Here is a 144,179-nt window from a genome sequence, read left to right on the forward strand (position 1 = left end):
TACACTGATGATATCCTTTTCTAGTTCTTTACAAATTAAACTACCTTGTCCTACACTGATGATATCCTTTTCTAGTTCTTTACAAATTAAACTACCTTGTCCTACACTGATGATATCCTTTTCTAGTTCTTTACAAATTAAACTACCTTGTCCTACACTGATGATATCCTTTTCTAGTTCTTTACAAATTAAACTACCTTGTCCTACACTGATGATATCCTTTTCTAGTTCCTTTTCTAGTTCTTACAAATTAAACTACCTTGTCCTACACTGATGATATCCTTTTCTAGTTCTTTACAAATTAAACTACCTTGTCCTACACTGATGATATCCTTTTCTAGTTCTTTACAAATTAAACTACCTTGTCCTACACTGATGATATCCTTTTCTAGTTCTTTACAAATTAAACTACCTTGTCCTACACTGATGATATCCTTTTCTAGTTCTTTACAAATTAAACTACCTTGTCCTACACTGATGATATCCTTTTCTAGTTCTTTACAAATTAAACTACCTTGTCCTACACTGATGATATCCTTTTCTAGTTCTTTACAAATTAAACTACCTTGTCCTACACTGATGATATCCTTTTCTAGTTCTTTACAAATTAAACTACCTTGTCCTACACTGATGATATCCTTTTCTAGTTCTTTACAAATTAAACTACCTTGTCCTACACTGATGATATCCTTTTCTAGTTCCTTACAAATTAAACTACCTTGTCCTACACTGATGATATCCTTTCCTCTAGTTCCTTTTCTACAAATTAAACTACCTTGTCCTACACTGATGATATCCTTTTCTAGTTCTTTACAAATTAAACTACCTTGTCCTACACTGATGATATCCTTTTCTAGTTCTTACAAATTACAAATTAAACTACCTTGTCCTACACTGATGATATCCTTTTCTAGTTCTTTACAAATTAAACTACCTTGTCCTACACTGATGATATCCTTTTCTAGTTCCTTTTCTACAAATTAAACTACCTTGTCCTACACTGATGATATCCTTTTCTAGTTCTTTACAAATTAAACTACCTTGTCCTACACTGATGATATCCTTTTCTAGTTCTTTACAAATTAAACTACCTTGTCCTACACTGATGATATCCTTTTCTAGTTCTTTACAAATTAAACTACCTTGTCCTACACTGATGATATCCTTTTCTAGTTCTTACAAATTAAACTACCTTGTCCTACACTGATGATATCCTTTTCTAGTTCTTTACAAATTAAACTACCTTGTCCTACACTGATGATATCCTTTTCTAGTTCTTTACAAATTAAACTACCTTGTCCTACACTGATGATATCCTTTTCTAGTTCTTTACAAATTAAACTACCTTGTCCTTTTCTACACTACCTTGTCCTACACTGATATCCTTTTCTAGTTCTTTACAAATTAAACTACCTTGTCCTACACTGATGATATCCTTTTCTAGTTCTTTACAAATTAAACTACCTTGTCCTACACTGATGATATCCTTTTCTAGTTCTTTACAAATTAAACTACCTTGTCCTACACTGATGATATCCTTTTCTAGTTCTTACAAATTAAACTACCTTGTCCTACACTGATGATATCCTTTTCTAGTTCTTTACAAATTAAACTACCTTGTCCTACACTGATGATATCCTTTTCTAGTTCTTTACAAATTAAACTACCTTGTCCTACACTGATGATATCCTTTTCTAGTTCTTTACAAATTAAACTACCTTGTCCTACACTGATATCCTTTTCTAGTTCTTTACAAATTAAACTTGTCCTACACTGATGATATCCTTTTCTAGTTCTTTACCTTGTCCTACACTGATGATATCCTTTTCTAGTTCTTTACAAATTAAACTACCTTGTCCTACACTGATGATATCCTTTTCTAGTTCTTTACAAATTAAACTACCTTGTCCTACACTGATGATATCCTTTTCTAGTTCTTTACAAATTAAACTACCTTGTCCTACACTGATGATATCCTTTTCTAGTTCTTTTACAAATTAAACTACCTTGTCCTACACTGATGATATCCTTTTCTAGTTCTTACAAATTAAACTACCTTGTCCTACACTGATGATATCCTTTTCTAGTTCTTTACAAATTAAACTACCTTGTCCTACACTGATGATATCCTTTTCTAGTTCTTTACAAATTAAACTACCTTGTCCTACACTGATGATATCCTTTTCTAGTTCTTTACAAATTAAACTACCTTGTCCTACACTGATGATATCCTTTTCTAGTTCTTTACAAATTAAACTACCTTGTCCTACACTGATGATATCCTTTTCTAGTTCTTTACAAATTAAACTACCTTGTCCTACACTGATGATATCCTTTTCTAGTTCTTTACAAATTAAACTACCTTGTCCTACACTGATGATATCCTTTTCTAGTTCTTTACAAATTAAACTACCTTGTCCTACACTGATGATATCCTTTTCTAGTTCCTTACAAATTAAACTACCTTGTCCTACACTGATGATATCCTTTTCTAGTTCTTTACAAATTAAACTACCTTGTCCTACAAATTAAACTACCTTGTCCTACACTGATGATATCCTTTTCTAGTTCTTACAAATTAAACTACCTTGTCCTACACTGATGATATCCTTTTCTAGTTCTTTACAAATTAAACTACCTTGTCCTACACTGATGATATCCTTTTCTAGTTCTTTACAAATTAAACTACCTTGTCCTACACTGATGATATCCTTTTCTAGTTCTTTACAAATTAAACTACCTTGTCCTACACTGATGATATCCTTTTCTAGTTCTTTACAAATTAAACTACCTTGTCCTACACTGATGATATCCTTTTCTAGTTCTTTACAAATTAAACTACCTTGTCCTACACTGATGATATCCTTTTCTAGTTCTTTACAAATTAAACTACCTTGTCCTACACTGATGATATCCTTTTCTAGTTCTTTACAAATTAAACTACCTTGTCCTACACTGATGATATCCTTTTCTAGTTCTTTACAAATTAAACTACCTTGTCCTACACTGATGATATCCTTTTCTAGTTCTTTACAAATTAAACTACCTTGTCCTACACTGATGATATCCTTTTCTAGTTCTTTACAAATTAAACTACCTTGTCCTACACTGATGATATCCTTTTCTAGTTCTTTACAAATTAAACTACCTTGTCCTACACTGATGATATCCTTTTCTAGTTCTTTACAAATTAAACTACCTTGTCCTACACTGATGATATCCTTTTCTAGTTCTTTACAAATTAAACTACCTTGTCCTACACTGATGATATCCTTTTCCTTTTCTAGTTCTTACAAATTAAACTACCTTGTCCTACACTGATGATATCCTTTTCTAGTTCTTACAAATTAAACTACCTTGTCCTACACTGATGATATCCTTTTCTAGTTCTTACAAATTAAACTACCTTGTCCTACACTGATGATATCCTTTTCTAGTTCTTTACAAATTAAACTACCTTGTCCTACACTGATGATATCCTTTTCTAGTTCTTTACAAATTAAACTACCTTGTCCTACACTGATGATATCCTTTTCTAGTTCCTTTTCTACAAATTAAACTACCTTGTCCTACACTGATGATATCCTTTTCTAGTTCTTTACAAATTAAACTACCTTGTCCTACACTGATGATATCCTTTTCTAGTTCTTTACAAATTAAACTACCTTGTCCTACACTGATGATATCCTTTTCTAGTTCTTTACAAATTAAACTACCTTGTCCTACACTGATGATATCCTTTTCTAGTTCCTTACAAATTAAACTACCTTGTCCTACACTGATGATATCCTTTTCTAGTTCTTTACAAATTAAACTACCTTGTCCTACACTGATGATATCCTTTTCTAGTTCTTTACAAATTAAACTACCTTGTCCTACACTGATGATATCCTTTTCTAGTTCTTACAAATTAAACTACCTTGTCCTACACTGATGATATCCTTTTCTAGTTCTTTACAAATTAAACTACCTTGTCCTACACTGATGATATCCTTTTCTAGTTCACAAATTAAACTACCTTGTCCTACACTGATGATATCCTTTTCTAGTTCTTTACAAATTAAACTACCTTGTCCTACACTGATGATATCCTTTTCTAGTTCTTTACAAATTAAACTACCTTGTCCTACACTGATGATATCCTTTTCTAGTTCTTTACAAATTAAACTACCTTGTCCTACACTGATGATATCCTTTTCTAGTTCTTTACAAATTAAACTACCTTGTCCTACACTGATGATATCCTTTTCTAGTTCTTACAAATTAAACTACCTTGTCCTACACTGATGATATCCTTTTCTAGTTCTTACAAATTAAACTACCTTGTCCTACACTGATGATATCCTTTTCTAGTTCTTTACAAATTAAACTACCTTGTCCTACACTGATGATATCCTTTTCTAGTTCCTTTTCTACAAATTAAACTACCTTGTCCTACACTGATGATATCCTTTTCTAGTTCTTTACAAATTAAACTACCTTGTCCTACACTGATGATATCCTTTTCTAGTTCACTGATTACAAATTAAACTACCTTGTCCTACACTGATGATATCCTTTTCTAGTTCTTTACAAATTAAACTACCTTGTCCTACACTGATGATATCCTTTTCTAGTTCTTTACAAATTAAACTACCTTGTCCTACACTGATGATATCCTTTTCTAGTTCTTTACAAATTAAACTACCTTGTCCTACACTGATGATATCCTTTTCTAGTTCTTTACAAATTAAACTACCTTGTCCTACACTGATGATATCCTTTTCTAGTTCTTTACAAATTAAACTACCTTGTCCTACACTGATGATATCCTTTTCTAGTTCTTTACAAATTAAACTACCTTGTCCTACACTGATGATATCCTTTTCTAGTTCTTTACAAATTAAACTACCTTGTCCTACACTGATGATATCCTTTTCTAGTTCCTTTTCTACAAATTAAACTACCTTGTCCTACACTGATGATATCCTTTTCTAGTTCTTTACAAATTAAACTACCTTGTCCTACACTGATGATATCCTTTTCTAGTTCTTTACAAATTAAACTACCTTGTCCTACACTGATGATATCCTTTTCTAGTTCTTTACAAATTAAACTACCTTGTCCTACACTGATGATATCCTTTTCTAGTTCTTTACAAATTAAACTACCTTGTCCTACACTGATGATATCCTTTTCTAGTTCTTTACAAATTAAACTACCTTGTCCTACACTGATGATATCCTTTTCTAGTTCTTTACAAATTAAACTACCTTGTCCTACACTGATGATATCCTTTTCTAGTTCTTTACAAATTAAACTACCTTGTCCTACACTGATGATATCCTTTTCTAGTTCTTTACAAATTAAACTACCTTGTCCTACACTGATGATATCCTTTTCTAGTTCTTTACAAATTAAACTACCTTGTCCTACACTGATGATATCCTTTTCTAGTTCTTTACAAATTAAACTACCTTGTCCTACACTGATGATATCCTTTTCTAGTTCTTTACAAATTAAACTACCTTGTCCTACACTGATGATATCCTTTTCTAGTTCTTTACAAATTAAACTACCTTGTCCTACACTGATGATATCCTTTTCTAGTTCTACCTTGTCCTTACAAATTAAACTACCTTGTCCTACACTGATGATATCCTTTTCTAGTTCTTTACAAATTAAACTACCTTGTCCTACACTGATGATATCCTTTTCTAGTTCTTTACAAATTAAACTACCTTGTCCTACACTGATGATATCCTTTTCTAGTTCTTTACAAATTAAACTACCTTGTCCTACACTGATGATATCCTTTTCTAGTTCTTTACAAATTAAACTACCTTGTCCTACACTGATGATATCCTTTTCTAGTTCTTTACAAATTAAACTACCTTGTCCTACACTGATGATATCCTTTTCTAGTTCTTTACAAATTAAACTACCTTGTCCTACACTGATGATATCCTTTTCTAGTTCTTTACAAATTAAACTACCTTGTCCTACACTGATGATATCCTTTTCTAGTTCTTTACAAATTAAACTACCTTGTCCTACACTGATGATATCCTTTTCTAGTTCCTTACAAATTAAACTACCTTGTCCTACACTGATGATATCCTTTTCTAGTTCTTTACAAATTAAACTACCTTGTCCTACACTGATGATATCCTTTTCTAGTTCTTACAAATTAAACTACCTTGTCCTACACTGATGATATCCTTTTCTAGTTCTTGACAAATTAAACTACCTTGTCCTACACTGATGATATCCTTTTCTAGTTCTTTACAAATTAAACTACCTTGTCCTACACTGATGATATCCTTTTCTAGTTCTTTACAAATTAAACTACCTTGTCCTACACTGATGATATCCTTTTCTAGTTCTTTACAAATTAAACTACCTTGTCCTACACTGATGATATCCTTTTCTAGTTCTTTACAAATTAAACTACCTTGTCCTACACTGTTCTTTACAAATGATATCCTTTTCTTTTCTAGTTCTTTACAAATTAAACTACCTTGTCCTACACTGATGATATCCTTTTCTAGTTCTTTACAAATTAAACTACCTTGTCCTACACTGATGATATCCTTTTCTAGTTCTTTACAAATTAAACTACCTTGTCCTACACTGATGATATCCTTTTCTAGTTCTTTACAAATTAAACTACCTTGTCCTACACTGATGATATCCTTTTCTAGTTCTTTACAAATTAAACTACCTTGTCCTACACTGATGATATCCTTTTCTAGTTCTTTACAAATTAAACTACCTTGTCCTACACTGATGATATCCTTTTCTAGTTCTTTACAAATTAAACTACCTTGTCCTACACTGATGATATCCTTTTCTAGTTCTTTACAAATTAAACTACCTTGTCCTACACTGATGATATCCTTTTCTAGTTCTTTACAAATTAAACTACCTTGTCCTACACTGATGATATCCTTTTCTAGTTCTTTACAAATTAAACTACCTTGTCCTACACTGATGATATCCTTTTCTAGTTCTTTACAAATTAAACTACCTTGTCCTACACTGATGATATCCTTTTCTAGTTCTTTACAAATTAAACTACCTTGTCCTACACTGATGATATCCTTTTCTAGTTCTTTACAAATTAAACTACCTTGTCCTACACTGATGATATCCTTTTCTAGTTCTTTACAAATTAAACTACCTTGTCCTACACTGATGATATCCTTTTCTAGTTCTTACAAATTAAACTACCTTGTCCTACACTGATGATATCCTTTTCTAGTTCTTTACAAATTAAACTACCTTGTCCTACACTGATGATATCCTTTTCTAGTTCTTTACAAATTAAACTACCTTGTCCTACACTGATGATATCCTTTTCTAGTTCTTACAAATTAAACTACCTTGTCCTACACTGATGATATCCTTTTCTAGTTCTTTACAAATTAAACTACCTTGTCCTACACTGATGATATCCTTTTCTAGTTCTTTACAAATTAAACTACCTTGTCCTACACTGATGATATCCTTTTCTAGTTCTTTACAAATTAAACTACCTTGTCCTACACTGATGATATCCTTTTCTAGTTCTTTACAAATTAAACTACCTTGTCCTACACTGATGATATCCTTTTCTAGTTCTTTACAAATTAAACTACCTTGTCCTACACTGATGATATCCTTTTCTAGTTCTTTACAAATTAAACTACCTTGTCCTACACTGATGATATCCTTTTCTAGTTCTTTACAAATTAAACTACCTTGTCCTACACTGATGATATCCTTTTCTAGTTCTTTACAAATTAAACTACCTTGTCCTACACTGATGATATCCTTTTCTAGTTCCTTTACAAATTAAACTACCTTGTCCTACACTGATGATATCCTTTTCTACAAATTAAACTACCTTGTCCTACACTGATGATATCCTTTTCTAGTTCTTTACAAATTAAACTACCTTGTCCTACACTGATGATATCCTTTTCTAGTTCTTTACAAATTAAACTACCTTGTCCTACACTGATGATATCCTTTTCTAGTTCTTTACAAATTAAACTACCTTGTCCTACACTGATGATATCCTTTTCTAGTTCTTTACAAATTAAACTACCTTGTCCTACACTGATGATATCCTTTTCTAGTTCTTTACAAATTAAACTACCTTGTCCTACACTGATGATATCCTTTTCTAGTTCTTTACAAATTAAACTACCTTGTCCTACACTGATGATATCCTTTTCTAGTTCTTTACAAATTAAACTACCTTGTCCTACACTGATGATATCCTTTTCTAGTTCTTTACAAATTAAACTACCTTGTCCTACACTGATGATATCCTTTTCTAGTTCTTTACAAATTAAACTACCTTGTCCTACACTGATGATATCCTTTTCTAGTTCTTTACAAATTAAACTACCTTGTCCTACACTGATGATATCCTTTTCTAGTTCTTTACAAATTAAACTACCTTGTCCTACACTGATGATATCCTTTTCTAGTTCTTTACAAATTAAACTACCTTGTCCTACACTGATGATATCCTTTTCTAGTTCTTTACAAATTAAACTACCTTGTCCTACACTGATGATATCCTTTTCTAGTTCTTTACAAATTAAACTACCTTGTCCTACACTGATGATATCCTTTTCTAGTTCTTTACAAATTAAACTACCTTGTCCTACACTGATGATATCCTTTTCTAGTTCTTACAAATTAAACTACCTTGTCCTACACTGATGATATCCTTTTCTAGTTCTTTACAAATTAAACTACCTTGTCCTACACTGATGATATCCTTTTCTAGTTCTTTACAAATTAAACTACCTTGTCCTACACTGATGATATCCTTTTCTAGTTCTTTACAAATTAAACTACCTTGTCCTACACTGATGATATCCTTTTCTAGTTCTTTACAAATTAAACTACCTTGTCCTACACTGATGATATCCTTTTCTAGTTCTTTACAAATTAAACTACCTTGTCCTACACTGATGATATCCTTTTCTAGTTCTTTACAAATTAAACTACCTTGTCCTACACTGATGATATCCTTTTCTAGTTCTTTACAAATTAAACTACCTTGTCCTACACTGATGATATCCTTTTCTAGTTCTTTACAAATTAAACTACCTTGTCCTACACTGATGATATCCTTTTCTAGTTCTTTACAAATTAAACTACCTTGTCCTACACTGATGATATCCTTTTCTAGTTCTTTACAAATTAAACTACCTTGTCCTACACTGATGATATCCTTTTCTAGTTCTTTACAAATTAAACTACCTTGTCCTACACTGATGATATCCTTTTCTAGTTCTTTACAAATTAAACTACCTTGTCCTACACTGATGATATCCTTTTCTAGTTCTTTACAAATTAAACTACCTTGTCCTACACTGATGATATCCTTTTCTAGTTCTTTACAAATTAAACTACCTTGTCCTACACTGATGATATCCTTTTCTAGTTCTTTACAAATTAAACTACCTTGTCCTACACTGATGATATCCTTTTCTAGTTCTTTACAAATTAAACTACCTTGTCCTACACTGATGATATCCTTTTCTAGTTCTTTACAAATTAAACTACCTTGTCCTACACTTATATCCTTTTCTAGTTCCTTACAAATTAAACTACCTTGTCATACACTGATGATATCCTTTTCTAGTTCTTTACAAATTAAACTACCTTGTCCTACACTGATGATATCCTTTTCTAGTTCTTTACAAATTAAACTACCTTGTCCTACACTGATGATATCCTTTTCTAGTTCTTTACAAATTAAACTACCTTGTCCTACACTGATGATATCCTTTTCTAGTTCTTTACAAATTAAACTACCTTGTCCTACACTGATGATATCCTTTTCTAGTTCTTTACAAATTAAACTACCTTGTCCTACACTGATGATATCCTTTTCTAGTTCTTTACAAATTAAACTACCTTGTCCTACACTGATGATATCCTTTTCTAGTTCTTTACAAATTAAACTACCTTGTCCTACACTGATGATATCCTTTTCTAGTTCTTTACAAATTAAACTACCTTGTCCTACACTGATGATATCCTTTTCTAGTTCTTTACAAATTAAACTACCTTGTCCTACACTGATGATATCCTTTTCTAGTTCTTTACAAATTAAACTACCTTGTCCTACACTGATGATATCCTTTTCTAGTTCTTTACAAATTAAACTACCTTGTCCTACACTGATGATATCCTTTTCTAGTTCTTTACAAATTAAACTACCTTGTCCTACACTGATGATATCCTTTTCTAGTTCTTTACAAATTAAACTACCTTGTCCTACACTGATGATATCCTTTTCTAGTTCTTTACAAATTAAACTACCTTGTCCTACACTGATGATATCCTTTTCTAGTTCTTTACAAATTAAACTACCTTGTCCTACACTGATGATATCCTTTTCTAGTTCTTTACAAATTAAACTACCTTGTCCTACACTGATGATATCCTTTTCTAGTTCTTTACAAATTAAACTACCTTGTCCTACACTGATGATATCCTTTTCTAGTTCTTTACAAATTAAACTACCTTGTCCTACACTGATGATATCCTTTTCTAGTTCTTTACAAATTAAACTACCTTGTCCTACACTGATGATATCCTTTTCTAGTTCTTTACAAATTAAACTACCTTGTCCTACACTGATGATATCCTTTTCTAGTTCTTTACAAATTAAACTACCTTGTCCTACACTGATGATATCCTTTTCTAGTTCTTTACAAATTAAACTACCTTGTCCTACACTGATGATATCCTTTTCTAGTTCTTTACAAATTAAACTACCTTGTCCTACACTGATGATATCCTTTTCTAGTTCTTTACAAATTAAACTACCTTGTCCTACACTGATGATATCCTTTTCTAGTTCTTTACAAATTAAACTACCTTGTCCTACACTGATGATATCCTTTTCTAGTTCTTTACAAATTAAACTACCTTGTCCTACTGACCTTTTCTACAAAAATTAAACTACCTTGTCCTACACTGATGATATCCTTTTCTAGTTCTTTACAAATTAAACTACCTTGTCCTACACTGATGATATCCTTTTCTAGTTCTTTACAAATTAAACTACCTTGTCCTACACTGATGATATCCTTTTCTAGTTCTTTACAAATTAAACTACCTTGTCCTACACTGATGATATCCTTTTCTAGTTCTTTACAAATTAAACTACCTTGTCCTACACTGATGATATCCTTTTCTAGTTCTTTACAAATTAAACTACCTTGTCCTACACTGATGATATCCTTTTCTAGTTCTTTACAAATTAAACTACCTTGTCCTACACTGATGATATCCTTTTCTAGTTCTTTACAAATTAAACTACCTTGTCCTACACTGATGATATCCTTTTCTAGTTCTTTACAAATTAAACTACCTTGTCCTACACTGATGATATCCTTTTCTAGTTCTTTACAAATTAAACTACCTTGTCCTACACTGATGATATCCTTTTCTAGTTCTTTACAAATTAAACTACCTTGTCCTACACTGATGATATCCTTTTCTAGTTCTTTACAAATTAAACTACCTTGTCCTACACTGATGATATCCTTTTCTAGTTCTTTACAAATTAAACTACCTTGTCCTACACTGATGATATCCTTTTCTAGTTCTTTACAAATTAAACTACCTTGTCCTACACTGATGATATCCTTTTCTAGTTCTTTACAAATTAAACTACCTTGTCCTACACTGATGATATCCTTTTCTAGTTCTTTACAAATTAAACTACCTTGTCCTACACTGATGATATCCTTTTCTAGTTCTTTACAAATTAAACTACCTTGTCCTACACTGATGATATCCTTTTCTAGTTCTTACAAATTAAACTACCTTGTCCTACACTGATGATATCCTTTTCTAGTTCTTTACAAATTAAACTACCTTGTCCTACACTGATGATATCCTTTTCTAGTTCTTTACAAATTAAACTACCTTGTCCTACACTGATGATATCCTTTTCTAGTTCTTTCTTTACAAATTAAACTACCTTGTCCTACACTGATGATATCCTTTTCTAGTTCTTTACAAATTAAACTACCTTGTCCTACACTGATGATATCCTTTTCTAGTTCCTTTTCTAGTTCTTTACAAATTAAACTACCTTGTCCTACACTGATGATATCCTTTTCTAGTTCTTTACAAATTAAACTACCTTGTCCTACACTGATGATATCCTTTTCTAGTTCTTTACAAATTAAACTACCTTGTCCTACACTGATGATATCCTTTTCTAGTTCTTTACAAATTAAACTACCTTGTCCTACACTGATGATATCCTTTTCTAGTTCTTTACAAATTAAACTACCTTGTCCTACACTGATGATATCCTTTTCTAGTTCTTTACAAATTAAACTACCTTGTCCTACACTGATGATATCCTTTTCTAGTTCTTACAAATTAAACTACCTTGTCCTACACTGATGATATCCTTTTCTAGTTCTTTACAAATTAAACTACCTTGTCCTACACTGATGATATCCTTTTCTAGTTCTTTACAAATTAAACTACCTTGTCCTACACTGATGATATCCTTTTCTAGTTCTTTACAAATTAAACTACCTTGTCCTACACTGATGATATCCTTTTCTAGTTCTTTACAAATTAAACTACCTTGTCCTACACTGATGATATCCTTTTCTAGTTCTTTACAAATTAAACTACCTTGTCCTACACTGATGATATCCTTTTCTAGTTCTTTACAAATTAAACTACCTTGTCCTACACTGATGATATCCTTTTCTAGTTCTTTACAAATTAAACTACCTTGTCCTACACTGATGATATCCTTTTCTAGTTCTTTACAAATTAAACTACCTTGTCCTACACTGATGATATCCTTTTCTAGTTCTTTACAAATTAAACTACCTTGTCCTACACTGATGATATCCTTTTCTAGTTCTTTACAAATTAAACTACCTTGTCCTACACTGATGATATCCTTTTCTAGTTCTTTACAAATTAAACTACCTTGTCCTACACTGATGATATCCTTTTCTAGTTCTTTACAAATTAAACTACCTTGTCCTACACTGATGATATCCTTTTCTAGTTCTTTACAAATTAAACTACCTTGTCCTACACTGATGATATCCTTTTCTAGTTCTTTACAAATTAAACTACCTTGTCCTACACTGATGATATCCTTTTCTAGTTCTTTACAAATTAAACTACCTTGTCCTACACTGATGATATCCTTTTCTAGTTCTTTACAAATTAAACTACCTTGTCCTACACTGATGATATCCTTTTCTAGTTCTTTACAAATTAAACTACCTTGTCCTACACTGATGATATCCTTTTCTAGTTCTTTACAAATTAAACTACCTTGTCCTACACTGATGATATCCTTTTCTAGTTCTTTACAAATTAAACTACCTTGTCCTACACTGATGATATCCTTTTCTAGTTCTTTACAAATTAAACTACCTTGTCCTACACTGATGATATCCTTTTCTAGTTCTTTACAAATTAAACTACCTTGTCCTACACTGATGATATCCTTTTCTAGTTCTTTACAAATTAAACTACCTTGTCCTACACTGATGATATCCTTTTCTAGTTCTTTACAAATTAAACTACCTTGTCCTACACTGATGATATCCTTTTCTAGTTCTTTACAAATTAAACTACCTTGTCCTACACTGATGATATCCTTTTCTAGTTCTTTACAAATTAAACTACCTTGTCCTACACTGATGATATCCTTTTCTAGTTCTTTACAAATTAAACTACCTTGTCCTACACTGATGATATCCTTTTCTAGTTCTTTACAAATTAAACTACCTTGTCCTACACTGATGATATCCTTTTCTAGTTCTTTACAAATTAAACTACCTTGTCCTACACTGATGATATCCTTTTCTAGTTCTTTACAAATTAAACTACCTTGTCCTACACTGATGATATCCTTTTCTAGTTCCTTTTCTACAAATTAAACTACCTTGTCCTACACTGATGATATCCTTTTCTAGTTCTTTACAAATTAAACTACCTTGTCCTACACTGATGATATCCTTTTCTAGTTCTTTACAAATTAAACTACCTTGTCCTACACTGATGATATCCTTTTCTAGTTCTTTACAAATTAAACTACCTTGTCCTACACTGATGATATCCTTTTCTAGTTCTTTACAAATTAAACTACCTTGTCCTACACTGATGATATCCTTTTCTAGTTCTTTACAAATTAAACTACCTTGTCCTACACTGATGATATCCTTTTCTAGTTCTTTACAAATTAAACTACCTTGTCCTACACTGATGATATCCTTTTCTAGTTCTTTACAAATTAAACTACCTTGTCCTACACTGATGATATCCTTTTCTAGTTCTTTACAAATTAAACTACCTTGTCCTACACTGATGATATCCTTTTCTAGTTCTTTACAAATTAAACTACCTTGTCCTACACTGATGATATCCTTTTCTAGTTCTTTACAAATTAAACTACCTTGTCCTACACTGATGATATCCTTTTCTAGTTCTTTACAAATTAAACTACCTTGTCCTACACTGATGATATCCTTTTCTAGTTCTTTACAAATTAAACTACCTTGTCCTACACTGATGATATCCTTTTCTAGTTCTTTACAAATTAAACTACCTTGTCCTACACTGATGATATCCTTTTCTAGTTCTTTACAAATTAAACTACCTTGTCCTACACTGATGATATCCTTTTCTAGTTCTTTACAAATTAAACTACCTTGTCCTACACTGATGATATCCTTTTCTAGTTCTTTACAAATTAAACTACCTTGTCCTACACTGATGATATCCTTTTCTAGTTCTTTACAAATTAAACTACCTTGTCCTACACTGATGATATCCTTTTCTAGTTCTTTACAAATTAAACTACCTTGTCCTACACTGATGATATCCTTTTCTAGTTCTTTACAAATTAAACTACCTTGTCCTACACTGATGATATCCTTTTCTAGTTCTTTACAAATTAAACTACCTTGTCCTACACTGATGATATCCTTTTCTAGTTCTTTACAAATTAAACTACCTTGTCCTACACTGATGATATCCTTTTCTAGTTCTTTACAAATTAAACTACCTTGTCCTACACTGATGATATCCTTTTCTAGTTCTTTACAAATTAAACTACCTTGTCCTACACTGATGATATCCTTTTCTAGTTCTTACAAATTAAACTACCTTGTCCTACACTTGTCCTTAAACACTGATGATATCCTTTTCTAGTTCTTTACAAATTAAACTACCTTGTCCTACACTGATGATATCCTTTTCTAGTTCTTTACAAATTAAACTACCTTGTCCTACACTGATGATATCCTTTTCTAGTTCTTTACAAATTAAACTACCTTGTCCTACACTGATGATATCCTTTTCTAGTTCTTTACAAATTAAACTACCTTGTCCTACACTGATGATATCCTTTTCTAGTTCTTTACAAATTAAACTACCTTGTCCTACACTGATGATATCCTTTTCTAGTTCTTACAAATTAAACTACCTTGTCCTACACTGATGATATCCTTTTCTAGTTCTTTACAAATTAAACTACCTTGTCCTACACTGATGATATCCTTTTCTAGTTCTTTACAAATTAAACTACCTTGTCCTACACTGATGATATCCTTTTCTAGTTCTTACAAATTAAACTACCTTGTCCTACACTGATGATATCCTTTTCTAGTTCTTACAAATTAAACTACCTTGTCCTACACTGATGATATCCTTTTCTAGTTCTTTACAAATTAAACTACCTTGTCCTACACTGATGATATCCTTTTCTAGTTCTTTACAAATTAAACTACCTTGTCCTACACTGATGATATCCTTTTCTAGTTCTTTACAAATTAAACTACCTTGTCCTACACTGATGATATCCTTTTCTAGTTCTTTACAAATTAAACTACCTTGTCCTACACTGATGATATCCTTTTCTAGTTCTTTACAAATTAAACTACCTTGTCCTACACTGATGATATCCTTTTCTAGTTCTTTACAAATTAAACTACCTTGTCCTACACTGATGATATCCTTTTCTAGTTCCTTACAAATTAAACTACCTTGTCCTACACTGATGATATCCTTTTCTAGTTCTTTACAAATTAAACTACCTTGTCCTACACTGATGATATCCTTTTCTAGTTCTTTACAAATTAAACTACCTTGTCCTACACTGATGATATCCTTTTCTAGTTCTTTACAAATTAAACTACCTTGTCCTACACTGATGATATCCTTTTCTAGTTCTTTACAAATTAAACTACCTTGTCCTACACTGATGATATCCTTTTCTAGTTCTTTACAAATTAAACTACCTTGTCCTACACTGATGATATCCTTTTCTAGTTCTTTACAAATTAAACTACCTTGTCCTACACTGATGATATCCTTTTCTAGTTCTTTACAAATTAAACTACCTTGTCCTACACTGATGATATCCTTTTCTAGTTCTTTACAAATTAAACTACCTTGTCCTACACTGATGATATCCTTTTCTAGTTCTTTACAAATTAAACTACCTTGTCCTACACTGATGATATCCTTTTCTAGTTCTTTACAAATTAAACTACCTTGTCCTACACTGATGATATCCTTTTCTAGTTCTTTACAAATTAAACTACCTTGTCCTACACTGATGATATCCTTTTCTAGTTCTTTACAAATTAAACTACCTTGTCCTACACTGATGATATCCTTTTCTAGTTCTTTACAAATTAAACTACCTTGTCCTACACTGATGATATCCTTTTCTAGTTCTTTACAAATTAAACTACCTTGTCCTACACTGATGATATCCTTTTCTAGTTCTTTACAAATTAAACTACCTTGTCCTACACTGATGATATCCTTTTCTAGTTCCTTACAAATTAAACTACCTTGTCCTACACTGATGATATCCTTTTCTAGTTCTTTACAAATTAAACTACCTTGTCCTACACTGATGATATCCTTTTCTAGTTCTTTACAAATTAAACTACCTTGTCCTACACTGATGATATCCTTTTCTAGTTCTTTACAAATTAAACTACCTTGTCCTACACTGATGATATCCTTTTCTAGTTCTTTACAAATTAAACTACCTTGTCCTACACTGATGATATCCTTTTCTAGTTCTTTACAAATTAAACTACCTTGTCCTACACTGATGATATCCTTTTCTAGTTCCTTACAAATTAACTAACCTTGTCCTACACTGATGATATCCTTTTCTAGTTCTTTACAAATTAAACTAACTTGTCCTACACTGATATCCTTTTCTAGTTCTTTACAAATTAAACTAACTTGTCCTACACTGATGTTATTTTCTAGTTCTTTACAAATTAAACTAACTTGTCCTACACTGATGATATCCTTTTCTAGTTCTTTACAAATTAAACTACCTTGTCCTACACTGATGATATCCTTTTCTAGTTCTTTACAAATTAAACTACCTTGTCCTACACTGATGATATCCTTTTCTAGTTCTTTACAAATTAAACTACCTTGTCCTACACTGATGATATCCTTTTCTAGTTCTTTACAAATTAAACTACCTTGTCCTACACTGATGATATCCTTTTCTAGTTCCTTACAAATTAAACTAACTTGTCCTACACTGATGATATCCTTTTCTAGTTCCTTACAAATTAAACTACCTTGTCCTACACTGATGATATCCTTTTCTAGTTCCTTACAAATTAAACTACCTTGTCCTACACTGATGATATCCTTTTCTAGTTCTTTACAAATTAAACTACCTTGTCCTTCACTGATGATATCCTTTTCTAGTTCTTTACAAATTAAACTACCTTGTCCTACACTGATGATATCCTTTTCTAGTTCTTTACAAATTAAACTAACTTGTCCTACACTGATGATATCCTTTTCTAGTTCCTTACAAATTAAACTACCTTGTCCTTCACTGATGATATCCTTTTCTAGTTCTTTACAAATTAAACTACCTTGTCCTACACTAATGATATCCTTTTCTAGTTCTTTACAAATTAAACTAACTTGTCCTACACTGATGATATCCTTTTCTAGTTCTTTACAAATTAAACTAATTTGTCCTACATTGATATCCTTTTCTAGTTCTTTACAAATTAAACTAACTTGTCCTACACTGATATCCTTTTCTAGTTCTTTACAAATTAAACTAACTACACTGATGTCTAGTTCTACAAATTAAACTAACTTGTCCTACACTGATATCCTTTTCTAGTTCTTTACAAATTAAACTACCTTGTCCTACACTGATGATATCCTTTTCTAGTTCTTTACAAATTAAACTACCTTGTCCTACACTGATGATATCCTTTTCTAGTTCCTTACAAATTAAACTACCTTGTCCTACACTGATGATATCCTTTTCTAGTTCCTTACAAATTAAACTACCTTGTCCTACACTGATGATATCCTTTTCTAGTTCCTTACAAATTAAACTACCTTGTCCTACACTGATGATATCCTTTTCTAGTTCTTTACAAATTAAACTACCTTGTCCTACACTGATGATATCCTTTTCTAGTTCTTTACAAATTAAACTACCTTGTCCTACACTGATGATATCCTTTTCTAGTTCTTTACAAATTAAACTACCTTGTCCTACACTGATGATATCCTTTTCTAGTTCTTTACAAATTAAACTACCTTGTCCTACACTGATGATATCCTTTTCTAGTTCTTTACAAATTAAACTACCTTGTCCTACACTGATGATATCCTTTTCTAGTTCTTTACAAATTAAACTAACTTGTCCTACACTGATATCCTTTTCTAGTTCTTTACAAATTAAACTAACTTGTCCTACACTGATATCCTTTTCTAGTTCTTTACAAATTAAACTAACTTGTCCTACACTGATGATATCCTTTTCTAGTTCTTTACAAATTAAACTAACTTGTCCTACACTGATGATATCCTTTTCTAGTTCTTTACAAATTAAACTACCTTGTCCTACACTGATGATATCCTTTTCTAGTTCCTTACAAATTAAACTACCTTGTCCTACACTGATATCCTTTTCTAGTTCCTTACAAATTAAACTACCTTGTCCTACACTGATGATATCCTTTTCTAGTTCCTTACAAATTAAACTACCTTGTCCTACACTGATGATATCCTTTTCTAGTTCCTTACAAATTAAACTACCTTGTCCTACACTGATGATATCCTTTTCTAGTTCCTTACAAATTAAACTACCTTGTCCTACACTGATGATATCCTTTTCTAGTTCCTTACAAATTAAACTACCTTGTCCTACACTGATGATATCCTTTTCTAGTTCTTTACAAATTAAACTAACTTGTCCTACACTGATGATATCCTTTTCTAGTTCTTTACAAATTAAACTACCTTGTCCTACACTGATGATATCCTTTTCTAGTTCCTTACAAATTAAACTACCTTGTCCTACACTGATGATATCCTTTTCTAGTTCTTTACAAATTAAACTACCTTGTCCTTCACTGATGATATCCTTTTCTAGTTCTTTACAAATTAAACTACCTTGTCCTACACTAATGATATCCTTTTCTAGTTCTTTACAAATTAAACTACCTTGTCCTACACTGATGATATCCTTTTCTAGTTCTTTACAAATTAAACTACCTTGTCCTACACTGATGATATCCTTTTCTAGTTCTTTACAAATTAAACTACCTTGTCCTACACTAATGATATCCTTTTCTAGTTCTTTACAAATTAAACTAACTTGTCCTACACTGATGATATCCTTTTCTAGTTCTTTACAAATTAAACTAATTTGTCCTACACTGATATCCTTTTCTAGTTCTTTACAAATTAAACTAACTTGTCCTACACTGATATCCTTTTCTAGTTCTTTACAAATTAAACTACCTTGTCCTACACTGATGATATCCTTTTCTAGTTCTTTACAAATTAAACTAACTTGTCCTACACTGATATCCTTTTCTAGTTCTTTACAAATTAAACTACCTTGTCCTACACTGATGATATCCTTTTCTAGTTCCTTACAAATTAAACTAACTTGTCCTACACTAATGATATCCTTTTCTAGTTCCTTACAAATTAAACTACCTTGTCCTACACTGATGATATCCTTTTCTAGTTCCTTACAAATTAAACTACCTTGTCCTACACTGATGATATCCTTTTCTAGTTCCTTACAAATTAAACTACCTTGTCCTACACTGATGATATCCTTTTCTAGTTCCTTACAAATTAAACTACCTTGTCCTACACTGATGATATCCTTTTCTAGTTCCTTACAAATTAAACTACCTTGTCCTACACTGATGATATCCTTTTCTAGTTCTTTACAAATTAAACTAACTTGTCCTACACTGATGATATCCTTTTCTAGCTCTTTACAAATTAAACTACCTTGTCCTACACTGATGATATCCTTTTCTAGTTCCTTACAAATTAAACTACCTTGTCCTACACTGATGATATCCTTTTCTAGTTCTTTACAAATTAAACTAATTTGTCCTTAACTGATGATATCCTTTTCTAGTTTTTACAAATTAAACTACCTTGTCCTACACTAATGATATCCTTTTCTAGTTCTTTACAAATTAAACTACCTTGTCCTACACTGATGATATCCTTTTCTAGTTCTTTACAAATTAAACTAACTTGTCCTACACTGATGATATCCTTTTCTAGTTCCTTACAAATTAAACTACCTTGTCCTACACTAATGATATCCTTTTCTAGTTCTTTAGAATAAAAACTACCTTGTGTAGTGCCTTACAGATGATATCCTTCTGTACTTCCTTACAAAGTAAACTACCTTGTGTAGTGCCTTGCAGATATGTTTCTGTAACTCCTTACAAAGTAAATTACCTAATCCAGTAGCCCAGAAGCATATCTTATAATAGAAATAACTGTGAAATATCACATGACTGGATTCAAGGGTTGTATTAGGATAACAAGTACTTACTGCTCTTGTTTTATCAGTAAATTTCTTGTGAAGCTGTCTTGTGTCCAGCCTCATCATTCAGTATTTACCGTTTCAGTTAGGCTATTCAGAGTCTACTTGTAGCTTTTATTTCACCCCAACTAAACTGTAAGTACATTCTATGCTACTACTTCTTGGTTTTAGCAACTGTTCTTGTTACTAAATGATATAGACAATCATTATATGTATAGAGAAAAGCTGTACTTTAATATAAGTAAAGGGCACTGTCTAATAAGTATAAATATTATGGTAGTCACAATCATTACTATACTAAGTTATATCTTTAAAAAACAAACTGATTTGTAGCCAATTTATCAGACTGTTGTGTGTAATTAAGATATTATGATAAAGTGCTAGGTGTAAGACAGTGTCTGTGTTTACAGGATCACAATGAAATAGCTTTAGTTTAAAGTTTATAAGAGAACAAATCATCCTTCATTTAAAGGACTAATATGCCTCACAATAGGTTAGAATATAAACAACCTTCTTAGCTTATTCAAAAGTTTAGACTTTAGGGAACTTACAGCTGTTAAGAATAAAACTACTGAATTATGGGCTAAATTATACCTACTACAAATAATATCTTTCAGTTACTTTTAAAAAATGTGGTAGTACTGTAAGTTCCAAAATGGAAAGTTTATATGTACAGTTAATGTAATAAAAACAAGCTTCACTGCATAAATATACATCAGTCATGTGATGGTCCAGGAAGGTTGATTGATACGACATACACTGTAGCACCTCAGTGCCAATCTTTTATATGACTTTCACAATAAAATTCATTCAATACTTAAAACAAAATATTTTATCAATTTATTATGCTAACAATGTAAATTAAAAGTTATACACTGATTAGTTGGATTCTATGCTTCCATTGGAAATAAATCAAAACCAATTATTAGGAAAGTTTTTAAAAGGTACATGTGACAATGAAATATTCATTATGAGACCAAAGTTTTTAAGTTTCTATAAAAAAGATCCTGAGACTACAAAAGTTTTGTGTTAAATCTAAAGGTTGTTTAATAATGTATATGTTTTTAAAAAGGTAAATTTATTATACAAGTTCTAGTGACTAGTAAAGAACTGACAAATACTAATAATGGAACATTTTTCTACATGACATCTTAAATATTGGATGAACAATAAGGTCTTTGTCATTACATCCTGAAATCAGTAACAGTTTTATATTTATTGTTACATTATCAGACGTCTGGTAACACGTACAGTCAGGTTTTAATCTTCAGAAGATTAATATCAGTAACAGTTTTATTCTGGTGGTTACATAATGTGGATAGTTAAGCCTTCTTGTTTAGATTTTGGTATGTCTCGATCATAAAGAAAGCTGTTCAGAAAATCACTGAAAATTGTCAGTGTTTGAAGTGTGGAATTCTATTCTGTAAAAATACTAGAGTCAACTCCTTAAATCCACTCATGCTTCTTAATATCAATACTTGAAAACATCTGGTAAGACCAACAGGTCTTTATTATCATGTCCTGAAAATTAATGGTAACACCTACAGTTAGTTCTTGACCATCATGTCTTCAAAAGTGTAGTAATGGCAAAAGTTAGTTCTGGATGGTTATATGTTAACAAGTTTAACATCACAAACAGTTAGGTCTTGAGAGTTATATGTTAACAAGTTTAATACCAGAAACATTTAGGGCCTTGATGGTTATCTTGACAAATTTAACACCACAAACATTTAGGGCCTTGATAGTTATGTTAACAAGTTTGACATCACAAATGTTTAGGTCTTGATGGTTATATGTTAACAAGTTTAATACCAGAAACATTTAGGGCCTTGATGGTTATCTTGACAAATTTAACACCACAAACATTTAGGGCCTTGATGGTTATCTTGACAAATTTAACACCACAAACATTTAGGGCCTTGATGGTTATCTTGACAAATTTAACACCACAAACAGTTCGTTATCAATGGTTATATGTTAACGAGTTTAACAACACAAAGAGTTAGTTATTGATGGTTATATGTTAAGAAGTTTTAACACCACAAACGTTTAGGTCTTGATGGTTATATGTTGACAAGTTTAACACCACAAACATTTAGGGTCTTGATGGTTATTTTAACAAATTTAACACCACAAACAGTTACTAATAGTTGTATGTCAACAAGTTTAACACCACAAACAGTTAGGTCTTGGTGGTTACATCTTGATAAGTTTAACACCACAAACAGTTATGTGCTGATGGTTATATCTTAACAAGTTTAACACCACAAACAGTTCAGTCTTGGTGGTTATATTTTGAAGACTGATAAATACACTGGTGGTCATACAGTACCAAATGGTTGGAAGCAAGAGGTACAACTACATAGTTCTTAAAACTTTAAAAAATAATTTTATACATTATTTTGTAAAGTTAGTTTTGTGAAACAATCAAGGCTGTAATTAAGTGTAAAATTATATATATTGACATCAGATCCAGGATATGAAAGTTCTAATAACTTACACCAGCTTGTTAACAACAACTTTAAATTAGCTAAATGAGACACCAAAAATAGTGTACAGCACAGATAACAACTCACAGTCAGGATCTGTAAAAGAATTAAACTGACATGGTACCAAAAATAAATATTTCTGACCTTGTAAACTGTCAGAACACTCTTCTTATTAATAATTGTTAACCTGTATAACGTCCAGTGTGTGTCACATTACTTGATTTCTTGAATCAAAAAATCCAAAATCCATTTATCCAGATAGAGAAATTTAATTACTGTCTGCCTATTAAAATTTTTGTGATAGGGTTACAAGGGAGTTATCAGGGTGTGTGTACCATGAAACCTTACAAATGTAGTGAGTGGTAATATAATAAGCCTAGATATGTAGTGTGGAATCACCTAGTCTGTAGTCAAGTGCATAAAATTTATCACAAGAGAAAAAATAATGATTAATTTTAAACTTAAATCATTTATGAATTAAGTTATTTTCTGTTTTATCACTAAAGTTTTTAATTAATAAAGTCCTCTTTAATCAACGGACTCTAAATTAAGAAATTAACAAAATTTGTTCTCATTTTGTTGTCCAAGACATTATCTTTCAGTATACAGACTATAACAGCATCATTAGGTTATACTTTTGTTGTTAAAGCAACATGACATAAAAGTCATTGTTGGAATGTAGTGTTATCTAAATAGTGGTTTTCTATGTATTAGAAGTTGTTAATCTAACTGATTTACAAATTCCTTTCACAAATGACTAATTCTGATTGGTTCACAATTTACTGATGTTTCACTCCACTTTTCTGCCTCTTTGTTGGTAAAGCTTGATTTTGTGCAATTTACTTCAGGTAGCTATACTATGGGGTGGTAGTAGTTACCCTGTCATTGGGGTGGTAGTAGTTACCCTGTCATTTTTGATAAGCTATTCTCTAGTAAGACAATAGTTAGAGTAGCATCACCAGAAGTCAGGTGTGTGTGTGTGTAAGTAGAGGAAAGTAAACATGATTCAATATCCTGGATATGTGTGTGTGTGTGTGTGTGTAAAGTAAACATGATTCAATATCTTGGATGTGTGTGTGTAAAGTAAACATGATTCAATATCTTGGATGTGTGTGTGTGTGTGTAAAGTAAACATGATTCAATATCCAGGATATGTGTGTGTGTGTAAAGTAAACATGATTCAATATCCTGGATGTGTGTGTGTGTGTGAAAAGTAAACATGATTTAATATCCTGGATGTGTGTGTGTGTGTAAAGTAAACATGATTCAATATCCTGGATGTGTGTGTGTGTGTAAAGTAATCATGATTCAATATCCTGGATATGTGTGTGTGTGTAAAGTAAACATGATTCAATATCCTGGATATGTGTGTGTGTAAAGTAAACATGATTCAATATCTTGGATATGTGTGTGTGTGTAAAGTAAACATGATTCAATATCTTGGATGTGTGTGTGTGTGTGTAAAGTAAACATGATTCAATATCTTGGATATGTGTGTGTGTGTGTAAAGTAAACATGATTCAATATCCTGGATATGTGTGCGTGTGTGTAAAGTAAACATGATTCAATATCTTGGATATGTGTGTGTGTAAAGTAAACATGATTCAATATCTTGGATATGTGTGTGTGTAAAGTAAACATGATTCATGATCCTGGATATGTGTGTGTGTGTAAAGTAAACATGATTCAATATCTTGGATGTGTGTGTGTGTGTGTGTAAAGTAAACATGATTCATGATCCTGGATATGTGTGTGTGTGTAAAGTAAACATGATTCAATATCTTGGATATGTGTGTGTGTAAAGTAAACATGATTCAATATCTTGGATATGTGTGTGTGTGTGTAAAGTAAACATGATTCAATATCTTGGATGTGTGTGTGTGTGTGTGTAAAGTAAACATGATTCAATATCTTGGATATGTGTGTGTGTAAAGTAAACATGATTCAATATTCTGGATATGTGTGTGTGTGTGTAAAGTAAACATGATTCAATATCTTGGATATGTGTGTGTGTAAAGTAAACATGATTCAATATCTTGGATATGTGTGTGTGTAAAGTAAACATGATTCAATATCTTGGACGTGTGTGTGTGTGTAAAGTAAACATGATTCAATATCTTGGATATGTGTGTGTGTAAAGTAAACATGATTCAATATCTTGGATGTGTGTGTGTGTAAAGTAAACATGATTCAATATCTTGGATGTGTGTGTGTGTAAAGTAAACATGATTCAATATCTTGGATATGTGTGTGTGTGTGTAAAGTAAACATGATTCAATATCTTGGATGTGTGTGTGTGTGTGTGTAAAGTGAACATGATTCAATATCTTGGATATGTGTGTGTGTAAAGTAAACATGATTCAATATTCTGGATATGTGTGTGTGTGTGTAAAGTAAACATGATTCAATATCTTGGATATGTGTGTGTGTAAAGTAAACATGATTCAATATCTTGGATATGTGTGTGTGTAAAGTAAACATGATTCAATATCTTGGATATGTGTGTGTGTAAAGTAAACATGATTCAATATCTTGGATATGTGTGTGTGTGTAAAGTAAACATGATTCAATATCTTGGATATGTGTGTGTATGTGTAAAGTAAACATGATTCAATATCCTGGATGTGTGTGTAAAGTAAACATGATTCAATATCTTGGATATGTGTGTGTGTAAAGTAAACATGATTCAATATCTTGGATATGTGTGTGTGTAAAGTAAACATGATTCAATATCCTGGATGTGTGTGTGTGTGTGTGTAAAGTAATCATGATTCAATATCTTGGATATGTGTGTGTAAAGTAAATATGATTCAATATCTTGGATATGTGTGCAAACACACCTCAGGTTCTTTAGTAATTTAATGTGAAAGATTTTTTCTATCTATAAACATGCCCATTATCAAATGAATGGAAGAAACAGTTTAAAAGTTTTCTCACTGAATTAATTGCTAATTGTGTATAGTGGACTGCATTTACTAATTTTATTACAATATATATACACACATATGCAATACTACATATGTATTAAACCTGGAGCATCATTTCTATTAGATATCTTGCAGTACCACCAAGACCTGAAGTGTACAATCGTTTCAGTGCTTTAGTAAATTTGATAATTATAATGATCAAAATAATTCATCTCTTGAACACAATACACAGTTATAATGTATATATCTAATGAATCCCTTGAAGACTTCTATTCAAACTAGTGATTTATATTTTACTAAACAACACAAATCATACTTTGATACAGTCATCTGTACAGCTGTATTTACTTAATTTATTACTTTTCTACAGTTCTTTCCTCGGTCAAATAAACCCCAACAGATTGCTTGCATAGGCCATAGGCTTCACATTTGGGTGAGGCTGTAAGAAACACAGAAAATTCAATATGAAAATATCATTTTTACTGTTAATTTTAATGTTACATAACCTTATTATTGTGCCTTTAATTAGGGTCTTTATGTTTTACAGAGGATCAATTTATAAAACTGTCTAATAATTTCCACTTATGGAAGCTGCCCTTTAAAAACCAAAAACCCAGATGATTTTGTGAAGTAAAAATAACTACAGCTTTCTAATTTTGCACTAAGCTAATACAAATTTCCACATTGCTTGGAAAATTAGAAAAGTAGCCAACTCTTGGGCTACTTTTTAACCAACAAAAAGGGGGATATACCATTACATTATAATGCTCCCATGGCTGAACACTCTTAACAAGTTTCAGTGATGGGATTCAAACTTGTGACACTCAAATTGTGAGTTGTGAACCCTGAAAAGAATTAATGTAGAACTGCACCTTTACATTTTGTTCACTTTCAAAATGTAATTCACTACTCTAGAAAACCAAATGTTAACACCTTTCTAATCTGGATATGTATTACACCAATAGATACTCATACAAAGAGGCTATCTTCTTTGTTTATCTAACCAAGAGATTTACATATCATTACCCTTGTAGCAACTACCACCTAATGTGAACTGTGCTGGTGCATGATTACATCATTATGCAATGAAAGCCTGCCACCAGTAAGAGGGTGACACAATCTCCATGTGCAGTCACTCCCTTATGCCTTTTTACTCACGTTAACTTTATTTTTTGATAAGAAAAGACAAAAACATGCACCAGAGGTGAGGAGGACAAATGTAAAGAGATGTCTATCAGAAAAACATTATCAGATTAGGAAAATGTTAACATCTGAGAAAATAAACACCTCCTCACACAGAGATGCTGGAATTTCACACTGAAATGGTGGAGGGTCCAGTGCAATCATATGAGCTCTCTTCAGAAAAATACAAAAGTGATTCAATAGGGGCATAACTGTGGGAGACCCTACCTCAACCATGCTACACTCTTTGCATGAAATGTAAGGGGGAAGAAAGAAATAAGGCACAGGGTCAAGCAGAATAAGAACATGATCATATGAACACTTTCACACAAGTAATTGGTGCATCAATATGTGTAAACAGCTGGAATGAGTCAGACTGTAGTTGGTGAATCAATACATGTAAACAGCTGGAGCTAGTCAGACTGTAGTTGGTGAATCAATACATGTAAACAGCTGGAGCTAGTCAGACTGTAGTTGGTGAATCAATACATGTAAACAGCTGGAGCAAGTCAGACCATAGTTGGTGAATCAATATGTGTAAACAGCTGGAGCTAGTCAGACTGTAGTTGGTGATTCAATACATGTAAACAGCTGGAGCTAGTCACACTGTAGTTGGTGAATCAATACATGTAAACAGCTGGAGCAAGTCAGACCATAGTTGGTGAATCAATACATGTAAACAGCTGGAGCTAGTCAGACTGTAGTTGGTGAATCAATACATGTAAACAGCTGGAACAAGTCAGACCATCGTTGGTGAATTAATATGTGTAAACAGCTGGAGCTAGTCAGACCGTAGTTGGTGAATCAATACATGTAAACAGCTGGAGCTAGTCAGACCGTAGTTGGTGAATTAATATGTGTAAACAGCTGGAGCTAGTCAGACCATAGTTGGTGAATTAATATGTGTAAACAGCTGGAGCTAGTCAGACCATAGTTGGTGAATTAATATGTGTAAACAGCTGGAGCTAGTCAGACTGTAGTTGGTGAATCAATACATGTAAACAGCTGGAGCTAGTCAGACTGTAGTTGGTGAATCAATGTTTGGAAATAGCTGGAGCTTGTCAGACCGTAGTTGGTGAATCAATACATGTAAATAGCTGGAGCTAGTCAGACCGTAGTTGGTGAATCAATACATGTAAACAGCTGGAGCTAGTCAGACTGTAGTTGGTGAATCAAAGTTTAGAAATAGCTGGAGCTAGTCAGACCGTAGTTGGTGAATCAATGTTTGGAAATAGCTGGAGCTTGTCAGACCGTAGTTGGTGAATCAATACATGTAAACAGCTGGAGCTAGTCAGACCATAGTTGGTGAATCAATACATGTAAACAGCTGGAGCAAGTCAGACCATCGTTGGTGAATCAATGTGTGTAAACAGCTTGAGTGAGTTAGACCGTACCATGTATGCTCACCTCGACTCTACTGAACAGGCTCTGGCTATTGGATGAGCACACAAGTGATATATGGTTTAGAGGAGTGAATCTCCACAACTCTGACAACCACAGCTCCTTTCTCTTGTAATATACCCAACCAGTGAGCTAAGAAATTTTTCTTCTCAGAAAAAATGATGGAAATTGAAATACACCAGAAGACTAAACAGGCAGATCATATAGGTAATAAAAATGTCTGTCTGGAAGATCTTGTCTCACAGCTGGATGAAATGCAGGATAGTGAAAAAGACGTAAATCAAATGCAAAGAAATGAGAATTAGACTGTGAGCATCCAAGATGAACCAAGCAGAGGAGTCAACAGACTGAACCAGTAATAGTAGGACAAGAGAGATGTCTAGGCAGAGGAGTCAACAGACTGAACCAGTAATAGTAGAACAAGAGAGATGTCTAGGCAGAGGAGTCAACAGACTGAACCAGTAATAGTAGAACAAGAGAGTCATGAACCAGTAATAGTAGAACAGAGATGTCTAGTCAACAGACTGAACCAGTAATAGTAGAACAAGAGAGATGTCTAGGCAGAGGAGTCAACAGACTGAACCAGTAATAGTAGAACAAGAGAGATATCTAGAAGAAATGGAGTCTCAGAGTAAGAACAGATGATGGCCTGAAAGAGGTCCAAAATAAGGAACATCAAATGGAGTCTGAATGACCAAATATATGAAAAACAGAATGAAAGGAGATACAAGAGAAAGGGGGTCACTTTTCCACGTGGCCAAAGGTCAAAAGTATATAAAAGTCTATTGAAGAGAGTGTGACACACAAAACTCTACTAAGTCAGGCATGGGAGTCAGGTCAGTGGAAAGGAGGATGAAGGAGTGGAACAGGATGGAGAAAACAGATAAAAAAAACACCTTGTGGTAACAGGAAATTAAAAGTGCCACGAGAAAGACTGCTTAACAACTAGTAAAGACAGAGACCAACAAATCATAAATGAAGAGTTAAGTAGAAAAACAGAATGATGGTCAGGAGGAATGTAGCAGTAGAAACATAAACGACAACAGTTTTTCCACTATCGTTAACAGACAAACACAGTGGAAGAAGACAGGAATAACACCACAAAACCAGGTAATCATGTGAAAAATCAAATCCCACAACAAGAAGATAGAAGAAAGATACGGGAATACAGCAGAGCAGTGAAAAGAACATGAAAATGGGGAACCAAAAAGCAAAATAGAAGGATCCCAATTCCCAAGCTGGCAAAAGAGACACCAAGGATAAGGAACCAAGAAAAGAAAACAAGTCTACGATTGAAGACAATAAAAAACATCATGAATCTAAGAAAGACATGGGTGTGACAGAAGCTATTACAACAAACAGGAGGAAAGAGAAGTTCCCAAGAATTGTGGATGATGGATTAAAACCAAGAAACACTAAATAATACAAGCAAAAAATAAAACACATGCCTGGGAATGAAATCCAGAAGGTAATAGGAAGATTAGAATCATTTCTAGAATGGTGAGATACTACCATAAAGAAATCTGTAGAAATTTATAGTGTAGTAGATCATTCCAACTGAGGAGAAATAATTAAAACTGAGGAGAAAGTAGGAGATCCATTAAATATATGGAAATCCACAACACATTTAACAATAACTGTAACATGCCCAATAGAGTGTCTCCAGAAGCCATGGACTACGTATAAATCACTATCAGTTGATAGACTCACACAGGACTAAGTATAAATAACTATCAGTTGATAGACTCACACAGAACTAAGTATAAATAACTATCAGTTGATAGACTCACACAGAACTAAGTATAAATCACTATCAGTTGATAGACTCACACAGGACTAAGTATAAATAACTATCAGTTGACAGACTCACACAGAACTAAGTATAAATCACTATCAGTTGATAGACTCACACAGGACTAAGTATAAATCACTATCAGTTGATAGACTCACACAGGACTAAGTATAAATAACTATCAGTTGACAGACTCACACAGAACTAAGTATAAATCACTATCAGTTGATAGACTCACACAGAACTAAGTATAAATCACTATCAGTTGATAGACTCACACAGAACTAAGTATAAATCACCATCAGTTGATAGACTCACACAGAACTAAGTATAAATCACCATCAGTTGATAGACTCACACAGAACTAAGTATAAATCACCATCAGTTGATAGACTCACATAGAAATAATTATAAATCACTATCAGTTGAGAACTTGCACAGGACTAAGTATAAATCACTATCAGTTGATAGACTCACACAGAACTAAGTATAAATCACCATCAGTTGATAGACTCACACAGAAATAAGTATAAATCACTATCAGTTGATAGACTCACACAGAACTAAGTATAAATCACTATCAGTTGATAGACTCACACAGAACTAAGTATAAATCACTATCAGTTGATAGACTCACACAGGACTAAGTATAAATCACTATCAGTTGATAAACTCACACAGAACTAAGTATAAATCACCATCAGTTGATAGACTCACACAGAACTAAGTATAAATCACTATCAGTTGAGAACTCACAATAAAATGTTAAGATTCTGAAACAATTCCAATCTCAATAAATTGAAACATGTCTGTTCAGCACAATGCCTCATCAAAAAGTGAAGTTATTGGGAATATAACTGCACAGGGACAGTTACTGCATGGGGACATTGTGTCATCTTCCTATTGGTGAACATCTTGTATTGCACAATCACATAAGTATTCACCAGTATATTTTGTGTTAAAACATGAAATTAAGTAAAAGTTGTCTCAAGGCCAATAGCATCCACTTCTCTAAGTATTTCTCTGTGAGAAATGAGTTATCACGTCAGAGCTGAGGAGTCACTACTTAAGCCTGATTTTAAAGAGAGTCAGTAGAATATAACATGTACATCAAATTTGAATGTTTCAAAGTTTCTCTTAAAAAGAAAGCTAACAATTATCAGACGCAGCACATTTCTTGTTGGTATTGTTAGAATTCATGATACTACAAAATCAGAGAGGATCAAAAATCAGAAGAAGTACAGAATTTGAAAACTGATGAATGAACATCTTCATAGGATAAAACCATCAGTTTAAAAGAATGCTCAATTCACCACTTTCTAAGAGCACTCTTTTTAATATTAACACACACAAAGTTCACTTTTCTATGCTTTCAATTTCTGAAATTATCTATGGAATAAATTTATCCAAATATTTTATTAATTCTTTATGTAATCTGAAATTCTCTTGATCAAATTTGAAAAATTATTAATTCATTTTCACATTCCAGGTTTTAGTATTTCCAGTGAAAAATAAAGTTTTAATGTTTTCTTCACAACATTGGTGACAGTATTTATCTACAATATTAACTTGCAGTAAGATTTATCAATATTATTTTCATGAAAGAAAGCTTGTAACCAAAAACTTTAGAAAGTTTCAGTATAACTCACCACTGCCTCGTACGTGACAAATTTTGGTTTGAGGGTCTTGCCTTCAGTTGTAATGAATGCTCCTTTGTTCCCCATTGTGTCACTTGAACAAAAATAGAAGATGGCATGTTAGTGGAATATAAAAATAGTAGATGACATGTTAGTGAAATATAAAAACAGGAGATGACATGTTAGTGAGATATAAAAATAGAAGATAACATGTTAGTGAAATATAAAAATAGAAGATGACATGTTAGTAAAATATAAAAATAGGAGATGACATGTTAGTAAAATATAAAAACAGGAGACGACATGTTAGTAAAATATAAAAACAGGAGACGACATGTTAGTGAGATATAAAAACAGAAGATGACATGTTAGTGAAATATAAAAAAATAGAAGATGACATGTTAGTAAAATATAAAAACATGTTAGTAAAATATAAAAACAGGAGACGACATGTTAGTGAGATAGGAGATGACATGTTAGTAAAATATAAAAATAGAAGATGACATGTTAGTAAAATATAAAAACAGAGACATGTTAGTAAAATATAAGAAGACATGTTAGTAAAATATAAAAACAGGAGACGACATGTAAGTGAAATATAAAACAGGAGATGACATGTTAGTGAAATATAAGAACAGGAGACGACATGTTAGTGAAATATAAAAACAGGAGACGACACATTAGTGAAATCTGTAAAAATAGGAGATGACATATTGGTAAATTTTGTTGTTGTTTTCTTATCTTTCTAAACATGTTTTTTAATATATCTACCATCCTGCTGCTACACTCTAAAGGTTAAACAGTAACATGTGCTGAGGTAAGTTTTCACATATGTCGTAATACTCTAGAATTAAACTGTTGGAGTTGTCTATGTGTTTTCACAGAACACAAGTCATTGTTAAGAAAGACTGTTTCAAGTTCTGTATTTACAAATGTTCAGAAATATTAAATCAATGACAATACATGAAGAAAATACTCATGTTTCTCTGTTCTGTAAATACATTATACTATATGTTACTTTTATTGACAGTATTAGTTAGAATGTACATCAATTTTTAGTATAATACATTTCAAACTGAGCTCCACAATGGAGAAGTTAAGAAAAATGTGGAAAAATAAAATAACATGTAATTAATGCAATTTTTACTAATATCTTAAAAGTATTGGAATTCTAGTGCTTTGCCAGCTTTTACTATTTAAACCATACTTATTTTATTACATTTCTTATAAAATATTACTTTTCATTGTTAGCTTAGTATATGTACTTAGGACTAACTTAAACCTCCTATAGTAATTATACCTAGAGAGAGAGAGAGAGAGACTCTTACAGCCAAAAATATTGTTAACAGCAAGGTTAACAAACTGATGAAATAATACATTCTAAGTACGAACATAAGAGTGAGCCATACTCCGTACCAAGTTATTTTATAGCTGTATACAGGTGCTTTGATCAAAAGTCAGTATTAATTTGTTGTTAGATTTAGCTGTTAACAATATCATGTTTTAGTGATACACAAGTACTTCTATGAGACACATCAGCAAGCCACACAGGAGCAGGTATAACCTCTTAACAGTCAAGGTTATCCTGTTAACAGGCCAATATGATAAATAACATAGTATTTTTGATGTGTTACTATTAGGTTTAGTTTCAATAAGTTTAGTGTAAAAGAAACAGCTTCCCTAAATTAACACAATGAACATTCTGTGGTACAATTTCTAAAGCTTTTTGACAGAAAAAGTTTCAATATACCAGTAATTGGGTGCTGAGAAAACTGTTAAACAAAGTCCATCATGAGCAACTTCATAACCTTCTGGCTTGACCTCATGGCTTCGAATAATGTATTCTAGTTTATTGAGTTCAAGGAACTTCTTAGTCACATCTGGTCCAAACTGGGTCCCTACCCCTCTCTTGCTTGGTGAACGACCTTTTTGTGGCTGGGGGTCTGACCACAAAAGTTCACACATAATACCTACAAAAAAACAGAATGCAAAGAAAAACTATCTTTTCAAGCTATATGTACATATATTTATACACATTTTCATATAGTCTAAACTTATGATATAAAACAATAACATACAATAAAAATGTCTATATAGACTGGACTCTAAAGTAATTATATAAGACAATAACTTTAACACTCAATAAAGATTTTCCACTGTTTGATTTCTACATATGATGGATATTTTGTCAGTTTCAACAATTTAAAAACAAATATTTCACACTTATAACACTTTAAAATGTTCAGTGATGTACCATGTAAGATAATTCTGTCAAATATTGCACATACACGTAATAAACATAACCAAGCAAAAACATTATTTTAATGAAATGCATTCTCAGCTACAGAAGCAAATAAATCATATAACAGTTAACAAGAAAATACCTTCCTCTGGTGGTTGTCTATTTCTTTCAACTTTCCGTATTTCATCTAATGTAACACCATCCTGTGAGAACAATCCTCCATGCATTACCTAAGATAAAAATTACTGAAATTCATTCAAAGTTTGTCTATAAAAAGAAAATATCCACAAATAATATTAAAAACTAAAATTATCTACACATCAAATGTGTGTATATTTAAAATATCCACAAATAATATTAAAAACTAAAATTTATCTACACATCAAATGTGTGTATATTTAAAATATCCACAAATAATATTAAAAACTAAAAATTATCTACACATCAAATGTGTGTATATTTAAAATATCCACAAATAATATTAAAAACTAAAAATTATCTACACATCAGTAATTTAAAATATTTTCAATCAGTGAAATCATCAAACTTTTGTAACTTTTTCCATATATTAAGACACTACCAGCCACAATGGTTTATTTGTCTAAAAACATTAATGCTCTCTATAAATTTTGAGTGAAAATGAATTTTGATATAAACCAGTTGACAAAAATAAAACAAACCAAATGTTTACTATAAAATAAAAATAAAGGCTCAATATTCTCTGTGTTATATCACCTCTAACAGGTTAGATCACCCCTAATAGGTTAGATCAAGGGTTATATAACCTCTAACAGGTTAAATCAAGAGTTATATCACTCCTAATAGGTCAGATCAAGAGTCAATCTCTAATAGGCTAGATCAAGGATTATATCATCCCTAATAGGTCAGTCAAGGATTATATCGCCCCTAATAGGTCAGATCAAGAGTTATATCACCTCTAATAGGTTAGATCAAGAGTTATATAACCTCTAATAGGTTAGATCAAGGGTTATATCACTCCTAATAGATCAGATCAAGGGTTATATCACCCCTAATAGATCAGATCAAGGGTTATATCACTCCTAATAGATCAGATCAAGGGTTATATCACCCCTAATAGGTCAGATCAAGGGTTATATCACCCCTAATAGGTCAGATCAAGGGTTATATCACCTCTAGTAGGCTAGATGAAGGATTATATCACCCCTAATAGATTAAATCAAGGGTCATATTATCCCTAATAACTTACTGTAGGTTAAAACAAAGTAGAAACAAACAAATAATTGAAACTATGAAAAACCTTTTTAAGGTTACACAGAAATAATTTCAGATAGACTGGTGTGCATTTTCACATACGTACAGACATACCTTTTGATGATCCTTAACACATTATCTTCAAGAAAGTAGAATATTACAACTTCTCTTTGTTACATTAATTTACAGAATATGATTTACATATAACGTACAGATTCAATCTGGAAGATGTAAATGGTAAATCACTTCTTGATCCAGAAATATGATGCAAAGAGCTGATCAAACTGTAAAATTCTATAACATTTTACCAGAGTTTCTCACATCTGTTTTTTTTACTGCATGTCATTAGAAAGATACTATCTTACATACAGCCCAGCAATAGTAGCCTACATTGAAATTCATAAGATAATGTTTGATGAATGACTGAGACATCAATTGTAACTGAGGCAGTTTAAAAAAGGAGAGATATCACTGACCAGTCTACACTGCTGCCACAGCCAAACGTACGAGTGATGAGTCCATGGACCCTAGAGTTGCTGGTGACCAGACATCCCTGTTTGTCTCAATGTCCAAAACAGATCTTGTTTTGCTAGATAACTCAAGAGTTGCCTAAAGGTTCAAGTTTTTAAAGAAAACTAGTAATCTGCCATCTGGCTATTACTGTAGTAACTAGAGACAAAACTAGAAAATGTAATCAACATTAAACTGTTGTGAATGATATAAAAATGCCCTGTTGGCCAGTTGCAATGGCATCATCAGTAAGGGATGTGATGTTCTTAGACTCTGGCACCATTTACCTGAACTTAATCAAGATGTTGAGACATATGAATGCCTTAGACATCATTCCAAGATCGCATCATGTTGTGAAGCACCAAAGACCTCAACCTGCAGCACTGTAAGAGAATCTAGTCGAGAAAACACATATGCAAAATTACACAGATGGCACAACAGGTGGTTTCAAAAACCAAACCAAGAATCCATTAAACCACAACCTAAAACTTCAGTTTGCACTCTAAAGAAATGAGTGGAACACCAGCTTGTAAATGTATCCAAAAACAAGAAAAGATCAACAATCTAACCTTCATTGTATCCACAACAATTCATACACTGGGGTAGACTGGATGGCAAATTTCACAGAAGTAGCCAAAAGTTTATACAAGTAATAGACATTATTGCTGATTATGTTTATATTTAAATACTGTATAATTAAGCTATACTCTTTAATGCTATTCAATTAATAAAAACGTTATCATATACCCTGCTTGGATCATTTGTCACCCCTAGAAAATTAATTACAGGATTCACCCATATATGTATATGTTCACTAGCACATGCACTTCTCAGAAAACTCAAAACTTCTTGATTGTATGTTATTAAGAACAGATCACAACTTACTAAAACCCTATTGTTGACACAATGTGCTAGAGGTAGCCAGTTGAAAACTTCTGTAAAAAGATCTGCCATTTGAGAGGAATATTTATTCCTGTTAAGGTGTTTAATTCATAATCTTAGAAAAACATATATGTTCAAGTTTTCATAGAAAATTATAAACCCCATATAATCCAAACCCTTTTGAAAGATCCACCTTTCAAAAGCACCTGGACTATAGGGATTTTGTCGTTTCTTAATGTTTTCACCAATAAATTTAAAACAATTCTGTTGTTCAGTGATGACAGACAGAAAATAGAAAACTTAAATCTGAAATATATTAAAAAAAGGCTTAGTTAATTTCAGTTTTCTTTAAATCTCTAATACTATCACATTTATCTTTTCCTAGGTAATCACAAAAATTATAAATGACACAAAACTTAAAAAACATTTCCTATTTCTCAAAATAAAAACTTTGATTAAATCTTAAACCGCAGCCATCATCATTTAATGTTATTACCTACAACTCTTAAACAACAAGAAGGCTAACAATATTTATTGTATGTATGCACATTTAAAGCCAATTTTTAATTAAGTATTTACACAAAAGTAAATTTCATTTTGTGTGAACAAGTGTTAAGCTAGATTTTATTGGGGTTAAACAAAGCTGGATTTGATTGAGTTACACATATATAAACCTTGATTTGCAGATGTTAAACGTATGTTGATAAATCAAATATTAACTGTAAAATAAGGCAAAACATAGAAATGTTAAAATGTTTTTGTTTAGATAAAGTTCACTTGTACGTGATTAATTAAATACTTAAAAGATAAGCAAATAAAGACATATAAACTTTATAAAAGTTTATTTTTAAATTATTATTAAAGGATATTTTGCCTTCACTTCTCCTTCAAATCCATACATTTGATTCATAGTCTGACTTTCATGGTTTCCTAACAGAAAAAAATACAAATAAAATGTTAAGTTCTGGTACTAATCAACAACCCACACACTAACACCCAGTAATGTCTAGTGGCCATTTGCGACCAGTGGTATCAGCTTTATTTCTTTTGTGTTTCTAGAACAAAGACTGTTAATGAACCAATGTCATCTTTAGTTCTTGCCTTTCAAGAAAAGAACAAAGAAATTTCAAATTAAATAATAAGAAAATAAGTCTATGGATTTCCCCTACCTCTAGACATAAAGAAATGATTTGGATAAAGAAGTTTGAAACCAAGTAACACAAAGATACATTCTACAGAGAAGGAGCCTCGGTCTACAAAATCTCCATTGAAAAGCTGATGAGTCAAAGTTAAGGGCGAAAACTAAATTACTCACTAATAAGTTCAAAATTAAATCCAATAAACATAAATGTTAACTTACAATCAAAACTAGCAAATAATAATTTTTCAGAAAACTATTTTTGAAACATATCTTCAATTCTCATATTGACTGATAATCTAATAACCATAAAACACATAAAAATGTTATCTATTACAAGCAAATATTATACAATGTTTCACGAGTGAACTTTGTTAAACAGTTCCATGAATGACATATCTGATAATAGTATGAGGTTCATAACAAACAAAAGACAAAAAAACCCTGAGTACAAGATCTGATGTAGTTTCAAATAAGAAATTTAACTGCAACCACACAAATCATGATAGTTTTATTAATAAACGTTTTTCTCACAAGAACACATGGCCTTCTTCATCTTACAAACAAATATATAAAGTTATTAGTAGATTTAAAGGCAACTTGTAGTTATTGTTCTACACATTAGAAAATTAAATACTTTACACTTGAAAATTATTCAATAAAAGTTTTATTTAATCAATTACATACATAAAAATACCAAAGAGATTTTCATTTTCTGAGAATAATACAGTATGTGTACTACTGTTGCAAAACCCTTGCTTCCCTGCAGAAGGAAGGGTAATAAGTGTTCCATTATGACAGGAAATTTAACATGGAACAAGATGATATAAAGAGTTAAAGTGAAATCTTGTTACATTCAACTGCAGCTGATATCAACTTCCCAATAAGACTCCTCATGTACCAAAGTGACTGTTAGAAGAACTGTTGAAAAGAATGTAGATACATAAAATAATATAAAACAGGTTTAAAACTTCTTATGTATAGTATGTAGATACATAAAATAATATAAAATGGGTTTAAAACTTCTTATGTATAGTAAAAGAAAAATTTTACTAAACATTTGTACAAATATCACATCAGGTTAGCCTTCTACTAAACATTTGTACAAATATCACATCAGGTTAGCCTTCTACTAAACATTTGTACAAATATCAAATCAGGTTAACCTTCTACTAAACATTTGTACAAATATCACATCAGGTTAACCTTCTACTAAACATTTGTACAAATATCACATCAGGTTAGCCTTCTACTAAACATTTGTACAAATATCAAATCAGATTAGCCTTCTACTAAACATTTGTACAAATATCACATCAGGTTAACCTTCTACTAAACATTTGTACAAATATCACATCAGGGTAACCTTCTACTAAACATTTGTACAAATATCACATCGGGTTAGCCTTCTACTAAACATTTGTAGAAATATCACATCAGGTTAACCTTCTACTAAACATTTGTACAAATATCACATCAGGTTAGCCTTCTACTAAACATTTGTACAAATATCACATCAGGTTAACCTTCTACTAAACATTTGTACAAATATCACATCAGGTTAACCTTCTACTAAACATTTGTACAAATATCACATCAGGTTAGCCTTCTACTAAACATTTGTACAAATATCACATCAGGTTAACCTTCTACTAAACATTTGTACAAATATCACATCAGGGTAACCTTCTACTAAACATTTGTACAAATATCACATCGGGTTAGCCTTCTACTAAACATTTGTAGAAATATCACATCAGGTTAACCTTCTACTAAACATTTGTACAAATATCACATCAGGTTAGCCTTCTACTAAACATTTGTACAAATATCACATCAGGTTAACCTTCTACTAAACATTTGTACAAATATCACATCAGGTTAACCTTCTACTAAACATTTGTACAAATATCACATCAGGTTAACCTTCTACTAAACATTTGTACAAATATCACATCAGGTTAACCTTCCACTAAACATTTGTACAAATATCACATCAGATTAGCCTTCTACTAAACATTTGTACAAATATCAAATCAGGTTAACCTTCCACTAAACATTTGTACAAATATCACATCAGGTTAACCTTCTACTAAACATTTGTACAAATATCACATCAGGTTAGCCTTCTACTAAACATTTGTACAAATATGACATCAGATTAGCCTTCTACTAAACATTTGTACAAATATCACATCAGGTTAACCTTCCACTAAACATTTGTACCAATATCACATCAGGTTAACCTTCTACTAAACATTTGTACAAATATCACATAAGGTTAGCCTTCTACTAAACATTTGTACAAATATGACATGAAGTTAACCTTCTACTAAACATTTGTACAAATATCACATCAGGTTAGCCTTCTACTAAACATTTGTACAAATATCAAATCAGGTTAACCTTCCACTAAACATTTGTACAAATATCACATCAGGTTAACCTTCTACTAAACATTTGTACAAATATCACATCAGGTTAGCCTTCTACTAAACATTTGTACAAATATGACATGAAGTTAACTTTCTACTAAACATTTGTACAAATATCACATCAGGTTAGCCTTCTACTAAACATTTGTACAAATATCAAATCAGGTTAACCTTCTACTAAACATTTGTACAAATATCACATCAGGTTAACCTTCTACTAAACATTTGTAGAAATATCACATCAGGTTAGCCTTCTACTAAACATTTGTACAAATATCACATCGGATTAGCCTTCTACTAAACATTTGTAGAAATATCACATCAGGTTAACCTTCTACTAAACATTTGTACAAATATCACATCAGGTTAGCCTTCTACTAAACATTTGTACAAATATCACATCAGGTTAGCCTTCTACTAAACATTTGTAGAAATATCACATCAGGTTAACCTTCTACTAAACATTTGTACAAATATCACATGACGTTAACCTTCTACTAAACATTTGTACAAATATCACATCAGGTTAGCCTTCTACTAAACATTTGTACAAATATCACATCAGGTTAGCCTTCTACTAAACTTTGTACTATCACATCAAACATTTGTACAAATATCACATCAGGTTAACCTTCTACTAAACATTTGTACAAATATCACATGAAGTTTAGCCTTCTACTAAACATTTGTACAAATATCACATCAGGTTAGCCTTCTACTAAACATTTGTACAAATATCAAATCAGGTTAACCTTCTACTAAACATTTGTACAAATATCACATCAGGGTAACCTTCTACTAAACATTTGTACAAATATCACATCGGATTAGCCTTCTACTAAACATTTGTAGAAATATCACATCAGGTTAGCCTTCTACTAAACATTTGTACAAATATCACATCAGGTTAGCCTTCTACTAAACATTTGTAGAAATATCACATCAGGTTAACCTTCTACTAAACATTTGTACAAATATCACATGAAGTTAACCTTCTACTAAACATTTGTACAAATATCACATCAGGTTAGCCTTCTACTAAACATTTGTACAAATATCACATCAGGTTAGCCTTCTACTAAACATTTGTACAAATATCACATCAGGTTAACCTTCTACTAAACATTTGTACAAATATCACATCAGGTTAGCCTTCTACTAAACATTTGTACAAATATCACATCAGGTTAACCTTCTACTAAACATTTGTACAAATATCACATCAGGTTAACCTTCTACTAAACATTTGTACAAATATCACATCAGGTTAGCCTTCTACTAAACATTTGTACAAATATCACATCAGGTTAGCCTTCTACTAAACATTTGTACAAATATCACATCAGGTTAACCTTCTGGTTTAAGTCGTACAGTTTCTAATTTTTAGCTGCATGCAAGTATAAAATACTTTATTGAAAAAAAACCTACATAATCCATAAAATAATCTGTAAAAACCTACATAATCTATGATCTGTAAAAACCTACATAATACATAATCTGTAAAACCTATCAAAACAGAAGATATGTTACGAAACTAAAGATGACAAAACTACAGCATATTATAAAAGACAACAACAGTTTCTACACTAAAGAACAAATAAATACAATAAATGTTAAAATATATCACAGAAAAAAATTTATTTCCAATAGGTATTTCCCTTCCTTCACCCAACATTGGTTTGCCCTCTGAGCATTGCTATAATTTTAGCACCATTCTTTTATATCCCCTTAACTTTGCACCATTCAAAACATGTGCTGAGCATGTGACTTCCTTCCAACAATCATCTATACTAGCACAAGTAGCTCCCTCTACTACAATCATCTACACTAGCACAAGTAGCTCCCTCTATTACAATAATCTACATTAGCACAAGTAACTCCCTCTACTACAATTATTTATACTAGCAAAGTAGCTCCCTCTACCACAATCATCTATACTAGCACAAGCAGTCTCCTCTACTACAATCATTTATACCAGCACAAGTAGCTCCCTCTACTATTCTAGCTCAATCCTCACTTTCAAGACCAGGCAGATACAAACCATAAACACCAGCATATCAGAAGAGAAGAAGGATGAGAAGAGGTAAGTACCTGCCAGAAATATATTTTCAGTGTAAGAAAATGTTAACCTCTGAAACTGTACTACCTCTTCTCACACAAAGCTAGAATCTCACATCACAAAGATGGAGGGGCCACTGACAGCATGACAACATTCAATCAAACATGAAGCAACTATCTTCAAAGAACAGGTATGCTATAATAAGAAAAGAAGGCACACCCGTGGTATATAGCACTAGTACAAGAACAGGTATGTTATGGTAAGAAAAGAAGGCACACCTGTGGTATATAGCACTAGTACAAGAACAGGTATGTTATGGTACGAAAAGAAGGCACACCTGTGGTATATAGCACTAGTACAAGAACAGGTATGTTATGGTACGAAAAGAAGGCACACCTGTGGTATACAGCACTAGTACAAGAACAGGTATGTTATGGTAAGAAAAGAAGGCACACCTGTGGTATATTGCACTAGTACAAGAACAGGTATGTTATGGTAAGAAAAGAAGGCACACCTGTGGTATATAGCACTAGTACAAGAACAGGTATGTTATGGTAAGAAAAGAAGGAACACATGTGGGATATAACACTACTATTAGATACGCTGTGATAAGAAAAGAAGGCACATCGGTGGGATATAGCACTCTTCTAGAACAAGTAAGCTCTTCACCCAGTAATAAATACAGTAACACATATAGAGTGGAATGTGATGGTCACATACCATTTCAGGTAATACAGAATAAGCCTGTTGTCAACAAACAGTGCATAATTCACCCACGTACCTGACAAACATTAGCACAGGACATACTAATAGTTATTCATACTGATAATTAAATATAAGTACATGCAACTAGGGCTAAAAGTAAATTGTATATGAATATGCAAAGTATGGTCTACCCTGGCAAAAAACAACCAACCAGATGAAAAACTGGAACAGAACAATGGGATCATTGGAAGTCCTAGTGAATAAACCAAAGTCTGAAGTAACCCCAATGCCTCTGGTATATAGACAAGGGGAAGGATGAATAGTATGGAAAAAATACTGCACAAGGGGTGAATCCCTGCACTGAGTCAGGGGGCGAGATAAACATTGTACATGAAGGTGGAGTTTGGTAAAAACATCTGATCAGGGTTGTTGGAGGAGCAATCAGAAGAGAAGGACAGGAACTGTTGCTCCATTAAGAGTCAAAACAGAAGGAACCACATCTGAACCAGAAGAAGTGGTATAGAAAAGAGCAATGACCCTGGGAATAAGTCTGATTGGAGGGTAGGGATATAAGTGAAGACTCCTTCAATTGTGACTGAAAACATCCACCCACACACCTGAGAGGTGAGGAACTGGAGACCAAAAGGAAGAAAGCTTAGCATTTCAATAAGTGGCAAGCTCATAATATATACATGCAGAGGGCACACCTACAGAAGTACCTGAGGATAAGGGATAACTTCCTAGGGAGAATCTGGTTGGGGCACGATCAATGATAGACCTCAAGATTCTTAATTCTGGGAACATGATACGAGATACAAAGTCTAGAAACAACACTGTATGGTGATACAGGCAAAAACAGTGGAACTGTCAGAATGAACCACAACCACCCATTCCTGCAGAAGGAGAAAATGATAAAATCCCAATGAACTGACAAAGGTTCCAGGACATGAGAGTAGCCTTATCAACTGACTACTGATCCAAAGCCTCTTGGGAATCAAGGAAAGCCCCCAACCCACCAAGGAAGCATCTCCGAATAGATGATACTCCAGACAAGGCAGAAGAATGGGAACCCCCATTACAGTCAAAAATCCTTGCAAGGTTGGTTCTGGTCCTAAGTGGAAGGTCTAAAGGATAGTAGAAGTATTCATTAGTTGAGAATCCAATAAAGGGAATGCAGAGAATCCAATAAAGGGAATAAGAGCTACTGTGGAAGCCCACATCCCCAAAAGATACAGAACCTCTTATACAGAGAGAGAAGAAAATTGGGCCTTTGTGGCTGTCCACTCTACATCCCAAAGCCAAAGTGAAGAAGGCTGGGAATAGAAAAGAACATCCAAATGAATAAGATACTTAGAGCACTTCTTCAACCTGATGAGGAACTCCACCTGAGCAGCTTCTCAAAGAAAAGAAGTAAGCAGGTGTGAGTGACTGACTGGGCATAGGAAGAGGCAAGCAACAGCTAGTTGTTCATGTAATATTGATTCTTTAGACCCAGCAAGTGACGACTTGTAAAAAAAACGATATAAACAACACTTTTGTTATTTTTCACAAAAAGAATAATGAGTCTTAATTTTTAAAATATCTGAACTCTCAACATCCTGCCATTAAATTCATTTGCAAGGTTGAAAATAATAATAATTTACCTGTAGTTTAACACTAGTGGATTTGACACATCAATATACAACAAAAAATGCTTACTGGATTATTTACACAACCTGATATTTTTATTCCGTTCATATAAAAAATAAATTTTATACCATGTATATTATGGAACTAATAAAGATAAAAACAACACAGTATAGTATCATAACAAACACATTATATTATGGAATTAATAATGAAACCAGAACTGTGGTAAAGTACTAACTCTCTCAACATGGGCTCAGTCAATTTTACCCACTATGTGACCTCTTTGTAGTCATTTAAAATCTTTATAGATTTAACACTTCTAACTTTCAATATTGTGTGTGTATATCTTCACAAACATTGGCAGTCTTTCAGTTAATAAATCTTTCACATACAAAAAATATTTTCAGTGAAGTATTTTTAATGTACTAACATAAATATTTGTATAAATTAAATATTTGTTTTGAATAGTCTGTGAGCAAGGTATGTTTCATGTTAAAATTTTTCTTTATCTTTCGTATCAAATTTCCTTTGTGTAATCCCTAAAATCTCCTAAATATGTTTTAAATGCATTCTTTTCCACTAAATCTTTATATTTTATCTGTTATTTTTTATACTCTAACTCAAAACCAGATTGGTCAATTTGTAAATGACTCCAGGAATGTGCAGCTCATGTTATGCTCTTGAATTACATTACCCCCATGCTGCTCCAATGCTTGCCTCATGACAATTTTTTGTATTATTATCTGTTTTACCTAATCTTAACTAACCAAAAAGATCCATATTTTTACATTTTAGTTGCTTTTATAATAATGAATAAAGAATAAACATGTAAACAGTATATGAACTACTTATCCAATCTTTACCTCTCTTGCTGTTGACTATTGAGGACATGTAAGCCTGTATTTTTATACTAATGGCAGTAATGCACTAAACAATTTTTATTTAATTACATAATACACCAAAGAACATAGACTAATAACATGCAGAGTGTAAACAACTTCCCATAACTCCAAACTTTTTCTGGGTTTTCTAATTAAGTGACAAGAGCCATTACAAACATTGCTTCTGAATCAAACTGGCTGTTATCTATTGAGAGCACAACATCATGTAATACATGAAGATTTTGAATTTCTATATGTAATATATAACTAACTAAATGTAAGAACTATTAACCAGGAGAGGATGTAACAGGAGGGATATGATTTTTTATTTGATAATTCTGTAACCAAACATGATAGGTTATAAAAATTATGTTTGTCTGAACAATGAATATCTTAGTAATTAATTTATGTTTAATTTTGTACTTTTTGAACAGATGGTGAACAAAATACAAAAGGTGTCTAGAGAAACTGTATCATGTGTGTCACACCAGGAAAATTTTGGATTTTTAAAACAATATTACCTTGTAGAATTAAGAACTTAAAACTTGTATCAAAATATGGATAATCAGTGAAGATTGTAAGCTTTACTAACTGGTATAACACAGAAAAAATATATAATAACATTTTGAACATAAGACATAAAATCTGTGTGTTATGCACAGTAAAGGCTATGCAGGGTTAGAGGGTTCAAGACAACAGACAGCAGTAGCTATGTCATGGAATTAACATACACAACAAAACTATGATATAGTACCAACTAAAACAGACAACAGTAGCTATATTATTGAAGTAATAAAGATGTCAAACTGTGGTATAGTATCAAAGACAACAGACAGAAGTCACTATGTCATGGAATTAACATACACAACAAAACTATGATATAGTACCAACTAAAACAGACAACAGTAGCTATATTATTGAAGTAATAAAGATGTCAAACTATGATGTAGTAACAAAGACAACACACAACAGTAGCTGTATTATCGAAGTAATAAAGATGTCAAACTATGATGTAGTAACAAAGACAACACGCAACAGTAGCTATATTAAACTATGATGTAGTAACAAAGACAACATGCAACAGTAGCTAGAGTAAGAATGTCATTTTATATTTAGAACAAGTGTACAATAAAAGTGATACATAAGGATTTGACTCGGATGGTATTCCATTCAACTGGAAAATATTCAGAAGGTCATAGTACTGTCCATGTATATCTCCACATATGGTGAATTTCTTACTCTAGAAATCACAAACGTTTCCTGTGTTGTTAATCCAAGCTTAAAGAATGTATTTCACATCTCTAAACTCTCAGCAATAAAGCTCTTTAAACCCAGTCTTATAAATTAAAAACATTTCAACCCAAAATCATATCATTTCAACAGTGTAGGTCAGAGAAGACTCTTCCAAGTTGGAAACAGATCAACTAAAGGTTAAACAACTGTGATAATGAAAGACTGTATTTAAAATAAGCAACTATAAAATGAAAATATAAGTTTAAAATATAAATTTAATTGACAGCAACTAAAAACTGTAAAAATTAATTAATGTATTAAACAATTTATTTCAAAAACAATGAAGAAATTAATATTATCATTTGGTTTTAGATGTACACCAGACATTATATGCAAAGCTATCAATGTTCAGATATATGATATAAATGTCTTATAAGCGTGCATCTAATACATTTATGGATACAAAATGAATAATGTCCACGTTGATTTATACATACAATAATGTTAAAACAAGAACAAATTATTGTAAGATCGGAATGGGCCAGAAGTTTCTCTGAACTTGGAAAATAATATGGCTTAAACTGCACTACAGAAAGTAAATATCAGCATACCAAGAGAGCAAGTGAATGCTATGACTCCTGTGTTAAAATAACCGTTTAGGCTGGCTACATGATCAACTTTATGCACTACCTGACTTGTAGCTATCAGACTAATACTTACATCTGGTACATGGATATCAATAAGAGATGGCTGCTTCTTAAACATTTCTCTAACATCAAGTAGGATCTAAAATAAACCAAGAAAAAAAATTATTCACAAGTCTCAGGTCATGATAACTTTGTCTGGACAGATAGATTACAGAAAAACAAAAATTATTCACAATAACACGGTGTTAACACTCTAAAGACCAATAAGATGAAAGACAGTATGAATTAAAGGTTAAACTGTAAGGCCCAAGGTTTAAGTAGGTCACTCTTTAATAATTGTCAATATACTCTTTGTTTGAATGTTCTTTTTACTTTCTTTAACTGTGTCCTGAGAAACACAGTCTCAGAAAAATGACTTTTAGACAACCACACATAAAAGTTCATTAGTAGTAGAATGACTACTTGTATTTTATGATTACCAATTCAGGTCACACACCTTGTAAGCATATTTCCTATGAAGTTTTTTACCATCCTTAAAGATCTGCATGAGCTCTTTGATAAAACCTTCTGTTACTTTTCCATTTTCAAGTTGAGGGCCAGTATAATCTTCCTCTATACCTGAAAAAGACCAAATACATTTCTCCTTCAAATAGACAATTGTGAAATTAAGGCTGAAAACTGGTCATGAAATTACACTCAAATATAATTCCTGAAACATATTCCTCCTACTTTTCAAAAATTTGTTTATAATTTCACAAGATGTACTGTTTTCAATTGTTTTTTAACATTCATAATGTAGGTAAATTAACATGTAGGATTATACACACAGTTTTTTCTATTTTAAAATACTTATACTTGTGAGGTTTGCCCTCTTACCAGAGCCTTCATCGGGCAATAATGTTATACCACTTTAGAAACATCTTTATATGACGTACTTACACATGCTTTCTAGATCTATGGTATCTGCCACAGACTTCCTACAGTCATCCACTGCTATGGCCTTCTCAAATGCCATTCGTCTAACAATCTTATTACATTCAGTGAACTTCATCTTGGCATCTTTGTCATTCGGACATGCTTTGGTAACCTAGAAAACGCAACAGGAAATTACAAGCTTTCTACACTGAAAATGGATTTCCCATAAACACTTCTGGTGTTGTTCTCTATATATGCAATTTTAACCTGTCACTAGGTTTGAAGTACCCACCTAAACTCACGTCACGTGGGTATTGTGGTGCTGCAGCATGCAAATAACCATGAGACAACCCTCCACCAATAGGAGTGATACCAGGAGACAACCCTCCACCAATAGGAGTGATACCATGAGACAACCCTCCACCAATAGGAGTGATACCATGAGACAACCCTCCACCAATAGGAGTGATACCATGAGACAACCCTCCACCAATAGGAGTGATACCATGAGACAACCCTCCACCAATAGGTGTGATACCATGAGACAAACCTCCACGAATAGGAGTGATACCATGAGACAACCCTCCACCAATAGGAGTGATACACACCCTCTATAGAACCTAATCCTCACTTTGAGATTAGACAAAAAAAGAAGCACCAGAAATTGGAAGGACTTGTGGGAAGATGTAAGTATTTAATGGAATTAATTTCCAGAGTAGGAAAATTATAACGTCCGATATAAATCGTACCTCCTCTCATGTAATACCCAGAATTGTACACTGAACTGGTGAAGGGACCAGTGCAAAAATTACCTAGATTATCACTCTTCAGAAAGTGTCCAAAGAAAGCCCATGAAGTGTGAAACCTCAATGTAGAGGGATACACACACAGAAGACCACATCATATCTGTATGAAGTATACTCTTCACCAACTGTAAAGATATATGTTGCTAAATCAAATGGAAAGGGCAGACATCTACTGTATAATTGAATGTGCCAAATGGTGTAGAATGGCTATGATGTATTGGACCATATTCAGTGGTCAAGTCAAGTCCAAAGTCTGGTAGAATTATTAGGTTTGCAGCAGAAAGAATATCCCTAACATTTTAATTTCAAGACTAGGACATAGCCAGGACATATGTGCAGACCAAGTACAAAATCAACACCAGACTACCTGGGATCCCAATGTCTTGGTGAGGGTGGGAAGTTGGTGGCAATGCATCAAAAAATGGAGAACCTCACTAGGTACTCACCTACTGAAAAACCTGAAGATTTAGGGAGCACTCCATGTAGAGAATCTTGTCAAAATTCAGAGCATCCAGGATATGACATGCCAGTAGGTGTGTGTGATATGAATGGACCCAGAAGAAGAGTACAGATATTCAAAAATAAATCAAATATGAATGGATGCCCTCTTGTTGAGTGATGTAAGAGACAAAGGCAAAATTGCTAGAATTGGTTATAACTAACTTGCCTCATAGCAAAGGTAGAAAATAATTCAAAACTCAATATATGGCAAGTAACTTCAGAAGATAGAAGTAAAGAGCTATTCAACCAAAGATCAATGATCTAAGATCTGGGAATCCCACAACCTGTCAGGGAAACATCTATAAAATGATGCAACTCAGTGACCAAGCTAAACTATATGTAGTTAGAAAAGAAAAGGGATAATAGAGTATAAGGGATCCTGACCAAGATTCCATTGAATGTGCAACAACCACTGAAAAACAAGCATGCACAAAAGGAAATTAGGACTTCTATGGAAGCCAAAATCACCAAAAGAAATGGAAAATTGCATGCAGTGAGAGAAGTAGAGGATTGAGCTTCAAAAACTACCAACTCCATTGATCTCATCCACAAAGGAAAAAGCTGGGCCTAATTTGAGAGAGCTAAAAAACACTCTCAAATGGGTGAGGTACTTGGTAAGAATGGGAAAATACTTCCCCAACTGGATTAGCCAACCCACACAAGCAGCTTTTCAGAAAAATAAATATATTTGCTTTGCATAACACCATTTTGAAAGGTCAGGTCTCAGGTTGTCAATAAATCCTAGTTAGTTTATGCAGTTTTTGTTACAATACATATCCAGAAGTGAAGACTACTGCAATTTACAGAATAAAGTTCCTAAACAAATTTGTCGGTATAAATTAATTATTGGGTTGAGGAATAATTCGTGAGCGTTTTTTCAAGTTAAAAAAATATATTCATAAATGAAACGCTTTCGCAAAATATTTCATGTCATTTGGTAGATAATTTTTTGCTCTAATAGATGGTGTGTTTGATTTTCATATGTCTTTAATTTTTGCTTTCATTTTCAGCTCATTAAATGGAATGTCAAGTGGACAAAATCGAGCATTTTCGACACCATCTGCTTTTCGCATTTAATTTCTTGCAATTTTGTTTAAAACAATGCATACTATATACCTAGGTATTACATGAAATAAAGTATCATAATAAATGTTTTGGGTGTAATGTGTTCATGCATTGAAGTATTGTATAGTCTTGCATGTAATGCTTGAATGAAATTATTTAAAAACGCTCACGAATTATTCCTCAACCTAATATATTGAAACTGACTGGGCAAGTAAAATGAAAACTTCTGATCCATAAAAAAACACTGAAACTCTATGAATAAAGAAGGAATAATGATAGAAAAAAATATATATAAATTTTTAAAACCAACATTATGTTTGTTATCAATTCTGTTGACCTTCAACAGAGAAAAGGAAACAGTCAAGGACGAACAGCAACAACTGTCTTGAGTCCGTAAAGGATTAACTGAGCCAAGAGTCGTATACAAAACCTTAAATAATACTAAAGAAACACATACCTTAATTAAACAATCAAAAACTGAACACTTTATAGTGATAACACAACTCTGATGTATCTTTTTATTTTATTTCATAACTTCACCACTCTTATATTACATATTATGGTTTTGTAATGTATTATGGTATTACTTGAGTGTGTATCTAATCAAAACCTGTCTTCATTATGTTATCATATAAATGCTTCAATGTTTACTGATGTAAAGAGTGCGGGCTAAAGGTGAACCGTAAATATCCATTTAAATATATGGAAAATACAATGACCTCGAACAAAAAAAAAACTTATACAGTTCTCCATTTCAATCATTAGACATCTAACATAAACATCATTTTGAGGGTTGCAAATCCTCAATGAAATTTGGATGAGTTGAAAAAATGTATAAATTATGGAGAAAATAACTTTTGCACATTTTTTTCTGTACAGTACATTCCTGATGGGAAGAAGGTTCTAACATCAGCAACACACAAAGCATTTTTAATTAAACATTTTTACAAATTTTGAATTTCAATAATTCTTTTAGCATTAATAAGAGTTCAATATAGTGATGTTTCTTGTAATTTCTCATTAGCTTTCAACAGTGTACTTTAATAAAATGTTTGAGACAGTGTACTTTAATAACATGATTGAGACAGTGTACTTTAATAACATGATTGAGACAGTGTACTTTAATAACATGATTGAGACAGTGTACTTTAATAACATGATTGAGACAGTGTACTTTAATAAAATGTTTGAGACAGTGTACTTTAATAACATGATTGAGACAGTGTACTTTAATAACATGATTGAGACAGTGTACTTTAATAAAATGATTGAGACAGTGTACTTTAATAAAATGTTTGAGACAGTGTACTTTAATAACATGATTGAGACAGTGTACTTTAATAACATGATTGAAACAGTGTACTTTAATAACATGATTGAGACAGTGTACTTTAATAACATGATTGAGACAGTGTACTTTAATAACATGTTTGAGACACTACCACAGCTATCACCAATAAATAAGATAAAGACTGCTGGTCAGTATTCTCTTACACAATACAAATAACTTACTCTACACTTACCGTTTCAAAATCTTTTAATGCTAGCTTGAATTTTCCAAGAGACATGTACGGTCCAGCACGGCGGTAGTAGCCCTAGATATTCAGAAAATAAGACTGAGTTAAAAAGATTATATTACAATGACACTAATATTGTCATGTTTAAGCACAAATCTAATTCTCTTATAACTCAAATATATCCTAGAAACCCATGAGTGAGAAACTTTGCAGCAAGATAGAGAAAATGCAACAAGATAGAAGGCAGGAAAACAGGAAAAAATGGAATGTGATACAAACCAAGTGAAATATGAAAAATAAAATTAAACAGAAATTAGCAAAGGTCCAGGGAATGGAATGTGACAGAAGCCAGGTGGATTTGGACGAACAGAATGTGATAGAAACCAAGTGAGATAGAAGGAATACAATGTAATATAAACTAAGTGAGATAGAAGGTATACAATGTAATATAAACTAAGTGAGACAGAAAGAAAAGAATGTGATAGAAACCAAGTGAGAAAGAAGGAATACAATGTAATATAAACTGAGATGAAAGGAAGAGAATGTGATAGAAACCAAGTGAGAAAAAAGGAGTACAATGTAATATAAACTAAGTGAGATAGAAGGAATAGAATGTAATATAAACTGAGATGAAAGGAAGAGAATGTGATAGAAACCAAGTGAGAAAAAAGGAATACAATGTAATATAAACTAAGTGAGATAGAAGGAATAGAATGTAATATAAACTGAGATGGAAGGAACAGAATGTGATAGAAACCAAGTGAGAAAAAAGGAATACAATGTAATATAAACTAAGTGAGATAGAAGGAATAGAATGTAATATAAACTGAGATGGAAGGAACAGAATGTGATAGAAACCAAGTGAGAAAGAAGGAATACAATGTAATATAAACTAAGTGAGATGGAAGGAACAGAATGTAATGGAAACTAAGAGAGATGGAAGGAATAGCATGAAATAGAAACCAATTTAGATGGAAGGAACAGAATGTAATAGAAACCAACTGAGAAAGGAGGAATAGAATGTAATAGAAACCAAGTGAGATAGAAAGAATAGAGCTCATAAGCTCAGACCACAAGCCATCAACTTTTGAGGAAACAGAAAGTTTAAAACATTGTATAGGTCAACTTTATTTTCCATGTGTAGACCCTAGAATTCCTGACTGTTGTGGCATTCACCCCATTCCTAAAGCAAAACATTTGTGAAAAAATAGACCAGATGACAACAGATGAATCCACATATAAGTGTTGTCCCCACAACTCCTTAAGGTCAAAAAATGATCCTAACTAAACTAGGGAATCCAGTGAATCAATGTTTATTATCCCTTGGTCACATAAAAATTATTAAAATAATCTTGTGTGCTTGTTTCAAAGGCATGAAGGATTCAAGTGATGCCTACATCCTCAAAACATGAAGGATTCAAGTGATGCCTACATCCCCAAAACATGAAGGATTCAAGTGATGCCTACTTCCCCAAAACATGAAGGATTCAAGTGATGCCTACATCCTCAAAACATTAAGGATTCAAGTGATGCCTACATCCTCAAAACATGAAGGATTCAAGTGATGCCTACATCTTCAAAACATGAAGGATTCAAGTGAAGCCTACATCCTCAAAACATGAAGGATTCAAGTGATGCCTACATCCTCAAAACATGAAGGATTCAAGTGATGCCTACATCCCCAAAACATGAAGGATTCAAGTGATGCCTACATCCCCAAAACATGAAGGATTCAAGTGATGCCTACATCCCCAAAACATGAAGGATTCAAGTGATGCCTACATCCCCAAAACATGAAGGATTCAAGTGATGCCTACATCCCCAAAACATGAAGGATTCAAGTGATGCCTACATCCCCAAAACATGAAGGATTCAAGTGATGCCTACATCCTCAAAACATGAAGGATTCAAGTGATGCCTACATCCCCAAAACATGAAGGATTCAAGTGATGCCTACATCCTCAAAACATGAAGGATTCAAGTGATGCCTACATCCTCAAAACATGAAGGATTCAAGTGATGCCTACATCCCCAAAAAGAGAAAAACATGTATGCAGTAGGAGAAGGACAGATAAGTAAGAGACAGGCTATGTTATATAGTGTGGAGCTAAATATAAGTCAGTTAAACCCAACTGATAAAAACATATATCTGCACACACACATTCAGACTGACAACATACAGAGATGAAGCAAGAATAGATATCTCAGATCTGAGAATGAAGCCTGCCTTGGTTACTTTCTGAAAGTAAAATCTGTGTGTAACATTCTGAAAATTAAAGATATGATGCCAGTGGTAACCAGTCATCTACTGAATGGGGTGTGCACAGGGTTAAATAATGGGTATAACAAGAATTATCTTGTATCATTCAGTACAGCCCATATGGTGCCTATGCTAGTTCAAAGGTAAAAACCCTGAATTGCAATATCTGACCCTTGTCTAATAATGATAGAGACTGGACACCACCACTATGGCTATATCCAACTATGTCAAACGTGGAGATCCACAATCCTAGTAAAAAATGTCAACTCAGATTGAGGAGTGAGTCACTTTTCAACCTTGGAGAATCTAGGCATTAATGTAACTGAGAAAACTGATCACCAATCTTCTGTCTTTTTAGGGCCAGTGACTGACAGGCCAATCTTCTGTCTTTGTAGGGCCAGTGACAAGTAGCATGATTCCCAGACAAATCCAATCTTGTTAGTTATAGAACTAAGTTCCAAAACCTGAGTATCTGCATGAAATGAAAACCCAAAAGATTTTGTGGAAAATGGTGGTGAAGATGTGAACTGAATGAGTAATCTTGACTCAAAGACCTTTAGTGCTCATGGATGGATCCATGAGTAAGGTTATCACACATACTAAAATACATAGAATTGAACCCCAACAGATCGTGAAAGCAGACGATAATCACCTACACCAATGGGGACAATCAAACACAGAGGATTCCTTAGACATGGGAACAAGTTGTTCTGGGTATCAATTTTCTGAGGTGCTGATGTTGGTACGCTCTAATAAGGGCAGAGCTGTGACCCCCTGTAGGAGCTGATAAAAGTTGAAACGTGAACAAAGGTTAATGTCAAAGCTGACAATCAAACCAATGTGCAAGCCAGCAATGGTTCCAGCTAATTACCAATGAAGTAGATAATCCCAAGTGCCTTCTAACAAAATTTAGCATTATGAAAACCACACACTGGATTTTTGAGTTGCAAGTCCATAGACTTACTGCTGTCCAAGAAGGAGACATTAATCTATTTAGAAATACTATAATCTCCACCTTAGAACCTCTAATTCTGAGGAGTAGGAATATAATTTGAGAGTCATAATATGGTTTTACCTGGCAGTGATAGGCTAAATCACACAGTTCTGAAAACCAAGACAGGTAAGGTATGTGTCTCCCTTCACGAAAAAGTAAACCTCCTTGCAAGAACCACAATGTCTGTGAAGGAAGTTATAATTTTCCAATATGGAAAATATATTTCCTCCAACATAAATAGCTATTCTTGTTTAGTTATGCCCTCTATATGCAAAAATATTTATGCATTCCACAAGCCTTTTACCTTCCCTCAACTGGAATTAACTGATTCTAATGCATCTCTCATGTGAATCATCATGGGTCAATCCAATACCAATAAAAGTGCAAAAAACTATCTTAATGCATGCAACTCTCCCTATCACTTTGAGTTTTGGTAGAAATAGGAAGCATCAGTGTTCAGAAGTTATACTTTTCCTATAATGGAAATGTATTTCTCATCGAGTGCATTACTTCTTCTCACATAAATAGCCTGAATCACACTGAATATATGGAGGGACTGATGCAAGAGAATGAAAGAGGCAGATCTGAAGGTCTGATGTGGGATACTATACTACTTCTGAATCAGGTATATTCTTCACCCATCTGATAAAGATGCATAGGTGAGTGAAAAACAGAGGAATACATCCAAGATAGAGAAAACTATAACCAGATACAGATCAAAACTATACATTATTTATAAAACTCAATCCCGTAAAATATAAAAGTGAATAAAACCAATGGATGCATCCTTAGGTGTACAGTGGCTACGGTGCAACCATATCCAAAACCCATGCCACTGGGAACTAACATTCTTGTGGTGGTAGGAAAGAAGATTATACTGTCAGTAAGTCAACTAAAACTCAAAACCTGGCTGCAAGGTATCAAAGTCCATGTTGAGGTAGGAAAGATCATAATGATTGTAAGTCAATTAAAATCCAAAACCTAACCATCTGCTGGGTGTAGAAAAGAGGATCATACCATCTTCACCTAAAGTACAACAGACTGAAAGGATGTTTGAACCTCACCAACAACTTCTGAACAGAGCACATGTGAATAAGAAAAACTGATATATCAATCTGTTATCAGAAAGATGTATACTTAATATAAATAAATCCCATCAAAAGTGAAACTGACCAGAACCAACCCAAAATCAATAACATCCTCCAAATAAGATAACCAAGGGATAGCAGAAAGGAAAGAACTATAACAATCCCCAGTACCTCCATTGTGACCCACAACACTGATGGTGTATAATTGAGGGGAAGATACACAAAAATAAACGTGTAAGGACATATGTTAATTGGATGGTTCTACTATAAATCCAAAACCAAGGCACTGGGAACTGACCTCTGCATGGATAAGGATGAGGGATCCAATTCTAAACAATAATTTTAACACCTCATTCCCTTTATTTTATTTCATAATGGAGAATATCATGTCATCTACAACAGCAGAACACCACTGCCATACTCTCAACTGAATGGTTTTATAATTATTTCCAATTTATATTTCATTATCACATTCAGAAGGATGCCTCCACAGTCCACCAACTCAGTGGCTTGGAACTGGAAAGTGGTATGGACTCTCTAACCCCACTAGAAGACAAGGGGGGTGAAAATGTAGTAGAGTCTGGTAAAAGATAAACACCAGAGATAGTGCACTGGATGGCCCTGAAACACTTTAAAAGCAGATCATACCAACTGTTTCAATACAAGACATATCTGAGATGGGTGGGTACAGTCCAGAATGGGCAAACTTGAGAACTAATTATATCAAGAGCAAACCTACCAACAATTTTGTGGATCACCCCATCTCAGTTGTGTGTGTACATTGCTTTGCCATCTGAATATAATGTGCAAAGCAGCATGGCATAAGTCATGCATATCACAAGCCTTGAGCTCCCATATACCTTAGAACTGATTCAAATGCATGTCACATGCAAATCATCATGTAATAACTCTCCATCAATAAGAGTGCGACACACTCTGCTGATGCATGTGATTTCTTCTATTCAATTCTACTAAACATCACTTTGTGCTTTGGTAGAAAATGGAAGTTGAAGTTTTCAGTACAGAGAAAGGGTGAGAAATAAGAAAGAGGTAAGTACCTGTCGGAAATATATTTTCAGTACAGGAAAATTATAGCCTCTGATCTGACATCTACATGGAAGTAGAAAAGAAAATCATAATGCTAGCAAGTTAATTACAATCCAAGACCAAGCCATTTGATGAGGGTAGCAAAATAGAATCAAACTCTCTTCACCTCAAGTTCATGAGACCACAGTGAATTTTGTAGCCCTCCAATCTGTGATCATGATGCAAGATAGCAGTGTGAGAAATTGATCAATCAATACAGAAACCCAACTTCTCCTATCATAAAGATGTTTTTGTAACATAAGCAATCTCACTCTCAACCAAACTAACAGGAACCACCCCTAGTACAATAACATCCTTGGTATAATAAGCATAAAGTATAGCATAAGAGGAAGAACCATATTACCTCCATCATAAACCACAACATAAAAGACAAATAAAAATATAATTGAGTGAGAACACAGATACACCTGTAAAACATGTCGTAGAACTTATGTTGATAAGTTCAACCCTAAATCCAAAATCTGGCCAATGGGAACTGGTATCCACATGAGAGTAGGATGAGGAATCCCAATCAGGGGGGTGAACTACAATTTTGATGGCTTACTCCAGTTATATACTGTGAAGAAGACATCCTCTTATACACAAGAAGAACGTTACTATTCTACTGTCAACTGAACAGTTTTTATCATTGAGCATAGTTGTTATCATTAACACATTCAGGATGATTCCTCCATGATACACCACCTCAGTGGCTTTGAACTGGAAAGTGGTAAGGACTCCCAAACTCCACTGGAAATAAAATGGGGAAGAAATTGCAGTAGAGAGTCTAAAGGAAAAACAGCACCCAAATAAGTGCTATGGATGACCATGAAGTGCCCATTTTGAAAAACAGGCATGGCAGAGATTGTCAGTTACCTCCTTCTGCTTCACCAACAAAGTCTATGGGTGAGAATGGTGCTTGTCAGTCACAATCATGAAACAAATATATCACAAGGGCAAACCTACAGGTTATCTTGTGATGTACCACATCTCAACAATGTGCACTTAAAGGTAACAAAAATTAAAACTTATAGTGTAGATTTGACTATTTTTAAATATACCTTGTCAGGTACCACTCTTCAGAGAGAGAGATACAATGAAAAAAAAAAGCCCATGAAAAAGAAGAGATATAAAAGTTAACTTACTCAGTCACAGTCTCACTAAGGAAGAATAGTTATGGGCAAAAGATAACTCAAAAATGAAGATAGTACATGTACTAGTACACATGCTCAAATTATCTCCTCCAAGGAATGATGAAGATGAGAGGTCAGAAAAAATGTAATGTACTTGATTTGATTACAAGACACCCAGAATTAAGTACGGGAAGAGTAAGCCAATTAAATTAAAAATTGAACCCAACTGGTCAGAATGTAAGGAGAAAAAGTCACAAACTGAAGATGTCTGCCAAGTAATGAATAGAGTGGGAATGAAAAGGAAGCCATGCAGACTATATACCAATGAAGAACACAAACAGAACATTTGTTTGGTCTGGATCTGACCAAGGATAAAGTTGGTAAATGGAAGAAAGGGAAATTGGAGAGGAAGAGAATCAGCCTCCAAGCTACTGAATTACTGAGAAGATCAATCTGGATAAAGGAGAACATATTTGGATATTTGGACTAAGTGAAACATCAATGGAAAATAAATCCAACCTTAAGATCCAATCCACAGGTAAAGAAGAAAAGTCTTGGAGGATGGATGGAAAATCTAGCATGAGAACAGTGATTCAAAAGAAGGTAAAGTGGAACAGTAAAAAACTACAATAATATCCCAATCTAGAAAGTATCCCAATGTGAATGACTAATATGGAAAGAATGTAACAAAAGGGAAAGGATGGGAAAAACTTTATGGTACAGGAAAAAACATATAGTGTAGGTTAAGGCAGCCCGATAACTCACAACATAGCAAACAAAGGAGGAAATCCATAATATGATGAACTGTAGATCTGGTGGGTGAAACTCCTGACCCAAAATCCAAAAATAAAAAATGTTCCATTGTTGTTGATAAACATCTCTAGAGGAAGGGTGAAAAGAACAGGTTAAGAAAAAAAGCTATTTTTTTGACTAAACTGAACCCCTACACCACGGACCAGATAAAACCAGACATGAAAATAAAAAATAGGAATAGCTGAAAGAAATGTCAATGATTGGGGTTGATGTAAAAGGGAGGGAGTAAAAGAAAGATATTAAAAATGGACAAATTGGAGCTTGAAGAAGCCACAGGAACCATGGTTGTGCCAACCAAGAATGAACAGAGAAGGAATGACAAGGAAAGGGATGAATGATCAAGTTCACCCTGTGAATAAGACAGATAAGAAGATTAACATTAAAGTATTTGTTGACATATCTTAATTAAAACAGTGACAGCCATGGCAACAGGATGAGGAACTGGACACCAAAACAGAAGTAATTTGGTATTGAGAGGCATAACAAATGCATCCAGATGAGGAGCATAGCCACCAGAAAACAAATGGATTGAGAAGCCACTCCATTAGATAAACTTTGTCTATATGAGAAAGTCAATCTTTGAAAATACTGAATGTACCTGGAACACAGCATGCAAAGATATGAATACTAAGCATGTGGGCTAATAAAACAAGATCCAAGGTCTGACCATAAAGGTAAAAAAGGAATGGATGACAATCTAGATGATTGAGATAAACAACCATTGGGAACTGTCAGAATGAATCACGATCAGAGAATCCTCAGGATCTCCATGGATTGCCTCAGGGAGGAGGTATATAATATATACTAATACTGTAGGAGAGTCCACATGGTAAGACAAAGGTGGAAAAATTGGGTGTGAGATAAACAAACAGGATATCAGGGTGCAACTCTGAACACACATGGACTAAATCAATTCTAACTGTTTAAGAGTATAGAAAAGAATATTCAATCCGAAGATAAAGTGATACAAAGCCCAAAGAGGACAAGGCATGCTGATACTCTCAATCACCTGAGAATCAAAATGCTAAAACTGAATCCTAATATAAAAAGAAGGGAGGGAAACCAAACACTAATAGGAGGTGGTATCATGTAACCAAAAGAGTCAGGAATCATACAAAATCAGAGAAATGAATAAAGTAGAACATTGCCAAGAAATTATTATGAAATTAAAAGCTTTTTCACCATTAGAGGCACAAGAGGACGCGGCAAAAATCAGTTGGTGGCCAAAGGTTGTCAAAATCCTCATCAACCTGAATATGTTTGGCAAGTTCAGGAGGAACAGGAGCAAGATAAGGAGAAGCAGGTTCACTCATATAATGATCAATATCATGGAGAATGATAACTGATAAATCCACAGACAAGTCATCCCTACCTATTGCCTCTGTGAGTATGCTAGCAGAAAATACGGTATCTGGAGTGGTAACTAGAGCTTTGAAATTCTTGTAGAAAATTGAAACTTTTGATGTGTTGCACTTTTATTGGAGGAGGCTGGTTACATGATGATCTGCATGTGATACACATTTAAGTCAGTCAGTTTTAAGGTACATGGGAGCTTTGAGGCTTATAGCATGCAAAAAAATGTTTTTCATACAGAGGGCAGCACTGAATGATAATAAATATTTATGTGAGTGAAACTTTATTTCAGTAAATCTTAACATTTCATCTGTTCTTTTCTCTACCTTAACAAGGTACAGAGACCAGGTCCATTTCACTGACCTAGTAAACACCACACAATAAAATCTAAATTTTTTTTTTCTTTCTAAAATGATTGCACATTGTAAAATATAACTACACCCTATCCTTAAACCAACAGCTAGTAATCTTCAAATCTTTTGGTCATTTCCACTTGTTTCTTTTCAGCTGTAAAAACAATTTATTACAGAAACACAATAGTGTGTAAAAAATGACAGAGTTACCAGCATTCTTTATCACATTACAAGCATGGTGTAAGCATTTCTTTATTAAACTTCATTTTCAATAAAATTTCTGGCCTAACAAGATTCTAACTTTTATTCTTGAGTTACTTTTTAAACGATAAATAAAAAATATACATATAAGAAATGTAGTCCTCATGACTTGTCTTTTAAAAGTTTTTGTTCTCAAAGTATAAAAAGAATATTAGTCCAAATTTTAATAGAGTTGCTAGTGATACTTAATGCAATTTGTTAATCTTTTACAAATATGCAACTTAGAAATGTGAATATAATGTCCTAATACTACTATAACTTAAATGGCTTTTTAACCAACCTATAATTAAAATAAACTTTGCTAGCTGGTTTTGGTGATCTCATTAATAACAACAACAAAACTGTCAACAAATAATTCATAACTGTTGTTAGATTGACTTAGTAGAAAATGCAGTAAATTAGAATATCTTCTTTATTTTCGTTAAAAGACAGGATGTGGGTTCGACTTTCTGGTTTATACGACTGTAACACACAAAGACTGAAGGCTACACATTTACTTTATATCTTAGCAATATCTGTACTACAAGTATTTAATTTATGACTTAGAGAGTCATATATGGATAGAAAAACTCTAACATGAACAATTTGGATCAAATCAGTGATGTCGAGAAAACCCACTTGTCTCGAATATAGAGTTCTAAGGCTATCTAGCAGGCTTCAGCAGTTGGAACTTCTGTAAAGAGGGATATAACATTGAAACTGGCCATTAAGGTTTTATAATTAAGTTGATTAGACTTGAAATTAAAAGAGTCTTTGATGAATGAGCTAGCTGATGTTACATATTTGGAGAATGCCCATGCTATGTATTTACCAAGATTGTAATTAAACGATTCATATGTGGACATTATTGGGCGTAATGGACAATCTGGTTTATGAGGTTTGGAGATGCCATATATTTGTGGTGTGCGTGAGTCAGTTTTGCATAGGTAGGAATAAAGTGTTTGTGAAATTGTGTTAGCTTTTTTCATTTTGGAGAAACAAGTAGAAAAATGGAAACCAGATTCAAAGAACACAAAAAGTCACCTTCACACGTTTTCAAACACTGCAAGTCAAATAAACACAACATAACCATAGAAAACACTCAAATACTAAATAAAGAAACAAACATAAACAAACGCAAAATTAAAGAAGCCTTACTTATACAATAACTTAAGCCCAAAATAAAGCAATACAAAGGAACACCTTTATATCTATATTAAAATATAATATAATAAATAATAAAAAAAAACATAAAATTGTATATTCAAACATCTAAGCCCACCCTGTACATTCTGACACTCATTACACAACCCCCTTTCAAACATGTGGTCAGCTTCCGGTCAGTTACCTCTTTCTTTGTGAACCTGACAATGACCGAAGAAGGTCGAAACGTTGTTCACTCCTCTACATAAAAAATTTTCTCAACCCAAACGAGCCGTTTTTACACATAAATTTGGATTAAAGAAACATTACATGATACATAGTACTTCGTTTTGATATTAAGAAATTAAAATCTGAATTGAAAACTATCCTTTAATTCCAAGCTTATTTATGTAGAATGACAATAAAATTAAATTTTGAATGTAACTTTGTAAAAATATCATAAATTTGTACTTTATGTACCAGTACAGACAGGATTAAATAAAACATTCATTTTATTACATTACTTACCCCAGTAATAAAACAACTTTAAATGAAGACTATAAAATAACATTAAATACACTACCTAACCCTAGTTTATTTACCACATTAGATATTTATAACCAAAATCCATTACAAATGTGACATACAGTAAGATAAGTATTCAATACTTCTAATTATAACTGACAACTTTATACTCACAGAACACAACTATAAACAACTTCAATGCTTATTAAACTCTAGTTCACCTTAATGTAGTTCTTGTCAAGCTCAAGAGCTTTTGAAGCATCATTTAGGGCAGAACCAAAATATTCACTTTTCAAGTATGCAAAGCTACGATTTCCATAGTAGACGGCAACAGATGGATTGAGCTCTATAGCCTGAGTGTAGAAATCAATTGCTTTGTCAAACTCTTGTTCTAGAAATAGAAAGAATCAGTATATAAAAAACAATCACCGTTTGAATTTACTTCCACTAAAAGAACACTTCTATTAATTTTTTGCTCCAAGTGTAAGTTATGATTCTGACATTCTTTCACTGGCTATGAAAGTGTGTTATGTTTATGCTAATAAATCAATTTTTTCAGATATTTAAATCTTTCTAATGTAATTTTTTCAAAACACTTATAACAGATAAATTAATGCCATACCTTTCTTTCAGATGTTAAGTTTTTATTATACTTACATTAAGAAGAGCTATGAAGCAAAACTGACAGATTTTACTTGTTTTTTCAGGAGCAAATAAAAGTACATTAATGAAGGTACTTTTTGGTTAACCATTAGGAACAGTCAGCTGTAATACTGGAAATGTAACCTTGAATATCAGTACTTTTTTTTTTCTACTAACTAACATAATATTGTGGAATGATATTGTATGAATTATTGTGTAGTTGTTGTTCAGTTGTGATTTAGTTGTGGTTTATTTGAGTTGTTTAGTTGTGGTTCAGTTGTGGTTTAGCTGTTGTTTAGTTGTGGTTCAGTTGTTGTTTAGATTGAATTCAATTTTGTTGATATGAAAGAAAACAGTTCAGTTTACCACTTTGGTTTGTTGTATTGATGGCTGAAGGATGTATTGGAATATTAATTGATCCATACTATAAAAAGTATTTACATTTCAACAGAATAACAGAGGCCATTCTATATTCACAGACAGTTCCAAACTACATAAGAAGTGTTTTTGTGTTTTTTTTTCAACCTGATCTTTAAAATACTCATCCAACCTTCTCAAGATGAAGCCAACTTACTTGATCTGAAAAATAACAGCTTAACTGAATGTTCAAAGGGTTGGTCTAGTGAACCAACTCCATAATTTCAAACTTATGAAGGGTATCTACATAAAATGTAGTATGCTTTTAGCAAAAACAATACAAGTTTGTAATACACAAAATATCTGATGTATTATAAAATTTTTGTTTTAAAAGTATGTCTATAAAACACCACAGTCTGACAAGTCAGAGTACAAGTGATGGTCATGTGACCAATAAACATACTTATGTCTTTTATTAAATTTGATAATTTTATCTCCACAACACCTTAATTGCATATCTAATATTGTTTAACAAGTATTTTTCTATTTTCATATAAACAGTTGCAAAATCAACAATGTAGGAGTAACATGCAATGTTGATAACCCAAATGCATTGTACCACACTGTATAGCTCTCTGTACAAGGTCAGGGGATTCACATTTTGTCTCTCCTGTGCTCGTGTGGCTAATGCACATCGTCCAGAAGGTTTAAGAAACTATAAGAGCTATGCTTAAACCTTACAAGCCTGCAAGAACAACTAATGTTGTAACAACCAACATCTATAACTTCTTTTACCATTACCAGTATCATTAAATAAAATTATAAACAGTGAGAAAGAAAAAAAAAGACATAGAACAAAACTCCCCAGCATCTGATTGTCACAATAATCCAATAAGAATTCACTTAAAGACAATAAGAGGTCTGTTGGTCATAATAATCCACTAAGGATTCATTTAAGGACAACAAGAGGTATGTTGGTCTATCAAGACAGTCCCATCCACTTGTGGCAATAATCCACTAATGAATCATTTAAGTGTGTTTGTGTTTTTCTTATAGTAAAACCACAAAGAACTATCTGGTGAGCCCACCGAGGGGAATCGAACCCCTGATTTTAGTGTTGTAAATTCCGGAGATATACCACTGTACTAGTGGGGAGCGAATCATTTAAGGACAACAAGAGGTCTGTTGGTTTATCAAGACTGTCCCATCAACCTGTGACAATAATCCACTATGAATTCATTTAAGGACAACAAGAGGTCTGTTGGTCTATCAACACTGTCCCATCAACCTGTGACAATAATCCACTATGAATTCATTTAAGGACAATAAGAGGTCTGTTGGTCTATCAAGACTTCCCATCCATTTGAAAAAAACTTAAATCCAGTCCTGATTACTTAAATGTTTATCAAACATTTCCTTAAAACTTACTGCACTTACAATATCCAAAGTCAACCTATTTCAAAGGCCAACCACCCTATTATAAAAACAAAACTAAGGTGAATGATAACTTGTAACAGAGAAACATCTTAATCTCACATTTGAATTAACATAAATGGTTTACTTACTGAAAATGGTGTGGTTTTATCCCTCCACGTATTGTTCGGTGGTATTTAGGGCTATTGTTCTAGGGTCTTTAGGGCTATTCTTCTGTGGTTTTTAAGGCTGTTGTTCAGAATTAGGTTTGATGTTTTATTGTATGTACAGTATGTAATGTTGTATTTGTTCCTAACTTTCAGAAAGCCCACTTGGAGAACATAAGATTTGTCACTAGTGAATTGGGATAGTGCCTTAAAAGTTGATGTGGAACAGATTTTAAAATTCTTGAAAAGTAAATGTCATCATGGAACTGGTTTTAGCTCTCACTATATGCTCAGTCCAAGAGACCAAGCTCATAAATATTTTATGTTTGTTATAAATTTCAAATTATAACCTTCTAATACAGGAAGTTTATCTTCATAAGACTTTAGTGCACAAAATATTCTTTTTAAGTGTTAAGATATTTTAATTTCTAATTTTCTCATGCAATTTCTTATCTTTTTGAATGTTAACTATCCAACATGCAAAATAATTTTGATTTTAAGGTCAAAAATACTTTTATGAGCCAGAAAATTGTCAAATTTCACATGTAAAATCTTTATAACTTCCTAATAACCTCCAATTATAAAACTTTCTTTCAGAAAAAGGCTGTACTTCATCTATTGTATTTCTGTACAGGTTGTAACAGATTCACTGTTATATATTTATTTTTAGTATCTATGTTTGTTTCATATTGGATATGCACCATGAGGACGTGCACGTGTCAATATAAGTTATGTAATGCCATCTAGGCATGAATGGAAGGTCAAAGTAATAAAAAATAATAAGTATATAGCATTATGAGACTTAAGGGATTTCAACTAAACACTTGTAGTTTTGTATTATAATATGTAGTCATTCTAGTAAAATAAAAGCATAATTTATATTTATTTCCCAATTTTTTATGATGGTTACAAGGTTGGTCAATTGACAGACCCCTCATAGTATAGAAAATAACAAAATGTGAAGTCTTAATTAAGTCAAACATTTGAAATGTATTCAGGAAGTTTTACAGATTATGCAAATAATATTTCATATTTGTGGGATGAAGAATCATAAAATGAAATCACTTTGTACTCAGACTAGAAACAAAACAGGCTCTATATTCACAAACCTTCAGTAAATACATTTAAAAATCTGATTTTTTAATGTAAGAAAAACTTGTAATGTTTACAAAAACTCTACCAAATGATGTGGAGATACATGTTGTATCAAAAGTAATAGTGCAAATGTGAAGACAAATTTGTGTATATTATACTGAACCCACAGTTAATAGGTGAGTTGAGCATATGAAAAGCAAATTGATTTTAATTACAACAAATGCAAGGTAATGCACATAGTATATCATAATCTCAAAAACTTTAACAATGTCATGAAAAAAAGGATGTTGGTGTTTTGGTTTATACGTCTATTTTAAGTCATAAAAGCATGTGCTGTTGCTACTGGTAAGGTTTTGAAATTGTATATGCAGAAATACCAACTACAAAACAGATTATACTGTTATTGTGTATGTCACTGGTTAGGCTTCATTTGGATTACCATCTTCAGTTGTACCTTTAGGTGGACACTGAATTGTTGGATAAAGTTTAGAGGAACGTTACTAGGGTGATACTTGAGATTCATATAAAGATAAGTATATCACTGAAATTCTTCTTTTGAATAAAATAAGAAAGGATCTGATTAATTTGTATACGGTTGTTAAAGAAACTGATAATGTTGGTGCTTTATCATTTTTTTCCCTCATATTTGATGATGAGAATTGTAAGACTAGGAGACACAAATAACAATTCTGGCAGGCTAGAAGTTATCTTCAATTAAAACAGCTTTATTTTTCTAAGAGGATGGTTAGACTTTGATATAGTAGCAGATACAATTAAAGGAAGACTTGATAAATAGTTAAATAATACGAGCTGGCTTGTGTTTCAAAGATTACTTTAGCTTAGTGGTTAGAACAACCTCAGTGAAACAACAGGCCTCTTGTGCTTAAACATTAGGTTATCTGGAAGATAGAAAAAGTGTGAGCATTGTACACTTTGAATTTCAAAAAGGTTTCAGTACATGCTACAAAAAAATTAACTCAGAGAATACCATTGGTATGAGTTGGGGAAAGACTACTTGAATGGATTCTAAGGAAGTTAGGATAGGAAAAACCAAAAGATTGTTGTTGTTATATTAATTGTGTCCACTCCAAATGGACCCTTGTTACCAATGGAGTGCCTTAGGAGTCAGTCCTTTGGCCACCAAATTTTTTTATTTATAATATTTACAAGAAGTTTGATGTAAAATATGGCTACCATTAAATCTTTAGCTATTTCTACCTGTGTTGAAGATGTTACAGAATGACTTTAATAAGTACAAAGTAAATTATTTGGGTTTTTTTCAAAAGTTGGATCACGTTTAATACAGACTGAAGCTCAATCAATAACATGAGAGAAGAAAATGATCTTAGCATAATGATAGATAAAACACTCAAAGCCATCAAAACAGTGCTCCATTGCCAACAGTGTAAAGGTATATCTTTTCAAATGTATTTAAGGAAATAAATTACTTCTTTCAATATTACCTGAAAAACAATCAATTTAAATAACACATCACAATATTATGCCTGTACGTAATCCTAGCTTTTGAAACAGGATCAGGAAAGCAACAAAATATTTTACAGCAAGTTTTTGGCTATGTAGCAGGATTACTTCAATAAGACAGATGGGCCTCTTCCATCTAGTAAACGAAAGTCCTTACATATATATGTACATATAAAAAGAACAGTAGCAATTAATATTCTATCATGTAATTTTATGACACTGGAACACATGAAAAGATTAAAACTGGGTTTTCATACATAATATAATAAATAATTAAAGAGCATAAGGTGGCTAGGCTTTCTATATGGCTTGCAACATAACTCACCTATCTCATAAGACAGTCGATAAGGCAAACGTTTACCACGTAACCTAACTTTTAGTTTCACAATAATCAAAGACAAAAAGAAATTTCTAAACATTTCATTTTTCACTTGTTTGTTACAAAACTATTCACATGCATCTGAGAAAAAAATAATTACCTTTATATGGATCTCGGCTGCATTGCATAGAGGGGTATAATATAAATTACAAACAATATTTCATTATTTATAACATTTTTATAATTACTCTATGGTGTTTATATGTATCTGATAATATAAATAACGTGGAAATTACACAAACCAATGTATATTATTTAGCGCTTGATGTACCACTATTAGTTACACCCTCACTCGTCAGCCGTACAAGCAAATTACAACCTTTAAGCAATGACAGAGTATAATACGTTAAGCCTACTTTTGGCTAGTAAAACAGTATTACTACAATCAGTATACTAAGCATTTATCTGGTATTCTTACAAACAAAAAACGTGACTAAGTTCAGTTCAAATTCTTACTTTTAAAATATTCATTTGCTTTCTCCTTTAGTTGATTAGCTCTTTCTTTATCATCACAAGAGGGTTCACTGTATTCTTTCAGTGCACTTTTATTTACATTTTTTGTGTTGTTAAGGCCTTCACAAGAGTCAACGCTGCAACTCATGCCGCTAAACTCGTTATTGGCAGCCATGTTTTTGAGCTTCCGAAGACGTGCGCGTCTTGAAGCTTGTGTAATTTGAATTTCATGCTGGTGATAAACATGTAAACGGTTCTTAATGTTTACCAATTTATCCCATTCTACATAAACAACAAGAGTTAAGTAAGTGTATGATATTTATCAAACTGTGTGAAATATTTTTCACTTATTGGAAATATGTTATAAAGTTTCTAGTTTTTACCCTTTTTTTTGTCAATTTCTGTGGAATAAATGTTCAGGATTTCATCTAGTACTTTATACTGGATATTTCTCCGTGTGTGTAATGAATATGTTATGGGTGTTAGCGTAAATAGACTGTGAATCCAAAGGTTCAAAAATTACATCTCTTTGCCACAAAATCGTGATCAATATTTTGGGACCGTTGGTATGTTAAAGGTTTGGTTTGAATTTCGCGCAAAGCTACACGAGGGCTATCTGCGCTAGCCGTCCTTAATTTAGCAATGTAAGAATAGAAAGAAGGCAGCTAGTCATCATCACCCACCCCCAACTCTTGGGCTGCTCTTTTACCAACGAATAGCGGAATTAACCGAAATTATAACGCCCCACAGCTGAAAGGGCGAGCATGTTTGGTGTGAGTATGTAACAGGAATGAAGATAAAATCCCGATGTTCGATTAGAGTATCGGTAGTCAAAACGTTGGCGGTGTATGCTGCCTTTCCTCTGATCTGTCATTCAAAACTACAAACGACTGGCATAGAAAACCATTTTCTAGCTTTGTGCCAGTGTCCAAAATAAACTCTCTCTCTATGTATTATCAAAACGGCTGGTATTGGTATTAGCACTTTAGATAAAATAAACTACAGAACAATTCGATGACGAGAAACCCATTTGAAATAAAAATGTGTCTTAGAACAGCTGGTGTGGGTATTAACACTTTTACTAATAAAGCAGAGAACAACGTTTCGACCTTTCTAGGTCATCTTCAGGTTTTCAAACTCTCTCTTTGATAACCTGAAGATGACCTAAGAAGGTCGAAACGTTGTTCTGAACTTTATTTTAATTAAAGTGCTAATACCCATACCAGTCGTCTCAAGAAGACATTTTTTACTTCAAGCGAGTTTCTTGTAATCACGAAACTATATATATCTTTATACCTCCCTCTAGTGGCTCAGCGATAAGTTTGAGAGCTCACATTCCTTTAAAATAGTGTTCCCATACTTATGGTGGGCATATAACAGATAGCCCATTGTGCATCTTTGCGCTAAACAACAAGCTAACAAACAAGCTCTGCATTTACATACATGTGTGTGTGTGTGTATATATATATATATATATATATATAAATTTATAACTATCTTATTCTTTGTTAATCTACTACAGTAATTCCCCTAATATCCTTGGTTGTTTTTTCCAACTTCAAGAAGTTGTACAAAGATTTCATAAGCACAATGAAATTATTATTAGAATGCATAGATTATTCAATCTATATGTTCATAAGCGCCATGTTAACGGGAACAAATGGGCATTTGATCGAGGAATATTTATTTCTGTTTTAAGCTCCGCCACCAAAACTATATTCACTGTATATCACTGTATTTATTTGATGGCTATTATATTATCACGATACCAACAATTTCTATAAATTGACATAATAACCTACGGAGCGTAGTCATGAAATTAGAATGATATAACGGTTAGTGAAAACCGTAAATGGAGAAAAATGTCAGAAGTCTTGGTATCGCAGAAATTATTTTTCTTGCATCCTGTTTAATCTTATGTCTTATAGCAAGAAAACTGGTCAACAATGCCTGCATGATCTTGGAACTTTGGATTCCCTTAAGATCATAGAAGGCCCGAAAGATGTTTAATTGAAGGTGATAAGTCCGGCATGGTCAGGGGGTTAAGGCGATCGACTCGTAATCTGAAGGTCGCAGGTTCGAACCCCCATCATATGCTCGCCCTTTAAGCCGTGGAGGCATTAAAATATACGGTCAATCCCAATATTCGTTGGTAAAAGAGTAGCCCAAGAGTTGGCGGTTGGTGATGATGGCAAGCTGCCTTCCCTCTTGTATTACATTGCTAAGTTAAGGACGAAATTAAAAACAAACTAAACTAACGTTAATTTCTCTTTGTATTCTCTCACTCTCCCTTTTTTTCCGAATATAAATAACGCCTAACCGGTTGTCTTGTGCCACTCAAAAAGTTTGATAATAGATATTTGTTATATACATTTACAATTTTGTAATAGACTTAAATCATGAAATCGATTACTTGATAATCTTACATAAAATATTAATTACTGTAAGTATCCTTAATTTCATGAATCGATCTAATTATTTGATATTTTCATGTTTTACCTTTATCTTTCATCATACAAACGATTAGGAAAGTGCGCGTACTATTCGATACACCATCTAGGAATGATTATTTTGGTAATATATTAAACTTATGGTTCAGCAACATAATTTTTTGCTGCACAGCGTGGTAAGTATTTTTTGTTTTAATTTGACAGATTATAAAAATTTGTTTCAATAATAACAGAAAATACTAAGCGATTCATTAAGTATCGTTGTGAATTGCAATACAGTATCACGATACGTAACGTACTTCACTTGGGCCTAAATCTTAATTATGAACTAAGCTGTATTGACTCATAACTAGAGATTTGGGTATGTCAGAACATGTCATGACATATAGTGCTACACGTGTATCAATTATCAAAATTTTGCGATGACTCAGCTCCAGTTATTGACTGGTTTCCACACGATCACTGTAAAAGTATGTTTAAACTATAAAACCTATGCCTGGAAAATGCATAATTTTAATTTTATAAAGTTCATATGCATTCTTCAGGGGTAACTTACATAGTCTTAGTTAAAGGAAAATACCTTGTGTAAGAATATTTTGAATTAATTCAATATCTTAAATTGGTTATAATGTTGAAAGCAGTATATTTCAATGTTAAAATAGTGTTGTATGGTTTGTGAAGAATATTGAAATTACCAAATCCAAGATAATTACCCTAACAGTCACCAAATCAAGTAAAGAAAATACTTTATTTCTGCATCACTGCCACTAGTTTTTATTTTAGGAAATTCGTTAAAAGTTTGGAATTGTTACTAATATTAACCTTAATATATCTCAGCATCATTCTCTCTTAAAACTTTTTGATTTTGAACTGAAAAAGGTTATGGTAGAGTGTTGTGGAGATAGAACCATAAAATGTCATTCTGTGAAATGTTAGGGAAGTACATATCTAAAGTCATATGGTTTGGGGGAAAATTATCTGTGTTTTAAGAGTTGGGTAGGCTCAGAGATAATCAAGGATATGATTAAGAGAGTGTAGAATCTTTGAAAGATTTTTTCAAGAGAGTTGAATCAGAGTGTTTTCATGAAGTACAAGTTGATCTGTTTTATGTTAGTCAATGCCATTTGTAAATTGTAACTTAGGCCTACAACAATTTACAACAGTGTAGAAGTATTCAAACTTGTGTAAATGTGAACTACATAAACTGACTTGTAATTATTTGCATGGATTAGACTTTGGATTACTTTCACTGGATAATTTAAAAGAACAATAATCTAAAAGGATTTTAGCAACCCAAGATATTAAATTATTAAATATTAGATTAAAAAAAAGAATTGTCAAATATTATTGAAAGTAGGTGAATAAATGAAAAATTTATTTTTTAATGAGTGAAAATTATTATCACTGTACTTTGTGACTACTAAGTATTTGTTATTGAAGTAAACTATTTGGAATTAGGACCATTCACTATTAACATAGGAATTTCTTTAAAAATACATATGAATTTCTGATTTGAATATTTTCTAAATCTAATATTTCTCCTAATCTGTAATTAATAGCAAAAAACAGAAAACTGTGCACTGTTAAATATACTAATTATCCACCATTAGTGTGTGTTTAGGTAGATTTTTTTATGATTATTTTGAAATTATAAGACATTTTGTTACAAAGTGTTGTATACATTTCTGTCATTATATACAATAAAATGTGAACACCTATCTTTAACCCTTTATGATGCCTTATAATGATAGTGCATAAAACAAATATTACTTACTTTGAATCATTGTTTAAAACTTGTAGCTGGTGCAGTATTAAGCTCTGAGAACATTTGTTCTGAAGATTGTTTGTGGAGCTTAAATTATTTTAATGGTGATATTTTTCATCAGTTTTCAAATGTTGTGTTCAACATATAAATGACTTGTTTAATTTACTTTATTTTTTTACATTACATTTAGATAATAAGATAAAAGAAATGTCTTCATTAGTGACTGAAGTGCTGTCTTCTGCAGGTAAGTTAAATGTTTTTATTACCTTCTGAAGTGCAATCTTCTGGAGGTAAGTTAAATATCTTTTTAGTTACTAAAATGCTGCCTTCTGCAGGTAAGTTAAATGTCTTGTCAATTACTAAAGTGTTGTCTTCTGCAGGTAAGTTAAATGTCTTCCCAGTTACTGAGTGCTGTCTTCTGTAGGTAAGTTAAATGTCTTCCTAGTTACTGATGTGCTGTCTTCTTAGTTATGGAAGTGCTGGCTTTTGCTGGTAAGATAAATGTCTTAGTTACTGAAGTGCTGTCTCCTGCAGGTAAGTTAAATGTCTTTATTAGTTATTAAAGTGCTGTCTTCTGCAGTTGAGTTAAATGTCTTAGTTACTGAAGTGCTGTTTTCTGCAGGTAAGTTAAATGTCTTCTCAGTTACTGAAGTGCTGTTTTTTTAGCTGGTAACTTAAATCTCTTCATTACCTTCAGAAGTGGAGTCTTCTGGAGGTAAGTTAAATGTCTTGGTTACTAAAGTACTGTCTTCTGCAGGTAAGTTAAATGTCTTCTTAGTTACCAAAGTGCTTTCTTCTGCAGGTAAGTAAAATGTCTTGTTAGTTACTAAAGTGCTGTCTTCTCTAGGTAAATTAAATGTCTTGTTAGTTACCAAAGTGCTGTCTTCTGTAGGTAAATTAAATGTCTTGTTAGTTACCAAAGTGCTATCTTCTATAGGTAAATTAAATGTCTTGTTAGTTACTAATGTGCTGTGTTTTGTAGGTAAGTTAAATGTCTTGTTAGGTCCTGAAGTGGTGTCTTCTGTTGGTAAGTTAAATGTCTTGTTAGGTCCTGAAATGGTGTCTTCTGTTGGTAAGTTAAATGTCTTGTTAGTTACTGAAGTGTTGTCTTCTGTTGGTAAGTTAAATGTCTTGTTGGTTACTGAAGTGTTGTCTTCTGGTGGTAAGTTTTGTTAGGTCCTGAAGTGGTGTCTTCTGTTGGTAAGTTAAATGTCTTGTTAGTTACTGAAGTGGTGTCTTCTGTTGGTAAGTTAAATGTCTTGTTAGTTACTGAAGTGGTGTCTTCTGGTGGTAAGTTAAATGTCTTGTTAGGTCCTGAAGTGGTGTCTTCTGGTGGTAAGTTAAATGTCTTGTTAGTTACTGAAGTGTTGTCTTCTGGTGGTAAGTTAAATGTCTTGTTAGTTACTGAAGTGTTGTCTTCTGGTGGTAAGTTAAATGTCTTGTTAGTTACTGAAGTGTTGTCTTCTGTTGGTAAGTTAAATGTCTTGTTAGGTCCTGAAGTGCTGTCTTCTGGTGGTAAGTTAAATGTCTTGTTAGTTACTGAAGTGCTGTCTTCTGGTGGTAAGTTAAATGTCTTGTTAGTTACTGAAGTGGTGTCTTCTGGTGGTAAGTTAAATGTCTTGTTAGGTCCTGAAGTGGTGTTTTTTCTTGGTAAGTTAAGTGTTCTGTGTTGTGGTTTAGGAACTAAGGTTATTTGTTATCTTTATTTTGTGTGTTTTTCATACTTACATAACCTGTTCTTTTATTTCAAGATTAATTTTATGTTAAGATGTTTGCTCCGTAATTTGTAGCCACGTTTGTATTACCATATTATTACAGATTACCATATTCACAGATATTACCATCTGTGAACAGAAGAGTATAGAGTAGCTGATAAATTATTGTTATTTGTCTTGAAAATGTATTATCATACATACATAGGTTACCTCTGCCAACTGTATAATGTTGGGTCTAATGTATTTCAATTATACATACATCATAAAACTATTCTGTAGTAGTTTTCTACTACAGAAAGAAACAAACTTTTAAAAGTCAAGTTCATCATAGTACTTGAAGTTGTGTAAGTTTGTTATTTTTGTACTGTCTTTCAACAAGGATTGTTAGCAATATTAAGTACATATATTAAGGATAAACCATACTTTACTGTGGAGTTTTTTACTGTTCTATTATATGTTCCCTCTGGTTTAGTTGGTTAAGCCCTTCTTACTTTCATGTGAAAAATCTTCAACTGTAATGATTTTATGCATATGACGATGTTAGAAGTAATTACACTTTATTTTCAGGAAAACTTGAGAAAGATGACTTAAATTCAAAGATATTAAAAATAAGTAAGAGGATAGAAGACATAAAACTAGAAGTGCAAGAGACTCTTCGGGGAAGACATAAGGAATTTCTGCCTCATTTTGCAGAAACTGTTGAATTATCTAGTCACCTTGATGAAGCCACTAGTGAAGCAGACTTGCTTTTAACAACAATTGAGAAAGAGGTTGGTGGGAAAGTTCAGTTGTAATTGTGAATTAATATTTAATGTATCTATTTTAGTATATTTGATAAAAATTAACAGTGTGACAAATACCTTAATGTTTATTTTTGTATTGGGGATGTAACTCAGCCCCTATTGGTAAGTCACTCTATAAACTTTGTACAAGAATAATTTAAAATATTTTAATATTTTTTAAACAGAAGAAAGATGTAGAACGCAGATTGGAACTAGAATGATGAAATATTTCTCTGGCACATTTTTAGCTGAATAAAATTTATGTAAGAAACAAGTACTTCTACTGTTGATGTGGGTAGAACTTCCTGGTTTGTGACCAGTTGCTACCATATCGTGCTTTGTACAATGTGGCCATGAGTTTGTTACAAAAGAAATGGTAAAACTCCACCAGTTACAGTGAGGAAATGTGTAATGTTGACACTGTATCAGTTCATAGATGTACCACAGTTAACTCTTGGTATTTGATTTTGTGTAGTCTTGATTTAATGTACATCTGAAACAAGTTGTTACATAAAGTCATTTTGTGATCAAGAAAATCTTATTTTTTATAATTTTAATTGACTAGAAAATATGTTTGGAAAGATGATAAAAAGGTACAAGTGATGATTCTTGGGAATATTAGAACAGTTAAAGAAATGTATTTAATAAGTGGTTAGGTTTTACTTTTATTTTCTCCATAGATGTGAAGAGTGACTCTTTTTTGTCCTCATTTGTTTTAGATAAAACCACAGTTACACAATGCAACTTGTGAGTACCAAGAACTGACAAAACAGTTGGAAGAAAGTTCAACCCTAGTGGACATTGTTGGAAAGCTGGCAGAAATTCATGAAACTCTTGAGGCTGCCAAACAAGCACAAAAGAAGAAAGACTACTTATCTGCTGCCACTAGCTTACAACATGTTGAAAGTTTAATATTTCAGACCAAACATGAGTGTGAGAAAGATGTGGATATTTTACAAGTCATGAAGACGGAGCAGTTGGTCAAAAAAGAAAAACTTAAATATGACTTAGGAGAAATTTGGAACCAACACATTGTCTGGAATATTCCAAAACCCAAAGATGATCTTCCATACAAAGTGGAACTGAAGTTGATGACGTCAGGAAACAAAACATTGGAAGAAATTCAAAGTTTACTGCAAGCTTTGTATTACATGAAAGAGTTAGACAAGAAGATAAAGAAACTGGGAAGTAACTTAATGGTCCATGTGTTAAGAATAGTGGTTTCTTACCAAGTAGAAATACATATTGAAAAATCAAGTACCAGTGTGACCTTAGTTGTTGTTGTCAACAGAAAGGAACGGGCAGAGACAACTCAAGTTTTTGATAAATTGCATACAGTGTTTAAATTTTTACATGGCTCTTTCATGAAGTTACATGTGAAGAAAGAACCAGCTGAAGAATCTGAGACACTGATGTCTCTTCTTGGAAAACAAGTTGGTAAAGAATTCTGTGATTGCCTTATACAGGAATGTCTCTCTCCTGCTATCCCTAGTCACAGCAAGGACCTGGAAGGGTACTCCAAAGTAATAGAATTAACATCTAATCTACAGGTGCAGTTAGAAACACTTGGTTTCCTGGAGGCTGGGGATACCACAATCTTAGAGTATGCTAGGAACGTGGACTCCTTGTTTGCAAACAAAATGTGTCAGGTTCGTTCCTTTTCTGTAATATAAGAAACATAAGTTGTAACTTCAAGATATAGTTTTGGAATGACGTATGTATAACAATGTCACAAAAGTCAAGTTTAATGTGTTGTAAAGGGTTACGTATGTTTCTTGATTTGTGTAAAATGGCAAAAACTTAAAGCTAGAGTTTACTTTAAAACTTCAGTTGACTCTATCTAAGAATTGGATCATATATCTAGAAACATAAAATATAGAGTTTAATGTTTTCAGTATTTATTGTGAGACAGGAGTTTGTTACATTAAGTGTTTTTATCTAATTATTTAAATGTGTTGGTGATAACATTTATTTGTATTACAGACACTTAGTTGAACATTTTGAAATACCAGTATTTTGTTTTTGTGAATACCATTACTACATCTTAAAGTATATATATTTTTTTCAATCTAAAGGAACTTCTAGTTTGTGCTCGTAACATAATGAAGGAGGATTTGCATGCAACCATAACACTTCCAGAGAAGGAACCTCTGTTAGAACCACTACCAAAATTAACCAAAATCAAAGCTGTGCAGGAAGAAGACAAAATGACTAGTGTAGAAGATAAACATGATGTTTGTAAAAATATTTTCCACTTTCCAAGATGTCAGGTCAGGTAAGTTCTGGGGATGACGTTGAAGAGAAAAAGTGTAAACAGTTTCACTTCAGATGGCCTCTTTAGGATAGTAAATATCAACATCCTTTGTAGAAAGTAATTTATTATTGTACCATATACGTGAAGAGTTTTGACAAATTTTATATTGTAATTAAACTGGTGCAGTGGTCAGTGTAAGAACTTTGCTGAAATGCAATAGCATTATGTGTTTTATAAGTGATTCAGTAGAAACTAATGTAGATATTTATGAACACTGCTTAGCTTATCCACAAGAAAGGTGCTGGACTTGCTTCACGAAGTCATGCAGGAAGCCATCAAGAGTTCTCCTTCATGTGCAGTTCGACTTTTTTGTACCGCTCGAAACATATGCGAGTTATACTGTGATGTAGTTCCTGTGTATCACAAGGAGAGTATTACAACCTTACCACAGCAGACAGGTAGTAATCTGTTCAGAGATAAAAGTAAACTTATTTGTTATTGATTTCATCTCAGTAACATTAACCAGGCATCTTCTTGATTTGTACTTACAAGAATCAATAAGTTATAAAAGAAACTGTATTTTATACTTAAACCATGGCAACCACAGAACCTTCCCAAACTAAATTTACACTTTATAATGAAATTAAGACCATTGTGTGACACAGCTGTTTACAGCATGTCTAAGATGTGTATAAGCACTTAAAAAATCAAAGTGTGAAAATCATTTGTGGGGACATACAATTTGTTGCAGGTACAACAAAAATAATCAGTGTGAAAATCATTTAACGTGGGGACATACAATTTGTTGCAGGTACAACAAAAATAATCAAAGGTTTTTTTCAGATTCTGTGGAGAGAACAAGTTTTGTGTTAATCAGGTTACAAGTAAGAATCCATGACATCAGTATTTATAACTACTACAGCATAGTAGAAAACTGGCTTCTGATACAACACTTCCACTCACAAAATAACTTTTCTTGTTTATTATTGCACCCTCTATGGGTGCAAATTTCAGTGCTTGCCACTAGCCTTCTACCTCCCACTTTTGCATATCCACATATAAATAATTATGAAGTAGATTTCCAGTAATAGGAGCATGATATAACCCTTATTGTAACCATTGGTTTCTCCACGTTTGCACTAGTCAATCACTTATCAGTTAGCAGTAGTACTCTACAGACACATTTTTGCTCACAATTTTTTCAGTGTTTTCCTTTATACCACAGACTTCCTTCTTCTTTTTTAATATTTCTTTTGCACTTTTGGATTGTGAAAGGGTGATTTTTGCAACTTGCTTTTTCATATTTTTTATTTGTTTATTTCAAGTTTGGAATTGTTGCTATGCATTACAGTTTCTAGTAGTTACAACTACCAACAGCTGTTACTGCGTTTGCAGGTTTCCCAATCAGTTAGAAATGTTGATGTTCATGCAACCTTCACCACCACATGAGGAATATTTTTTTTTGTCTGGCAGGGAAGACAAGGATTTGGATAGTCTGTTAAACCACCTCAATATGTTTCCCACTTATGTTTATCTCCTGTTTCTTGTTATTCTCAACCTATCCTCCTTGGTCAAGTTTCTATATTTTCTCCCTTATGTGATGTTGAGTTTCATACCCAGTATTTTGCGGATAAACTTTAATCAAGGGTTAGTATGCTTTGTCTGTCTCGTACTTCTGAAGGTCATGCTTCTCCATTTCCTAAATCTTGCTTCCCAGTGTTTAGAATCTGTCATTATCTTGTGAGGTTAGAACTCTAATGCATTTGGTGAATTTTTCACAGTCTCAATTTTCTCATCTCAAACTGATGCTGTCTATAGTTCTGCATGCATAATTGTCTATGCAGTTACTAGCTGTGACAATTCAGTTCACTCCTAAAGGATTTTCAGGTGGTGTTTGCAGTTTTCTGTTTACTACAATGGTATGCCTTTCATCTTTGTCCCTGGATCTTCAGGCATGTCTGATATGCTGTTGGGCTTTCCTGGAATGGGATGCAATTCTTTCTTGAATATGTTTACTCACTAATTTCTTGTGAAATTTATGCATGGCACCCATCTTGGGGTTTTTCCTGACTCATTATAAATCAGAGTTGAGTAAACTTGTCTGCATAGTTCATCTTTGTTAGTTTCCAATTCATCTCAACTTCATCCTTCTGTTGCTGTGTCTTGATCCCTCTACCACATCCAAACCTTTGCTGGTCCTGACTTCTAGTTCTTCATCCACTTGCAGTCAAGTTGTTACTCAGAGGAGTTTCAGAAAATTATTGCATCAGTGCTTCACCTCAGAGTCAGGACTAGGAAAGCTAGGCCCTTCCATGTTCACCATACGTGGTCAACAGATCCATGGGTCCTAGAAGTTCTTTCAGGGGGTCTAGCCCTTTACTTCCATTCCTCTCCTCTGCTGTCTCTTCATTCCATGACCTTTCCCCCACCAAAGGATCCTGTTTCTTGCCAGTATCTATGTGAGGTGGCTCAAGGTCTTCTTCAAAAAGAGACCATAGAACTTGGGGAAAGTTTTCATCCAGCATTTTATTCCCAACTGTTCATTGTAGTCAAATGTTGGGAGGTTGGTGACCGATTGTAGATTAATTGTCCCTGAACTGTTTCCTGGATGTACCCAAATTCACAATGGGGTTTTACCTAATTCTTTGGTGGGTTTACAATCCCAGGCTGAATTGGAGGAAAGTTACATATAGAGTGCTTATCTGCATATTCCTATCTCCCATGCATCCTGGTATTTCCTCTGTTTTGTATATCAGGATCATGTCACAGTAGTCTGATCACTGGCTTGGCTGCTTCATGCCAGAGGTCTTTATTTCCACCATCACATGGACAACTGACTATTTTTGGTTTTTTTCTCCATCAAATATGCTGATCATACTCAGTTTCTTCGAGAGACTACCAGAGTGGTTTGGCTTCTCAGGGTGGAGATACCTTTTACATACCTGCACTATATTTGATTTATCTGGGTGTTTTTCAGTTTCCTCATCAATTAGGCCTTGTCTTCTCCCATTCATTTACAAGGCACAGTATATCTTATTCACAGTTTGCCATTCTCTCCCCTTCTTACTGCATAAGAGTCCCCCATCTCTATTGGAGTTTGTATGTTTTTTTTAATTATTCTCTCAAAGCTCTGATTCTCCTTGATTGCACCCATATGTGTCACTTTCAGAAGCTTCATTTGGGGTGCCTCAGGAGCTCCTGTTACCCTGCCTCCCTTCCTACAGGTTGAATTTCTTTGGTGGCTGGTACGGATTAGTAGTATCATTGGAGTTCCTCTTTCAACTTTTTGACCGGGTTGACATCTTTTAACAGATGCTTTTCTTTTGGGTTGAAGTGCATATCTCAGTGCTCAAGAGGATTAGTCATTGGACACTGGCTGAATCATCCCTACATATCAACATCTGATGCTTCGTCATGTTGTGCCTTGTTTCGTGTCATATATTCAGTGGTTTACTTTTTGGTTTCCTGTTCCTCATCCTTTAGTATCTGTTGATGCTGTCAGTCCAAACCAGAGAGGATATCACCAAAATGCATATTTTCCTATTTATCTTCTTCCAAATGTCTTTCACTGATTCACACCACTCCATGTTGTGTTCTGTTAATGGCTCCATTTTGGTATGCTCAGACATGGATTCCACTTCTGTGTAGTCTTTCAGTGTCACTTTCCATTTCTTCGCCATTGTCTCACATGTTCCTTTTTCAGTCTGAATCAGGCATGCATCTTCCATCTTTTCCTGCCTTCTGGCTTCACGTGTTGTTTGTGTTCAGCCCTGCCAAACATCCGGATTCTCCATATATGTTTCTTCTTTCATTGTCCATCCTCTTTGGTGGTTTATTAAATAGTATGCATTTTGCTGCTGGTCACTTTGCCAGGGTTATCTTTCATGACCTTATCTACCTCAGTTGACTGCTTTTTTTCACTTGATTCTTCAATAGCAAACTGTCAGTTTCCTCAGTTGCTGGATTGTGGTTCTGTATTCAAGGCTCAGCTCCGTGCCAGTTGGCAGTTAACTTGGAGCAGGCAATAATCAATCAAGCTTTTCCAAATAAAACTCTTATGTTGGACTTTGGCCGTCTTGCTTCCGTGAGGATCGGAAAGAGGAAGTTGTTCTAACTGGACTACACATTTGTCACAGTTTTCTTTCATCTGGAACTGATGCACAATGTGTTGTCTGCATAACACTCAGGTCACAATAAGCCACATTTTACTGTCTTGTCGTCATTACAACTCTCAACAACAGTACCATTTTAAACATGTTCTGTCCCAAGGTTTATCCATAACATTAGACAGTGTTATTGGTGATGGTGACATTGTCCACCTTAGAAATGTTTTTAGTTTTTTAATGGTCATTAATCATTTTAATGCTATTTAAGTTTTTTTAATTTATACATTAGTCTTTTTTTCATGTGATTCCCTTTTAAGAATCAAAATACATCTAGTTTGATTAGAAAATGGCTGTAATGTCAAATAACTCGAAACCAGGACTGGAAAGGCCAATTTCAGGTGTCTAAAACTGATGTTTGAACTACCCTTTAGTTATCCTGGCAAGTTATAATAATTAAAATTTTGTTACAAGTCTTTTAAAACTTGTATTACTTTACTTTCTGAAAATAGCCATAGCATCAAATAACTCAAAACCAAAACTGGAAAGGCCAACTTCAGGTGACTGATGGTGGTTCTTGTACTTAACGTATTAGTTTTCCTGGCAGGTTATGATCATTACCATTATACCACAGAAAGTCATTTACAACGTCTCTTACTGTAGTTTCTCTCTTAACATTGTAGACTAGATGTCAACATTGGTTTTATGATATTTATGTTTTTAAACTTTGTTTTGTTTTACCTTAATTTCCTTTCATGAATTTCACTAATTTTACTTTAATTTTTACCAGATGTTTAGTACAGATAGGCCTAGCTGCTGTGCCATAAAACACCAAACCAAACAACCAAGCTCAAATGCTGGCTATGAGTCTGCATTATCTTGCACATTTTTATTTACAGTTTGTCTATCTTTTGATCTTCTGTGTTATTTTGTTTGTCTTCCCTTTCTCATCCTCTCTACTTTTTGTATGTGCTGGATTATAATTTGAGTGTTGTCCTTTGCTGGATTATAATTTCAGTGTTGTCCTTTGCTGGCTTATAATTTCATTGTTGTCCTTTGCACTCTTGCTCATCCTCTGATTGAACCTTTGTGCTCCCTGTAACATCTTTCTTGAAAATCACTAATCCTCGTATTTTTTACTTGTGACCGGTGGCAATCTGAGATATTTGTAATCAACGCTTGTCGTGCCATTTCACAGTTCCTGTGTTATTCTCTTCCTTGGCCATTGTTTTCCCCCAAGACTATTGCTGCTAGAGAGGGTAATTCTCACATTTTATTATCTTCCATTTCCCACATTTATGACTGTGTGTCAGATATGGTGACTTTTGAGAGTAAATCATTTTAATCACTGCAGCGAGAGACGTGGAACTTTATTGACCAAATAAAAATTACCAGTGTTCTTCCCCCCACTAATATATATAAATCTGTTTAATAAAACTTACCAGTGTTCCCCCCCACTAATACATGTAAATCTGTTTAATAAAACGTACCAGTGTTCTTCCCCCCACACTAATACATGTAAATCTGTTTAATAAAACTTACCAGTGTTCTTCCCCCCACTAATACATGTAAATCTGTTTAATAAAAATTACCAGTGTTCCCCCACACTAATATATATAAATCTGTTTGAAAAAAACTATCAGAACATTTACCTTCTACTGAAGGTTTCTTATGAAGTGAAGAAACTGTTCCCAGTTACATAAAATTAGGGCTAACAGTTTTGATTTTCCAAATTGCTGGAGTTAACTCTTTCTCTCTAGCTATCTTTTACTGTGCATGACAGAAAATTTAGTATCTTACATGCAACATTTATTAAAATACTATATGTTTACAGTATACCATATAGTATAACATACAGTTTTCACCAATAATCCATATTTTAATTGTATAAAATTTTTAAGTTTTTAATCCTACAAAGAAATTGTTTTTTAAACACAAATCCTGAATTTCTCCTTAGTATGACACATGACATATTTTCTCTTCTCAAGGTGTCTTCTCTATTTCCTCCACCACCACTTGAAAGAGTAAGAAATTAACCATAAATTAATAACTCTAAAATCTTCATTGTTCAGACAAACCATGATTTTTATAGCCTTCAATTCTGGTGGGTTAGAGAGTTATCAGTGGAAAGTCAAACTTTCTGCCACATCTACCAGTCAAATCCTCTCTTTCAAGATAAGTTAATAGTTCTGTTTTACATTTAATAATATATTACATGTAGCTAATAGAGTATGTCAAGGTTTTCACCTATCAAATGATATATTGCATAACATCGTGCTCTGAACAGATAAGTTTCACTCAGAGCACAAGCAACATTCCAGTGAAAATCTCCATGACTAGTTTAAATAGATTTGTAATAGCTTTTGTCACATAATTAGAAAGCTAGAAACATTTTGAGAGTTTGGGAAAATTATCTATTGGTCTATGTTCTTTGATGCATTATTTAAAATTATTTATTGCATTACTACCATTAGTATAAAGAAAGTAGAATGAAAAGTACTTGAGAGTTGACAGTAAGAACATTGGTTAAGTTCTTTATTTACTGTTTTTCATGTTTATTATTTATTTATTAGTATAAAAGTAACCAAAATGTAAACATATGGATCTTTTTATGTTAGTTTAGTTTAGGTAAAATAAACAATAGTATAATAATGTTTCATGAGACAAGCATGCAAGTAGCACACAGGTAATGTAATTCAACAGCATAACAAGCATGCAAGTAGCACACAGCTAATGTAATTCAACAGCAAGTAGCACACAGGTAATGTAATTCAACAGCATAACAAGCATGCAAGTAGCACACAGGTAATGTAATTCAACAGCATAACAAGCATGCAAGTAGCACACAGGTAATGTAATTCAATAGCATAACATGAGCTGCACATTTCTGGAGTGATTTATAATGTATAATGGTACAAATAGTAGTCAGATTACTAAGTTTCAATTTTATTAAAAGGAAAGCAAATAGACACATGATATTTATTTAAAGTTTTGTTCATTGACAGTGTTGAAAATAATTTCTTTAAGATTAAGTGTTCTTAGATTAATGGGCATTTAAAAGATCTGTATTTAATGTCCAACTCTGATAACAGCTTAACCTGGAAAATATTATTGTTGGTCAAAAACTGAATTGTTGTATTTAACATAAATTCAGGTAAAGATAATGTTTACTGTATGATGTGTATCTGTCTTTATAATCCACACAGATCCTTACAGGTAAAGATAATGTTTACTGTATGATTTGTGGTGTGTATCTGTCTTTATAATCCACACAGATCCTTACAGGTAAAGATAATGTTTACTGTATGATTTGTGGTGTGTATCTGTCTTTATAATCCACACAGATCCTTACAGGTAAAGATAATGTTTACTGTATGATGTGTGGTGTGTATCTGTCTTTATAATCCACACAGATCCTTACAGGTAAAGATAATGGACTCCTTAAAACACAAGTGTGAAGAAAGTAAAATATGACAAGATAATATATATATATACATTTTTATCTTTAAACAGTATTTCTTTTGATGCTACACCGAGAAAACTATTGATTTTTGTAGAATTAGCTTATAGATTATTCTGATCTGTGAGTGAATGTTAATTTAATACTTTATTTAAGCAATCCACCACAACAACTGCATGTTCCTTGCCCATAACCTATTGACCTTGGGTCATCAGTATCACAGTCAACTGGCCACTTTCTTAGAAAATCCATGTATTACCTTTGTTGACATAGTACCACAGTTACGGCAACTTGGCACGGATGCTTTTCTTGCTCAGATGAGAAGGCAGAAACAACAGCTCTTAAACTTCTTGCAAGACACATCAGGTAGAGACAGTAGTGTAGTTGTTCAAGTTGTTTCTTATCATTAGGAAACTAATGATTGTTATTTCTTGTGAATTAATTTGAAGGAGTGGAATTTCTAGCTCTCTTAGATATTTATGCTTAAGTGTTATTCATACATACTATAAGCTATGATGTATTTCAGCTATATCTATATGAATTAAAATTTTTCTTTGATAATAGTCTTAATAAGAACATAAAATATGACATTTATACCTGTTAGCCTACTTCAAGTATGTCATGGGCAGAAACTACCAATAGAATTAATTGTTGGTTTTCAAACTGAAACATTTAGTCCCCAAAGTGAACTTTCCTTTTTGTCAGTATTTCAAAACATTGCTGACGACATAAGCCACCTTCCTGCAGCCAGAAGAGCCGTAACACAGTGTATTCATCACCTGCAGCTTCTTCAACGGGTCTGGAAGGATGTTCTACCTGAAGGTGTGTTTTATCGGGTCATGGGAACGCTCCTCAACTCAGTGCTTGAAGAGATCATTGTCCATATCACGGCATTAGAAGACATTTCTGAAGAAGCAGGCATACACTTTGTGTCACTTTTTGGAATTATTACTGATCAGGCACTGGACCTCTTCAAAGTAATTCAACACATTCATCTTCATTAAGTGTGTTAACATAATATGAGGAAGTTAACTAAAATTATGTTTGTAAGAAAACTGATGTGGTAGTGTGTGTGTGTGTGTGTGTGTGTGTGTGTAATTCATTTCTATGAGAAGTTGCAATAAAAATTCAAATGAATTTCAAGTGAGATCAAAATATAATTTTTCAGAGTAATATTTATGGTTAGTGGACTTTCTTACATAGGAAGTACAATGCACAACGAGTAATTACAAGTTAATAATTAACTTTTCATATGTTTATTGGAAGTGTTAACTGTAGCTCTTTTATTTACATAACTTTTGAAAAATTTACTTTTGAAAAATCAAATAAAGCTCTTTCTTTTAAATTTTGCTAGATAGCAGATGAAGATGTATCACTTCTACAAGTACACAAGAATGTTCCGAAGTGGCGCAAATTTGAGGAGTTGCGACTGATTCTTGGAGCAAACATGCGAGAAATAGTGGATCGATGGGCTGATGGAAAAGGACCTATTGCATTAGACTTCACTGCAGAGGAAGTAAAACAGCTTATTCGAGCACTCTTTCAGAACACAGAACGGAGAGCAGCAGTGTTGGCTAAGCTGCGTTAACTGAAGTTCAGGTTGACGTGAATGTTTCCAGACGTTTCACATTTCCAGAATTGTTACTAATTCTTAAAGATGATATGAAGGTGATGGGCTAATTGAAAATGGCCTGTTGCAGTTAAACTAGACTGCAGAACTAGTAATACAGCTTGTTCAAGCACTTTCAGGATACAGAACAGAAAACGTTGGTGTTACCTAAGCTGCATTAACCAGAATTTTATTTCTGTGTGTGTGTTTCATTAGAAACAAAAATCCCTAATTCATATGTGGTACTAAATAAAACAATCTACCCCACAACATGCAGGATCTATGTACTTCTAAAGTTATGAAAATTAATAATATAGTCAGGGAATTCAAACTGTGGTTCTTCTTTTCACGTGGTAATTTGTTTGAAATAAGTATAATAAAATATTCTTATTGATTTACTGTTACCAATGGCTAGAGTTCAAGAGCAACTTGTTTAACTTAAACTAATAAAAACCAATATTATTTTCACAATTTTTCAATGAGTCATTTTCTATTTTCTAATCAGTGTTCTTGAAACCAAGCATTTTGTAATGGCCAAACAGTTGTAAATCAGAATAAATAGTGATTATACTTTTGTTGCTCTAATTACAAAACAACTGTATATTTCTCATTAAACAGCAGCTGTTTAGGACTTTATAAACAACAGCTGCAAGTCAAGTTAACAGTTGTTGAATCACTATAAATAATGTAACTTAAACAATGTAGCAAGGTAAAGACCAGCTGGTAAGTAAAGATAAACAGTGGTTTATGGATGGGTTGGGCAACAGTTGTTGGATGGTAAAACAGTACCTGTAACTTGAAAGTTGAACAAAGTAATCAAAAGCAAATAAATGTTTCATGTATTTTTTGGATGTCTTCATAATTCTTTGTCTGTTTCTATCTTATTAACTGTATAATTTTAATTTTAAAATAGACTTCCTAATTCGCATGGCTTATTTTAAACTATGCACTGCTTTAGGATGTTATTCTGTATATTGACTTTTAACAGATGCTTTTCATAGCCCCTTGGTGTGGATTCCTGTACGTGGTAAGGGAACCTCCCAGGGAAGGTTCTGTTTTTTCAGTTTACCTCCTCTGGGATCTAAACATTCACCCACGTGTTTGCTGTGCATTTGTCCTTCCTTTCTCTTAACCTGGGAAGGATCCTAAGATCCCTTCAAACTACTGTCCAATTGCTTTGATGAGCTGTCTATGTAAGACCTTAGAGAGGATGGTTAATGCTCGTCTTGTTTGGTTCCTTGAATCAAACAACCTCCTCTCACCCACCCAGTGTGGGTTCCGATGACAGCACTCCACCACGGACCACCTAATTTGACTTGAAGCATCAATCAGAGAAGCCTTTCTCAAATGATAACATCTTGTATCAATATTCTTTAACAGTGAGAAGGCTTATGTTACAACATGGAGGTATGGCATTTTGTGAGACCACCATATGTATGGGTTATGTGGCCATTTGCTTATTTTTATTAAATTTTTAATGGACAGGAGATTCCAAGTTTGTGTGGGTCGACACTTTTCTGTTCTTTTCTGCAGGAACTTGGAGTCCCTCAGGACTTTGTTTGAGTGTCACACTTTTCAGTACAAAGATTAATGTCATCACTGAACAACTCCCTCACTGTTGCAAACAGGCTCTATGTGAATGACTCGCATCTCATGTCAGTCCTTGAACATGAGATATATATGAGCGGCAGCTACAGAGTGCTCTCAATCGTTTACTGAAGTGGACCACAGCAAATGGCTTTAACTTCTCTCTTTCTAAAACCATTTTCAAGCACTTTTGCTGCCAATGGGGTATTCACCTTGATCCTGAATTCTATTGGTGAAGTTGTCCTGCCTGTGGTCCTTGAGACAAAGTTCTTAGGGCTTATCTTTGACCTTTATACCACACATCAAGCAGCTATGGGTCAAATGTACAAAAGCACTGAACATCCTCAGTGTCCTCTCTTCCACCACTTGGAGAGTGGATCGATGCTAAAGATATATTGTGCTCTTCTTCAAACAAAACTTGACTATAGATCACTGGTCTGTGGCTCTACCAGAACATCGGCCTTAAAGATGCTGGACCCCTTTTTTCATCAAGGACTTCAGCTCTGCACCGGGGCTTTCTGCACTTCCCCAGTTCATAGCTTGTACATAGAGTCTCATGAACCTTCTTTGCATCTCTGCCATTTTCAACTATCTTTACTATATGCTTTGAAACTTCGCTCCATACCAAAGCATCCCACCTGGGGTTGTGTTTTCATTCCTCAGTGGGCCATACTTTTTCAGAACAGATGACGTGCCATTGCTCCTTTTGGCCTTTGTATTCAGGCGCATTAGATAAATTGGGTCTGTCCTTGCTGTATCCTCTGGTCAGCCCATCCCACAATGGCTTCTTACAGTCCCCAAATGGGACTTAACTGTCATCTGAGAAAAGCAGACACTCCTGATTGGAAATACTGTCTATTATTTGATGAACATCTTTTAAACTGTCCTTCCATTTCTATTTATACAGATGTTTCAAAATCAGGTGACTGTGTGGGCTCTGCCAAGCCTTGTTGTGGTTTGGTGGTTGTGCGCAGAATCCCCATTACAGCTTCTGTCTTCACTGCTGAACTGTATATCATTTCTCTTGACGTGGATCACACAGAAGCTAAGCAGTATTTAAACTGCACAATTTATATTGATTCGCTCAGTTCTCAATTGGCCCCTGAATCGCTTCACGTTAGTTCACATCCTGTTCTCACCAATATTCAAAACTGATTGGCCAATTTCTCTTTAAAATCCACTTCTATCCAGTTTTTCTGGATACCAGGCCACTTTGGTATTTGCAGGAACGGGCTTGCCAACACTGCAGCTAAATCTGTCTGCTCTGGCATTATCACTGCTGGTCCTGTATTCAAGGCTAAACTCCATGCCATTTAACAGTAGACTTGGACTCAACAATGTGATAACATGCTTTTCCAAATAAAACCCTCTACTGGACTTTGGCCATCTTGCTTCTGTAAGGATTGGAAAGAAGTTGTTCTAACTAGACTACGCATTGGTCACACTTTAACTCATCATTTTCTTTTATCTGGAACTGATGCACCAGTGTGTAGTCTGTGTAACATGCATTGGTCACAGTATTCCACATTTTACTGTCTTGCGGTCGTTACGAAAGTCAACGATGTCACCATTTTAATCATGTTCTGTCCCAAGGCTTATCCATAATGTTAGACAGTGTTATTGGTGATAGTGACACTATCCACCTTGGAAATATTTTTAGTTTTCAAAGGTCATTAAGGTTTTTAATCTATACATTAGACATTTTTAAAAATCGCAGTTTATCTAGTTCGATTTGAAATTAGTAAATGGCCGTGACGGCAAATAACTCAAAACCAGGATTGGAAAGGCCAACTTCAGGTGACTGATGATGGTTTTTGAACTTACCTGTTAGTCTTCCTGGCAAGTTATGATTATTACATTTATGCTACAGAAAGTCCTTTACAACTTGTATCATTGTAGTTTTTCTCGTAACATTGTAGTCAAGATGTAAACATTGGTTTTATGATATTTATGTTTTTTTAAACTTTGTTTTGTTTTACCTTAATTTCCTTTTATTAATTTTACTAAATTTAATTTTAACTTTTTCTGGATGTTTGGCAGAGATAAGCCTAGCTGATTTGTGCTATAAAACATCAAATCAACCAATCAACTTTTTATAGTTTTTGACAATGTTCTGGAATAAAATGTAGGCAGTAAAATCATCTTAAAATATTAAGTGTTTGCTTGAGTTTACGAAAAGTCTGCATGCGTATTTAGTTGTTACCGTAATACAGGGTTTACATGAATGGTAGTATTTTGTAAGCAGATTGGAACAAACAGATATTGAAACTCTAGTATAACACTTTCATTTGCTCTTGTGATGCTACATCACATGTGAGACAAACCAGCAGTCTTTTCTCTGTCCACAGTGTTCATCATGTGGCCCTTCAGAAAAACGTCTAGAGGTGTGAGATCAGGATTCCTTGGGGGCCACACAATTGGCTCATTTCTTCCAATGCATTAGTCAGAGAACCTGGCATTCTTGAACCATCTTAGTATGTTGTTGTCATGTAGCAGATCTTTGTTGTACTTTCTTCTAAGCTGTCATTGGCCTGACTTCAGCTTAGCTAACCATAGAATACACACTGCCTTTTTTTTAACAGAACTCTGGACACAAAACAGTACTTTTAACAAAACTGTATGGGCATATAAATAAGTGGATATGAATCTAATGTTGGGTATTGTAGTAGGAACATATGGCAATGTTAGAAAACCCACCATTTATTTGCGTCCACATTGTACACTAAGTTATTCTAAGGATAAGTACTTGAAGAGAATAACTATCTGGTTTGTTTAATCAACTGGCTTTAAAGAGCACCAATAAGGTATTAAATTATCCTAAAGACATGTTCTTGAAGAGAATGACCATCTGGTTTGTTTAATAAACTGGCTTTAAACAATAAGGTATTAAATTATCCTAAAGACGTGTACTTGAAGAGAATGACAATCTGGTTTGTTTAATTAACTGGATTTAAAAAGCACCAATAAGATATTAAATTATCCTAAAGATAAGTTCTTGAAGTAAATAACCATCTGGTTTGTTTAATTAATTAGCTTTAAAGAGCACCGATAATGTATTAAATTAACCTACAGACAAGTACTTTCGGGTGTACGTTATTTCTAGTTTATATTGAACTCTTTTCCTTGTTACTGTGGGTTGCATTTTGAGTTGTTTTTTTGTTTTTTTTTTAACGGATCAGAATGCTTCCATAAAGTTATCAGGTTTTAAAAGCAGAAAAAGGTGTCATAAATAAACTGTGTAAATTCTCAAACTGCCTAGTAATAAGTCTCAAGTAGAACCGATATAGGCTTAACTTGAAGCGATATAGGCTTACATACTTCTTAAGCCATGTCCAGCTCTACAAATTTGTCACGTGTTCTAATCAACTGAAAACAACTAACATATTCGTAAATAAACAATCACAACCAAAATTTTAGTAATATTGAATAATTTAACAATGATATCATAGTTGGAAATTCTGAGAATGTTGTTCAAAATGGAAAAGAAACTCATCAGAATATAGTGCTGATCATAGTTAGTGGCACGGTTCTCTGTTAACAAACATTACAGTTTTCCATAAATTCAAATAAACATAATTTCGATATTACTCTGATGTATGGGTAAATTATAATGGTGAAAAATTTTCTCATGAGATGGCTAATTTTTTTTTCAGAAAGTGTCAACGAGAACTTATATTTAGGAACATTTTAATTAACGACTGGAAGCTTGATCACAAATACTTCCAATAATTCAGTACATTACCTGGAAAGTCATAAAATTAATTTGAGACAACTTTACAACTACAGACTATAGATAAGGAGATGAAGTAACAGGAGGAGTAAAGTATTGTAACGTGATGAACGTAACTCTTTATATGGTTGAGATTATTGTAGTAAAGTATTGTAACGTGATGAACGTAACTCTTTATATGGGTGAGATTATTGTAGTAAAGTATTGTAACGTGATGAACGTAACTCTTTATAAGGATGAGATTATTGTAGTAAAGTATTGTAACGTGATGAACGTAACTCTTTGTATGGATGAGATTATTGTAGTAAAGTATTGTAACGTGATGAACGTAACTCTTTATATGGGTGAGATTATTGTAGTAAAGTATTGTAACGTGATGAACGTAACTCTTTATATGGGTGAGATTATTGTAGTAAAGTATTGTAACGTGATGAACGTAACTCTTTATTTGGATGAGATTATTGTAGTAAAGTATTGTAACGTGATGAACGTAACTCTTTATAAGGATGAGATTATTGTAGTAAAGTATTGTAACGTGATGAACGTAACTCTTTGTATGGATGAGATTATTGTAGTAAAGTATTGTAACGTGATGAACGTAACTCTTTATTTGGATGAGATTATTGTACAGAATGGACCGTAACTCCCTACCCATCCATTTTTCTTATATATCCAGTATATCTGTGTGCTGTCCCTCATTCTCGCTGCATAATATTATGCGACGCCATGTTCTTCAAGTGTAAATAGTCTTACTTCGGCCATATTTCTCTGAAAAAAAAAGAAACAAAATTATAATACATGCGTAATTGAATATAACGTAAAAACATATGGATGGATATGGACTTACGGGCCACCCTGTAGTAAAGTATTGTAACGTGATAAACGTAACTCTTTATATGGGTGAGATTATTGTAGTAAAGTATTGTAACGTGATGAACGTAACTCTTTATATGGATTAGATTATTGTAGTAAAGTATTGTAACGTGATGAACGTAACTCTTTATTTGGATGAGATTATTGTAGTAAAGTATTGTAACGTGATAAACGTAACTCCTTATATGGATGAGATTATTGTAATAAAATATTGTAACGTGATAAACTTAACTCTGTATTTGGATGAGATTATTGTAATAAAGTATTGTAACGTCTAATGAACGTAACTCTTTATTTGGATGAGATTATTGTAATAAAGTATTGTAACGTCTAATGAACGTAACTCTTTATTTGGATGAAATTATTGTAGTAAAGTATTGTAACGTGATGAACGTAACTCTTTATATGGATTAGATTATTGTAGTAAAATATTGTAACGTGATGAACGTAACTCTTTATTTGGATGAGATTATTGTAGTAAAGTATTGTAACGTGATAAACGTAACTCCTTATATGGATGAGATTATTGTAATAAAATATTGTAACGTGATAAACTTAACTCTGTATTTGGATGAGATTATTGTAATAAAGTATTGTAACGTCTAATGAATGTAATTCTTTATTTCGATGAGATTATTGTAGTCAAGTATTGTAACGTGATGAACATAACTCTTTATGGATGAGATTATTGTAGTAAAGTATTATAATGTCTTGTGTACGTTATTCTTAATTTGGATTAGATCGTTGTACAAAAGTATTGTAACGTGATGAACATAACTCTTTATATAGGTGAGATTATTGTAGCAAAATGTATTGTAACATGATGAACGTTACTTTTTATAAGGATGAGATTATTGTAGTGAAGTATTGTAACGTCTAATGAACGTAAATCTTTATTTGGATGAGATTATTGTACTAAAGTATTGTAACATGATAAATGTAACTCTTTGTATGGATGAGATTATTGTAGTAAAGTATTGTAACGTGATGAACGTAACTCTTTATTTGGATGAGATTATTGTAGTAAAGTATTGTAACGTGATAAACGTAACTCCTTATATGGATGAGATTATTGTAATAAAATATTGTAACGTGATAAACTTAACTCTGTATTTGGATGAGATTATTGTAATAAAGTATTGTAACGTCTAATGAATGTAATTCTTTATTTGGATGAGATTATTGTAGTCAAGTATGGTAACGTGATGAACATAACTCTTTATGGATGAGATTATTGTAGTAAAGTATTATAATGTCTTGTGTACGTTATTCTTAATTTGGATTAGATCGTTGTAGAAAAGTATTGTAACGTGATGAACGTAACTCTTTATGGATGAGATTATTGTAGTAAAGTATTATAATGTCTTGTGTACGTTATTCTTAATTTGGATTAGATCGTTGTAGAAAAAATTGTAATGCCTAATGAACGTTACTCTTTATTCAATTTATTATAATTCATCTTTTTGTGAAACTTCATGATGGTTATATGCACCAAACAATGGGAATTTTCTATATCTTGTTCAATAACTCTGATAATCTTATTTAACAATAAATGAACATTCGCATCTGGTTGTGTTCCAAAAGATTCAAATTCATTACCGTGTTAAAATATCCAGAATGAAATTATTACATTTTTGGGAAAATGCTGTTGAAGAAAATGTATTAAACAATTCTAAATAATTGAAATATTTCAGTTACGGTTTGTTTTGAATTTCGCGCAAAGCTACTTGAGGGCTATCTGCGCTAGCCGTCCCTAATTTAGCAGTGTAAGACTAGAGGGAAGGCAGCTAGTCATCACCACTCACCGCCAACTCTTGGGCTACTCTTTTACCAACGAATAGTGGGATTGATCGTCACATTATAAACCCCCACGGCTGAAAGGGCGAGCATGTTTGGTGCGATCGGGGTTCGAACCCGTGACACTCGGATTACGAGTCGAACGCCTTAACACGCTTGGCCATGCCGGGCCCTTCAGTTACGGAAGAAAGAAGTTGTGGTAAGCTAAAACTGATAAAGTCATAATTAAGGTCTTTCACTACACAAAAAATATTAAATTCTTTGATAATTTCGTCAACAGAAGATGGCATTGTAAGAAATATAATATAGAAAATGCTATAAAAATTACATGTTAAAGTAGAGGAAAGAATATTTTAGTTGGAATAATGTACAGTTTTGAAGGTCTATGGTTGCATTTGTTGTACTTGCAGCAAATTCTTTGTATCTATTTTAGTTACTCATAATTATGAAAAAATACCAAAAGCTTAAAAGTTTTGAGTTTCTTTTAAGATAACGTACAGATGTCGCGGTTAATTTTTTCCTGTATTTGCAGTAGATTCTTTATTCATCTATTTGTAGTTTTTTATCATTATGAAAATGATTAAAATGATAAATTGTCTTAAGGGACACTGACAAACGTGGAATTGTCTCTGCCAAGGGACTAACTTAAACAGATATCGCGAAAACACTCACTTTAAAATTCCATTTTCAGTTTGTTGGTGTGACTAAAAAGACAGTACAAACTGTCAAATACAAAGGTTTGAAATCTGTAGCAAATACGCTGAAGTTGCACATGAGATAGAATCTTACAACATGCCTATAACTTATAAAATACTGTCAGAAACTTACTCATGCTTATAACTTATACAGTAGTGTGACATTTAGTACAAATTTTGTTTGAAATTTCTGCACATGCATGAAATATTGTAAACATGCAAGTCACATTAGTAATTATTAAGTTAACTTTGTAATTCACTTTAATTTGATTGTTTGAATCTCCACACTTTTATGAGATTGGTTTGAGGTGTTTTTTGGACCATTTTCACCTTACTCAAACCAGAACCTAAAACTGGTCAACTTTCAGAAAGTTTGATAATCTCTGGGCAAGTATATACTTGCTAAGTTTCTTAACGAAACTGATTGAGACACGCTCTTACTATATGCAATGACGATGTATCATGCAACTAAACAACAATTGAGTGGTTTTCTTCAAATATTCTATTGTTTTGACGAGAAGCACGATCCCCTGTGGTCATAATGTGTGTCCCTTCTGCAAATTTTTAAGTATCATAGTGTCTACAAGAATATATAGAATATCTGGATCCTATTAGAATTAGCACAATAATTTATATGATAACAAACGGTTAACTCATCCCATAAGTCAAGAAGGATGTTGTAACAAAACATTCATGGAATGATAGTTCAAGTCTGGTGTCTAGGTGTGAAAATACCTCGATTTCTGTTGGGCTGATTCTGTATCTCTTCAACTTCTCAGTAAAGTTACTAACGAGTTACATCAGTTGTACACCATCAGAAACTAACTAGTTACATCATTAGTACACCATCAGAAATTATTAGTAACAAGATTAGCACACCATCAGAAACTAAGGAGTTACATCAGTCGTACAGCGTCAGAAATATTAACAAGCATATAAACTTTAAGTCACTGATGAGTCTTTGAAAAATTGTTTATTCCAGGTTATTGTTTATTCTCTAAAATATTGTTACAGTTGCTCGATATCTCTAGTTAATAGATGGCACACCTTTCGAAAGAAGAAAATGACATAAATTTCATAGAGGTAACTCACCAAATATAATATCATGTATACTAGTAGCGTAATTTAGATAATGAGTTATAATTAATATACGTGTAATTACTAGGCAATTGATATGTGAAAAAATGATGTTTGATGTAATATATAATTATTTGCTTAATCACACCCACATGTAGAATAAACAAACAAATAAATAAAATGGATAGTTGTGGGATAAATGTGTTCCATTGAAATATTATTTTGTTAAATGTTATTGCAGATGACGCCACGAACTTTATTATTATTATTTATCTTAGTTAAGATGGGTGACAGCGAGAGACATATTGTGGTAAAACTCCGGTGTCTTGACTCTTCTATTTCTGAAGAACAGTTCGATGACGAAAACTTTAAAACAGCTACATCAGAAGATCAGGTAGTATTAGATATATATATACACATACATATATTTTATAAAAAATGCCTGATAAAGCTCGGTATCTTTCTTTGTTTTAAATTATTAAAAAACGTAATCATGGATGAAACTGGTGTCCTGACGCTGAAACTTTCAGTGAAAGGTAGATTGGACATTGGAAAATAAAATACTGTATTTGTTGCTTGTAAAGTAACTATAATTTTAGGTAATGCTACAGAAATTATTTTTCTATGATTTTGGATGATAGTTTGATTTGTTTGATGAAAAAATGGCTGAAGCCTGTGGAAGAAAGAGAGCTGGGAGTCATAAATGAGCTTAGTCGGGTGTGATGTATTCTGTGGGTGGGTGCATCAAGGCTTGTTGTTGTGAACCTTAATCTTGTTTTATACTTTAAGGACATATTTAAAGGAATAATCAATAAATTGGTTACATTTTGTGATGATATTAATGTCATGGGTATTGCTGCTTTACAAAACATTTAGATCGTGTGAAAGTTGAATGAAGGGCAGATTGGTTTTAATCATAATAAATGGAAGGTAGTGCATGTGGGTTTTTGTAATAATAGTTATAATTATGATTGGAATAACCCTGAAATTGTTTATCAGGAGGAATTTGATGCTTTAGTTCAGTGCTTCTCAACTGGGTGATTGGTTCATGCTTGGATGAATGAGTGTTAGTGAAACAAGAAATACAAGAAAAAGTCATTAACTATTATTATTTATTTTAGTTGTAGTTTTATTTATTTATGTTGTATTTATTCTATTTGTAGTTTGATGTATATTTAAGTAATAATAAAAAAATTTGCATTTTTATTTAGTACTTTTCTCATCTTTTGTCAAACTGGGGTGAATTTTTGTGGAAATCTTAAAGGGCTGAATGATACTGGGAAAGGTTGGGTTTAGTTCAACAGTGCCTTTAGTCTAGCATCCAAGCAATGTGCTGTTTCACATAGCAGGGAAAATAAAAATTGGAAGTTCAGGTTGTATCTGCATAAATATTGCAAACAAGTCTGAATAATTTATTATGTTATTTGCTGAAGGGGTTCCTTGTTTTAATCAGTTGTACATTTTCTGTCAGACAGTAGACACTAGAATTACAATACATAAGGGACACTTAGTATTATAGTTTGAACTGATGTAATGTTGGTAAAACATGCACATTACATATGAACTTCAAAAGCAAGAAATGAAATTTAATTTTGGTTTTAGTTACTAATAAAACAGAAGACTTTTGGGAATCATGTGATAGTACATCTAGTTGTATTGGTTAGTGGTTAGTCCTCATTGTGTTTACTTTCAGAAGGATACTGAATTGTTGGAAACAATTTTGGGGAAGGCTAGTAGGAATGTATCTGGAATGGAAAGATTATCAGATAAGAATAGATTAAGATCTCTGAAATTGTTTTATCTTTAAAAAAAGATAAAAATTATAAAGGATTATAGATGTTTGAGATTGTTAATGGAATTGGTAGTGGTGATGCATCATCCTTGTTCATGCTTAATGGTGACAATGGAAGAGCAAGAGAATGTAAATATAAATTTTGAAAGGGAAGACGTCATTTTCAACTAAGAAGACTTTTTTTATCAGTCGGCCTTTAAAATGGGATAGTTGTGGATGCAGTAACTATAAGAGCTCAAATGTAGGTTTAATAAATACTTGAAAGTGTGAGATTCTAGTCTTTTGAATTAAATAGGATATTTTTATTGAACCAAAAGTTCTCTTGTTGACTTTAATTGTTAAGTATAATTGATGTAGGTCTATTTTGTAATTTTCATATACGTGTTCTGAAAGTGTTAAAATGGGAAGCAGTGATTTAATATCATAATTGATCTATTGCTTAAGGCTAACAACTCAATTAAATAAAGAAACTATGTAATGAAGATAATATAGTTATAATACACATTATGTGATAAATAGTAGTTTTGGTCAGATGGTGTTCTTATTAATGTAGCTATATATGTTACAGGATAAATAGTTTTGTTCAGATGGTGTTCATGTTAATGTAGTTATAATGTACATTATGTGATAAATAGTAGTTTTGGTCAGATGATGTTCATGTTAATGTAGTTATAATATACATTATGTGATAAATAGTAGTTTTGGTCAGATGATGTTCTTATTAATGTAGCTATAATATATGTTATGGGATAAATAGTTTTGGTCAGATAGTGTTCATGTTAATGTAGTTATACATTGTGATAAATAGATGTTTTGGTCAGATTCTGGATATCTAATATGTGATCAGATTCAGACATTTGTGGACTGTATAGTAAATATGATAATATACATTGAAAATACACCACAGACATGAATTATTACTTCAGTATAGTTCAGTATTAAACTAGTTATCTTGTGATTGTTTTTGGTAACATTAGACTAATACTCTACAATCAATACCCTGTTGAGAATGTTGCTTGGATTGTGCTTCTTGACACCACAATCTGTAGCACACTGTGGCAACGTGATAGGTAGGCATTGTGTATATCATGGCAATGTAAGAGGTAGATGTTGTATGTGCAGTGGTGACGTGATAGGTAGACGTTGTGTGTGCAGTGGTGACGTGATAGGTAGACGTTGTGTGTGCAGTGGTGACGTGATAGGTAGACGTTGTGTGTGCAGTGGTGACGTGATAGGTAGACGTGTGTGCAGTGGCGACGTGATAGGTAGAGCGTGTGTGCGCAGTGGTGGCGTGATAGGTAGACGTTGTGTGCAGTGGCGGCGTGATAGGCAGACGCCAGTGTGCAGTGGTGACGTGATAGGTAGACGTGTGTGCAGTGGTGACGTGATAGGTAGACGTTGTGTGTGCAGTGGCGACGTGATAGGTAGACGCTGTGTGTGCAGTGGTGACGTGATAGGTAGACGTTATGTGTGCAGTGGCGACGTGATAGGTAGATGCCGTGCGCAGTGGCGGCGTGATAGGTAGATCGCCAGTGTGCAGTGGCGCGTGATAGGTAGACGTTGTGTGTGCAGTGGCGACGTGATAGGTAGACGTTGTGTGTGTGGTTGTGACGTGATAGGTAGACGTGTGTGTACTGTGTTAAGAACCTAGTGAGAAACACCAGAAGGTTTGGTAATGTAGTATTTATTACATATGATTCACAAGCATATAGTACCATAAGATAATCTTTTAATAGAAGTGCTATATAATTATTGTTGTTTTTACCCTATTGCTATGGGTCACAGTTCAACGGCTAGCAAACAGTTTTCAGTGTTGTTGATTTCATCATGATGATAATTGTGTTTACCTTAGTCATATTGCTGTTAACCTGAAGATGACCTGATAAGCTTGAAACGTTGTTCACTGCTTCATGAGTGAAAGTGTTAATCAGCCATTCTGAGATACACTCAGTTTGTTTACCAAATGATAAAAGATAAATCCTAGCTAAGTGAACTGGGATGTTTCACTTTCCTTGCATTTTTATAAATTCAACAAAAGGTGAAATTTAAATAACTACTTTCTGGAGTACATTAAAAAAAAACAACTCATTTGCAGTAATTTATGTTAAAGCTGCCGTTATTATTATTATAAGAAAATCTCTATTAGTAATTTTAAAAATCATATCGTGGTGTTACATCTTTATTAAGGTGACCAAGGCACATTTCAAAATGGTAGAATTCTTTGTGTGATTTCTTTCTTTTCAGTGTCACAACACAAAATTTATGTAATGAAGTCTATAACTTGATATTTACTGTATGAAATTGGACTTAGTTTTCTGCAGTGAAGATTTGATAGTATTGTAGGTTCCATCAAGGTGATAACTGTGTTTGCCTTAATCAGGTTGCTGTTGAGGAAACTGTGAAACAACAGTTTGAATATATTAAGAATGTGGCAGAACTGGATCCTGAGTAAGTAAAACTTTAAATAGTTTGTTTGAAACTGCTAGTTTTATATGAATGATCCTACAGGTAGATGTATTTTAAAGTATGGATGTTATGGCACAAAGGTGGATTTACCCCATGGAAAATTAAAGCAGAACTTATGTTCTTACTGTAGTCAAGCTACATGTGCCTGGAAAGACAAAGTGGTTCCTCATTTTATGTATCTTATAACGTTTCAGGTTTTAATGTTTTTCTAACTTTTTTTTATAGTTTAGGTTTATGACTTTCTATTATTTAAACTTTAAGTTCCAAAGGTGTTACTGTACATCTTTGGATATTTCCTTAGATATATGTAGAAAACTAAGAGAAAATTGAACTTTAACCTTAGCTTAAGTTCATAGTTTGAAGAAGGTTTAACTTTTTAAGAATTGAAAAGTGGAGGGAAAGTTGATAAAGAGATATGGAACGTATATTTTAAGTTGGTTTCTTAGAAAGGAAGTACGAAAGTGTATATTTTTCTGTATGGGTTCAGACTTGTGGTACACCATGTATAATAGTACGTTGGTTATATAGGAAGTACTGTATTAAACTACATTTGTTACTATGCTAGGTTTTTACAATATCATAATTCTGTTTTTAAACCAGTTACACAAACAAAATTTTAATGATGTCATTTTGAATAATACAAACAGAAAAATTATTATTTGAACTAAACTGGAAAGAGCATCTTCTAAAACAAAGTAATAAACCATTGTATGCACTGAGTTTTGAAATGTATGAAGTGATTCTGTTATGTTACATATTTCAGTTGTCCACAGCTACTACGTGAGCAACATATACACTTTTTGAAAAAAGGACTTTGTTCATTACCACAAGCATATGAGGTAGGACTTGAGTTAAACATACGGTATAAGAAGCATATGAGGTAGGACGTGATTTAAACATACAGTGTAAGAAGCACATGAGGTAGGACTTGATTTAAACATACAGTGTAAGAAGCACATGAGGTAGGACTTGAGTTAAACATACGGTATAAGAAGCATATGAGGTAGGACTTGAGTTAAACATACGGTATAAGAAGCATATGAGGTAGGACTTGAGTTAAACATACGGTATAAGAAGCATATGAGGTAGGACTTGAGTTAAACATACGGTATAAGAAGCATATGAGGTAGGACTTGAGTTAAACATACGATATAAGAAGCATATGAGGTAGGACTTGATTTAAACATATGGTATAAGAAGCATATGAGGTAGGACTTGATTTAAACATACGATGTAAGAAGCATATGAGGTAGGACATATGGTATGCAAGCAATTTGTTTTAAAAGATTTTCCACTGTTAATTATTCATGCTGTTCTCCATTTTGATACCTTTTTGTTTATAGATTACACAAGACTTTGTTTTATTTTAAAGTTACCTTACTTGAGTTTTATAAAAATTATAATCATGACAATTGAAACAACTAATCATGGTCTGCTAACATTTTATACACACCTGTCTGTAATACAAAATAAATAGATATGAAGTCTGTGACGATTACTCTTCATAATGTAATGCGATTGCATGATTTCCCTATTTTTGGCTCATATTACAAAAAATAAAATCCCTAGATTTTAGTTAGTGCATTACATAGCTGGTTTTTAATTATATAGTTGACTTTTGTGTTTTTTTCAGTGTTTGGACGCTAGTCGACCATGGCTATGTTACTGGATCCTTCATAGTTTAGAACTTCTAGACGAACCAATCAGTGATGAGACAAAGTCCAAGTAAGGTATTTTTTTTCCATAACATAAGAGATTATTTTGTATACAATTTCAAGACACATCTGAACTAAAAGTGAAATGCGTTAGAGATCAGATTGTCATATATATCTGGGATGTTGGTAATGAGATGTAGCTATAGTGCTGTGTTTTGGTATTCCTAATAAACGCACGACACTTCAGTGTGATGGGCCTGTCTTACTTTTACTTCTCTGTCAGTTTCTATTAGTGCTGGGTTTTGGTATTCCTAATAAATGTATGACACTTCAGTGTGATGGGCCTGTCTTACTTTTACTTCTCTGTCAGTTTCTATTAGTGCTGGGTTTTGGTATTCCTAATAAACGCATGACACTTCAGTGTGATGGGCCTGTCTTACTTTTACTTCTCTGTCAGTTTCTATATTTTTGATGCTTTGGATGAACATATGACACTTCAGTATCGTGGGTCTGTTGGACTAGCTCTAACTTATTTTAACTTTATATCATTAGTAATGTAGTTATTTCTAATATAATAATTACTTCTCAAGAATCCCCAAAACATTTTGGTTTGGAAAATATAAGACTTTGATTTCTCTGCTGTCAAAACTGTTACAGAATAATGTGTCTGTAGCTAGTAATTTATCTTACAGTTTATTTATTAGCTGAACGTACCTGTTGCAGGTTCTTGTTTGTTGATTTGGTTTTTGTTGTTACTTAATAAAACATACAATACATTTTGCAGGGTTGCTGCATTCCTTTCACAGTGTCAACATCCTGATGGTGGATTTGGAGGTACACTTTATAATTTACATATTTTATTGGTGGATTAATAATATCTATTCTTACAAATCAAGTTAAATTACTATTCTGGGTTAGAATACGAAGGATCTCAATTACATTAATAATGTTTGCATATTGACCAATGACTTAATGTGTAAATACATCAGAACTCGATCTATTACTTTTAAATGGTTCTTCCTAACAGTTGAGGTCTGTAATCATACATTATTTGTAGTCTGTATTAAATCTGCAAAGTTATAGTAAATGTGTTTGTTGTGCGAAGGTGGACCCCAACAACTACCCCATCTTGCCCCTACTTATGCTGCTGTTAATGCACTCTGTATAATAGGAACTGAAGAGGCCTACCAAGTCATAGACAGGTAGAAATATTATCACAGTATGTATCATAGTAAGGTTGTATGTAGAAATATTATGACAGTTTTATTCAGAAATATAGGGACAGTTGTATGTATAGATATTATTACAGTTGTATACAGAAATATAGGGACAGTTGTATGTATAAATATTATTACAGTTGTATACAGAAATATAGGGACAGTTGTATGTATAGATATTATTACAGTTGTATACAGAAATATAGGGACAGTTGTATGTATAGATATTATTACAGTTGTATACAGAAATATAGGGACAGTTGTATGTATAAATATTATTACAGTTGTATACAGAAATATAGGGACAGTTGTATGTATAAATATTATTACAGTTGTATACAGAAATATAGGGACAATTGTATGTATAGATATTATTACAGTTGTATACAGAAATATAGGGACAGTTGTATGTATAAATATTATTACAGTTGTATACAGAAATATAGGGACAGTTGTATGTATAAATATTATTACAGTTGTATACAGAAATATAGGGACAGTTGTATGTATAGATATTATTACAGTTGTATACAGAAATATAGGGACAGTTGTATGTATAGATATTATTACAGTTGTATACAGAAATATAGGGACAGTTGTATGTATAGATATTATTACAGTTGTATACAGAAATATAGGGACAATTGTATGTATAGATATTATTACAGTTGTATACAGAAATATAGGGACAATTGTATGTATAGATATTATTACAGTTGTATACAGAAATATAGGGACAGTTGTATGTATAAATATTATTACAGTTGTATACAGAAATATAGGGACAGTTGTATGTATAGATATTATTACAGTTGTATACAGAAATATAGGGACAGTTGTATGTATAAATATTATTACAGTTGTATACAGAAATATAGGGACAGTTGTATCTATAGATATTATTACAGTTGTATACAGAAATATAGGGACAGTTGTATGTATAGATATTATTACAGTTGTATACAGAAATATAGGGACAGTTGTATGTATAGATATTATTACAGTTGTATACAGAAGTATAGGGACAGTTGTATGTATAGATATTATTACAGTTGTATACAGAAGTATAGGGACAGTTGTATGTATAAATATTACAGTTGTATACAGAAATATAGGGACAGTTGTATGTATAAATATTATTACAGTTGTACACAGAAATATAGGGACAGTTGTATGTATAGATATTATTACAGTTGTATACAGAAATATAGGGACAGTTGTATGTATAGATATTATTACAGTTGTATACAGAAATATAGGGACAATTGTATGTATAGATATTATTACAGTTGTATACAGAAATATAGGGACAGTTGTATCTATAAATATTATTACAGTTGTATACAGAAATATAGGGACAGTTGTATGTATAGATATTATTACAGTTGTATACAGAAATATAGGGACAGTTGTATGTATAAATATTATTACAGTTGTATACAGAAATATAGGGACAGTTGTATGTATAGATATTATTACAGTTGTATACAGAAATATAGGGACAGTTGTATGTATAGATATTATTACAGTTGTATACAGAAATATAGGGACAGTTGTATGTATAGATATTATTACAATTGTATACAGAAATATAGGGACAGTTGTATGTATAGATATTATTACAATTGTATACAGAAATATAGGGACAGTTGTATGTATAAATATTATTACAGTTGTATACAGAAATATAGGGACAGTTGTATGTATAAATATTATTACAGTTGTATACAGAAATATAGGGACAGTTGTATGTATAGATATTATTACAGTTGTATACAGAAATATAGGGACAGTTGTATGTATAGATATTATTACAGTTGTATACAGAAATATAGGGACAGTTGTATGTATAGATATTATTACAGTTGTATACAGAAATATAGGGACAGTTGTATGCATAGATATTATTACAGTTGTATACAGAAATATAGGGACAGTTGTATGCATAGATATTATTACAGTTGTATACAGAAATATAGGGACAGTTGTATGCATAGATATTATTACAGTTGTATACAGAAATATAGGGACAGTTGTATGTATAGATATTATTACAGTTGTATACAGAAATATAGGGACAGTTGTATGTATAGATATTATTACAGTTGTATACAGAAATATAGGGACAGTTGTATGTATAAATATTATTACAGTTGTATACAGAAATATAGGGACAGTTGTATGTATAGATATTATTACAGTTGTATACAGAAATATAGGGACAGTTGTATGTATAGATATTATTACAGTTGTATACAGAAATATAGGGACAGTTGTATGTATAAATATTATTACAGTTGTATACAGAAATATAGGGACAGTTGTATGTATAGATATTATTACAGTTGAAAACAGAAATATAGGGACAGTTGAATGTATAAATATTATTACAGTTGTATACAGAAATATAGGGACAGTTGTATGTATAAATATTATTAGAGAAAGTTTATATGTAGAAATATGACTTTTATGTTGGAATATCACAGCACGAGATTGTGTACACAGATGTATGAACAGTACACAATCATATAGAAATATAGACCCAGTTAGGTGAAACATGACACAGTACTGTTCTGTTTAGAAATGTTATCACAGTGTGGTTGTATTTATAAATATCTTAACAGGGCTGTATGAAAAAATATGAACACATGCACAGTGTGGTAAATTTTATTGGGTTGTTTGTTTAAAGAGATGATAATTGTTGTAATTATCTGTTGTCACACTTCTAGTTTTTCCTTCAACATTCTTTTATTTCTGTTCAGTAGTAAAAGTTTGGTTTTTCAATTTTAGAACAAAACTCCAGAAATTCTTGTACGCCATGCGACAAACAGGAGGTTCCTTTACAGTGCACGAATCTGGAGAAGTAGATGTTAGGTAAGAGTATCTAAAGTGATGTCATTACTGACAGTAGGAACATATGATGTTTATAATAGGTAAGAGTATCTAAAGTGATGTCATTACTGACAGTAGGAATGTATGATGTTTATAAGAGGTAAGAGTATCTAAAGTGATGTCCCTACTGACAGTAGGAATGTATGATGTTTATAATAGGTAAGAGTATCTAAAGTGATGTCCCTACTGACAGTAGGAATGTATGATGTTTATAAGAGGTAAGAGTATCTAAAGTGATGTTGTTACTGACAGTAGGAATGTATGATGTTTATAATAGGTAAGAGTATCTAAAGTGATGTTGTTACTGACAGTAGGAATGTATGATGTTTATAATAGGTAAGAGTATCTAAAGTAATGTCATTACTGACAGTAGGAACGTGTGATGTTTATAAGAGGTAAGAATGTCTAAAGTGATGTTGTTACTGACAGTAGGAATGTATGATGTTTATATTAGGTAAGAGTATCTAAAGTGATGTCATTACTGACAGTAGGAATGTATGATGTTTATAAGAGGTAAGAGTATCTAAAGTGATGTTGTTACTGACAGTAGGAACGTGCGATGTTTATAAGAGGTAAGAGTATCTAAAGTGATGTTGTTACTGACAGTAGGAATGTATGATGTTTATAAGAGGTAAGAGTATCTAAAGTGATGTTGTTACTCATAATAGGAATGTATGATGTTTATAAGAGGTAAGAGTATCTAAAGTGATGTTGTTACTCATAATAGGAATGTATGATGTTTATAAGAGGTAAGAGTATCTAAAGTGATGTTGTTACTGACAGTAGGAATGTATGATGTTTATAATAGGTAAGAGTATCTAAAGTGATGTTGTTACTGACAGTAGGAACGTGTGATGTTTATAATAGGTAGGAGTATCTAAAGTGATGTTACTGACCGTAGGAATGTATGATGTTTATAATAGGTAAGAGTATCTAAAGTGATGTTGTTACTGACAGTAGGAATGTATGATGTTTATAATAGGTAAGAGTATCTAAAGTGATGTCATTACTGACAGTAGGAACGTGTGATGTTTATAAGAGGTAAGAATGTCTAAAGTGATGTTGTTACTGACAGTAGGAATGTATGATGTTTATATTAGGTAAGAGTATCTAAAGTGATGTCATTACTGACAGTAGGAATGTATGATGTTTATAAGAGGTAAGAGTATCTAAAGTGATGTTGTTACTGACAGTAGGAACGTGCGATGTTTATAATAGGTAAGAGTATCTAAAGTGATGTTGTTACTGACAGTAGGAACGTGCGATGTTTATAAGAGGTAAGAGTATCTAAAGTGATGTTGTTACTGACAGTAGGAATGTATGATGTTTATAATAGGTAAGAGTATCTAAAGTGAAGTTGTTACTGACAATAGGAATGTATGATGTTTATAATAGGTAAGAGTATCTAAAGTGATGTTGTTACTGACAGTAGGAATGTATGATGTTTATAAGAGGTAAGAGTATCTAAAGTGATGTCATTACTGACAGTAGGAACTTGTGATGTTTATAATAGGTAAGAGTATCTAAAGTGATGTTGTTACTGATAGTAGGAACGTGCGATGTTTATAATCGGTAAGAGTATCTAAAGTGATGTTGTTACTGACAGTAGGAACGTGCGATGTTTATAATAGGTAAGAGTATCTGAAGTGATGTTGTTACTCATAATAGGAATGTATGATGTTTATAAGAGGTAAGAGTATCTAAAGTGATGTTGTTACTCATAATAGGAATGTATGATGTTTATAAGAGGTAAGAGTATCTAAAGTGATGTTGTTACTGACAATAGGAATGTATGATGTTTATAATAGGTAAGAGTATCTAAAGTGATGTTGTTACTGACAGTAGGAATGTATGATGTTTATAAGAGGTAAGAGTATCTAAAGTGATGTTGTTACTCATAATAGGAATGTATGATGTTTATAAGAGGTAAGAGTATCTAAAGTGATGTTACTGACAGTAGGAATGTATGATGTTTATAATAGGTAAGAGTATCCAAAGTGATGTTGTTACTGACAGTAGGAATGTATGATGTTTATAATAGGTAAGAGTATCCAAAGTGATGTTGTTACTGACAGTAGGAATGTATGATGTTTATAATAGGTAAGAGTATCTAAAGTGATGTTGTTACTGACAGTAGGAATGTATGATGTTTATAATAGGTAAGAGTATCTAAAGTGATGTTGTTACTGACAGTAGGAATGTATGATGTTTATAATAGGTAAGAGTATCTAAAGTGAAGTTGTTACTGACAATAGGAATGTATGATGTTTATAATAGGTAAGAGTATCTAAAGTGATGTTGTTACTGACAGTAGGAATGTATGATGTTTATAAGAGGTAAGAGTATCTAAAGTGATGTTACTGACAGTAGGAATGTATGATGTTTATAATAGGTAAGAGTATCTAAAGTGATGTCATTACTGACAGTAGGAACTTGTGATGTTTATAATAGGTAAGAGTGTCTAAAGTGATGTTGTTACTGATAATAGGAATGTGTGATTGTAATAAATGTTCATTACTCAAACATCTGTTGAGTGAAATAATTACTTTAGTTTTGAGGAATATATTTTGCATGTCAACAACATTTAATTTGTGATATTTTAATGTACGTACAGTTTGCTATGGTTTTCTTGCTTGCTTCATGATGTATGATTATTTTAAACTATTTTTAACCCACCAAATGTTTGTATTAATTTTCGTGCCCTTTGAATTTAATTTTGTCTGTAATTTTCCAGCACACAGTTTAAGCTATGATTTCTTGTAGATATTAGGTGTTCAGTAGATAAATCTTTATCAATTTGAAACAATGTAGCACGGTCAGACAAACAAACTCGTGTGAACATAACTGTATTTAATAAAGTTGCACGTAATGGAAGCAATGAAGTAAATATATTTATTACAGTGTTCAGTATATGGCACAGTTTTATGAGTTGAAACCAGGAAATTCACCAAAACCAGGAAACTCATGCTAAAGAAAGTAAAAGTTGTTAAAAATCAAGTCTATGAAAATAACCAAAGCTAATTTATTATAAAACAAAGTAAATGTGAAGCTTTAAACTCACCTGGTATACAGAATGTGTGTTCACAAAAGGATAAACATATGGTTTTGAATGAAATGCACGGGTGTATTTTATTACTCAGTCAGTCAAGAAATTCCATAAAATTGTATTTAGTGTATTGTTCATCTTATTTCTTATTGAAAGTTACATGGAGATTAATTATTGTTTGTGTGAAATACTTTACAAACATAAAGTTTAAATGGAGACTTGTTGTTTGTGTGAAATACTTTACAAACATAAAGTTGAAATGTAAGCTTGTTGTTTGTGTGAAATACTTTACGAACATAAAGTTGAAATGGAAGTTTGTTGTTTGTGTAAAATACTTTACAAACATAAAGTTGAAATGGAAGCTTGTTGTTTGTGTGAAATACTTTACAAACATAAAGTTGAAATGGAGACTTGTTGTCAAATGATGAAAATCCCATTACACTATCATATAGTTTCTTCATTCCATTAAAAAGTTTCATTAAGTAAAGAATCAGTTAAGGTGATTTTGATTGAAAAAGCCAGTATGTAATTCCACCTCCTCAGACAAAGACCATTCTAATAGTATGAGATTTGTAGCAAATTACTGAGAAATTTCAAACAAAAGTTCTGGAGAGACAAGTACAAGCATATTATTTATATAAATTATAGCAGTCTACCATGCTCTTACTACTGGTAAATGTTTTCCTGTTAAGATTATATTTTCCTTTCTGTTGGAGTAGTTTACCATACATTCTTGCTGTTAGTAGATTATATTTTCCTTTCTGTTGGAGTAGTTTACCATACATTCTTGCTGTTAGTAGATTATATTTTCCTTTCTGTTGGAGTAGTTTACCATACATTCTTGCTGTTAGTAGATTATATTTTCCTTTCTGTTGGAGTAGTTTACCATACATTCTTGCTGTTAGTAGATTATATTTTCCTTTCTGTTGGAGTAGTTTACCATACATTCTTGCTGTTAGTAGATTATATTTTCCTTTCTGTTGGAGTAGTTTACCATACATTCTTGCTGTTAGTAGATTATATTTTCCTTTCTGTTGGAGTAGTTTACCATACATTCTTGCTGTTAGTAGATTATATTTTCCTTTCTGTTGAGTAGTTTACCATACATTCTTGCTGTTAGTAGATTATATTTTCCTTTCTGTTGGAGTAGTTTACCATACATTCTTGCTGTTAGTAGATTATATTTTCCTTTCTGTTGGAGTAGTTTACCATACATTCTTGCTGTTAGTAGATTATATTTTCCTTTCTGTTGGAGTAGTTTACCATACATTCTTGCTGTTAGTAGATTATATTTTCCTTTCTGTTGGAGTAGTTTACCATACATTCTTGCTGTTAGTAGATTATATTTTCCTTTCTGTTGGAGTAGTTTACCATACATTCTTGCTGTTAGTAGATTATATTTTCCTTTCTGTTGGAGTAGTTTACCATACATTCTTGCTGTTAGTAGATTATATTTTCCTTTCTGTTGGAGTAGTTTACCATACATTCTTGCTGTTAGTAGTGTTTTTCCTTTCTGTTGGAGTAGTTTACCATACATTCTTGATTATATTTTCCTTTCTGTTGGAGTAGTTTACCATACATTCTTGCTGTTAGTAGTGTTTTTCCTTTCTGTTGGAGTAGTTTACCATACATTCTTGATTATATTTTCCTTTCTGTTGGAGTAGTTTACCATACATTCTTGCTGTTAGTAGTGTTTTTTCTTTCTGTTGGAGTAGTTTACCATACATTCTTGCTGTTAGTAGATTATATTTTCCTTTCTGTTGGAGTAGTTTACCATACATTCTTGCTGTTAGTAGTGTTTTTCCTTTCTGTTGGAGTAGTTTACCATACATTCTTGCTGTTAGTAGTGTTTTTTGGATGCTCTGGTGGGACAGCACTACATTCATGGACTTACAAGGCTAAAATTATTGGTGTGATTTCCCACAGTGGACATAGCAGATAGGCAGAAGTGACTTTGCTCTTAAAACAAACTGTGAACTATTTTTTATGTTATGATAATGTTTTGTTTTTCCACCAGAGGAGTCTACTGTGCTTTGGCTGTTGCTAGATTAACAAATATTTTCACCCCAGACTTGTTTGATGGAACAGCAGAATGGGTAGTAAGGTAAATATCTTTTCATATTCTAAACTGTGTGTAACTGTACACTAATCAAGTGTTTTATATAGTTTAGTATTCAACCATGTAGTACAGCTGTTTCTTTAACTTATTAGGCACAGTTTCTTCAGCAGATGTAGTTTTGTGATCAGCCATTTTAAGTTTGTAGATCATTGAGCATTGTGTGTTCTGCAGAATTAGTATTATCAGCTCTATATTAACACAATATCACTCTCGCAACCATAAGCAAATGGGATAAATGTGAAATTCTGAATACTGTTTGTTGAGAGAATTACATAAACTATTGAAAAGTCCAGAATCTACTGTATCCAGATAAGAAATCCATATGATGGTAATCTATTCTGTTTGGGAGTTATGAGCAGTTGTTTCACACAAATTATCTCTTCTAATTCTTGAATCCAATTGTGAGACCTTCTTTCATTGTTTGTTAGAGGTTTTAGACTTTGTCCATGCTTATTACTGATGGACAGCAAATACTGTTGTACTTTGTTTTCGGTCCAGTAGTATTGTTTGTACTTTGTTTTCGGTCCTGTAGTATTGTTTGTACTTTGTTTTTGGTCCAGTAGTATTGTTTGTACTTTGTTTTCAGTCCAGTAGTATTGTTTGTACTTTGTTTTCAGTCCGGTAGTATTGTTTTAACTTTGTTTTCGGTCCAGTAGTATTGTTTGTACTTTGTTTTTGGTCCAGTAGTATTGTTTGTACTTTGTTTTCAGTCCAGTAGTATTGTTTGTACTTTGTTTTCAGTCCGGTAGTATTGTTTGTACTTTGTTTTCGGTCCTGTAGTATTGTTTGTATTTTGTTTTCGGTCCAGTAGTATTGTTTGTACTTTGTTTTATAATCAGTCATAAATGACTGTATGTTTAACTTTATAGCTCATTAAGTTACAATTTCCAACATTCTAAAGCTTGAGTTACTTTCTAGATGTCAGACGTACGAAGGGGGTTTCGTTGGGGTGCCTGGTATGGAAGCTCACGGAGGCTACACTTTCTGTGGTTTTGCAAGTCTCGTACTTCTAGGACGAGAGAAACTGTGCGATGTTCATAAATTACTGGTAGGTGAGATGTTGCTAGTGGTTTCTTTTATTCAGCTTGATAAAGCGATTGTTTATTTTGATTTTGTAGATGTCTTTAAAACAGTATTTTGATGTGATTAAGATGATGAAATTAAAATTCCATGTGAAAGTAGTTATAATCTGACATAAAATACTTCAATTTTATGACACCTTTATTATTATTTAGTGAAATAATGTTAGAGTAAAGTAATAGCAAACACTTCAGTTTTATATTGCTAAGACATCATCTATCTTCATTTTGATATTGTATTTAATTACATATACGCATGTTAGTTGTCTGATTTAGAATTAAATTTGGTAAGATAACATTTTAGTCCATAGTTTATTTTGTTTCTGGGTTGTTGATATGCCATGTTCAATAAATTTAACTTGTGTAGAGGTGGCTAGCTAGGAAACAGATGAAATATGAAGGTGGTTTCCAGGGACGAACCAACAAGTTGGTGGATGGATGTTATTCCTTTTGGCAAGGAGGGACTTTTCCTTTAATTCATAGACTGCTCTCTTCTACAGGTGAAAAAAACTCTTGAGATGTCTGGTAATATAGAGAATTGTAAAGTTGTCAGATGATGTATTATAGAAGAAAGGTAAAAACATCTTGGGGTATCTGGTAATGTAAAGTTGTCAGATGATCTATTATAGAAGGAAGGTAAAAACATCTTGAGGTATCTGGTAATGTAAAGTTGTCAGATGATGTATTATAGAAGGAAGGTAAAAACATCTTGAGGTATCTGGTAATGTAAAGTTGTCAGATGATGTATTATAGAAGGAAGGTAAAAACATCTTGAGGTATCTGGTAAAGTAAAGTTGTCAGATGATGGATAATAGAAGAAAGGTAAAAACATCTTGAGGTATCTGGTAATGTAAAGTTGTCAGATGATGTATTATAGAAGAAAGTTAAAACATCTTGAGGTATCTGGTAATGTAAAGTTGTCAGATGATGTATTATAGAAGAAAGTTAAAACATCTTGAGGTATCTGGTAATGTAAAGTTGTCAGAAGATGGATAATTGAAGGAAGTTAAAACAGTCTTGAGGTATCTGGTAATGTAAAGTTGTCAGATGATGGATAATAGAAGGAAGGTAAAACCATCTTGAGGTATCTGGTAATGTAAAGTTGTCAGATGATGGATAATAGAAGGAAGGTAAAACCATCTTGAGGTATCTGGTAATGTAAAGTTGTCAGATGATGTATTATAGAAGAAAGTTAAAACATCTTGAGGTATCTGGTAATGTAAAGTTGTCAGAAGATGGATAATTGAAGGAAGTTAAAACAGTCTTGAGGTATCTGGTAATGTAAAGTTGTCAGATGATGGATAATAGAAGGAAGGTAAAACCATCTTGAGGTATCTGGTAATGTAAAGTTGTTAGATGATGGATAATAGAAGGAAGTTAAAACCATCTTGAGGTATCTGGTAATGTAAAGTTGTTAGATGATGTATTATAGAAGAAAGTTAAAACATCTTGAGGTATCTGGTAATGTAAAGTTGTCAGAAGATGGATAATTGAAGGAAGTTAAAACAGTCTTGAGGTATCTGGTAATGTAAAGTTGTCAGATGATGGATAATAGAAGGAAGGTAAAAACATCTTGAGGTATCTGGTAATGTAAAGTTGTCAGAAGATGGATAATAGAAGAAAGGTAAAAACATCTTGGGGTATCTGGTAATGTAAAGTTGTCAGAGGATGTATTATAGAAGAAAGGTAAAAACATCTTGAGGTATCTGGTAATGTAAAGTTGTCAGATGATGTATTATAGAATAAAGGTAAAAACATCTTAGGTATCTGGTAATGTAAAGCATTGGAAAAGTTAATTCTTGAACTTAAAAGATTTGATTGTTTACAGAATGATTATATGTAAATGATACATAAAGTAATTTTATTTGTTCAGATAACTTGACAACAAGTATGGAACACTGGCTGTTTAACCAAACTGCTTTACAAGAATATTTGTTGGTATGTTGTCAGAACACATCTGGAGGCTTGATTGACAAACCAGGAAAGTATGTATAGATTCAAAATGTAAATTGATACTTATACAAAATAATAGTTTTAAGGTCATTAATCTTAATAGAAGACTTCACAAATGCAGCCATTACTTTAGTAATGCAGGCAGACTGTGGCCTAATGGTTATCATGTTATATCTCCTAATGATACATTCCTGCTGTTACACTTACTGCTTAAATTGCTTTCTCTATAAGGTTTTACCTTAATTTAATAGACTAGTGGTAGGTATATCAAACAAAAAGTACTAGGAGACAGATAATGTTATTTTCTGTATAAATCAAACAAACAAGTACTAGGAGACAGATAATGTTATTTTCTGTATAAATCAAACAAACAAGTACTAGGAGACAGATAATGTTATTTTCTGTATAAATCAAACAAAAAGTACTAGGAGACAGATAATGTTATTTTCTGTATAAATCAAACAAACAAGTACTAGGAGACAGATAATGTTATTTTCTGTATAAATCAAACAAACAAGTACTAGGAGACAGATAATGTTATTTTCTGTATAAATCGAACAAAAAGTACTAGGAGACAGATAATGTTATTTTCTGTATAAATCAAACAAACAAGTACTAGGAGACAGATAATGTTATTTTCTGTATAAATCAGGTATTAACATGCTTCTGATGTACCTACCACTAGTCTATTAAATTATTATGTATTCTCTCTATCCTAGTACTTTTGTTTTGATCATTTAACTTTCTCCTATCTAGGTTGAACAGGTTTCATGAGAAACCCATTAAAGACTGACTAAATTTTCTCTTTTTGTGTTTCTTGTACATGAAGTTCTTATAATATTTTATATTTTATAATAATAGCTACTATCTAAAAGTCTTAGTTGTTTAATTTTTTCTTCATTTTGTTATTATATAAAAATGATCTTAGAACCGGTTACTTCCTGTTTTACAACAAACAGACCTAGAGACTTCTACCACACGTGTTACACCTTGAGTGGTTTATCTATAGCCCAGCATTTTGCTGGAGGCCGAATCGGTTCCATATGCATTGTTGGAGATAGAGACAATGAAGTGGTAAGTTTTTTTTATGGCCCAGTGTTTTGATGAAAATCGTATTTCTTCAGTGTGTGTTATTGGAGACAGAAACAATGAATTAATAAGTTCTATAACTGTGTATTTACTGGAGGCTGTGTCAAGTTTATGTCTGTTTTTATAAAAACATTGAAATTATAAGTTTCTAACTCATACATAACATCTGTTTTGTTATCTCTGTAGGTTCCTAATTATATTTAAAAGATATTTTTTGCCTGTATAGGTTCCTGCCTACATTAGAGATCTGTTCTGTTGCCTAATTAGATAGATTACTACCTATATTATGAATAGTTTTTGTCCTTGTAGACTATTATATATATATTATCATCTGTTTTGTTACCAGTGTAGGGCACTTCATTTGTAGATGTAAATATAAAGTTTTATTCTTTTGCTGTTTTTTGAAATTATGTCAGTAGGATTGGTATCAAACTGTAGATTATAATTTAAATTTTGGTATTATACATTAACTGTTTTCTTAGTTTAAAAATAAGTGTTAAAACAGAAGTAATAAATACCAACCTCTGTTTGTTAGTGGTATGTTGAATCCAGCATTCATTGAAATTAGATGCTTGTGATGTCCAAATACAAACTCTATAGTTTTTATGAATTCAAAACTCAAATAACTGATGTTGACAAGCTAAAATATAAGATAAGAACCTCCTATTGTTTATATATATATACTGAATGTACTGAGTCGAACACGGTGGCTCTGTCCTTTTTCTTGGAAAGTGAATGTATTGTCTGAAAAACAATACTTTTCTTAACTCAAATACCATTTAGTTAGTAAGTGTGGTAAATTACAGTGGAATTCTGAAATAATGATATAGTAGTTTATATTATTTGGTTATTTCAAAATAAATATATAAAACCTAAAAACATTATTGTGTTTTACATCTTCCATGTGCCAAATTTGACAAGGCTTAGCAACTTAAGAGAAGTGAGCAAATGGATACAAAGTTTATAAGCAGAAGAAGTTACTGCTTTTGTACCACTCTACATTTTAAGAAAAATAACTGAAACTTAAGAAAATATTTGTAAATAGTAATAACATATGTGCGTATGCAATGTATTATAACAGAAATGTGAGTGCATGTTACAAAATACTGGTTCACTAGAACAAAGCTAAGATGAGTCATTTTGTAAAGGCCAGTTTTATGTTACTGGATACAGCATCATGAGTACACATGCACTGCATCATTGTAACTTAAGTTATGTTATGTAGGTGTTATTATTAGAAGGTAATAAAGATTTCACATATGAAATTTGACAATTTTCTAATGCCTAAAAGTATTTTTAATCTTAAAATCAGGATAACTTTGCATGTTGGATAGTCAACATTCAAAAATTAAAAATATAGGATTAAATCACAATTTGAAAAGTCTTAATAAAGAGATCTGACATTTAGTGTACTGGAAATATGTATTGAAAATCTGGTTGTGAAGATATACGCATACGTTCTTAAAGGTATTAAAAGTAGAATAAACATAAAATGAGACCAAGCCCCACAGTAAGAGAATTAAAGTTCTGATTTGTTTCCTGTGTAGGTTCTATGGAATCTGTTTGGTCACCTCTGTTGGTTCCTCGATATGTTTTATTGCCTCTGTAGATTCATACCTATATATAAGATCTGTTTTTGTCTCTGTAGGTTCCTACCTCTTTCTCTCTCTCTCTTTATATATATATATGTATATATGTTTTGTTGCCTCTGTAAGTTCCTAACTATATATAAGGTATGTTTTGTTGCCCCTGTAGGTTCCTAACTATATATAAGGTATGTTTTGTTGCCCCTGTAGGTTCCTAACTATATATAAGATAGCTTTTGTTGTCTCTGTATGTTCCTACATGTACATAAGATATCTTTTGCTGCCTCTGTAGGTTCTTACATATGGATATGTTTTGTTGTCTCTGTAGGTTCGTACCTATATATGAGATGTTTTGTTGTATCTGTAGGTTCCTACATATACAGAAGATATGTTTTTTGTCTCTGTAGGTTCCTACCTATATAAGATATGTTTTGCTGCCTCTGTAGGTTCCTACCTATATATATATGTTTTATTGTCTCTGTAGGTTCCTGTCTGTACATAAGATATGTTTTGTTGCCTCTGTAGGTTCCTGTCTGTACATAAGATATGTTTGTTCACCTCTGTAGGTTCCTGTCTGTATATAAGATATGTTTGTTCACCTCTGTAGGTTCCTGTCTGTATATAAGATATGTTTGTTCACCTCTGTAGGTTCCTGTCTGTACATAAGATATGTTTGTTCACCTCTGTAGGTTCCTGTCTGTATATAAGATATGTTTGTTCACCTCTGTAGGTTCCTCTCTGTATATAAGATATGTTTTGTTCACCTCTGTAGGTTCCTGTCTGTATATAAGATATGTTTGTTCACCTCTGTAGGTTCCTGTCTGTATATAAGATATGTTTTGTTCACCTCTGTAGGTTCCTGTCTGTACATAAGATATGTTTGTTCACCTCTGTAGGTTCCTGTCTGTATATAAGATATGTTTGTTCACCTCTGTAGGTTCCTGTCTGTACATAAGATATGTTTGTTCACCTCTGTAGGTTCCTGTCTGTATATAAGATATGTTTGTTCACCTCTGTAGGTTCCTCTCTGTATATAAGATATGTTTGTTCACCTCTGTAGGTTCCTGTCTGTACATAAGATATGTTTGTTCACCTCTGTAGGTTCCTGTCTGTATATAAGATATGTTTGTTCACCTCTGTAGGTTCCTCTCTGTATATAAGATATGTTTTGTTCACCTCTGTAGGTTCCTGTCTGTATATAAGATATGTTTGTTCACCTCTGTAGGTTCCTGTCTGTATATAAGATATGTTTTGTTCACCTCTGTAGGTTCCTCTCTGTATATAAGATATGTTTTGTTGCCTCTGTAGGTTCCTGTCTGTATATAAGATATGTTTGTTCACCTCTGTAGGTTCCTGTCTGTACATAAGATATGTTTGTTCACCTCTGTAGGTTCCTGTCTGTACATAAGATATGTTTGTTCACCTCTGTAGGTTCCTGTCTGTATATAAGATATGTTTGTTCACCTCTGTAGGTTCCTGTCTGTACATAAGATATGTTTGTTCACCTCTATAGGTTCCTGTCTGTATATAAGATATGTTTGTTCACCTCTGTAGGTTCCTCTCTGTATATAAGATATGTTTGTTCACCTCTGTAGGTTCCTGTCTGTATATAAGATATGTTTTGTTGCCTCTGTAGGTTCCTGTCTGTATATAAGATATGTTTGTTCACCTCTGTAGGTTCCTGTCTGTACATAAGATATGTTTGTTCACCTCTGTAGGTTCCTCTCTGTATATAAGATATGTTTGTTCACCTCTGTAGGTTCCTGTCTGTATATAAGATATGTTTGTTCACCTCTGTAGGTTCCTACTCACCCGGTTTACAACATTACAGTTGAAGTAGCTGTTAATGCCAGTGAGTACTTTAATCAACTTCCTGTACCAACGACACAACATTAAAGACTAGAAAGTAACAATTTTCCTGCCAGTTTATTTATGTCTTGTGTAGTCAACTTTTGTATTAAACTGTATATGTTTTCTTTAATAAGAATTAGAAAGCATAGTATAACTTCTGGGTAAATAACATTGCCATTAAATAAAAATAAATTCACTGTTTCATCAAGTTTTTGTATTTCTTTGTTATTCAAGCATCAAAGTAACATTTGGAAATATGTGAACATTGAAAGTCCCAGTCACATCATTAATTTATTAAAGTTTGAAACGTACAACAACAAAACTATTTACATCTGCTTCTGGACACTTTCAGTAAATAATTAACACAAAAATTCATAAAGAAGGCCCAATGAACTATTCTATTAACTCTGAAAGAAAGTGATCATATAATTTAGGTAGGTTAGGACTATTAACATTATTAATTAATATTTCAGTGTATATTAAAAAAGTGATCATATAATTTAGGTAGGTTAGGACTATTAACATTATTAATTAATATTTCAGTGTATATTAAAAAGTGATCATATAATTTAGGTAGGTTAGTACTATTAACATTATTAATTAATATTTTAGTGTATATTAAAAAAAGTGATCATATAATTTAGGTAGGTTAGTACTATTAACATTATTAATTAATATTTCAGTGTATATTAAAAGTGATCATATAATTTAGGTAGGTTAGTACTATTAACATTATTAATTAATATTTTAGTGTATATTAAAAAGTGATCATATAATTTAGGTAGGTTAGTACTATTAACATTATTAATTAATATTTTAGTGTATATTAAAAAAGTGATCATATAATTTAGGTAGGTTAGTACTATTAACATTATTAATTAATATTTTAGTGTATATTAAAAAAAGTGATCATATAATTTAGGTAGGTTAGTACTATTAACATTATTAATTAATATTTTAGTGTATATTAAAAAAAGTGATCATATAATTTAGGTAGGTTAGTACCATTAACATTATTAATTAATATTTTAGTGTATATTAAAAAAGTGATCATATAATTTAGGTAGGTTAGTACTATTAACATTATTAATTAATATTTTAGTGTATATTAAAAAAGTGATCATATAATTTAGGTAGGTTAGTACTATTAACATAATTAATATTTTAGTGTATATTAAAAAGTGATCATATAATTTAGGTAGGTTAGTACTATTAACATTATTAATTAATATTTTAGTGTATATTAAAAAGTGATCATATAATTTAGGTAGGTTAGTACTATTAACATTATTAATTAATATTTTAGTGTATATTAAAAAAGTGATCATATAATTTAGGTAGGTTAGTACTATTAACATTATTAATTAATATTTTAGTGTATATTAAAAAGTGATCATATAATTTAGGTAGGTTAGTACTATTAACATTATTAATTAATATCTTAGTGTATATTAAAAAAAGTGATCATATAATTTAGGTAGGTTAGTACTATTAACATTATTAATTAATATCTTAGTGTATATTAAAAAAAGTGATCATATAATTTAGGTAGGTTAGTACTATTAACATTATTAATTAATATTTTAGTGTATATTAAAAAAAGTGATCATATAATTTAGGTAGGTTAGTACTATTAACATTATTAATTAATATTTCAGTGTATATTAAAAAAAGTGATCATATAATTTAGGTAGGTTAGTACTATTAACATTATTAATTAATATTTTAGTGTATATTAAAAAAGTGATCATATAATTTAGGTAGGTTAGTACTATTAACATTATTAATTAATATTTTAGTGTATATTAAAAGTGATCATATAATTTAGGTAGGTTAGTACTATTAACATTATTAATTAATATTTTAGTGTATATTAAAAAAGTGATCATATAATTTAGGTAGGTTAGTACTATTAACATTATTAATTAATATTTTAGTGTATATTAAAAAAAGTGATCATATAATTTAGGTAGGTTAGTACTATTAACATTATTAATTAATATTTTAGTGTATATTAAAAAAGTGATCATATAATTTAGGTAGGTAAGTACTATTAACATTATTAATTAATATTTCAGTGTATATTAAAAAATTGATCATATAATTTAGGTAGGTTAGTACTATTAACATTATTAATTAATATTTTAGTGTATATTAAAAAATTGATCATATAATTTAGGTAGGTTAGTACTATTAACATTTTTAATTAATATTTTAGTGTATATTAAAAAAGTGATCATATAATTTAGGTAACGTAAGTACTATTAACATTATTAATTAATATTTCAGTGTATATTAAAAAAGTGATCATATAATTTAGGTAGGTTAGTACTATTAACATTATTAATTAATATTTTAGTGTATATTAAAAAATTGATCATATAATTTAGGTAGGTTAGTACTATTAACATTATTAATTAATATTTTAGTGTATATTAAAAAAGTGATCATATAATTTAGGTAGGTTAGTACTATTAACATTATTAATTAATATTTTAGTGTATATTAAAAAAGTGATCATATAATTTAGGTAGGTTAGTACTATTAACATTATTAATTAATATTTTAGTGTATATTAAAAGTGATCATATAATTTAGGTAGGTTAGTACTATTAACATTATTAATTAATATTTTAGTGTATATTAAAAAAGTGATCGTATAATTTAGGTAGGTAAGTACTATTAACATTATTAATTAATATTTCAGTGTATATTAAAAAAGTGATCATATAATTTAGGTAGGTTAGTACTATTAACATTATTAATTAATATTTTAGTGTATATTAAAAAAGTGATCATATAATTTAGGTAGGTTAGTACTATTAACATTATTAATTAATATTTTAGTGTATATTAAAATAGTGATCATATAATTTAGGTAGGTTAGTACTATTAACATTATTAATTAATATTTTAGTGTATATTAAAAAAGTGATCGTATAATTTAGGTAGGTAAGTACTATTAACATTATTAATTAATATTTCAGTGTATATTAAAAAAGTGATCATATAATTTAGGTAGGTTAATACTATTAACATTATTAATTAATATTTTAGTGTATATTAAAAAAGTGATCATATAATTTAGATAGGTTATTACTATTAACATTATTAATTAATATTTTAGTGTATATTAAAAAAAGTGATCATATAATTTAGGTAGGTTAGTACTATTAACATTATTAATTAATATTTCAGTGTATATTAAAAAAAGTGATCATATAATTTAGGTAGGTTAGTACTATTAACATTATTAATTAATATTTTAGTGTATATTAAAAAAGTGATCATATAATTTAGGTAGGTTAGTACTATTAACATTATTAATTAATATTTTAGTGTATATTAAAAAAGTGATCATATAATTTAGGTAGGTTAGTACTATTAACATTATTAATTAATATTTTAGTGTATATTAAAAAAGTGATCATATAATTTAGGTAGGTTAGTACTATTAACATTATTAATTAATATTTTAGTGTATATTAAAAAAGTGATCATATAATTTAGGTAGGTTAGTACTATTAACATTATTAATTAATATTTTAGTGTATATTAAAAAAAGTGATCATATAATTTAGGTAGGTTAGTACTATTAACATTATTAATTAATATTTTAGTGTATATTAAAAGTGATCATATAATTTAGGTAGGTTAGTACTATTAACATTATTAATTAATATTTTAGTGTATATTAAAAAAGTGATCATATAATTTAGGTAGGTTAGTACTATTAACATTATTAATTAATATTTTAGTGTATATTAAAAAAGTGATCATATAATTTAGGTAGGTTAGTACTATTAACATTATTAATTAATATTTTAGTGTATATTAAAAAGTGATAATATAATTTAGGTAGGTTAGTACTATTAACATTATTAATTAATATTTCAGTGTATATTAAAAAAGTGATCATATAATTTAGGTAGGTTAGTACTATTAACATTATTAATTAATATTTTAGTGTATATTAAAAAAGTGATCATATAATTTAGGTAGGTTAGTACTATTAACATTATTAATTAATATTTTAGTGTATATTAAAAAAAGTGATCATATAATTTAGGTAGGTTAGTACTATTAACATTATTAATTAATATTTTAGTGTATATTAAAAGTGATCATATAATTTAGGTAGGTTAGTACTATTAACATTATTAATTAATTTTTAGTGTATATTAAAAAGTGATCATATAATTTAGGTAGGTTAGTACTATTAACATTATTAATTAATATTTTAGTGTATATTAAAAAAGTGATCATATAATTTAGGTAGGTTAGTACTATTAACATTATTAATTAATATTTTAGTGTATATTAAAAAAGTGATCATATAATTTAGGTAGGTTAGTACTATTAACATTATTAATTAATATTTTAGTGTATATTAAAAAGTGATCATATAATTTAGGTAGGTTAGTACTATTAACATTATTAATTAATATTTCAGTGTATATTAAAAAAGTGATCATATAATTTAGGTAGGTTAGTACTATTAACATTATTAATTAATATTTCAGTGTATATTAAAAAAGTGATCATATAATTTAGGTAGGTTAGTACTATTAACATTATTAACTAGTTCTAAATTAGATATCTGTGGAATCTCTGTCTTTCCTGATTTCAAATGCCAGGCAAGAACCTGTGGAGAAACAAATTTAGTTTTTCAGTGAAACTGATGTACATTTTTATTTCTTTAAACATTGGTGGACATATCTGCATACTTCCATATTTATTGCAGTGTTTACCATTTGTTTAGTATTTCTCAGTTGTTAATGTTTATTTTGGTTTTCAAGAAATTGCTAATAAAATACTTTTTACATGATTTATAACGTTGTAGTAAAAGTATTTTTAGCCCTTACATTAATATTTTTTAAAAATATTTTATTATTTACAATATGCGGACTGTGAATTTTTAATGTGCTTCTGTTTTTCCATTTTATTAACATCAACTCTTAAATCAAAAGCAAATTTTATCATATATTGTTTAGTGCAACATCTAGATGTAGAATGAAGCATATTATATGCAAAACATTGAACTATTAACACAACATTAAATGACAGAAAGGTACATTTTGATTCATTTAGACCATTTTCTCTGCTAAATTAAGGCAGCCTTTATTCAAATATTTATTAAGCTTTCTAATTCTTTTAATGTTCAACCAGTCTGTTAACAGGACCAAATTAAGGTGGAGACTGGTAGAGATGCAGCTCCTTGCCCACTGAAGAAACAACAATGAAATAAACAGATGTGAATTAGAAAAATATATGCATTATGCATGAAAAAATGGGTTTGGTATTTAAAGAAAATTCTGAAAACACATGCAGCTTTAATTGTTTGTGATAAGCCTAGATTTATTACAGAAAAAAACCTTACTGAGACATATACACAACTTCAGATGATCCCTTAAATAGAACATTAATGAGCCACTAGAACTGCATATAACACAAAAAAATTAAATTTCTCTGTCAAGTGAGAGTTTCCTCACTTGTCTGTCAGTACTGGATATTGGAGTGGGATTCTGGGAATTCAAATTCTGCACTTTTCAGTACATCGTGTTCTTAATATGAAATACTTTCAGTAGATCGTGTTCTTAATATGAAATACTTTCAGTAGATCGTGTTCTTAATATGAAATACTTTCAGTACATCGTGTTCTTAACATGAAATATTTTCAGTACATCGTGTTCTTAATATGAAACATTTTCAGTACATCGTATTCCTAACATGAAATATTTTCAGTACATCGTGTTCTTAATATGAAACATTTTCAGTACATCGTGTTCTTAATATGAAACATTTTCAGTACATCGTGTTCTTAATATGAAACATTTTCAGTACATCGTGTTCTTAATATGAAACATTTTCAGTACATCGTGTTCTTAATATGAAACATTTTCAGTACATCGTGTTCTTAATATGAAACATTTTCAGTACATCGTGTTCTTAATATGAAACATATTTTCAGTACATCGTGTTCTTAATATGAAACATATTTTCAGTACATCGTGTTCTTAATATGAAACATATTTTCAGTGCATCGTGTTCTTAATATGAAACATATTTTCAGTGCATCGTGTTCTTAATATGAAACATTTTCTATTTTTGGATTTTATACGATTTGAGAAAATAAACATTACTAAAATTTAAAAAATCAATATATAAATTTCATTACATGATTTTCCTTTTGTTAGCTCCCCCCAGAGGTACAGCAGTATTTCTGAGGACTTACAGCATTAGAAATTGGGTTTCAGTACCTGTAGTACACTGAGCACAAATAGATCTTTGTGTACTTTGTGCCTGCCTATAAACAAACCCTTTGTGAGGAGTATTACACCTAAAGGAGACTTAAATTGACTCCATGGAGGAACTGCGAGCTACTATCTCAGTTTCCCAAAAGTGTCAAGAAAATCATTTGTATTACTCATGCTTTCTGTATCACATTTATCAGTGTTTAATACATTTGTGAACAGACTTGAGATCGTCAACGGTCCATTTGAATTAACAGATTCCTCAAAACTATTTTGAAAAATGTCATAATTGTTTTGTTTGTCCATTAATATTATACAAACAACCCATTTACTGCTAGCAGGTAAACTTGTCACTGTATACAGTAAAATTTAGTATGGTAATGCATTACATACATGGGTATGGCTTTAGAAGGGTCAGATGTGGGGCACTAGCTACTACCTTCATATAGTAATAAAACATAGTATTCTCCCATACTACTATATCAACAGTCATACAGGAAGAATGGTAAAGTCATAAGCATACATGATTATTTCTGGTGCATGAAAGAATAGACTTAAATATCAATATAAATAACTCAAGATTTTAAAGATTCAAAATGTACAAAGATAATAATCCGTGATGACGAGAAAACCCACCTGTAGAGAAAAATATACATGTAAAAACAGCTGGTATAGGTTGAGAAAATTCTATGTAGAGGAACGAACAATGTTTTGAAGGTTGAAACAGTGTTTGCTCCTCTACATAGAATTTTCTCAACTCATACCAGCTGTTTTTACATATATAAAATGTACAAAGGATAAACAAAATTTTTTCATAAACAGGTACCTTCAGAATATACAAATATTACATTAAAGAATAAATAAATGTTCTTTCATGTTAATTTGAAGCCATTCTAAAGAGACAAAAAGGAGTAATTTTGAGTTATTTAGGCTTTTTTTTGGTGGTTACAAGGTCTGTCAATTTGACCAGATAAAATGTAAGATTTTACTGAGAAAAATATTTTTAGGAGGGTTTACAGATTATATGTGACATTTGAGATTTTTTAGATGAATAAACATATTTTTAATCTTAACATGAAATCACTTTGAACATGAACTGGTCATAAAAGAACTTGATATATTCAGGGATCCATCTTCAGTAAAATATCATTAAAAACTTAATTTTTTTGTGTACAGATGACAGATTTTGTGAGGAGACAGAACATTACATGTTATAGTATTAAAACTATATGCAAGTAAAAATGTTCGTGTAGTCAGTCCTTGGGACTGAGTCTATATATTGAGAGAGTTAACCCTTTTGATATGAATAGCTAAAAATTCATATGCCACAGCCTTTATAGTTACATTCAAAATTTAACTAAACTAACTTATTATTATTGTAAAACTATTTCATTGTTTTAGAGTCTACATTGAACTGTTTCACTTCAAACCAAAATGGTGCAGAGCATGAATTATACTCATTGTTGACCTAATTGTATGTTATTTTATGAAACAAAGTACACAACTAGTATAAATGTAGCATATCTGTGCAAACAGTTTTCATGAAAAAATATACATTTCACAAACTTGTATGCACTCGTATGTGTAATTTGTATATGATGAATTTAATTAAGTCTACCAATGTTATTTAACAGTTTCTCTGTAATATTTAATGAAATCTATAAATGTAGTTTACCACTTTGGCTGTAATATTTAATCAAGTCTATAAATGTATTTTACCAGTTTGACTGTAATGTTTACAATTTTGACAATATTGACAACGAATAATATCCATTCACCTGTATAATTTATTTGAGAACTAGTGGTAGAAATTGCTAGTCTAGTTTGCTTGACCTAACCAGTACTTGCTTTCACTGTATAGTTTTACTGCTCTGAATGAGCCATCTTTAATCCAAAGGAAAACAAATGGTTTATTTTTACTTTTAGGTAAGCTGTAGTAAAAGTTTTAGACTGATAGCTCATGTGACTTTCTGTATAGACGTGTGCAAACATTTGTTCAAAATTGAGTAGTTTTTGTTCAGTAACTTTGTATGTGTGGCTTATATTTAGGCCAGATTTGCTGTAGATTATGAAGATCTCTCTGTACATGTGCCAAATGTAAGAAAAATATCCATTAAAGGTAAAGTATATTTTTATATCCAATAAAGTTTCAGTGCAAAGACAAGGAGAAAGAAGTTGGAACAAAAGTGAAAATATAATTTCTTGTGTATGAGAATGTGAAATGAGGATAGAATAGACCTTGTCCACTGAAAGTATGTGATACTCTGGATTACCACAGTATGAGCATAGAATAGACCTTGTCTATTGAAAATATGTGATACTCTGGAGTACCACAGTCTGAGCATAGAATAGACCTTGTCCACTGAAAGTATGTGATACTCTGGATTACCACAGTATGAGCATAGAATAGACCTTGTCTACTGAAAATATGTGATACTCTGGAGTACCACAGTCTGAGCATAGAATAGACCTTGTCCACTGAAAATATGTGATACTCTGGAGTACCACAGTCTGAGCATAGAATAGACCTTGTCCACTGAAAATATGAGATACTCTGGAGTACCACAGTCTGAGCACAGAATAGACATTGTCCACTGAAATTATGCGATACTCTGTATTACCACAGTCTGAGCATAGAATAGACCTTGTCCACTGAAAATATGTGATACTCTGGAGTACCACAGTCTGAGCATAGAATAGACCTTGTCCATTGAAAATATGTGATACTCTGGAGTACCACAGTCTGAGGATAGAATAGACCTTGTCCACTGCAAATATGTGATACTCTGGATTACCACAGTTTGAGCATAGAATAGACCTTATCCACTGAAAATATGTGATACCCTGGAGTACCACAGTCTGAGCATAGCATAGACCTTATCTACTGAAAATATATGATACTCTGGGTCTGAGCATAGCATAGACCTTATCCACTGAAAATATGTGATACTTTGGAGTACTACAGTCTGAGCATAGAATAAACCTTGTCCACTGAAAATATGTGATACTCTGGATTACCACAGTCTGAGCATAGAATAGCCCTTGTCCACTGAAAATATGTGATACTCTGGAGTACCACAGTCTGAGTTACGGAAAGTGGAAAACTGCTAAACTATCACTCTGGTTAGTAACACACAGTGTGTCGTGTAGGCTGATTTTGTTGCATGACTAATAATGTGTGTCTTGATATCAAAATACCAATATACATTGTTTCAAATTATTCTTATGCACACATCAAATTGGCCTAATAATAATAATAATTTTGTTACATCGACCAAGCACAACCTAAAAAATTAAAGCATTTAATCGGACAATAATAATTAGAAACTTAACAGAAATATGTTATGAAAATGTATATTTTAAAAATTGACAGTCGAATAAACCATCAAATTTCCTCTGAAACTTTCCTTGATCTGTTTCAGATTGTCAAACCACAAATATACATTTAAAAACACAAAAATGTTATTGTTCTTATATGTGTGCCTCTTTTACAAACTGAACCCTATCTTAAAAAATTCTATATCTGTGCTGTCTGAATGTGAAGAAATCTTGAAATTCTAGTTAGCTTTTATATCAGATTACTTGTTGTTAATAATTATTACCATTTCCTAACTAATACTAATTTGATGGTAGGTCTAAAGCCTGAATGGCTGTTTTATTTTCCTTAATCTGGCCCTGTTTCTTAGAAACATGAAGCTGTCTTACCTGAAGATAAATTCTTTCCATATAAAAATTAATTTATATTTGTGTCTTACAATTCTCTTGGCCCACCATGACCAGGTGGTTAGGGTACTTGGCTTGCAATCTAGGAGATGCAGGTTTGAATCCCTGCCCCACCAGACATGCTCACCCTTTCAGCAATGAAGGTGTTATAATGTGATGGTTGTAGCCCAACCCTTTCTGACAGTTCAGTGTTCTTTCTAAAGTAAGAAGCCAAAGACTGAACACCATACTTTAAATATGATCTAACAAATCACCTATACAATGACATTATAATCTCCATAGACTTGTATTCAATATTTCTTTAGATATAGCTTTTAATCTTATTTGTCTAGGCTCTAGTAACTGCAAACTGCTTGGATAATATAAGAGATTGACCAACCAGAACAGAGATTTTCTTTCTCTGTAATACTGTTAAGATTATTCCCATCCAAATTGTAATTGAAATTGTGATACATGTATTAAACTTGCATTTATTATAATTGTAAACCATTTATTCACCCAGTACATCAAATTATTCCAATCTTCTTGTGAAATTACAATACCCAAAATTTTAATGTCATCAGCAAATTTAAATAATCTGTTCATATTTTTCATTGGTGTAAATCAAACACATTGAAGGTCTGAGGTACCCCACTTGTGGCATTAATCTACTTTGACTTGAGAAAACCATCTGCATTCTTCCATCCAAAATATTATGTATTCAGTGAGCCAACCCATCTCTCGCCCTTACAGTAACAACGTTTTTAACAAGTGTTGCATGTGGCTCATCAGGTTATTTCTGAAAATCTAGGTACACCAAATCCACATCTGTACTCTCATATAAATATGCAGAAACCTCTTGAACGAATGACCCAACAACTGATTAAATTTTATTAAATGAATTTACATTTCTTTTATCTGGTATTCAAACACGTTTCTTACAACTGATGTGAGGCTAACTGGCCTCTAATTACTGAGAACATTTTTATCTCTTTCCTTGAAGGTAGGAGTGACACTAAGCAACTTTCAATATTTTGGAACTGTTTAAGTAGTAGCAGGTGTCTCTCACACCCATTCCTTAACTTCCTTCAAACCCTGGAGTAAATATTACCTGACCCAGGATATTTATCATTGTTTAAACTTACCAATTCTTTCTTGACAAGTTCAGAATTAATGTTATATTCTTGTTCAACCATCCAACAACCACTGAAGATTATATCTTATATCTTCATTAGTACAATATAATAACCCAGCTATCCCATAATCATTGCATCTGGTATCATATCTTAATGATACTACACCTATCCCAACATTATGGTTACCCTTAATGTATTTAAAGAAATACCATATAGTTTTTTATTTTCTAATTTCCCTCTGTTTTGATCTTGTATAGACCTGAATATCTTCCATCAGTGTATCCAGCTAATTCAGATACCCATTTCACATTGTTCACGAATATCTTCCATCAGTGTATCCAGCTAATTTAGATACCCATTTCACATTGTTCACGTTTGTATCCAGCTAATTCAGATACCCATTTCACATGAATATCTTCCATCAGTGTATCCAGCTAATTCAGATACCCATTTCACATGAATATCTTCCATCAGTGTATCCAGCTAATTCAGATACCCATTTCACATGAATATCTTCCATCAGTGTATCCAGCTAATTCAGATACCCATTTCACATGAATATCTTCCATCAGTGTATCCAGCTAATTCAGATACCCATTTCACATGAATATCTTCCATCAGTGTATCCAGCTAATTCAGATACCCATTTCACATGAATATCTTCCATCAGTGTATCCAGCTAATTCAGATACCCATTTCACATGAATATCTTCCATCAGTGTATCCAGCTAATTCAGATACCCATTTCACATGAATATCTTCCATCAGTGTATCCAGCTAATTCAGATACCCATTTCACATGAATATCTTCCATCAGTGTATCCAGCTAATTCAGATACCCATTTCACATGAATATCTTCCATCAGTGTATCCAGCTAATTCAGATACCCATTTCACATGAATATCTTCCATCAGTGTATCCAGCTAATTCAGATACCCATTTCACATGAATATCTTCCATCAGTGTATCCAGCTAATTCAGATACCCATTTCACATGAATATCTTCCATCAGTGTATCCAGCTAATTCAGATACCCATTTCACATGAATATCTTCCATCAGTGTATCCAGCTAATTCAGATACCCATTTCACATGAATATCTTCCATCAGTGTATCCAGCTAATTCAGATACCCATTTCACATGAATATCCTCCATCAGTGTATCCAGCTAATTCAGATACCCATTTCACATGAATATCTTCCATCAGTGTATCCAGCTAATTCAGATACCTGAATATCTTCCATCAGTGTATCCAGCTAATTCAGATACCCATTTCACATTGTTCACGTTTGTATCCAGCTAATTCAGATACCCATTTCACATGAATATCTTCCATCAGTGTATCCAGCTAATTCAGATACCCATTTCACATGAATATCTTCCATCAGTGTATCCAGCTAATTCAGATACCCATTTCACATGAATATCTTCCATCAGTGTATCCAGCTAATTCAGATACCCATTTCACATGAATATCTTCCATCAGTGTATCCAGCTAATTCAGATACCCATTTCACATGAATATCTTCCATCAGTGTATCCAGCTAATTCAGATACCCATTTCACTCTGACCTGCTGTTTTGATCTTGTATAGACCTGAATATCTTCCATCAGTGTATCCAGCTAATTCAGATACCCATTTCACATGAATATCTTCCATCAGTGTATCCAGCTAATTCAGATACCCATTTCACATGAATATCTTCCATCAGTGTATCCAGCTAATTCAGATACCCATTACCCATTTCACGTTTGAAACTTTGAGACCAGTAGCTTATTATTCCTTATTTTTATATGCAGAAAAACATCAAATCTAATTAGAAATGATCATCTGGACCCGTATGTTCTCCAGTCTTCATCCTATCAATAATTTCTTTGTTAATAGTTAACAATAAATGTAAAATAATATTGTTCTTTGTAGCTTCTGTAAACAATTATTGAAGAAAACCATCCTGACCAGTTTTTAAAAATATGCCTCCCTTGAGACTTCACTCTAACATTTCCTAATCATTGTGCTTCATATTATTTCATAATTATAATCTTGCTAACATTTGAATGTTGTTAGTAAATCTAGTATCTTATTTGTTACTGTTGGCAGCTGTTATAATGTTTCCTTACCTTCATATACTGGTCAGCTGTGGAGTACTTTTATATTTGTTTTTTTTTCTGTTGCATTTTAATTTTTCAAATACCTGTACACAGTTCTCAGCCTTGGGCTCCAGTTCATCTATACTAACTTCCAGACTCTGTAAGAATTGATCTTCTAAGTACCCTTGATCACAGCCCATGGTGGCATTTGGTCTTCTGAAAAGGAATGGAATGGAGACAGCAAAACCTGCCATGTCTACAGCAAACTTTCTAGCCCGATCTTTGTTACCTGATACATAATAATATCACTTATTTAGAAAGTTTTATTATCACTCATTTAGAAAGTTTTATTATTTTTATCCTTGCTTTGGTTGAAGCTGTTAGAAAGTTTATAAAAACAATTTCCCATAATGATGGCTATATCAATTCAGATGATCACAGTTGAATGCTATTGTCCAATACCATAACTTTCTTTGTAAAAAAAAACTTTTGTGAAGGACAGTAGGGTCAGTCTTAGATTACACTTTCCATAAGCTCTTCACTTTAAACAGAATTTGGTGTCAAAGACCATGTTTAAGCAAATTAAATGCACAAATGTTTATGTAATATAGAGGTGTAACCTCTTGGGTATGACAGAGAAGAGAATAACATGAACATTCATTTCATTCTTTATTGATTCTAGAAATACTGCTGTATAGTAAGGTATTCATTCTCTTATATCTAAATTTTCTGGGATTCTGGCTGTACAGTTCAAGATTTTCATCTTGTGTATTACTGTCACTACATTTAACTAACCCTAACTGGAGTTTACTTTGTTTTACTGTTCATTTTGTGACGATCACAAATCTCGAGAAATAGCGTTATTAACATAATGTGTACAATATCGTAACTTTAATACAAGCTTCTGTTCGGGAACATATCGGGTCTGATTCAGTGCTGTAACAAATTCCATTCTTAATAAGCAGCCTCCTTCGTGAATTCTCCAATTGAGTTTTCTCTCACCCTGTATTCTGTAATTTAGTTTTTCTCACCCTGTATTCTGTAATTTAGTTTTCTCTCACCCTGTATTCTGTAATTTAGTTTTCTCTCACCCTGTATTCTGTAATTTAGTTTTCTCTCACCCTGTATTCTGTAACTTAGTTTTCTCTCACCTTTTATTCTGTAACTTAATTTTCTCTCACCATGATTTAGTTTTCTCTCAGTATGATTTCTGTGATTTAGTTTTCTCTCACCTTGTATTCTGTAATTTAGTTTTCTCTCACCCTGTATTCTGTAATTTAGTTTTCTCTCACCATTTATTTTGTAACTTAATTTTCTCTCACCTTGTATTCTCTAACTTAGTTTTCTTTCGCCCTGTATTCTGTAATTTAGTTTTCTCTCACCTTCTATTCTGTAATTTAGTTTTCTCTCACCCTGTATTCTGTAATTTAGTTTTCTCTCACCTTGTATTCTGTAATTTAGTTTTCTCTCACCTTGTAATCTGTAATTTAGTTTTCTCTCACCATTTATTTTGTAACTTAATTTTTTCTCACCTTGTATTCTCTTAGTTTTCTCTCACCTTGTATTCTGTAATTTAGTTTTCTCTCACCATTTATTTTGTAACTTAATTTTTTCTCACCTTGTATTCTCTTAGTTTTCTCTCACCTTGTATTCTGTAATTTAGTTTTCTCTCACCTTGTAATCTGTAATTTAGTTTTGTCTCACCATTTATTTTGTAATTTAATTATTTCTCACCTTGTATTCTCTTAGTTTTCTCTCACCCTGTATTATGTAATTTAGTTTTCTCTCACCATGTATTCTGTAATTTAGTTTTCTCTGACCTTGTATTCTGTAATTTAGTTTTCTCTCACCCTGTATTCTGTAATTTAGTTTTCTCTCACCATTTATTTTGTAACTTAATTATCTCTCACCTTGTATTCTCTAACTTAGTTTTCTCTCACCTTGTATTCTGTAATTTAGTTTTCTCTCACCCTGTATTCTGGAACTCAGTTTTCTCTCACCATTTATTTTGTAACTTAATTTTTCTCACCTTGTATTCTCTTAGTTTTCTCTCACCCTGTATTCTGTAATTTAGTTTCCTCTCACCCTGTATTCTGGAACTCAGTTTTCTCTCTCCTTTTATTCTGTAACTTAATTTTCTCTCACCATGATTTCTGTGATTTAGTTTTCTCTCACCCTGTATTCTGTAATTTAGTTTTCTCTCACCTTGTATTCTGTAATTTAGTTTTCTCTCACCCTGTATTCTGTAACTTAATTTTCTCTCACCATGATTTCTGTGATTTAGTTTTCTCTCGCCCTGTATTCTGTAATTTAGTTTTCTCTCACCCTGTATTCTGTAACTTAGTTTTCTCTCTCCTTTTATTCTGTAACTTAATTTTCTCTCACCATGATTTCTGTGATTTAGTTTTCTCTCACCCTATTTTCTGTAATTTAGTTTTCTCTCACCCTGTTTCCTGTAATTTAGTTTTCTGTCACCTTGTATTCTGTAATTTAGTTTTCTCTCACCCTGTATTCTGTAATTTAGTTTTCTCTGACCTTGTATTCTGTAATTTAGTTTTCTCTCACCATTTATTTTGTAACTTAATTATCTCTCACCTTGTATTCTCTAACTTAGTTTTCTCTCACCTTGTATTCTGTAATTTAGTTTTCTCTCATCCTGTATTCTGGAACTCAGTTTTCTCTCTCCTTTTATTCTGTAACTTAATTTTCTCTCACCATGATTTCTGTGATTTAGTTTTCTCTCGCCCTGTATTCTGTAATTTAGTTTTCTCTCACCCTGTATTCTGTAACTTAGTTTTCTCTCTCCTTTTATTCTGTAACTTAATTTTCTCTCACCATGATTTCTGTGATTTAGTTTTCTCTCACCCTGTTTTCTGTAATTTAGTTTTCTCTCACCTTGTATTCTGTAATTTAGTTTTCTCTCACCCTGTATTCTGTAACTTAGTTTTCTCTCACCTTGTAATCTCTAATTTAGTTTTCTCTCACCATTTATTTTGTAACTTAATTTTTTCTCACCTTGTATTCTCTTAGTTTTCTTTCACCTTGTATTCTCTAACTTAGTTTTCTCTCACCCAGTATTCTGTAATTTAGTTTTCTCTCACCATGTATTCTGTAACTTAATTTTCTCTAACCATGATTTCTGTGATTTAGTTTTCTCTCACCCCGTTTTCTGTAATTTAGTTTTCTCTCACCTTGTATTCTGTAATTCAGTTTTCACTCACCTTGTATTCTGTAATTTAATTTTCTCTCACCCTGTATTCTGTAATTTAGTTTTCTCTCACCATAATTTCTGTGATTTAGTTTTCTCTCACCATAATTTCTGTAACTTAGTTTTCTCTCACCTTGTATTCTGTAACTTAGTTTTCTCTCACCATGATTTCTGTGATTTAGTTTTCTCTCACCCTGTATTCTGTAACTTAGTTTTCTCTCACCATTTATTTTGTAACTTAATTTTTTCTCACCTTGTATTCTCTTAGTTTTCTCTCACCCTGTATTATGTAATTTAGTTTTCTCTCACCCTGTATTCTGTAATTTAGTTTTCTCTTACCATGTATTCTGTAATTTAGTTTTCTCTGACCTTGTATTCTGTAACTTAGTTTTCTCTTACCTTGTATTCTGTAATTTAGTTTTCTCTCACCCTGTATTCTGTAATTTAGTTTTCTCTCACCATGATTTCTGTGATTTAGTTTTCTCTCACCCTGTATTCTGTAACTTAGTTTTCTCTCACCCTGTATTCTGTAACTTAGTTTTCTCTCACCTTGTAATCTGTAATATAGTTTTCTCTCACCATTGATTTTGTAACTTAATTTTTTCTCACCTTGTATTCTCTTAGTTTTCTCTCACCCTGTATTATGTAATTTAGTTTTCTCTCACCCTGTATTCTGTAATTTAGTTTTCTCTTACCATGTATTCTGTAATTTAGTTTTCTCTGACCTTGTATTCTGTAACTTAGTTTTCTCTTACCTTGTATTCTGTAATTTAGTTTTCTCTCACCCTGTATTCTGTAATTTAGTCTTCTCTCACCATTTATTTTGTAACTTAATTTTTCTCACCTTGTATTCTCTTAGTTTTCTCTCACCTTGTATTCTGTAATTTAGTTTTCTCTCATCCTGTATTCTGGAACTCAGTTTTCTCTCTCCTTTTATTCTGTAACTTAATTTTCTCTCACCATGATTTCTGTGATTTAGTTTTCTCTCGCCCTGTATTCTGTAATTTAGTTTTCTCTCACCCTGTATTCTGTAACTTAGTTTTCTCTCTCCTTTTATTCTGTAACTTAATTTTCTCTCACCATGATTTCTGTGATTTAGTTTTCTCTCACCCTGTTTTCTGTAATTTAGTTTTCTCTCACCTTGTATTCTGTAATTTAGTTTTCTCTCACCCTGTATTCTGTAACTTAGTTTTCTCTCACCTTGTAATCTCTAATTTAGTTTTCTCTCACCATTTATTTTGTAACTTAATTTTTTCTCACCTTGTATTCTCTTAGTTTTCTTTCACCTTGTATTCTCTAACTTAGTTTTCTCTCACCCAGTATTCTGTAATTTAGTTTTCTCTCACCATGTATTCTGTAACTTAATTTTCTCTAACCATGATTTCTGTGATTTAGTTTTCTCTCACCCCGTTTTCTGTAATTTAGTTTTCTCTCACCTTGTATTCTGTAATTCAGTTTTCACTCACCTTGTATTCTCTAACTTAATTTTCTCTCACCCTGTATTCTGTAATTTAGTTTTCTCTCACCATAATTTCTGTGATTTAGTTTTCTCTCACCATAATTTCTGTAACTTAGTTTTCTCTCACCTTGTATTCTGTAACTTAGTTTTCTCTCACCATGATTTCTGTGATTTAGTTTTCTCTCACCCTGTATTCTGTAACTTACTTTTCTCTCACCATTTATTTTGTAACTTAATTTTTTCTCACCTTGTATTCTCTTAGTTTTCTCTCACCCTGTATTATGTAATTTAGTTTTCTCTCACCCTGTATTCTGTAATTTAGTTTTCTCTTACCATGTATTCTGTAATTTAGTTTTCTCTGACCTTGTATTCTGTAACTTAGTTTTCTCTTACCTTGTATTCTGTAATTTAGTTTTCTCTCACCCTGTATTCTGTAATTTAGTTTTCTCTCACCATGATTTCTGTGATTTAGTTTTCTCTCACCCTGTATTCTGTAACTTAGTTTTCTCTCACCCTGTATTCTGTAACTTAGTTTTCTCTCACCTTGTAATCTGTAATATAGTTTTCTCTCACCATTTATTTTGTAACTTAATTTTTTCTCACCTTGTATTCTCTTAGTTTTCTCTCACCCTGTATTATGTAATTTAGTTTTCTCTCACCCTGTATTCTGTAATTTAGTTTTCTCTTACCATGTATTCTGTAATTTAGTTTTCTCTGACCTTGTATTCTGTAACTTAGTTTTCTCTTACCTTGTATTCTGTAATTTAGTTTTCTCTCACCCTGTATTCTGTAATTTAGTCTTCTCTCACCATTTATTTTGTAACTTAATTTTTCTCACCTTGTATTCTCTTAGTTTTCTCTCACCTTGTATTCTGTAATTTAGTTTTATCTCACCTTGTAATCTGTAATTTAGTTTTGTCTCATCATTTATTTTGTAACTTAATTTTTTCTCACCTTGTATTCTCTTAGTTTTCTCTCACCCTGTATTCTGTAATTTAGTTTTCTCTGACCTTGTATTTTGTAACTTAATTGTCTCTCACCTTGTATTCTCTAACTTAGTTTTCTCTCACCTTGTATTCTGTAATTTAGTTTTCTCTCACCCTGTATTCTGGAACTCAGTTTTCTCTCTCCTTTTATTCTGTAACTTAATTTTCTCTCACCATGATTTCTGTGATTTAGTTTTCTCTCACCCTGTATTCTGTAATTTAGTTTTCTCTCACCTTGTATTCTGTAATTTAGTTTTCTCTCACCCTGTATTCTGTAACTTAATTTTCTCTCACCATGATTTCTGTGATTTAGTTTTCTCTCACCCTGTTTTCTGTAATTTAGTTTTCTCTCACCTTGTATTCTGTAATTTAGTTTTCTCTCACCATGATTTCTGTGATTTAGTTTTCTCTCGCCCTGTATTCTGTAATTTAGTTTTCTCTCACCCTGTATTCTGTAACTTAGTTTTCTCTCTCCTTTTATTCTGTAAGTTAATTTTCTCTCACCATGATTTCTGTGATTTAGTTTTATCTCACCCTGTTTTCTGTAATTTAGTTTTCTCTCACCCTGTATTCTGTAATTTAGTTTTCTCTGACCTTGTATTCTGTAATTTAGTTTTCTCTCACCCTGTATTCTGTAATTTAGTTTTCTCTGACCTTGTATTCTGTAATTTAGTTTTCTCTCACCCTGTATTCTGTAATTTAGTTTTCTTTCACCCTGTATTCTGTAATTTAGTTTTCTCTCACCATTTATTTTGTAACTTAATTATCTCTCACCTTGTATTCTCTAACTTAGTTTTCTCTCACTTTGTATTCTGTAATTTAGTTTTCTCTCACCCTGTATTCTGGAACTCAGTTTTCTCTCTCCTTTTATTCTGTAACTTAATTTTCTCTCACCATGATTTCTGTGATTTAGTTTTCTCTCGCCCTGTATTCTGTAATTTAGTTTTCTCTCACCCTGTATTCTGTAACTTAGTTTTCTCTCTCCTTTTATTCTGTAACTTAATTTTCTCTCACCATGATTTCTGTGATTTAGTTTTCTCTCACCCTGTTTTCTGTAATTTAGTTTTCTCTCACCTTGTATTCTGTAATTTAGTTTTCTCTCACCCTGTATTCTGTAACTTAGTTTTCTCTCACCTTGTAATCTCTAATTTAGTTTTCTCTCACCATTTATCTTGTAACTTAATTTTTTCTCACCTTGTATTCTCTTAGTTTTCTTTCACCTTGTCTTCTCTAACTTAGTTTTCTCTCACCCAGTATTCTGTAATTTAGTTTTCTCTCACCTTGTATTCTGTAATTTAGTTTTCTCTCACCCTGTATTCTGTAACTTAGTTTTCTCTCGCCTTGTAATCTGTAATTTAGTTTTCTCTCACCATTTATTTTGTAACTTAATTTTTTTTCACCCTGTATTCTGTAATTTAGTTTTCTCTCACCCTGTATTCTGTAATTTAGTTTTCTCTCACCTTGTATTCTGTAATTTAGTTTTCTCTCACCCTGTATTCTGTAATTTAGTTTTCTCTCACCATTTATTTTGTAACTTAATTTTCTCTCACCTTGTATTCTCTAACTTAGTTTTCTCTCGCCCTGCATTATGTAATTTAGTTTTCTCTCACCTTGTATTCTGTAATTTAGTTTTCTCTCACCTTGTATTCTGTAACTTAGTTTTCTCTCACCATTTATTTTGTAACTTAATTTTCTCTCACCTTGTATCCTGTAATTTAGTTTTTTCTCACCCTGTATTCTGTAACTTAATTTTCTCTCACCATGATTTCTGTGATTTAGTTTTCTCTCGCCCTGTATTCTGTAATTTAGTTTTCTCTCACCCTGTATTCTGTAACTTAGTTTTCTCTCACCATGATTTCTGTGATTTAGTTTTCTCTCACCCTGTTTTCTGTAATTTAGTTTTCTCTCACCTTGTATTCTGTAATTTAGTTTTCTCTCACCCTGTATTCTGTAACTTAGATTTCTCTCTCCTTTTATTCTGTAACTTAATTTTCTCTCACCATGATTTCTGTGATTTTGTTTTCTCTCACCCTGTTTTCTGTAATTTAGTTTTCTCTCACCTTGTATTCTGTAATTCAGTTTTCACTCACCTTGTATTCTCTAACTTAATTTTCTCTCACCCTGTATTCTGTAATTTAGTTTTCTCTCACCATAATTTCTGTGATTTAGTTTTCTCTCACCCTGTATTCTGTAATTTAGTTTTCTCTGACCTTCTATTCTGTAACTTAGTTTTCTCTCACCTTGTATTCTGTAACTTAGTTTTCTCTCACCATGATTTCTGTGATTTAGTTTTCTTTCACCTTGTATTCTGTAATTTAATTTTCTCTCACCCTGTATTCTGTAACTTAGTTTTCTCTCACCTTTATTCTGTAATTTAGTTTTCTCTCACCATGATTTCTGTAATTTAGTTTTCTCTCACCTTGTATTCTGTAATTTAATTTTCTCTCACCCTGTATTCTGTAACTTAGTTTTCTCTCACCTTTTATTCTGTAATTTAGTTTTCTCTCACAATGATTTCTGTGATCTAGTTTTCTCTCACCATGATTTCTGTAATTTAGTTTTCTCTCACAATGATTTCTGTGATCTAGTTTTCTCTCACTCTGTATTATGTGATTTAGTTTTCTCTCACCCTGTATTCTGTAACTTAGTTTTCTCTCACCATGATTTCTGTAATTTAGTTTTCTCTCACAATGATTTCTGTGATCTAGTTTTCTCTCACTCTGTATTATGTGATTTAGTTTTCTCTCACCCTGTATTCTGTAATTTAGTTTTCTCTCACCTTGCATTCTGTAATTTAGTTTTCTCTCGCCTGGTACTCTCTTAGTTTTCTCTCACAATGATTTCTGTGATCTAGTTTTCTCTCACCCTGTATTCTGTGATTTAGTTTTCTCTCACCATGATTTCTGTAACTTAGTTTTCTCTCATCTTGTATTCTGTAACTTAGTTTTCTCTCACCATGATTTCTGTGATTTAGTTTTCTCTCACCTTGTAGTTTGTAATTTAGTTTTCTCTCACCATGATTTCTGTGATTTAGTTTTCTCTCACCTTGTATTCTGTAATTTAGTTTTCTCTCAACCTGTATTCTGTAACTTAGTTTTCTCTCACCATTTATTTTGTAACTTAATTTTTTCTCACCTTGTATTCTCTTAGTTTTCTGTCACCTTGTATTTTCTAACTTAGTTTTCTCTCACCTTGTATTCTGTAAGTTAGTTTTCTCTCACCCTGTATTCTGTAACTTAATTTTATCTCCCCATGATTTCTGTGATTTAGTTTTCTCTCACCATAATTTCTGTGATTTAGTTTTCTCTCACCCTGTATTCTGTAACTTAATTTTCTCTCACTATGATTTCTGTAATTTAGTTTTCTCTGACCTTGTATTCTGTAATTTAGTTTTCTCTCACCCTGTATTCTGTAACTTAGATTTCTCTCTCCTTTTATTCTGTAACTTAATTTTCTCTCACCATGATTTCTGTGATTTTGTTTTCTCTCACCCTGTTTTCTGTAATTTAGTTTTCTCTCACCTTGTATTCTGTAATTCAGTTTTCACTCACCTTGTATTCTCTAACTTAATTTTCTCTCACCCTGTATTCTGTAATTTAGTTTTCTCTCACCATAATTTCTGTGATTTAGTTTTCTCTCACCCTGTATTCTGTAATTTAGTTTTCTCTGACCTTCTATTCTGTAACTTAGTTTTCTCTCACCTTGTATTCTGTAACTTAGTTTTCTCTCACCATGATTTCTGTGATTTAGTTTTCTTTCACCTTGTATTCTGTAATTTAATTTTCTCTCACCCTGTATTCTGTAACTTAGTTTTCTCTCACCTTTTATTCTGTAATTTAGTTTTCTCTCACCATGATTTCTGTAATTTAGTTTTCTCTCACCTTGTATTCTGTAATTTAATTTTCTCTCACCCTGTATTCTGTAACTTAGTTTTCTCTCACCTTTTATTCTGTAATTTAGTTTTCTCTCACAATGATTTCTGTGATCTAGTTTTCTCTCACCATGATTTCTGTAATTTAGTTTTCTCTCACAATGATTTCTGTGATCTAGTTTTCTCTCACTCTGTATTATGTGATTTAGTTTTCTCTCACCCTGTATTCTGTAACTTAGTTTTCTCTCACCATGATTTCTGTAATTTAGTTTTCTCTCACAATGATTTCTGTGATCTAGTTTTCTCTCACTCTGTATTATGTGATTTAGTTTTCTCTCACCCTGTATTCTGTAATTTAGTTTTCTCTCACCTTGCATTCTGTAATTTAGTTTTCTCTCACCTGGTACTCTCTTAGTTTTCTCTCACAATGATTTCTGTGATCTAGTTTTCTCTCACCCTGTATTCTGTGATTTAGTTTTCTCTCACCATGATTTCTGTAACTTAGTTTTCTCTCATCTTGTATTCTGTAACTTAGTTTTCTCTCACCATGATTTCTGTGATTTAGTTTTCTCTCACCTTGTAGTTTGTAATTTAGTTTTCTCTCACCATGATTTCTGTGATTTAGTTTTCTCTCACCTTGTATTCTGTAATTTAGTTTTCTCTCAACCTGTATTCTGTAACTTAGTTTTCTCTCACCATTTATTTTGTAACTTAATTTTTTCTCACCTTGTATTCTCTTAGTTTTCTGTCACCTTGTATTTTCTAACTTAGTTTTCTCTCACCTTGTATTCTGTAAGTTAGTTTTCTCTCACCCTGTATTCTGTAACTTAATTTTATCTCCCCATGATTTCTGTGATTTAGTTTTCTCTCACCATAATTTCTGTGATTTAGTTTTCTCTCACCCTGTATTCTGTAACTTAATTTTCTCTCACTATGATTTCTGTAATTTAGTTTTCTCTGACCTTGTATTCTGTAATTTAGTTTTCTCTCACCCTGTATTCTGTAATTTAGTTTTCTCTGACCTTGTATTCTGTAATTTAGTTTTCTCTCACCCTGTATTCTGTAATTTAGTTTTCTCTCACCATTTATTTTGTAACTTAATTATCTCTCACCTTGTATTCTCTAACTTAGTTTTCTCTCACCTTGTATTCTGT

General features: G+C 32.2%; 4 protein-coding genes across 7 annotated transcripts in view; 2 read left to right on the forward strand and 2 right to left on the reverse strand.

Annotated features, from left to right (window-relative positions):
* Nucleotides 1-26,558: 26,558 nt before the first annotated feature.
* Nucleotides 26,559-69,885, reverse strand: PpD3 (protein phosphatase D3). 2 transcript variants are annotated; one of them, XM_076458414.1, is made up of 14 exons: nt 69,681-69,885; nt 63,911-64,080; nt 52,708-52,779; nt 48,837-48,984; nt 48,394-48,515; nt 47,971-48,036; nt 47,159-47,257; nt 38,340-38,445; nt 38,036-38,100; nt 37,174-37,251; nt 34,688-34,775; nt 34,054-34,273; nt 32,316-32,397; nt 26,559-26,730 (listed from the first exon to the last, which is right to left on the reverse strand). In XM_076458414.1, exons 1-14 carry the CDS (start codon nt 69,850-69,852, stop codon nt 26,674-26,676), a joined length of 1,545 nt encoding a protein of 514 aa, XP_076314529.1. In that variant the 5' UTR covers nt 69,853-69,885; the 3' UTR covers nt 26,559-26,673. The 2 variants fall into 2 exon arrangements, with proteins under 2 accessions (XP_076314529.1, XP_076314531.1); XM_076458416.1 differs by lacking the exon at nt 69,681-69,885 and adding an exon at nt 69,325-69,469.
* Nucleotides 69,886-72,160: 2,275 nt separating this feature from the next.
* Nucleotides 72,161-88,286, forward strand: Zw10 (Zeste-white 10 kinetochore protein). Of its 2 annotated transcripts, none has more exons than XM_076458417.1 (9): nt 72,161-72,303; nt 74,083-74,136; nt 76,175-76,377; nt 77,109-78,038; nt 78,465-78,664; nt 78,926-79,101; nt 86,363-86,572; nt 86,912-87,183; nt 87,561-88,286. In XM_076458417.1, exons 2-9 carry the CDS (start codon nt 74,100-74,102, stop codon nt 87,792-87,794), a joined length of 2,262 nt encoding a protein of 753 aa, XP_076314532.1. In that variant the 5' UTR covers nt 72,161-72,303; nt 74,083-74,099; the 3' UTR covers nt 87,795-88,286. The 2 variants fall into 2 exon arrangements, with proteins under 2 accessions (XP_076314532.1, XP_076314533.1); XM_076458418.1 differs by lacking the exon at nt 72,161-72,303 and adding an exon at nt 72,692-72,712.
* A 9,543-nt stretch (nt 88,287-97,829) lies between these two features.
* Nucleotides 97,830-120,527, forward strand: LOC143226885 (protein farnesyltransferase subunit beta-like). 2 transcript variants are annotated; one of them, XM_076458419.1, is made up of 13 exons: nt 97,830-97,968; nt 101,747-101,814; nt 102,596-102,671; nt 103,466-103,557; nt 104,272-104,321; nt 104,593-104,689; nt 107,495-107,578; nt 112,660-112,746; nt 113,680-113,809; nt 114,208-114,340; nt 115,714-115,825; nt 116,753-116,867; nt 120,269-120,527. In XM_076458419.1, the coding sequence occupies exons 1-13, from the start codon at nt 97,858-97,860 to the stop codon at nt 120,362-120,364; spliced, it is 1,251 nt and encodes a 416-aa protein (XP_076314534.1). In that variant the 5' UTR covers nt 97,830-97,857; the 3' UTR covers nt 120,365-120,527. The 2 variants fall into 2 exon arrangements, with proteins under 2 accessions (XP_076314534.1, XP_076314535.1); XM_076458420.1 differs by lacking the exon at nt 120,269-120,527 and having other exon boundaries at nt 116,722-116,867.
* Nucleotides 120,528-124,723: 4,196 nt separating this feature from the next.
* The window catches only part of LOC143226886 (galactosylgalactosylxylosylprotein 3-beta-glucuronosyltransferase 3-like), a 29,178-nt gene continuing 9,722 nt past the window's right edge, over nt 124,724-144,179 (reverse strand). The window contains exons 5-6 of the mRNA XM_076458421.1: nt 133,606-133,790; nt 124,724-124,964 (exon numbers count right to left, since the gene is read on the reverse strand). Coding sequence (XP_076314536.1) covers nt 124,839-124,964; nt 133,606-133,790 — 311 coding nt within the window. The 3' untranslated portion in view covers nt 124,724-124,838. The remainder of the gene's footprint in view (nt 124,965-133,605; nt 133,791-144,179) is intronic.

This window comes from Tachypleus tridentatus, chromosome 9 (assembly GCF_004210375.1).
Source record: "Tachypleus tridentatus isolate NWPU-2018 chromosome 9, ASM421037v1, whole genome shotgun sequence".
NCBI lineage: Eukaryota > Metazoa > Arthropoda > Merostomata > Xiphosura > Limulidae > Tachypleus > Tachypleus tridentatus.

Coding starts and splice junctions, on each gene's coding strand:
- LOC143226885 (XM_076458419.1), top strand. CDS start 97,858: ATGGGTGACAGCGAGAGACATATTGTGGTAAAACTCCGGTGTCTTGAC. Junction 102,672..103,465: donor CATTACCACAAGCATATGAG/GTAGGACTTGAG, acceptor TGTTTTTTTCAG/TGTTTGGACGCTAGTCGACC. Junction 103,558..104,271: donor AGTGATGAGACAAAGTCCAA/GTAAGGTATTTT, acceptor TACATTTTGCAG/GGTTGCTGCATTCCTTTCAC.
- PpD3 (XM_076458414.1), bottom strand. CDS start 69,852: ATGGCTGCCAATAACGAGTTTAGCGGCATGAGTTGCAGCGTTGACTCT. Junction 47,258..47,970: donor TTGATATCCATGTACCAGAT/GTAAGTATTAGT, acceptor TGTGATTTCTAG/AGTAAGAAATTCACCATATG. Junction 26,731..32,315: donor TTGTCACGTACGAGGCAGTG/GTGAGTTATACT, acceptor TGTTTCTTACAG/CCTCACCCAAATGTGAAGCC.
- Zw10 (XM_076458417.1), top strand. CDS start 74,100: ATGTCTTCATTAGTGACTGAAGTGCTGTCTTCTGCAG. Junction 78,039..78,464: donor TTGCAAACAAAATGTGTCAG/GTTCGTTCCTTT, acceptor TTCAATCTAAAG/GAACTTCTAGTTTGTGCTCG. Junction 79,102..86,362: donor AACCTTACCACAGCAGACAG/GTAGTAATCTGT, acceptor ACTTTATTTAAG/CAATCCACCACAACAACTGC.